Here is a 139630-nt window from a genome sequence, read left to right on the forward strand (position 1 = left end):
GAATATAGCAGCAAGCAAGACAGACGTGGTAATTACTCTAAGTGACTTGCTTTAAGCCCAGCATGCCACCAGGAATGGTCTTGACCTCTTTTATTGTTAAATTTGTTAAATGTTAGAGTAGAAGCCAGCTTAGAGATGACCAAGTTCAAGCTCCCAAACCGCTCTCCAATTTACAGTGGAGGAAACTGAGGCCTGGAGAGGTTAAGTGCTTTGTTAAAATCTGTTGTGTAGAAACCACTTACATTTTAAGGGACTTCCCTGGAGGTCCAGTGGTTAGGACTCCGCACTTCCACTGCAGGGGGCACGGGTTCGATCCCTGGTCGGGGAACTAAGATCCCACAAGCCGCACAGTGTGGCCAATAAAACAAAAAAACAACCCACCGCTTACATTTTAGATTTTTTCCAAAGATGCGTATGTCCTGTCCACATTGTTCGTATTGTTCATTTTTATTTATATTTTCTTATACTCTAAGAAAGAAAGTTGAAGTTGAGTGGAGAGTAAAAAAGATGGTGAAAGACTTTGCCTAAAAGACCTAAGAGGAATTCAATTGAATTCAATAAGGATTTATTAAATACCTACTGTGCTGGAGACTATGGGTGTAAGGATGATTAAGAAGCATCCAAAGACAGCCCACAGAATAGGGGAAAATATTTGCAAATTATATTTCTGAGAAGGGACTTGTATCTAGAATATGTAAAAACTCTTACGACTTAATAAGAAAAAGACAAATAACCCAATTAAAAAACTGGCAAAGGGAAAAAAATGGGCAAATCACAGCATCCAAGACCCCAGTAGTGGGGTCAGACTCCAGTGTAATCTTGTGACCTTCCTCAGCTTCCAGGGGGTTCCGTCCAAGGAGCAGGGCAGCAGCATCACTGGGGAGCTTGGGGCTTGGTGTTAAGTCATAAACGTCAGTGTGGCGGGAGCGTCAGGGAGCAGTCACAGGGCCCTTGGAGATTAGATGATGACATGAGGCCAGAACATGAGCTGACCAGGCCGCAAGGCTGGCCAACTCCCAGGAGTAGGGGAGGGAAGATGGTGGAGGAGAAGGACTCAGAGCGAGGAGGGCCGAGGAGGTAGATTGCCTCTTCCTTGGTGGCCACGGATGCTGGGAGATGGCACCTAAGACCACAGCATGCTAAGGCTTCTAGTTCACGCATGGTCTTCTGGTCCATACCAGCAGAGGGTGGTATCCTAGGCCCCCTGCTGGTTGACGATTCCAGGGCAGAGCAGGTTGAAGATTCTGGGGCCACTGCCGAGAAAGAAATGGACTGACATCTTGAGCAACCACAGTGGAGCCAGGGCCAGGCAGATTTCAAAGTATGATTCTCCTTCTGGGAAAAGAATATTCACAAAAGCTCTGCCTCAAACGCGGTGTGACCTTGAGAAGGTTACGTGGCTCGAATTCATGGCAGTTGTCTCCTTTGTCTGTATGCCCCATGGCATGCTCGCTTGTGTGAATTCCATGAATGAGGCCAATGGATTCTCTTGTCAGTGATTCTCAAACATTTCCATCCAAGAACCTCTAACAGTAGAGGAGAGAAAACTTGGATCCTGGAAACTCTGGCAGACGTGGCTCTAAATTGTACGTCCAAAGCATAAAATCTGCTTCATGTGTTCCATTTACCTTAGGAACCCGGGTGTACTTTGTATTCTAGTAATAGCAGGACAGGAGACCTTAAACTGTGGTCAACTTTTGGCTACATTTTAGTCAGTTCTGTAATAGTTTTCCACTGTTGCTGTAAAAATCACCACATACTTGGTGGCTTAAAATACATACTTATTGATAGAGGAGACAAGATGGCAGAGTAGAAGGACGTGAGCTCACCTCTTCTTACAGAAACACCAAAATCACAACTAACTGCTGAACAACCATTGATAAAATACATACTTATTATCTGACAGTTCTGCGTGTCAGAAGTTTGACATGGGTCCCACTGGGCTAAAGTCAAGGTGTCAGCAGGACTGTGTTTCTTTCTGGGGGCTCCAGGGGAGAACCCTTTTCCCCACCCTCCCCAGCTCTAGAAGCTGGCCCCCTTCCTTGGCTCGTGGCTCTCGTCCTCCATCTTCAAAGCCAGTGATATTGTGTCCGCGTGGCCCTTCTTCCATAGTCACGCCCCCCTCTCACTGGCGCTCTGCTTCGAAGGACTCCTGTGATTACATTGTGCTCACCCAGATAATCCAGCATAATCTCCCCCTCTCAAGGTTCATGACCTTAATCACTTCTGCAAAGCCCCTTTTGCCATGTAAAGTGACATGTTCACAGGTTCTAGGGACTAGGACGTGGACATCTTTGCAGGGGAGCCATTATTCTGCCTACCAGAGTTGGTAAGGCCAGGAGCCCTTCTGTCAATCCTAGGGAAGAAATAAAGTGATTTCCCATCTTCCCAAGAAGGTAGCTAGGCCTGGTATATATCTAGACACTTCTTGTCATCAAGGGTCTAGACTTTACTGAGTATTGCCAAGAGTTAGCAACTGCCTCCCCCCACCCCAGATGTGCTTCTGAGAACTTTTGCAAAAGAAAGTAGCTGGGTAAAACTGTATTTGGGTGGGTTGAAAAGACGAGGCAGCCACTCTGGATAGATGTCTGGTCTGGGAAGAAGCTCTGGTGGTTTCTGTGGGAAAGGGAGATGCAGTGCTCCTAGGATATATATCTATATATATCTACATATATCTATATATATATATATAGAAGGCTTTGAGAGGGTTGGTCAGAGTCAGTCCTGGGGACACAGGTGTGGAGTGACCACAGAGGTGCCCCCTGGGGATGGAAGGTCTGGGCCTGGACAGCTGATATTGGACCACCTGTTCCGGGAAGAGGTAAACACTGGCCCGTGGAGGATGCAGGGATGTGAGCATTGAAGAAGGTGGAGTTCTGCTCGGGCTGCCGCTCTTCTGTCCCACAAGATCTAAAGCCAAGCCGACCTCACGGTGCGAGAAGAGAGTCCTCTTTTCCCAGCCCCATCTGCCTGCATGTGCGATTCACGGTGCTTCTGTTCGTTCAACTTCGAGCTTCTTTCGTGTGAACTAATTCTCCTGCCTCATTGTGCAAGGAGAGTATTCTCCCATCTCCCCCTCGGGTTCCATCTCTGAGCTGGCATGCGCTGGCATATTACTTCTCCCTGAACTCAGAAAATCTGTCGAAGGGCGTGGTGCGTGCGTGAGCGTGCGTGCGTGCGTGCGTGTTGGGGGCCGGAGACGTGGGAGGGTGGGATCCCACTCCTCTCCCAGGTGCCCGTCCCCGTGCCTGCCACGCAGTAGCTTTCCAACATTAGTTCCTTCCCCATCCCTCCCTTACCCCCTCCCACAGCTTACCTTCCTCCCCAAGCCCCGATCTTGGTGGCAACTGAAAACACCCCCGTGGAGTTCCCAAAGGCCTCTCAGGGGACAAGATCAGCCGCATGGAGAACTTGTGCTCAGAGCCTATGAGCAGAAGGGAGTGCCTGTCCTCCGCAGGGGCTGGGGTGGCAGTTTCTGGCTTACTGAGGCCACTGTGTGGGAAGATATTTCCTGGAATAACCCCCGACTGGCAGCCAGTTCCCTAAATAGTGACTTGATTTTTTCACCAGTGAGAGCAATCACCCCTCAGACTCCTGCCGTTCACCCTTTGACCACGTTCTGCCCAAGGCAGGGGCTCACCTCGGAGGTTCTCAATCCTGTCTGCACGTCAGAATCACAGGGACCTTAAAATTACTGGCACCTGGCTTCTCACCCCAGAGACTCTCACTTAACTGGCTTGGCTAAGGCTTCCTGGGATCAGCCGGCAGGGCTAACCAGTTACCAGGAGACTTTCTTTGTGAGTAACCTTGAGGCTGGGGTGCGGGTGAGGGTAGCAGCGTTGAAATAAACGTTTCCCACTAGCTGTGAAGTTTCTTTGTTAGCTCCTCCCCTTTCATTTATTCTACTCTTTCTCCTTTTCTCCCTTCTACCCATTTGTATTATAATTACTTAGAATTCATTGTACAGTTGCCTTTTGTTCATCCAAGCTGTTGTTCCATTGCAACAAAGGGCGAGGATGAAAAAAGGCAGCACAGTCTACAGCTTCTTAAAGTTTTTATTTCCTCTTGGCTTGAAAGTCTTGCTGAAGGAGCAGAGGGGAGTTGGGGTGAGACGCTCAGACTCAGGGTAAATAGGAAATGAGTCAATGTCCAGTCTGGCCCAGCCTGGTCTGCTCCATGTAGCCAACCATCTACTTTCTAGAAAGCACAGGCCAAGGGCATGTCTCAAACTCTTGGGGTTTCCTTTATGGCGTAGTGCTCAGGTCTGAAGGAGACTAAGGCTCAAGGCTCCTACACATACCCGGTAGATTTCAGAATCTCTGAAAGAAGGCACTGTCTACTGTGAATGTTTTATTCTGCTGTCTGCCAGGAGGAAATTAGTGTGGGAAAACAGCCAGCTCAGCACTTCCACTACTAGCTTTTATAAAGGAAGAATCAAAGAATTATTCTTCATTTTTGTTGCAAAGCCTGGGTTTCAGAATATTATTCTTTCATAGTCTCATGACATTTACCGAAGAAGCTTTTCTTTAAAAATAAATTTATTTATTTATTTATTTTTGGCTGCGTTGGGTCTTTGTTGCTGAGCGTGGGATTTTTCTAGTTGCAGCGAGCGGGGGCCCCTCTTCGTTGCGGTGCGCGGGCTTCTCACTGCAGTGGCTTCTCTTGTTGTGGAGCACGGGCTCTAGGCACACGGGCTTCAGTAGTTGTGGCTCACGGGTTCTAGAGCATAGGCTCAGTAGTTGTGCATGGGCTTAGTTGCTCTGCGGCATGTGGGATCTTCCCGGACCAGGGATTGAACCCGTGTCCCCTGCATTGGCAGGTGGATTCTTAACCATTGCGCCACCAGGGAAGCCCCAAGAAGCTTAAACTTGGTGATGCTGGTTTAGAAGTCATACGGTGTATGTATTCTGTGTGGGTGGGCATTTATGCCGTCATGGAAATTGTAGTTGTGCATCTTAGATTATATGCTCCTAGAATTAGGATTAGAGATAAAATGAGAGGAAAGAAATGGTTTCCATGTCCAAAGGCTGGTTGATATGTTTTCTGATTTAAAAAATAAAAGTGTCATTTAATTGGCAATAGTTATGATATTAGCAATAGTTTATGGCTCATTCGAACCTGATCTTAACCCATTAAGATAACCCTGGCTCAACTGGCCAAGACTATGGCTCCAATTTAATCTGAGTGCAAACAGAGCTGCAGAGGTATACACATATATATTTATATTATACATAGACACATATATTTAACCTAAGGAATGTCCATACTATGTATAATGCTATGTACATGTTGCTCGGGTCATGGGCCCATTGGTTTCAGATCCATTCCTTACCTTCCCCTGCTCTGCTCTGTGTCTCAGGGGGACTGGCCACTGCGGTTTTTCCAGGCTGCCAGGTCACCTGTGTTCCAGCTGGGCTCAGCCAATGAGAAGCACTGGGCTGGGGGAAGGGAAAAGCCAGGGTGTTTGTCTCCCAGGAAGCCTCTGGCCCTTCTATGACATTTCTGACAGTAGCTGTAACAAGGCTTCAGCTCCTGCCAGGAGGGCTAGCTGTGCTTCCAGCCGACATCAGTGACCCCAGTCGCTGGTCTCTGGTAACAACACCTCCTCTGATTTTCCCTCTGGCCCAAGCATGGCAGTGACTTCCACGGTCACTAATCTAAACTTCTCAGATTGTCCATCAACTGTGTAACCAATTACCTGCATTAAATTCCCTCTGTTATAAATATGTGTGGTAATTTCTGTTGTTCTGGGTAGACCCTGACTGATAACATATGTCATGGTTAAAAGGTATTTTCAACACAACATTGTAAATCAACTATACTTCAATTTAAAAAAAGTACTTTTCTTTAACGTAAGTTAGCCACTAGCAAATTCTTTAATTAGGGTTGTGGTTACCAATGTATTATTATCTGTAATTATTTGTTTGAAGAGCAGTTCAGAATCTATTGAAGTTATTATTGCCAGTAATAAGCATTTGCCAGTAAGAAGCATTTAAAATGCTTAAGTAAATAAATGGTTGTGAATTCTACCATCTTGAGCTTCAAAGCAGTGGCCTAATTTTACTCAGTACATTCACAGGATAAATGTAATGGAAATAGTGCATCATGAGCCCACGAATGATTGTTTTTCAAAATAGAACTACCACTATTTTGTATTTTGCAAAAATAGCTCACATTCATTCTTGAGCTAATGTACATACTGACTTGCAGCAATAATATCACAGAGGAATGATCTGGTAGTAGTTTCAGTAAAAGAAATACTCATAATAACTACACTGAAACTGGGAAGTAATTTATATCTCCCTCTCTAAGTGATTTACGTTTATCATTACTTGCAATATCTTTCCTGAACCTTTGCCTAAAACCCTCTCTGCTGCTGACTGCAAATTCAGATCGACTGTATCATTCCAGGAGGGGAACGCATTAGTAGACTATCTTCTAAGAGCCCTCAACTATAGCAAGTCACTTTGGCTACCACTTCCTGTCTTCCCTCCCTTCTGCATCTTGCCCAAGTTTTTTTTGTTTGGTTGGTTTTTATAAATTTATTTATTTATTTATATTTTATTTTTGGCTGTGTTGGGTCTTCGTTGCTGTGCACAGGCTTTTTCTAGTTGCAGCGAGCAGGGGCTACTCTCCATTGCAGTGCGCGGGGCTTCTAGTTGCAGTGGCTTCTCTTGTTGCGGAGCACGGGCTCTAGGCGCGCGGGCTTCAGTAGTTGTGGCTCGCAGGCTCTAGAGTGCAGGCTCAGTAGTTGTGGCGCACGGGCTTACTTGCTCTGCGGCATGTGGGACCTTCCCGGACCAGGGCTTGAACCCTTGTCCCCTGCATTGGCAGACAGATTCTTAACCACTGTGCCACCAGGGAAGTCCCTTGCCCAAGTTTAAAGGACCCTACAAGTGAAAGAAACGCATATAAAAGAGCCAGGATTTCAAACACAGAAAGTGGCACTGTACCTATCAAGAGAGTATATGGATGTCTGCTTAAAGATGGCAGATGAAGCATGCTTGATTTTATCCTCACCAAAAACCCCACTAAAATGATAATAATGACATTTAAAAAGTGATAAATACTCAGTAATGGCAAAGGGACTCTCAGCAGATAAGAGATTTAAAAGAATTTCTGGGGGGTAGATAGTGGATAGAGGAGTGATGGCAGAAGAAAGAGAATAGAGGAAGCTAAACTTATATTATGTGAGTGGGAATTTGAAGGCAGATAGAACAGAGAAGGAAATCTTTTGCAAGACAGAACTTGGGATACTAGGCAATTCATAAACAGCAGCTGTAAGAGTGATGGGGCTGAAACTATGGTGACTGATAAAATGGCACAAAGGAGCAGTTGGCCTCTCACCCCACTTGGCAGCCAGATAGGCCACCCCTGACACATTCCCCCTTCCAATAAAAAAACAACAACCTTGTTCTTCTCTCTACAAAATGTAATGGCCCCAAAGATAAGACCCTGACATGCTGGGATTTAGGAGTTCCCTAGCTGGGTCTTTGCCAGGTAATTATAGTAAAAGTAATAGAAGCGGTAAATAGTCATATAACACTGTAATGAATACATTACATATTAATTCATTTAATGTTCACAACAACTCCAGGAGAAACTGAAGAACAGAGTGGTTAGATAACTTGCCTAAGGTCGCACAGCAAGTAACTGGCAGAGCTAGATCACCACAATGTAAACGCGCAACTAATAAGCCCCATCCATGTGCAAAAAAAAAAGTACCAATTAGCATCTTATTGCCTCATCCTCATGAGGATGTTGTGAAGAAAGGTCACAACATGAAAGCTAGATGGAAATAAACACAGGAGTGACCCAGAGGAAAGAGTAAAGACACGAAACACAAAGGAAGAAAGAAACCTCCAATTAGTGTCCTCAGAGAAATCTGGAAAGATATTTCATCGTAAAAGAACAGGATACAATGAATGAAAAAGAAATAATCAGAGAAGTGTAAATAGCCCCTTCAAATTAAAAACCACATTTATATTAAAAAATTCAACAGAAGCATTAGAATATAAATTCAAAGAAATCTCCCAGAGAAAGGACAAAGGGATGGAAATCATAAGAGAAAAAAGTCTTAGAGGCTAATCCAGGATGTCCTACATCTGACCAACAGAAGTTACAGAAAGAAAAATTAGATAATGTGAAATATAAGATGTTTCCCAGAGGTGAAGGACATGAGTCTTCTAGACATATAATCATAAATTTTACACATCGAGGATGTAGAAGAGGTCCTCTATGATGTTTATAATCTGTTCTGAGACCAAAACTAAGTCTTTCGTGCTCTCTCAATAGTCTAGAAGTTGAAAATGAGTAACAGGGTCTACATTACTGTGACTGTGAAAATATTGTGTGCCGTTGGGCTAGTAATCACTCTGATTACATGTCTTTTCCTGTATAGCTTTTTGGTTTTTCCCCCCCTGGAGTTTGTATTTGCCTTTGTGAGAATCTTTGCCATTACTTATTTCTCAATTCTACCTAATCTCCTTAGCTGGTCAGGCTTTCTTTCAAATCCCCTTCTTTGCTCCTGAGACACTCCTATTTGGACAGTTTGCTCTCCAGTCTCCTGCACCAGAATCACTTGGTATCTTCCCTGGATTCAATTGCTTCCTGGACCCCACATCTTGTTCTTTATGGTCTTACTCCCTTGGTTTACTGAAGCAGATCCTCAGGTAACTTCTTTAGAAAGGATGTGTAGGCAATCAGTTTTCTTCCACCTTGTATTCAGTTTTCACATTTAATTAATACCTTGGCTAGGAAGAGATTTTTACGTTGAAATCTTTTTTCTGGGAATGTTGAAAAATTGCTCCAATGTCTTTTAGCATCCAGTGTTGCTAATGACAGGTCAGATATAATTCAAATTTTTGTTCTGTTGGTAAGCTCACTTCTCTCCTCTACTCTCACCCTCTTAAAATGGGTACATCATGCAATAGCAACATAAGCATATTGTTAAAAGGTATGGAGATGTCTACCAGAAGAAATGTCTTGGAAGGTAAGAAGTGGTTGCCTCTGCAGAGTGGAACTGGGAAAGACAGAAAACCATGGCTTTTATTTTTTTCTTAACAATGTGCCTGATTATTTGGACAAAGCTTTAAAAATTATAAGACATGGGTTGCAAAACTATAAAGAAAAGCAGGTGAAAGATGATCACACAAGTCAGAATTGTGTTACCTTTGGGTCAGGGAGAGAGCTGTGCCCAGGACTCAGGAAGGGGACGCTGGGGGCTCCTGCAGAGCTGACCTCACTGCCATTTGACTTGGGGGGTGATTAACCAGTTGCTTGCCTTACACTTATCCTTTATAAGTATAAAGTCTTTGCTTTACATTTACACTTACATGTTTCATGAATTCTTCTGACAAATGAGTCACACTTTTTTTTAAAAAGGCATATGACATACTTTCATTCCAAAGGCCAATTTAAATACATAGTCCAAGTCCAATATATAAAACAAAACAATTAGAAAAAATTATAGATAACATCCATCTCCCCTTTTTGTTTCTCTCAGATGCAATATTATAAACTGAAAATATTAAGTGTAATCTTCATCTAACAATGTATTATTTTTATCTGAGTTAAGCTGATATTTTTTGAGGGTTTTAAAAATCTCCATGGAAAACAAAGAGAAGATGCAGTTTGAACCTCAGGTTGCTCAAGATTTCAACACAAAGTGAAAGCCTCGTTTTATGAGGTTATATTTCAAGAAGTAGACTTCCAATTCTTTAATTCAGTTCCACATTGACTGCGTACCTGAAACTACCAGGAATTCATATACTCATAAGTATTTATGCCAGCCTGATTCTAGGCCTGAGGTACAGACGGGGTCCTTGCCCTCATAGAGCTTACATTCTAGGGGAGCAGGGAAGACAGATAGTCAGCAATTTAATAAATCAGTGTATAATATATCAGGTGATAAAGCAAAATAAAGCAGGAAAATGAGCTGGGGAGTGGGCAGGAGGGCTGCTTTTCCCTGTAAGACCGGAATGCAGTGAGGGAGGAGCCATGTGGTTATCTTGGGGAAGGAGAATCCTCCCAGCACCTTGCCTGCTTCTGGGGACACACAAACGTCTATGTTTCTGTCCTCGAGGTGTGTATAGGCTATGAAAGAACCGGGTGATCTTCTGACCTCTCAGAATCCAAATTTCATGGAATCCTAGGATTCAAAGTATGTTGTAGAGTGAAGATATATAGATGAGGAGAAGGTCAGTGGAAGGGCTTCAAGTTGAAAGAAAGATGAGGAAGGAAACAGAAGTGGAAGAAACATTCATCAAGGGATGGCTGGCTAGACCGACCAGAGAGAAGGGATAAAAAAAAATGGCAGAAACAACAGTATCGGTGTGTGAGGGGCCTGGGGAAGAACTTCAAGCCATGCTGTCGTCATAAAGGTCATATCTGTAATCATTACAGGCCCACAGGCCAATGGGCTCAGACGTCAAACATGCACAGAGAAGGCTGAGGAAACTTGACCACATAATTGAAGCAGGAACACCCCCAAATAAGACTAAGCTGCCTTCAGTCTTAGTACTGATTTGCAGCCCAGAAAAAACCCCAAACAATGGAAAAACCTTCCTCCCCACCCAAGAGCCTTGAAAAGTAGCCCAGTGCAGGCCACGGTGGGAGCACAACACAGCATAACACAGCAAAGCTTCCTCCAAAGAGACAGCCATCCCTTCCCCCACCCATCTGCTCACTCACCAGGACTACTCAGACCCTCTCTCTCTTCCTCTCCCCACCAAGATCTCTGTCTCCATCACCCTCACTGTTTCTCTTCCTCCCTCCTTCCTCTCCCTCTTTTACCCAACCCTAATCCTCTCTTCTTTCAGGGAGATCTGACCCCATTCCCCCAAGGGTGATTCCCCCCTTCTCCAGCCTGTTCCATTTTGCATCCCTTACCTCAGCTCAGACAAACCAAAGACCCTTCCTCCAACCCACACCCCTTAGAAGGAACAGAGAAGGAAGGAATTCTAGAAACTTCTTGTTGAATGTCTTCACTTATGTTACTAGACAGAAAGCAAGAGTTGACATTGGAACTCATGGAAGAAAACTGGGAACCAATCACCTACCAATACAAGAGCGATTTCAGTTTTCCAGTGGGTGGGGATGGTGAGGAAGGCAGAGGGGGAAGAAGGAGAGAGAGAACAGTCGCTCTGAGCTACCATCATTCCTGTGCACGTCTGTCTCATTCTTGGAGTCTGCACCTTCCATAGCGCCTTAGTGCATATAAATACCTGAATGAAGGAGTGCATTTGAGTGAATGAGTGAATGAGCAAGGTCACATGGCAAAATCAGACACTGAGTGCAGTGAGGTTGCTCCCAGGTGCCACTTACTAACCTTTAGCTGGGATGGTTTCTCGGGAGCTGTGCTGGACTCCAGCAGTTGTCTCCAGGGACACTCTCTTTATTCCTCCTTCAAGTGTGGTCTTGCAGAACAACATGATCATCAGCCAACTTCCGCAGTTTCTCATGACCACCTTCTGAAGTTAACACTTGGGCACTTGGTCTTAGGCTAGTTCCCAGGTTTCTCCAACCCAGACCCTCCTGATTGGACTTGTTGATTTCCTAAATCAACAATCCCTTTACTCTCCTTTACTAATTAAAGTGCAGATTAAGTCACATCAAGGAATAAACCTCTTTAGAAGTTCTATGCACAACACACACAATGCTTGCGTCTCAAAGTCAACTTTTTTCTTTTTAATACCATAAGCATCATTACAAAAAAAATCATTACTAACCCAGAGAACCTCTAACACTTGGCATCTCTCATGGGAGCTGCCTGCTAATCCACCTTAAACTCTGCTTTCATCATGTAATTCTCATGCTGGAAACTTAACCACCTCATGTCTGAACTCTGCTGCCCAGAAAGCCATCCACGATCTGGTCTCACCCTCCAGATGGAACTCCCTGTGTTCCCCTGTTACTCCCAACATCACCATCTATCTCAACCAAGCAGTGAGCATTCTCACCTCTGTCCCTTTTTCAAGTCCCTGGAAACTTCTCCTTCCCTTCCACCTCTTTCTTCCAGCCAACTGAAATCAGGAAACTGGATGGGACAAGGGTTTCCTCCCAGGACGCCTCCTCCAGGGAGACTTCCCTGACTCATCCAGTCCTTGTGGCTCCCTGGGCTCCCTGTGTTTTACCTATCACCTCGGCCCCATTCTGCATTTCATGGCCCATAGTCTTATATCTCCAGCGGGCTGGTGCCTTCTTCCTGGAAGGACCATATCTTTTACTTCTCTGTATCTGCAGAGTGCGTACTACCTTGCCTTTTTGTGCAGTGAGTGTTAATTTAAAACTCTGACTCAAAGGAACTAAATCCCTTTGTGTAGGGACTTGCAGTTCATCCAGTTGTCCCCAGCTGTACCTCCTGGGCAGTGGCAGAGTTACTAGTGTCATCAAGATCTAGGTCTAGGCTGGTGTCCCCAATTCCAGACCCCATTTTCATGATTCTTCTCACTCTCTTTTTTTTTTTTTTTTTTTTTTGACCACGCTGCGCGGCATGCGGGATTTTAGTTCCCGACCAGGGATAGAATCCAGGCCCCCTGCATTGGGAGCGTGGAGTCTTACCCAATGGACCACCAGGGAAGTCCCCTGCATGTTGTTCAGACAAAAGAGAATTTCTAAGAGGTGAAGATTATGATCAGAGGAAGGAGTTAAGGAAGCTCTGGTCAAAATGCAGGAGCCCCTCTCATTCCAAGGGGAAATTCCATAGATTACATTATAGAGAGAAATGCGGGTGACAGGTAAGAATTGCTCCACCAGACCCAGGTGCAAAGGATGCTACATTTTTCTATTTCTCTAAAATCAAATTAAAATTGGCTTCAAATTTCTTACTCACCAAGGTTGGGGAAGAGTCCAATATCATGGTTATTGGGTCTCCCTGTCCCTGGCTCCCAGGAAAGAGGGGATATCCTGATTCGTAGGCCATGGTGGGCGCCATGGTTACCACTGCTCCTTCTGCTACCCCATGTGCTGGCCTTTTCTGGCTTGGAGGACCATGGAGAGGCTTCTTGTTGCTATGTTCCTCTTGCCACTGGCCACAGGTATCCATGGAAACCCCCATCCAGGCTCTCAAAGCAGGAGTGTGTGGTGTCCAGCCCCCACTGGCTTTCAGGTAGCCTCTCACCTGAGTTCCTGCAGGGATGGTGGGACACAGACCCTCCTGCCACCCTGGAAACCTGCACCCACTACCTCTACACATGCACACGCACACACACACATACACACGCACACACACACAGAATTCTCCATCTCAGGGACACCACCAATAAGCCTGGGCCAAATATCCCTCCTTTCAAAACAGCAACTGTTTCCGCCATCCTGAAAAATTCTTCTTCATATGACTGGTTTCCAACCGAAGATCTGAGTGAGGGACCTTAACCTGGGACCTAGAAATGTCTCTGTTTAAGACTCCGAAGCACAAAGGACTATTTCTTTTCCCCTGAGGAAGACAAGCCCAGAACTTAAAACTGAAGGCCGAGATGAAAATTACCTTATCATTCTTTTTTACTGATAAGGGCACAACGGTAAAAAGAATAAGGCACCGATTGACTTCTCCGTCACTCTCTGTTTCATGGGTGAACACTGAGCCTGTTGGGTGTGTGTTTGTGTGTGTGCTGGGTTGGGGGGGGGGGTGGTGAGGTGGCTAAAAGCATTAACGCAGGAGATTTGGGCCCCTGATGAAATCTCAAAAGGCAGCTTAGCAGGAGCAGTCAGGAAAGAAACCCAAGCCACGTGTCCGCAGCATTAACTGTAGCAGGTGCCACTGTGTCCTGTGACCATTCGAAATGAGGAAACGGCAATTTGCAAAGATTTCCTGTGCAGCCGTTGGTCTAGGGCTGGTGTGAGGAACAGGGCTGCTAGTATAGTGGCCCGGGGGTCAGGAGGGCCTGAAGACCCCCTGTGCTCCACTCACAGAGCCCTGCAGCCTGGCAGGGGGCTGTGCCTGAGGGGACACCCTTTTCTAACTCATCAAATGTGTTATAGGACTGATATGGCCCTATTTAGGAAGGACAGTGAGGTAAAGGAATATACCAGGCTCAGGAAAAGTCTGCGTATTTGGTGGACTGTAAAGATGATAAAACTCTATACTGAGACCCAACCTTATATTAAAGCAGGGAAACCAACAGCAGGGAAATGAAAAGCATCCATACAACTGACCCTTGATCAAGGGAAGCCAGGCAGAAGGAAATCGGGACACAGTAGCTACCCCATCCTCTCCTCCCTCTCTTCCCCAGTCCCTCCCCCACCCTTGCCCCTCCCCATAGAGTCAGTCAGTCAGTTGTGCACCATATTAAGAAGAAGCCAGGTAATATGGCTAATATCAGTTCAGGCAAACAAAGGAGAATTTTAAAATTAAATTCTCACTTAAAGAAATAGAGTAGGGCTTTTCAAGACGATTAATCCTGCCAGGGGTCCTTATTCAGTATTGTAAGCAACCTGAAAATTATCTTTAAAAGTGTACTCAGGGGCTTCCCTGGTGGCGCAGCGGTTAAGAATCCGCCTGCCAATGCAGGAGACATGGGTTCGAGCCCTGGTCCAGGAAGATCCCACATGCTGTGGAGCAACTAAGCCCCTGCGCCCCAACTACTGAGCCTGCGCTCTAGAGCCTTCGAGCCACAGCTACTGAAGCCCATGCTCCTAGAGCCCGTGCTCTGCAACAAGAGAAGCCACCGCAATGAGAAGCCTGTGCATCACAACGAAGAGTAGCCCCCACTTGCTGCAACTAGAGAAAGCCTGCACACAGCAACAAAGACCCAACGCAGAAAGAAAGAAAGAAAGAAAGAAAGAAAGAAAGAAAGGGAGAAAGAAAGAAAGGGAGAAAGAAAAAAGTGTACTCAGTATAAGCCTCTTAGAATGGGGAAATTGGGATAGGAAGGATTTGAGATTTCCTTCATTAACCATCAAGAATGGTTTTTTAAAAGTTGATTTGAGAATTATGAATGTAATACCTGTTCGTGGCAGAAAATAATTAGATCCTATGAAATTGCTCTTTAAAAATTATACATATTAAAGTATATATGCAACACCACTATATGTTTGATCTTTTCCCCATATGCTTGACAGTGATGGATAGTCTCAGTCTTTTCCATGGCGGTCCATCTGACAAGCAAACGACCTTCATTGCATTGTCCCCGTTTCCCTGATGCTAACGATGTTGAGCACCTTTCGCACAGTATTCGTCATTTCTGTTTTTCTATGAATCACTTGTTCATATTCTTTGCCCTTTTTAATGTGTTGTTTTTTAGTTAGTACTGATAGTCATCTTTTAATTATTATAACTCTTGAAAATATCATCTCAGAGTCTGTCATTTGTCCTTTAACTTTGCTTATGGTATCTTTTGCCATCCAGAAGGCTTAGGTTTTTATGGAGAGAAATCCATCACTGACTTTTTAAAAAATATTTATTTATTATTTATTTATTTTTGACTGCGTCGGGTCTTAGATGCGGCATGCGGGATCTTCGTGGAGGCATGCAGGATCTTTCGTTGCGGCATGTGGGCTTCTCTCTAGTTGTGGCCCGCAGGCTCCAGGGCACATGGGCTCTGAGGTTGTGGCGTGTGGGTTCCCGAGTGCGTGGGCTCTGTAGTTTGTGGCACGCGGGCTCTAGTTGAGACACGCGAGCTCAGTAGTTGTGGCGCACGGGCTTATTTGCCCTGCAGCATGTGGGATCTTACTTCCCTGACCAGGGATCGAGCCCTTGTCCCCCGCATTGTAAGGCGGATTCTTTACCACTGGACCACCAGGGAAGCCCCCATCACTGACTTTCTTCATGGCACCTGGGATTTTGTGATTTATTTAGGAAGGTCTCCTCCATCATAGGATTATAAAAAATATTCTCTTTTATTTTTTTAAAGGCTTTTATAGTCTTTAAAAATGTGTGTATAATCAACCTAGCTTTTACTTATGTGGCATATAACACAGGGGTTCATTAACCACCAGACCATTCATTAACACAGACCATTCATTAAAAGCACCTAAGCCCATTTTTCCATGCATCCTGGAGAAAAAGAGAAACCAAGCTCTTTCATCCACCTGAGAGACAGTGGTGAACACTCTGCAAGGGAGGAAAGGACGTGTAGCACTAGTCTATGTCCGACAGAGATGGTCCGCTCTCGTGGGAAGACTATCATGGCAACCACATAACTTAAACTCTCTGAAATGGTCTTGATTTGCAATATTCTTTCTTCCTGACCCATTGTTACCACCCAACTTTTGATTTGGAAACTGTGGAGCTAATACAGTCAATGAGGTTGTGTGTCCATAAGCCTGTAAAAGGGACAGATAAACACCACATGAAGTATGTCGAATTCTGTGAATGCAGAGGAGCAAGGGACAATTCTGCCTGGGAAGACGAGGGAGAACATTTGAACTGGACCTTGAAGGCAAGTTAAGTTTTGAGAGACCAAGGTGGTGAGAGAGGTCATTCTAGGCCAAGGGAACATAGGAGCAAAGGCAGAGAAGCAGAAAAGCATGGGTTGTATTTCTGGAACCACTCATGATCTGTTTGATTGTCTGCCTTATAGGGAAGTAGCGAAGGATTAAGTTAGATGGTAGTTTGAGGCTGGAGGGTGGAAAGCCTTGAATACCAAGGTAATGAGTTTGTGCTTTATTCTCTAGGTAATGGATGACGACTGAAGGTTTTATTTTTTTAAATAGCTTTACTGAGATATAATTTATATACCATACACTTTACCCACTTAAAGTATACAGTTCAATGTTTTTTAGTGTATTCACAAATATGTACAACCATCATCACAGTCAATTTTAGAACATTTTCATCACCTCAGAAAGAACTCTTATACCCTTTGTCTGTCGCCCCCTAACCCTCCATTCCCATCCCAGGCCTAAGAAACTGCTAATCTATTTTCTGTCCCTATAGATTTCCCTGTTCTGGACATTTCATATGAAAGGAATCGTATGATATGTGGTCTTCTGTGACTAGCTCTTTTGCTTGGTATAATATTACCAATGATGGCGTAAGCAACAGAATTCTCCAATCAAAGTGGGTCTAGAGAGAATGTTCTAGATGCAGGATGGTGGAAGGGGGTTGGAAGGCCAAGGAGAGCCATTATGAGGCCATAAAAGTAAGTAGCTGTTATGGGGTCATGTGAGTGCTCAATAAGGAAGCTTTGGGCTGCAAGTAAGAAGACACTGAACTATAAATGGCTTAAGTAACAGGGACATATTATCTTACTCACAGGAAATCTGGAGATGGGAGTTTCTAGATTTGATCCATGGCTTACCAGTGTTGCCAAGGACCCACATTCTTCCATCTTTCTGTCATCTTAGTGCAGTGGCTTTTGTGCTCTGACTTTTCTCCTCATTGTTGCAAGATGCCTTGTTGCTCTTTAAGGTATCACCTCTTCATATAGTTGCTTATAAAATATGCATCTTTGTTTTATAAGAGAGCAAACTTTTTCCCTGTAGCCCACCCAACAGACTTTCCCTCTCAGACCACTCGTCAGGACCACATCATATATCCGTGCCTTAGCTTAGGTAGGCCGAAAATGTGCCTATGTGACATTGTCATCTTCTGTGATGGGTGGTGGTCTCTGCCAGCAAGAAGGAAGGGAGATGGAGGTGCTCTTGGGTAGGCAAACAATGATGTTTGCTACAAGGGCCAAAGAAGAGTCAAGATAGACCAGCATCTTTAGTCCAACAAAGGACAGTCTTTCCTGAAAATGGGAGTGACCAGTAGGGTCAGATGACACAGTGAGGACAAGAAGGATCAAGACCAAGAAAAAGATGATGGAATTGGTTTGTAGCTGGTTACTGGTAACCTTTAATTACTATCTTCCAGTAACAGGAACGAAGAAGATAGTAAATTAGAGTTTTGAGAAGAGAGGAGATAGATGGCAAAAAAGAATGGGACCTTTTAAAGAGAAAGCAGGAGAGAAATGGGGCAACAGGATCAAATGAAAAGTGTTTTTCCAGATGGGAAGATTCCTGTGGATAACAAGATAACTTATTGAGATGCTAATTTGTGGTTTTTGTTCTCACTACCATAGGTCATGATCATGGAGATTTAAATAGTGGAGTAAAATAAATAATTAAAAATATATTTCCAAATTAGGAGTACATTTGTTTGACATTAAAAGCAAAAGGGATCTTAGGCAAGACATGAAACACAGAAGCCATAAAGGAAAGTGTTTGACTACATACCGATTTAAATGTGTTGTATATGTAAATATATACAACACACAAAGTCAAAAGACCAATGATAGAGAAAAGTGCGTATTTGCAACACACAGCTAATATGTGCCTAAAGATACCTATATTAGGTATCAAAGAGCACCTACAAATTGATAAGAAAATGACAAACAAATCAATCGAAAAATAGGCAAAGGATATGGAAAGGCAATTCACAAAAGAAACATACAAATGGTCAATAAACTTACTAAAAGTTATTCAAACTCACCCATAATACTAACCCCTATACAGTGCTCATTATAAACCAGGCACTTTTCATAGAGCTTTACATCTATTTACTCACGTAATCCTTATAGCAACCCTGTAAGGGGGTACTTTGATTATCTCCATTTGACAGATGTGAAAAGTATCTTAAGACTCTTGATTAAGGAAATACAGCTATTAAGTGTCAATATTTGGGCTTCAGACTCTGTGCTTTTAACCACTAAGAGTCAGGGACATGCAAATTAAAACAAAAGCAAGATGCCAATTTTTACCCATCAGATTGGTAAAACTTAAAAAGAGTGATAACACACGGTGATGGCAAAGACATGAGAGAATGTTCAGTCTCATATATTGCTGGTAGGAGTATGACTTGCTTCAGCTTTTTTGAGAACCATCTGGAAATATCTATACAATTAAAACTACACACAAAAAATTTGAGTCAACAATCTCACTTTGGACAATCTATTCCATAGGAATAAAATATGAAAGTATAAGTGCAAGAATATTTATTGCAGCATTACTCTAATGGCAAAACAAACAAATGAACAAAAATATCTGGGAAAAAAACCTCTTTGTCTTTCAGAATGATTGAGCAACATATGATTGGCCATACCAAGAGTTAGATCACTCTTTCCCAAACTTGAATCAACCTTATACCATTAAAACATTCTTATTTGAGTTGGCTTCAGAGTTCTCCAGAGGAACAGAACTAAAAGGAGTTATATTATCATATATATATATATATATATAGAGAGAGAGAGAGAGAGAGAGAGAGAGAGAGAGAGAGGCAGAGAGACAGAGAGAGAGAGAGAGAAAATTTATTATAAGGAACTGGTCACAGAATTATGGGGGCTGAGAGTCCCATGTTCCACCATCTGCAAGATGTAGCCCCAGGAAAGCCAGTGGTACAGTCCTGAGAACCAGGAGAGCCCATAGTATAGGTCTCAGTCCAAGGGCAGAATATCGATGACCCAGCTCAAGCACAAAGACAGAGAGAGGCCAAATTCTCCCTGCCTCTGCCTTTGTGTACTATTCAGGCCCTCAACAGATTGTCTGATACTCACCCACACTGGGGAAGGCCATCTGCTTTACTCAGTCTACCAATTCAAATGCTAATGCTAATTTCATCCAGAAACATTCTCACAGACACACCCAGAAATAATATTTAGCCAGATATCTGGGCACCCTGTGATCCAGTCAAGCTAACACATTAAATTGACCAGTACATGGGAATTTGTTATGAAATGAAGTTTTTATAGCACCATAGTCAATAGAAAACCGATATTACTTGCTGTAACTAGAAAGTATCTATAATAATTAATACGACAGCAACAGAAGGATGTTATTCATTTCTAGTTAGATAGCATGGCCTACAGAAGATCTTAATCCTGAGCCAAGCTCTCTGCAAAAAAGTGAACTCTCAAGTGTCAGAGAGATATTAAAGACACACCCCACGTGATGCAGTGTCATTTAATGCCTTGTTATAGGCCATCTAATCTCCTTGGAGCCCACAGTACGGAGCAGCCCCAACTTCTGGAAACATACAGGAGATCCTTATCTGAAGGATCTGAAGAGAGATTCACAATTTACTAAATTTAAAAAAAAAGCAAATTGTTGACAATTCCAGCTTTTGTACAACAAGCAAAGTTAAAAGAACCCTCCGTATATGGATTGAAGTTTGTCTTGGTGAGCACGTGGAGAAGTGGATGAATGTCTTTTTAAAAAAATATGATTATTTATTTATTTATTTATTTTGGCCTCTCGGCATGAGGGATCTTAGTTCCCTGACCAGGGATGGAACCTGTGCCCCCTGCAGTGGAGGCATGGAGTCTTAACCATTGGACCACCAGGGAAGTCCCATGAATATCTTAAGTATTACCACAGGGCATTGCCATTTTTGTAGGTCAAAAATGATCTAAAGTTGGCATTTTAATATAGTCCCACCTAATAAACCACTAAGGATGTTAACATTGATTATGTGAAGGAGTGATGGAAAATCTTTTACTACATTGCTTTTAATTATAAGCATGTATTGCTTTTGAATTTTTCTCAATTCTAATAAAAACACTTTAAAAGGAATGAATTAGAGCACTTAGCCTGAGCTGTCAAAAGCTGTGAATAAGCTGCAAGTCTTTGTTTATGTGTCAATTATATCTCAATAAAGCTGGGGTGGGGGGTGGGGGGGGGAGGAAAAAATGCAAGTTCTTGGGAGGGTCACACCATTTCTCTAATCCACCTCAGCACTATTGACATTTGGGGCTGGATAATTCTTTGCTGGGGGTATGGGGGAGCTGTCCTGTGTATTGTAGGGTGTTTAGCAGTATCCCTGGCTTCTACGTATCCCTGACAGTAACATCCCCCCAGCCCCAACCAAAAAACAGCCAAAAATGTCTGCAGACGTTGCCAAATGTCCCCTGGGGGCAGAATGACCCTGGATGAGAACCACTGCTCTAGTCCTCAATTTCTCATCAGTGACGGGAGACCTTGAACCAAGTGCTTTCCACGATCCCTTGAAGCACCAGCATTCCCTGATGGCGTCAACATGGATGGAATCTAGAAATGTGCTTTCCAGAAGCTGTTTTCCTCCATAGCCACTAGGGGGAGCACTCTGCAATACAAAGGCCAAAACAGAGGCCTGGGGGAAATTGTTTGCCCCTCCTCCTTGGACTTTGCTGTCGGTTCCCAACGCCCCAGCCTTTAATAAATAGCCTTTGATGTTGAGTGATGATAACCCTTAACCACGAGGCATGAAGAGCTATTTGTCTTGTGATTTGTGCCATAAAAGTCGTTGTTTTAGATATGGTGGAAGAGTGCAAAATGTTCTTTACTTTTTCAACATTCTTTGTAAGGCAGTTAGATGAATCATACCACAAAAAAGAAGCTGTGCATCTCCATGAGGAGAGTCTGTGCAACAACGAGGCTAAAAGGTGAAAGATCTAGTTCTCTTCCTGGTCCTGCCACTTCCAGGCTGTGTGATGTTGGCCAAGTCTCTTAACCTTTCTGGTTATATATAAGAGAGCTGAGGAGATAGGCTGAGAAGTTACTTACTTAAGGTTAAATACTGAGTTAAATGGTCAAGCATGGATTTGGACCTGACCTGTCAACTTCATGGGATAGTTGTGAGAATCAAATGAGATGGAGTAGGTGAAAGAGTTTTGAAAAATAGAAACCACCATGCAAGTTCAGGGTGTGCATTTGCAGATACTGTGGGAGTGAGAAGAGGTGATAGCTAAGAGATAGCCTGGCAAGGGTGGAGGATGGGGGCAGGGAACTGGGTGAGGGTAGGTCCAAACAGGTTACAGAAGATATTCCTCCATCAAAGTGTTATAAATTACAGGAAAAGGCCTCAATGTCCCCAAATCTTTTACTACTGACAGGACATAAGGTTACAATCCCCATCAAAATGAACAGGCCACTCGGAGGGGTGTTACTTTACGCTCTTGTGAGATATTTATACACCTTAATGAAAGTGAAAAATCTATTCCAGGGGACTTCCCTGGTGGCGCAGTGGTTAAGAATCCGCCTGCCAATGCAGGGGACACGGGTTCAAGCCCTGGTCCGGGAAGATCCCACATGCCATGGAGCAACTAAGCCCGCGTGCCACAGCTACTGAGCCCACGTGCCACAACTACTGAAGCCCGTGCGCCTAGAGCTCCGTGCTCCACAGCGAGAGAAGCCTCCTCAGTGAGAAGCCCCCGCACCACAATAAAGAGTGGCCCCTGCTCCCCGCAACTAGGGAAAGCCCGCACGCAGCAACAAAGACCCAATGCAGCCAAAAATTAATTAATTAATTAATTTAAAAAAAATCTACTCCAACACTGATTTTTAAACTTTTTAAAAACCCTGAACCACAGTAAGAAATAGGTTTCACAGAGAGACCCAGCTCACACACGTTATAAAACTGAAACAGAAGTCTTACGTGTAGTGCACTTGGAAATTTTCTACTCTGTTTTCTTTTATTCTGTCACTGGAAACCAATGCTCGTTTTGACACAATAGACAGTGGGTCTTGACTTTCAGTTTTAAAAGCATTGTACCAGAAGTTTTCATGGGAGAAGAGGAGGAAACATAGGGTCCTGGTGCTGGGTAAGGGAAGAAACAGAGATATGACCCCCAAACATGACTCAGGGAGCCTCAAAGATGAACTTTTTACATTTTTCTAGGGGCTGATTCTTTGAGGAGGAAGGAAAAAGAGCAAAAATCCCAAATTCACCTAAATGAGTGAGGATGGGCCACTGAGCAGTAGCCTCCAGGCTCGATTCTCAGAGGTCCTGATCTAAACCCCACACCATTAACGTAAAGTCTGGATGGGCGTAATCACCACCACAACAAAAAATAAAAACCCTACCTTTATTGAGCCCTTCTTATACATCAGACATTGCACTAAGCATTTTACATGAGTGATGGGACAAAAATTAAGCTTGAGTGCTCCCTGATTTTCCTTTCTTCCTGCTCACTAAGAAGAGTTCTGGCTTTGCCTGTCCAGTTTCTTTTCCTGCCCCATCAGAAGAAGAACTGGACAGAAGTAGAGGGACTGGAAGAACACTGGTTAGGGCTGGAGAAAGAGCTTTGTAGGGAGCTTGGGAGAAAGAAGGGGAGGCTAAAGCTGTGGGGTATAAAGGGCTTGGCTATGAGGGGAAAAGGCTGTTAAGAAGAATTGCAGGGGGCTCTGTATGATGTTTGAGAAATGCAAGTATTGAATAGAAGTTAATTTGAAGTTACTTTTTGATGACTGGGCTGGATTTCTCAGACTATAACATCATCCTGACACTGGCCCAGGTGGGTCATGGTCTTAATAGGGTTACATAAGCACTATCTTATTTAATCCGCATTACAAACCCATGAGGTGGTGGTGTTTTTTGGTTTTGGGTTTTTTTTTTTCAGACTAGAAAAGGAGGCTGGTATAGGCTAAGTAACATTAAACTCATACAGCTAATAAATTTGGAAAAATACTCCCCAAGTTGATCTATAGGTAGAACACGATCTCCGTCAAAATCCCAGCTGGATTTTTTGCAGAAATTGAAAAGATAATCCTGAAAATCATACGGAAATGCAAGGGATCCAGAATAGCCAAAACAACTGTGAAAAAGAATAAAGTTGGTAGACTCATACTTCTGAATTTCCAAACTTTTTATGAAGCTACAGTAATCAAAACAGTGTGGTGCTGGTGTAAGAACAGACATCTAGATCAATGGAATAGAATTAAGAGTCCAGAAATAAACTAATATTTGTGGTCAGTTGAGATTTGACAAAGGGGTCAAGACAATTCGTTGGGGGAAAGAATAGACTATATTTAAATAACTTTTAAAATTCTAGATCAGTTTTAGATGTACAGAATTCTTGTGAGAATAGTCTTTTCAACAAATGGTTCTGGAACAACTGGATATCCATGTGCAAAGAATGAATTTGGATCCTTACCTTACATAAAAATTAACTTCAAGTGAATCATAGACCTAAACATAAGAACTAAAGCTATAAAACTCTTAGAAAACTCAGGTGTAAATCTTTATGACCTTGGGTTAGACAACAGTTTCTCAGATGTGACACCAAAAGCACAAATGATAAAAGAGAAGATAGATAAGTTGGACTTTATCAAAGTTAAAATTTTTTTCTCCTTCAAAGACTACCCTAAAGAAAATGAAACACCTACAGACAGGGAGATGTATTTGTAAAACATATAACGGACAAAAGCTTTGTATCCAGAATATATAAAGAACCCCTACAAGTAAAAAATAAAAAGACAAATAATTTAATTAAAAAATGAATAAAGGATTTGAATTGTCTAATTCACCAAAGAAGGTATACAAAAGGCCAATAAGTTGATGAAAAGATACTCAACATCATTAGTCATTAGGGTAATGCAAATCAAAACCAAAATGAGATACTACATCACACCTAGTAGGATGGCTAGAATCTAAAACCCAGACAATAAGATTGTTGGTGAGGATGTGGAGAAATCAGAGTTCTCACACATCACTGATGGGAATGTGAAATGGTACAGCTCTTTGGAAAACAGTTTGACAGTTCTTCAAAATATTAAACATAGAGTTACCTTATGACCCAGCAATTCCACTCCTTGGTATCCACCCAATAGACACGAAAACATATGTCCACACAAAAACTTGTACTCAAGTGTTCATGGCAACACTATTTGTAACAGCCAAAAATGAAAACAATGTGTTCATCAGCTGATGCATGGATAAACAAAATGTGGTTATAGCTACACAATGGAATATTATTTAGGCATAAAAAGGAATGAAGTACTGATATACTCTACAACATGGGCAAACCTTAAGAACATTATGCTGAATGAAAGAAGCCAGGCACAAAAGGCCACATATTGCATGATTCCATTTATACAAAGTGTCCAGAAGAGGCACATCTACAGAGACAGAGAGAAGATTAATGTTTGCCCAGGACTGTGGGGAGGTGGAGGCAGATGAGGAATGACTGCTAGTGGGCACAAGGTTTCTTTTTGGGGTGATTAAAATGTTCTAACATGAGGTTATGGATCACACACTTCTATAAATAGACTAAAATCCATTGACTTGTACACTGTAAGTGGGTTAACTTTAGGGCATATAAATTATACCATAATAATAAATTGTTTTTTTAAAAGTGATTGAGATGAGAAAAATTGGAGGCAGCAAGTACAGACAAGTCTTCTAAGTCTTTGTTGTTGTTTTTTAAATTTCCAGTATATAACTGCATTTATTGTACCAAAGAGGAGGGTTCTCCAGATGGCGTAGAGGTTAGGGGTGTCGCTGTACTTACATCTCTGTGTCCTCAAATAGATGTTTTGCCCAGTTCTCTGATTTTATCCTCACTGTTAGAATCAACCCCAGAGCATACAATGCAAGGAGCTGCGTCTCACTTAAGCTTATTCGTCATTTCTCCTTCTTTGCTTTATCTTTCTCTTCACATTATCCTGGTCCCACAAGGTAGATTGAAAAAAAAAACAGCCTCTGTTCATCTAATTAGAGAAATAAATACCCATGTATATGAAGCAAGCAAGGCCATGGAGCCTTTGGGGAAACAACAGGGAGGTGCCCAGGGGCATTTTCTGCAGAGAGAAGAAAAGAATCAACAAGCCTTTGCCAGAAATGCCTGGAACTTAAAGCGCTCTCCTCAGCCCAAGGTCAGGCTCTGTGCAGACGTCGACAGTGACCCGGGTTGCTGCTGCCTTGATCCAAAGCATGTGGCTTTCTCTCTGCTGAAACTCACCTCTGCTAATTCCTCCTGCCTGGGGAGTCAGACCCCACAGCACAAGTGAAAGTCCTCAGAGTGGCAACTGGCAGCAGTTCCAGGAACAAAGCAACAACGTCCCCAACGATCAGAGGGATTGATTTCCTGAGCCCAGGAGAGGGATCCCGTGACCAGACACCCGGCCCCACGGTGGAAAGGAGAGCCGCAGAGTGGCATCACTGAGGAGGCCAGAACCTCTCTGCCCACTGCCACAAGGGGCTGGAAAGTCCTGGCTTTTATCTTCCTCTTGGAATCATGGAAAAGTACAAACCACAGAATCATGAACCATAGGGGGAGAAGGTACCTCGAAGGTCATTCTTATCCAGGGCCCAGATACCCCCATAAACGGATGTTCTCCCCTTGCCAGCCCTTCTCACCTTGGCTTGAGCACAGCCACTGATGGGACTCTCACTCCGTTCCAGAAAGGCAGCCGATTCCTGGTAGGGCAGCGCTCAGGGCAGCGACTGCCGTTGTCAGGTCCAGCTCCGTTTCCTGTCACTTCCAGCCCCTCCTGGTGCTTTGAAACCACATGGCAGTTCCAGCTCTTTCTCCAAGTCTCGGGGTCTTTGAGAACGCGCTCGTGTCATTCTTCCCCGTGGTCTTCATGTCTGCCACAGGCTTGTGCCTTTAGCTGCACTCACCCTGCCACCCACACCCCTGAGGCCAGGGGCCAATAAAGATAAGTCTGGGCCTCTGAGCTGCTCTGTCCACTGTGCCCTCAGACCCTGCATCCGCCACGTACCACCAGACCTCCCTAGCTTTGTCTTCTGGTTCTAGCTCCTCACCGCGCCTTGAACCCGACCAGACTTGCCCGCCCCCTGCCCCCACCCCCCCGGCCACTCTGAGTATCCAAGCTTCAGACATCGTGTTGACCCATCGAAAGAGCTTGAGGCCTACTACCCTAAACAGATCATCCCTAATTGCTCCACTATTTCCTCATAGGATGTGGTTTCAAGCCCCATCATCACCCTCATTTCCCCTCACCTGGACAGGCTACTCTTGGTCAATATTCATTCGTTCGCTCAGCCACTCAACAACATGGTTGAGAACACAGGGTTTGAGATCAGATGATGCAGACTCTGCCCCTAACTAGCTATGAGACTTTAGAGAAGTGTCTTCATGTCTCTGAGCACCTCATCTGTAGAACTAGGAATAATAATAGTACCTACCTCATAGCTTTGTCACGATAAAAATAAACGAAATAATCTCTAAAGCACTTAGCACAGAGGTTCCAACATTCACTGCAAGTATTCGATACATGTTCTTTACTATTTTATTTTAAAATGATCATTCACTTATACATCATGTGTTTACTGCGCCCCGTGGCAGGCACTGGGATATAAATACCCCTCTTAAAGAGAGGGGCCCCCTTCAATCCAGGATGTGCAAGCTCACACTGGTACCCAGAGAGCAGAGAGCGGAGGCCCAGGGTCATGGTACGAAGGCAGAGAATAGACACTGAGCACTGCTTGCTGCCCAGGGTGGGTGACAAGGGCACTTGCCACCTTTCCAGGTCTCTTGAGTACCACAGCAACTCCCTGGGTAAGGTGGCATCACAGGGAAGCGGGGGGATGCCGGAGGGTGAGGTGAGAAATCCCCAGAGAAATACCCTCCCCTGCTTCTTCTTCGGCAGAAAGCGGCCATGCCTCTGCCATGCAGGAGGGCGATGTCCCCTGGGGAGGCCTTGCTGAATCTGCCTGGGACGGTTCCGGAAGTAGGAAGGCCGGCCGGGGGTGGGGAGGCGGCAGGAATGTTCTGGCCTGCTGCTCGTCCAGGCGAGTGTCCCGAGAGGAGGGCCTCTGGACATCAAAGATTCCTTTTGTCCCCTTCCGAGTGGCAGGGCAGACCGGCCACTGGCGATGACTCAGGCCTGGCCCTGACGTCACCCACGCCCGGCCACTGGCCTCTCTCTGCAGCCAGGAAACTAGCTGGGGAGTGGCACTCGCAGACTGCAGCAAATCTCAAAATAAGGAGGCGACTGCCTCTCTCCTCCTCCTCCTCTCCATCGCCCCACAGCACACCTTTCTTTCCTTTTCTGCTGCTGCTTTTTTTCTTTGAAGCCTCACGGAAGGTTTTACTTATAGATCAACTTTCAAAATGTAGGAAGTCAGAATGGGTGACATCATCAGAAAGATATGTGGAGCTGATCTCGACAAGAAGTGAAGAACCCAGAGCAAGAAGGCGGTTATAACTCCTGAGTCCAGAGAGTTGGCAGCGTCTGGGTTTCAGAGGAGCCAGCGCCTCCGAGTAAGTGAAGGCCACCCCCAGACCCCCTCACTCAGCGCCCTTCACTGTGGGACGCCATCTTGTTCCCTGACACCTGTGCCTGGCAGGCCCCAGCCCGGAGGGAGGGAATGGGGGCTGCATCTGGGAGACCCTCCGAATACGGCACCAAAGGGATCTCTCTGATCTTTTTCTTCTCCACAGGACCAGACAAGAATGCGTTTCCTCTCGAAAAAAAAAAAAAAAATATATATATATATATATATATATACACACATATATATATATCTGTGTGTGTGTATATCTGTGTATACACACACACACACACACACACACACACACACACACTAAGGCTGAATTCTGGGGAAAATGGCCCATGTCGTGCCTTCCACCCCGTCACTCCTCTTGTTTTGTTTCCTCTTCCTCCTTCTGCCCTAGTGCTCTGTTTTGGACAGCCAGAATGTTTGTTCAGTTCTGAACTATTTGCTTCCTGGATCTTATACCAAGTAATCAGACACAAAAATAAACCCTGTTCTAGGCAAATACGTGCCCTGGGCCGTCAAATGGTATTTTCGCACCTAACCTGTTAAAAGATGGCAGCTCTGGTAAGAAAACGACCACAACCAGCTGCCTTTACCCAGCGTGTTTCTGGTTGCCTGTGGTTGTTCTGGTGTGTACACCTCCACTGCCTCACTGCCCTGTTTACAGAGAGCTTATTTTCATTCCTACGTGTGCCATCGCATCTGGGATGATATTAAACACAAAGACAGATTATAATGTATCTTTGGTGTCTGTTTTAATTTCACCTAAAGAAATCGTAAGTTTTTGCATAGCTTGTAATTTTACAAGCTCTGGAAGTTTCTACCCAAGAGAGTTAAATTCCCGAGAGAAAAGTTTTAACGTGCACATAAGAACTGCAGAGCACACAGACATAGAAATCATACCCTGTTCTCCTGGCTTCCAAAGACATCTCCTGAGTCATTATCTAGTCTTTGTACAGCTTACTTAGCAGAGAAGAATTGTTCTTTATAAATTCAGTTTTATAATGAGGGGGTGGGAGGGTATTTTAAAATGTATCTTATGTTATGAATGCAATAGGGAAGCTCGTTGCTTACTGAAAAAGAGTGGCAGATTTCTTTATGGACTGGAAACACCCTTTGGAAATTAACCATGACACACCAATATATCTGTTTTGTAGGTCTTACATTTTACTTTTTGTTTTACTTTCATATATCAGGTTGTCTTGAAGTGAGGCTCTGCTAAACCACTCTTCTTCTGGCTGTAAGAGCTGAATGCTGTGACCATTCATTTGGTGAGTGTCATTTGTCCCTAATGGCTGCTTAAATTTAGTTTACTAAATCTATCCTTTTGCTTTGCAGTAAGGTTTAAGGAAAGGGGAGAAGGCACAGGGACTTCTGCACACAATGATAACAGCTGTATCAGAGAGGGTAATAGGAATAGTTACGATAGGCTAATTGCTGTAATAGACCGAAAAATGTATAATGACTCAAACATAATAGGAGTTTATTTCTTGGTCTTGTAACAGTAGAGGTTAGTGGGGCAACTCTCTTTCATGCATTCATTCAGAGACATGGGTTGAGAGAGGCTCCACCTTCTGCAGTATGTGGTTTCCAAGGTCACCTGGGATTGTTTCCACTTCCCAGTGGAGGAGGAAAAAAAGAGTGTGAAAAGGTGCACATGGAGACTTTCACGGCCCCTGCCTAGAAGTGGTGCGCAACACTTCTACTAATACGCTATTGGCTAAAATGCCGGTCACATGACCACATCTGACTGCAAAGAGGTCTGGGAAATGTAGTCCCTGGGGTGGGGAGCAGCCACTTGCCAGTGACAGCTCAGGAGAATTTCTGGAGAAAAGAGGTAGTCTTCTCTGGTACAGCATAATAAGGAACTTAGAGATGCTCAAGGATAGGACAGCAGAATGAAGCAGTGGGAGAAATAAACAGTGATCAGATATTTAGAATTCTCTAACAGACACTCTTAGGTAAAGAGTGGGCAAGGAGCAGTGGGTGAGATTTTTCAAGATGCCTCTGTCCATTCTGACCCTAAGCATTTACATGAGCGCCATCAGGCCACCAGTGGCCAGTGAACCACGAAGGACATTCTTCCCTCTTTTTTTCCCCCCCACAAGGTCCTCTTAGTCTAGGACCATTCTGGCTCAGTTTCCTGGTCCTGGGTGTAGTCATGGTTGTTGGAATTGTCCAACAGAATGCTGTTCCACCAGTGGTCACTAGGAAAGCTCATGGTTTCTTTAACTCATGGTTCTGTCTGCTCTTGGGGGTGTTGGGAAGCTACCCTCCTCCAGATCTTGGCATACTTTTTAATAGTGGGAGGTAGTGGAGGGAATTCCTGACAAGATGGGATCTTCAAATCAAGTTATTAGAGAAACATGTAAAAGCAGACTAAAATGGCTCTGGCTGGGGAGATTAATGCTCCCCAAAGGATTTGATATACAATTCTAGCTTTTTCTTTTCAGCAAAAGTTGCAAAACATTTACTGAAATAATGAGTGGTAAGGTTATAAGCCCTGTCTGAAGAACCCTGAATTAATTTGATATTTTATGTAACCTTTTCACCATTGTTGGTCTTAGTGCAGTATCCCCCTCGCTGGTAAATATCAGAAACCATATGGTGGTACCTCTATGATGGTCCCAAGGCATCATAAAGACCTCCAATAAAAATGGACTATATGTGCTCACTTCAACAGCACACACACTATAAAAATGGACTCCAGTCCTTGCCTGAGCTGCCTGGTACCTACTTCTCTAGTTTTGTTGTCAATATCTGACTAGACAGTCCGTTTTCTGATTATATTTTACCCCTGGACTTGACATTTCTGGCACTCACACCCACACCCTGAAGAATATACATTGTCCATTGTGTGGGAAGGCCAGCTACTGGCTGGTTTAACACAGCTCTCAGGCTCTCTTGGAGCCTAACGTCTGGCCTCATCTCCTCTTACTGCTGCCTCGCCTCTGCCCAGCCCCCTCACATCTGGAGTGGGCTAAGGAGGAGTGGAATAGAAGAACAAGTTACTTATTGCAAAAGTGCTTCAACCTTTGAAAGTCCATTTTCTTGGTTTGGTGGGTCCCAGAAGTGTCTACTGGGCGGAGAGAGCTGGCTGGGCTAGTGGAGTAAACTAAAGATAAGACCAGCTTGAACGGGAGAGTACAGTGCCTGTAACAAGGAAGCAGCCAGGAGGAGTAAGTTGAGAACAAGTACCAGGTTTCAAAAGCTGGAGCCAAGTGGGGACGATCTGTTGCTGCATGTACAAGCCTAAAGGAGTCTGCCAGGAAGGGCAGGGCCAAAGGCCATGGTCAAGGAGGAAAAGGAGCCAGGGTCCATTCACTGGGGAGACTCTTAGTCATAGCTTGTTAATTTCAACTGCCATGTGATAATGACTCCTCAAAGCACTAAGTATGCAGGAGGAATTGGCAAATGAGTGTGTGTAGAAGGGGTTAGCTGGGGTCAACCTGCTGATTTTTAACGTCTAGCTGCCTAGCATGGCAGAGAGAGGAGTGCGGCCGCCAAATCAAAATTTCATTGCCGCCAGCACGAACCCTCCACAGGGAATTGGTACAGCACACTGGGTGACACCACGGACCCACCAGCAAGGCAGCGGTAACAAATACACACTTTGTAAATATTTTGATCTTTGACATTTTCAAAAAAGCCTCCAAGTAGACGTTACGGGGAAAGTTAGACTTTCTTGAGCTTCCTTAACTTATAATTTTATATTTTATTTTACTTCTAAATTTTTTTTGTTGAAGTATTATTAATTTACAGTGTTGGGTTTGTTTCTGGTGTATAGAAAAGTGATTCAGTTTTATATATATAAATTTTTTTTTCCGTTCTTAATTCCATATGAGGGATAGAATTCAAATCTGGGGACTCATAGTCTTTTCAGAGCTTAGGTCATCCCTGTTGATTTGTGATATGCAGATGCGGTCTGGGCACAACTGGCTGACGTAGGCAGTGCCTGGACCAGTTGGTTATTTTTAACCCCAGAGGTTTTATACTTTCCATGGCACAGAAGTACAAGCTCCCCTCTTGCTCTGGGTCAGCATTATGAATGTCCTGTTACTCCCTTTGGAGGATTTTGCAATCAGGCCACGTCACAGACACCAAAGCTAAGAATTCACGGTAATGGGGCTTCGTAATTTCTCATGCTGAAATCCCCTGACTTCTTGTCAAGAACGCAGTTGGAAAACACCACACTGAAGACTTCAGGGTTTTGTTTTTAACTCAAGCCTCTGGTTTTCATCAGAACTTTATAGCTTCCTCCTGCTTCCGAAATGGTATTTTTAAAAAATGTAAAACTGAGATTCTGTCAGAATAAGTAAGGTAGTATATGTGAAATGGTTTGGGCAACTTAGGAAAATGTGTGGCAACTCGAGTTGTTGATGAAAACAAGTACCATAGTTATGGTCAGCATTGGCGTTTGGCTTTTGATATTGCTATTAATACTGTAAGTATCATATTTATTTATTTTTTTATAAGTATCATATTTATTTATTTTTTGGTCTCTCTAAATTGACTTTCATCTGGAATCCTTAGAACCACTTCCTTTATATATATACATACACATATATATATATATAAATTATTTATTTATGTTTGGCTGCGTTGGGTCTTCGTTGCTGAGCGGGGGCTACTCTTCGTTGCGGTGCGTGGGCTTCTCCTTGCGTTGGCTTCTCTTGAGCACGGGCTCTAGGCGCGCGGGATTCAGTAGTTGTGGCACACGGGCTCAGCAACTGTGGCTCACAGGCTCTAGAGCTCAGGCTCAGTAACTGTGGCGCACGGGCTTAGTTGCTCCATGGCATGTGGGATCTTCCCGGACCAGGGACCAAACCCATGTCCCTGCACTGGCAGGCAGATTCGGATTCTTAACCACTGCGCCACCAGGGAAGTCCCCGCACCACTTCCTAACTAGCCAAAGCATGTGGTGTAAAAATTTCAAGGACATTTGAAAAGCTTTGACTCTAGGCCAGAGGCCTAACCACGAAGCTTCTAATCTTATTCAGAGACATTTGACCTGGGACTCACTAAGATCCATGAGGGAGGGTATTTGAGCCATCTCTCTGCCAAAAAAAGATGCTTCCTGGCATTCGATGGAGCTCCCAGTGCACTGGCCAGAGGAGAATTTGAAAGCACTCCACAGAAGCACTGGCCCTGGGTGGCGTCTCCCAAGCCGGAATAGAGCCCATCATCTGTCCAGAAGCCCCTAAGTAGAGTGCAGTCTCTCTGCTTGGTGTTCTGGGTAGGGGCCGGGGGGATTACACACAGAGGCAACAAGCATGAGATCAACCCAAGAGCAGTAAAGATGTTGTGGAAACTGTGAATTCCCTTCCACATTCCAGTTCCTATAGTCTGTTATCTTCAAATGCAGCAGGAAAGTAGTATCTAGTGAAAAGGACTTTCTCATTGACCCAAATTCCTTGGTATCGACTATATCAAGGTACTTTGCAAAAGAGAATGTAGCTTAAAATTCACCCCAGCACCGGACTGAGTCTATCTGTCTTCCAAGTCCTCTTGCAGCAGCGAGGCCATGGCTGGGCTGGGCTCCTAAGCGGCCACTCTTCCCTCTCTTTTCACTCTACATGAGGCAAATTCCTTTTCTTTACTTTTAAAAAATTTGTAAGAAGAGCCATAACTAGTCACTATACAAAATCTAAATCTGGAAAATACAGAAAAATATCAAGAAGAAACCAACAATCTCTAGTAATCCAACAACCAAGCAACAATTCAATATTAACATGTCAATGTATTTCTTTTCAATTTTTCATATATATTCTTTTCTTCTTTTAAACATTACTGAAATGGTATTTTATATGCTTTTTTTCACCCCACTTAACGTTATGGTGTAAACATTTTTTCAAGTCACTAAATGATTTTGAAAATTTGATTTTTAATTGCTGTGTTTCCATTGCATGGATATATCTTAATTTATCCATTCTTTTTTTATGTACATTTTTATTGCCTCTAGTGTTCCGCTATTATAAACACAAAAACATTCTTGTAGATAAATCTTGGTGGACACCTTAGGCAAAATTCCTAGAATTGAATCAGTAGGTCAAACGACCTATTTTTAAAGTTCCTAATGCATATTGATAAATTAGCCTCTAAAAAATTACCAATGTCTATTTCAAAACCTAAGTCCCCTTCAGTTTCTCATGTTAAAATGCATGCTCCTAGGCCCCAGTGGCATCAAAAGCTCTGAGGAGGGGGCCTAGGAATATGCATTTTAATATACCCTCCCAATCCTTATGCACATTAAGGCCTGAGAACTATTGTTAATGCTGCATTCAATTCAATAAACATTCATTTTCAGCAACACTTATTAGACAGAAAATAGTTAACCCTAAGCTAACATATCTAAACCAGAATTTAACTTAAAGGCTCTTTTTGGCTTCTGAAATTTAATTTTAATTTCTCCTTAATCGTGGTTTGGTATAGTTGAAAGATTATCGGCTAGGGAGTTAGGAAACCTTATCGTAAATATGAGGTAACTGAGTGTCAGAATGGTTAATTTACTCACTTATGGTTGTTACCCAAAGATTTAGTGGCAAAGGTAGAACTAGAACTTGAATAAACAAAGGGCCCGGATCCACCCAACCTCTGGGTAGTGTTACCAAGTCCAAGCTCAGTAGTAGTAGCAATAGCCCGCCACATGACAGGCCAGTAAATCGAGAGAGGAGGTGTTGGGGCAAAGGGATGGTGACTTTATTCAGAAAGCCAGCAGACTGAGAAGATGGTGGACTAGGGTCCCAAACAACCAGCCTACCAGAGTTAGAATTCAGGCATCTTTTATACTAAAAGGGGAGGAGGTGTGGCTAGTTGTTGCAAACTTCTTGGTGTTGGAATCCTTTGGTCCTGCAGCTGTCCAAGTAGGTCTGGTCACAATGTTCCTATAAACCTCCAACAAGACAAATGTTATTCTCTGTTCTGCAACTTTTTATCTCTATGTGAATGGAGAAGTGTTATACCTTTAAAGGTCAGAGCCTTGAGAATGGGCTATCACTTATATTTCAGGCTATGGGCAACATTGTTTTACAGAACGTGCAGAGCCAGCATGACTAAGCACAGGCCACAGAGCACAAAGGTTAGAGCTAAAGGAATAGATCCACTATGGAGTCAGGTTTGTTCTTCTCTGTTACAGCAGTAGAGACAAGGCGCCGAGAGAAGACTGACTCCTGAAGTGAGCGCTTGCTTCCACCAGGGAATTTTTATCTGCCTTCTGATAGGCAGGGCATACCTCAGGACATGTGTGGGCGGCCCAGACCCTGCAAGGGTCACCTCATGAGACCACTCTGGGCCCTGAACCCCGAGGTGGTAACACTTAGACCAAGGAGGACACAGGATAGCCACACGGATCCAGACCATGAGGGCTGAGTATGAGGTTGGGTCCAGAATCAGAAGCCAAGAGAACAGTGCAGGGGCAGGCAAGGGCAAGACTCATACTGTGGCAAAAGTTAGGTCGCAGCAGCGTGAGTTGAAAAGACCAAGCCAGAGCCGGGGGGAGCTGCCGTGCATTCAGCCTGGAGGATGGAGTCTCATTACCCAACCTCACGGTCAGGCAAGGTACTGCCCCAGTCTGCGCCTGCCTCATTATATCCGAAAGGTGCTGTGGGCTGGGCTGCCTTCTGACAGCAGATAAGTAGGAGCATCTGGCCGAACGAGGACAATGGGCCAGAGAAGAGGTACCCAAGAATGGAAACTTGGAAAATCCTCTGTTACACCGGAGAACGTAGTGAACAAACAACAACCAAATTTGAAAATTCTCACCACCTTCTAAGAGGAAGTGTAACTATCCATCTTATCTGTATAACTCTGCTCAAAGCCATCAGACCATACCCACTGGTCACCTGATAGTATCTGGCTGCCCTTCCACTCATTTTATCAATACTACCTCAACTTCTGGAGGGTCACTATCGTATCATTTGACTTTTGGGTTCAGCCTCCACAGACTGCTCAGCCCCCAACAGTCCCCAGTTCATGGTCAGGTTCTATATATCACCATTTAGGTTCCTCCATGCCCAAGTTCACGTCCATGTCCTGTGAATGCACCAGGTAAAGCACAAGAGCCAAAAGTCGAAGGAGCGCCTTCGTTCCCTGCACCCATCCTACACACAGAAGCATGAAGGAATTTGCCTAGGATCACAGAGCTTCCCTGCTTCTGTGCACGATCTCCATTATCTCTTGGCTGTCCTCATGCAGGATCACTGCCCTCCTGATTCTTGGCCTCCTGGTCCAAACCTGTGGAGCCAGGGTCATGATGGGTATGGATTCTGGGAAGGTCCACAGCCTCCCTTGAATCAGGGGTACAGCAGACGGAAGGTGACTTTCCAGACATGGCTGGGCCAACTCGAGTCATCGCTATGAGGCTGGCCCTTTACAAAGCCCATTTCCCTGGTGTCCTGAGCAACTTCCTTGGCTGAGACACCTTCTGCTATGCACATGGAATTCTAATTGCTGGCAGGACCTGGATCCCTAGGCTAGGAAGATCCATGGGATGGTGACAGCAGTGCCTCCAGATCTAACTCCCAGGAGGTGGAAGTCAGAGTTCCATGACATCCAGACAAAGTGTCCGCATGCTGCTGGAGAGTCTTGAGTGGTCAACAGAGTAGGAGGTCCAAGGGCAAGAACTGTTCAGTGTGGCCTGTGACATCTGACAAGTGCCACTGGTGGTCCCATCCTTACCTGTCTGTGCTGACTCCATGTCCGCCCCACCACCACCCTGCCGGAACAGACATACATCCTGCTAATAAGTTACCAACTTTAGGAATAAAAAGCACTTATACAGTCTCTGGCCAAAGCTGCAGGAGGACGCCAGCCCAGGCAAAGTCCGTCACTGCCCCTTGACTGTCATATCATGGCCTTCTTATTACCCCATGGGAGCAAGTATCGCTGGTATCAAGTCTGCCTGCTGGGCCAAGAGGTACTGCCTCAAAGAAGCCCAACATTCCCAGATGGCAATGTCCCACTACTGCCGTCAAGAGGAACCAGACGAACCTGAAACCTCACCCCGTATCAAGAGCCCCATTTTCCATCATCAAAATGCCAGACAGCCCACATTGCTGTATAGACAAGTATTAGGAAAGCTGGAACAGTGAGAGAGATCTGAAGCCATGCCATTCAAGCCCTGAAGGCCCCACACTTGACTGCCATCTTGACTGAGGACCATCAAAAGGAGCCCCTATGCATCTATCAGGATGGCTAAAATAAAAAATACTGATGTTACCAAATGCTGGCGAGAATGTAGAGAAACCAGATTGCTCATACACTGCTGGTGGGAGTATAAATGGTTCAGCCACTCTGGAAAACAGTTTGATAATTTTTCATAAAGTTCAACATACACTTACCGTACATTCCCACTCCTGGGTATTTACAGGCGAGAAATGAAAACTTAGGTTCACACAAAAACCTGTACATGAATATTCATAGCAGTTTTATTTGCTATAGCTTAAAACTGGACACCTACCACGTGTCCTTCAGTGGATAACAAACTGTGGTACCTCCATGCCATGGATTACTATTCAGCAGTAAGAAGGCACATCTTGGGCTTCCCTGGTGGCGCAGTGGTTGAGAATCCGCCTGCCAATGCAGGGGACGCGGGTTCGAGCCCTGGTCTGGGAAGATCCCACATGCCGCGGAGCAACTAGGTCCGTGAGCCACAATTACTGAGCCTGCACGTCTGGAGCCTGTGCTCCGCGACAAGAGAGGCCGTGATAGTGAGAGGCCCGTGCACCGCGATGAAGAGTGGCCCCCGCTTGCCGCAACTAGAGAAAGCCCTCGCACAGAAACGAAGACCCAACACAGCCAAAAATAATAAATAAATAAATAAAATTTAAAAAAAAAAAAAAAAAAAAAAGAAGGCACATCTTCCCATCCAACATGAACGGATCATAAGGGCATTCTGCTGGGTGAAAGAAAGCCAGTTCCAAAGGGTTGCAGACTGCATGATTGCACTTACGTAACATTCTTAAAGGGACAAAATTACAGTGTTGGAGAACAGATCAGTGCCAGGGGTTAGGGTTGGTGGAAGGTGGGACTATGGTGGGGTAGCACAGGAGTTTCTTTGTGGTGATGGAATAGTTTTGTATCTTGATTGTGTTGATGGCTTCTCCAATCTCCACATGTGATAAAATTTCATAGAGCTCTAGACACACAGACACACACACACACACACACACAGAATGCATGTAAAAACTGGTGAAATCTGAAGTAGTAGTCTGTACCTGAGTTAACTGTGTCGTACCAATATTACTTTCTTGGTTTAGAGAATGTACTACAGTAGTATCAGATAATACCATTCTGGGAAGACAGATGACATCATACAGTTACTGTACTATTTTTGCAACTTCTTGTGAATCTTAAACTCTTTCCCCCAAAATTATTAAAAGCAACTTTTTAAAAGTTTTATTTTAGGTTTAAAAAAAGGGGGAGGTTGTTCCTCACCCCAAGGAAGGGGGATTCAGCCACTCCACTGGCTTCTCTTTTATGAGCAACTCCTATTGTTTATTTTGCCGCTTTCTAATTTATGGTTAGGCGTCTACGGCGGCATCCTGGTGGCTTTGGCCTCACCCTCTGCTTCTCAGAGTCAATCAGAGTCAGCCCATCTCAGACCCAATCAAAGCTCGTCTTCCAGCACTGAGTGTGAATGTTCTCCCCTCCTCCACCCTGAGACTGTAACTTCAAAGACTCAGATCTAAGAAATGGTCTCACGGTGAAAAATCGAGGACAAATCATCCTTCTCACCCCTGCACGGTCATTTCTTTTCTGGAATGGCTCTATGTCTTCCCTGTTCTTCATACAGATTATTCTCTTCACCTTCACCAAATGGCCCCTCCTCTGATGGAAGGAGATTAACCCTTCTCTGCCCCCTCTCAATCTCATTCCGCTGAGGGCTTTCTCTCACCAGCTCTGCTCTCTCCGGGCCTCGTGCCCGCAGCTGAACGCTCCAGTGTGAGATGGCTGCCATCCCTTTGAAGCATTTACGCCTCTGTCAAACACCTTTTTGCCAGACTTGGCCCTGGGAAGACAGTTTTGAAATTAAACTTATCGTGAGCCCCCTGGGTTTGCAGTATGGAATCGCACAAGGCCCTGGGCATTTAGGTCGAGGGGTACCTGCTGTGCTCACTACCTTCAGGGCCTCCTCTTAGTGAAATTCTAGCATTATTTATTCCCTTGTTTTGTGGTGGGGTCCGCAGCACCACCTAAGATTGAGGCTGTGCACATGAGACTGATGTCTATGTGGCCTCCTGTCCGGATATGACAAGACACACACACACAAGCCACTGTCCCCCAGGACTGGCCTCAGTCCCTAATTTCCTGCCATGCCTTATTCATCAGGGGCAGCCATCTCAAGAGACCATGGTGAGAGGGACATAGGTGTACGTGTCTTAGGCCTGGTTGTGAGCTGTAATCAGGTTGCTGGGCCAGAAAGGGGACTATTCGAATTGTTGCTCTTCAGTGGGCGTTGGTGTATCTCCTAGTTTTGCACCTTCTGGTTTCAAAACCATACTGAACAACAGAAAATGAAACCTGCAACTTATTTTTAGCTGCTTATGCTAACTCATGAGATTTTTCTTTGCAAACCAAATAGGACAAAAGCCTACTTCAGCTGGCTGAACTTAATCTGAATGACTTAATATAGCAATCAAGCCTATCACCTCTGATACTTCTCAAATAACACTTGGTCCCAGGTGATGTTTTGCCTAATATTTACTATTTTGCTAAAAATTATATTTAGTTGAGCTTTAAAAAAATTAAGTATTCTATAACATTTCCTTCTGAGAGGAACTGGGAAAGAAGTTATAAACCCTCTATACTGGAATCTATTCATTAATTCACTTATTCTATAACCATTTGTCAGGCACCTATTTAGGTGAAAAGTGGATTTTTTTTTTAAAATTGAGCCAGTGTGTTGAATTACAAAGAGCAGAATACTAGTAATTAAGGAATACGGCTTTTATCCTGGTTGCTGAGGTCTTCAGATATCACAATCTCTTTGAATCTGATTTTCTCCTCCCTCAGAGAAAGGGTTCAGGGGCTTCCCTGATGGCGCAGTGGTTAAGAATCCACCTACCAATGCAGGGGACACGGGTTCGAGCCCTGGTCCGGGAAGAAGATCCCACATGCCGCGGAGCAACTAAGCCCGTGCGCCACAACTAATGAGCCTGTGCTCTAGAGCATGCAAGCCACAACTACAGAAGCCCACGCGCCTAGAGCCCGTGCTCTGCAACGAGAAGCCACCGCAATGAGAAGCCCGCGCACCGCGACAAAGAGTAGCCCCCACTCACCGCAACTAGAGGAAGCCTGCGCGCAGCAGTGAAGACCCAACGCAGCCAAAAATAAAGAAATAAATAAATGAAATTTATTTTAAAAAAGAAAAAGAAAGAAGGGGTTCAGATGACATCATCTGAAGTGCCTTGCCCATCCTATAATTCTGTGAAATGCACTATGCCATTGAGAGCCCGAGGAAACGTTGAGGCACATTTTTTGGAGGCAGTGGTGTGGTCGTCAAGCCACCCTTATTTCTGTGTCCCCTTTCCCTGTTATAGGAGGGACAGATGTAAACAAAGACTGTGGTCTGCTTGCCAGACAACTTGTCCCCCCACCCCCCCTGACTTGGTAAACAAGTGATTAAGAACTTGAAAGACTTCCATAGGTATTTTTAGTCCCCAGATCCGTTCCTTAACTCATGGAACAAGTTCTCTAATTTTAGGAAGTGGTTTCAAAGGACAAAGCTGAAGATGCCACTGGTAGTGGTGGGAGCTGAGAAAGGACCCCTAATTTGGTGTTGGTTAATCAAGATCCTACCCATATAAGCCCCTCCATTGCACCTGGCAATGCTCTAGGTGCTGTGGGAGATACAGAGATCTCACAGGATGCCAGCCAGAGACGTGAGTAAAGGCAGGTAATTCAACACAACAAAAACATATTGTGCTTTTATCTTTAGTCCAAAGGAAGTGAAGATTCACTGAGGTTTGTTAGGCTGCTCTGGTGAGAAGAGGTTCATGGTTGTGACCTTTCCGAACCACAAATTCATTCATCTGAGAGAAGAGAAAGCAAATGAATTTGTTCCCAGGTTGTCTTGGAATATTTGCTGCCCAGGATGAAGAAAGGTATGAGGAGAGGATTATGTTCTCACGTGGGGTAGATTTTACCCATCTGTAAGAATTCTTCCTTCTCCACTTTCATTTACATCACCACCTTCCCTCTTCAACCTAGTTGCCTGCTAATCTCTCTAGAAAGAAGAAACACAGCCTTCTTGCTGAATGTCTTTTGCCAATTCAGGATCTAGAAGACCCTGCTGTTTCATTTGCTCTCCATCTGGGGAGTGGCAAACAGTGACGGCTGCGAATGAACGTGTGACTAGAGATGCAGGAATGCTCTTGATCTCCATGGGCACGCACGGTCTTTATTAGTGCCACATTTCCAATGCACTGCAAAATGAAAGCAGGGACTATTCTGCTGCTAAAGCTGAGGTAGTGACATCGAAAATGGTGGTGAGCCATGCTGAGGATATTCCCACGGGAGAGTCTGAGCTGAATTAGCTTGGGGTGGGATGTTGTCCACCACAGTCTCCCTGGCAACCCTAAGTCACATACCACTTTTTCTCGGTTGAAAACCACATGGTTCACATTTCCCTTCTCCCTCCAACTCTTTCCTCGAGGGTAACCTCAGTTTGGTCCCCAAGGCTTGCTGCCCGGTCCTTGCCATCAAGTGTGTACTCCTTGCCCTCATCTTACACAAGTGCTGATGGATGGAAGTGAGAAACCTCATGTCTAAGAATTGGAGCAGGCTTCCTGGAGCTCAAACTCCTCACGCATGTCCATTCACCCAACCCTTTGTCCTACTGCCTCAGGACCACTGAGAGAGAGAATCCTCCTCTCATATTCCGAGCAGGGTGGAGCTGATGGAGTTGATTTGAAAGCCCCCTTTGCAAGCCATCTGGCTGGCATCTAACATTACTGCCAATGAGTGAGACAGTCATCTGGTCACCTAGCCAGGAGGCAGGAGACTTGGAGTCCAGCTCTTGGCCTAACCAACCTAGAAAGCAAGCAAGCGGGGCTGGATTTTTTAGAATCACAAACCTTCAGAGCTGGAAGGGATCTTAAATGGGGGCAGAATGTACAGATGTTCACATAGAGAGGCAATCATTAAAATGATTCATTTGAAACACTAAGCTTGGAAAATCTCTTACTCAAAAGTTAGGCTTTTCAAAAGTCCATTTTTAAAATATGTTGGGGAAGGAACTCATCATACGGACTTAAGTTGTCTGTTCAGGACAGAAATCTATCTGTGAGTAGAAACCAGGTCAGTCTTTTTTTTTTTTTTAATTTATTTTTTTAACATCTTTATTGGAGTATAATTGCTTTACAATGGTGTGTTAGTTTCTGCTGTATAACAAAGTGAATCAGCTATATGTATACATATATCCCCATATCCCCTCCCTCTTGCGTCTCCCTCCCACCCTCCCTATCCCACCCCTCTAGGTGGTCACAAAGCACTGAGCTGATCTCCCTGTGCTATGCGGCTGCTTCCCACTAGCTATCGATTTTACATTTGGTAGTGTATATATGTCCATGCCACTCTCTCACTTTGTCCCAGCTTACCCTTCCCCCTCCCCGTATCCTCAAGTCCATTCTGTAGTAGGTCTGTGTCTTTATCCCCGTCCTGCCCCCAGTTTCTTCATGACCATTTTTTATTTTTAGATTCCACATATATATGTTAGCATATGGTACTTGGAACCAGGTCAGTCTTGATTGTTATACTGAGTTTTCTTTGATTATTTATTTATTTATTTATTGGCCGCACGGCATGCAGGATCTTAGTTCCCTGACCAGGTATCAAACCCGTGCTCCCTGAAATAGTAGCTCAGAGTCTTAACCACTGGACTACCAGGGAAATCCCTCTTTGATAATTTAGATTAGAATAATCTAACAACTGGATAACAAGTTTATTCACAAATGCAGGCTTGTAGAAGAATTTTAATACAGCAAATGGGTAAACTCACTTACTAAGTGTGTGATCTTGGGCATAGTCTCAGTTTCCTCATCTGTACCATGAAAAGACTGGACTTCATTAGGTGAAGTAGTTTGCTCAAATGGATATGTAAGCTTTTCCACTTATCTCGCCTGATAAAACATTTCCAAATTATGACAAATCTCTGACCAAAACTGTTATCCTGCTTTCTATCCTTAACTTTCCAACATAGTCTAGTTAATTCCTCTTCTCTTATTCTTTTCCACCTGCTGGTCCAAACTGTCTCCAGTTGGTACCCACAATTCCCAGGGCTTGGAGAGTTGAGGCTGGTTCATCTAAACAGGGGTAGTCCTGGCTCCAGGGAGCAGGGGTCCCCTCTACAAGGAGTCTGCACAATCAGAAGATTCCTATCGATACATCAAGACAGAATGTGGATGGAGGAGGTTTTATCCTTTTAGGATTGGTGGAAAGACCCAGACTTTGGAATCAATTGGACTGGGTTTGAATCCTAGCTCTGCTATGTGTGACTGGTAATCTCAATTAGTTCCTCACTTAAAGTTGATGATAACTAATACCCACCTTGCAGGATTATTGGGTTAGAATTAAATAATATAATATAGCTAAAATATTGAGTACATAGTAGGTTTTCAATAAATGGTAGCTACTATAGACTTAGCTCTGATCAAAGTAGAAAGCAGAAGTCCCTGCCCAGATATCTAGGCAAAATGTAGATGTTCAAAGTAGCATTCGACTTTCCTAAAAATTTAGGCTAAAATATCATCCAAAGGCATTTTTAGTCATTGATAAATTAAGTCACCATGTTGTCTCCATGAATATCCCACAAACAAATGTAATAACCAACCTCATAAAAATGTTTAAACTTTTTAAATTCTAAGAACTTAAACAAAAATGTTACATCTGGTAAACATTTTATTTTTAAAAATTGAGATTAGGAAAAAAAAATCAAGATTAGAATAGCCGAACCTGATAACAAATTTTACCCACAAAGGTTGAATATCTATATTAGGTATAAACGGAAACCAGCTGTAGTTTTTAATGCAGTGAATGGAGCAAAGAAATGTGCAAACCAATCCAAATGTTTATAAACCAAGGATTCCTCGGGGACTCAGTGCCCTGACTTTATGTTTTTTTTAAACAGAGAGTCAAGCTTTGTTCATACTTGAATTATGTACTTTGCATAAGTCATGCAATTTAACTTTAACCCACAGGACTGAAAATAAAATGAGCTCAGATTGCAGAAGGAGACTGTAAGCAAGTAAGGGCATTAATCAAAGTGAAAGAGGCAGGCAGCCCTTACTGCTAGCTCTGTCCTTCTCCAACCTGCTCCTGCCGGATTATTTTGGGTTCCTTGTGCTTGACTCATCAAAGTGGCAAAAACAGGTTAAAATTTTCATCACGGAAAAGGGATTTGTCTGTTAAATGAACGTTTGTGCCTATGCCCTGAGGAGGTTGATGAGCACACAATTTTTAAAAATCATAAATGAGTGCATACCCTTGCCACTTGTAATCACGACAAAGCTTAAGTAATTCGGGCATGAGCATGGTTTTTTTTTTTTTTAAGTGCAAAACAGGATTTACTAGTCGAGAATGTCTGTCTAAACAAGCTCATGCATCTAAATGCTTTCAACTACAGCTCAAATTTGTTTAATACAAGCAGGTTCGGTAAACGAGCCACATTTGCTCGTTGAATGTTTTGGAACATCACAAAATAAAGCGATACGTGGCTTTTAGGCTCGATTTGACAGACGGTAGACAGAGAACCCCACTGGGAGGTTTGGAAACCACTTGCCCTGGCATCCGACTTACAAGCACCAGTAAGGAACCTGACCGCATTCGCCACCCTGCCCCTGTAAAGCGGACATAACACTATTCACTCATCTTGTGGGAGCCTGATCTGGATTACTGTCCTTGTCACTGTCATTTATTATCTCAGGCAGAGGAGGCAGCGACTTCATTCTATGTGGTCAGAGTAGATTCCATATCGTGTATCTTTAGCTGGCATGATAATAATTTGTATTTTAATGTGAATGTCTAGCTTTCAAGTGTTATTAATGAGGACTATCTGGACAGACACCAAGGGCATCAAATGTCTAAGTGTTCACTTCAACCTCCTCCAACCCCACTTTAAGGACCCTGCTTTATAGACGACCATATATTAAATTGGTACCTTGCAACTGAGCGTTATAAGCTCACTAATTCTCAACCTCCATGGTAAAGGAGGAATTAGCCTAGGGATACTCCATCCTAATTTTCTGTCGCTGTCAATGCTAACCAGAGCTCATAGAGCAATGATGGTGGGGGCGGGGAAGATGGGTCCACCATCGGGGTTAGACCAGGAGCTACTGTTTCCGTTAAAGCCACGTTTATTTCTGGAATAGTTGTGGGAGAGAGATGTGCTCCAAAGCGAAGAGGACTCGGAGTGGTTCAGGTATGACCGACCATCTGGACAACCCAGCTCAGAGACTCTAAAGTGTACGGGATAGAGGTGGGCTGGATACTTTCCATACATTGAGCTAAAAAATCACTTGGGTTCGGTGGAAGGAGACAGAATGAGAGCTAGAAACAAAAGATCCGGCTGTGAAACCTAGTACCTAAGTTCAGATATTCAAATACATTTTCTCCTTTAAAAAAATTCTGGGCAACTTAAATGTTTTGCTAACCTGATTATTTGCAGCCAGTTCTTATAGAAGAAAGAGGCAACCCCAGAAAAGATTAATTCATTTTTGCACGTGTTAAAATTAATTAACATTAGCATATTTAGTGATGCAATAGGCAATTAAAGACTTTTGGAGAAATAAGAAGAAGAAAAACGTACGTATTATATATTCAAAATCAGTCTCATAACATTTTCTAAAAATGTTGGCTTATGTCCAGGATCTAAGGCTGGGGGTGGGTATGGTTTCTTTGTAGCTGAAGAAAGAGTAGAAAAGAATCTGTTCCATTTCCTTAAAAATAAAAGACTTCATGTTTTATACAGCATGGTAAATGAAATGCTTTTCTGATTTTTACCTGCCGGCAGGATCTGGAGGAAATTTTCCTAGCAAGCTATGCTGTTTTCCTCTCTTTGGGAACATGGTGACACTGGTTTTGTAGCAAAACAGTCTTTGCTTATTAGGCATTTCTTCAAAATCCTGAATAAGCAGCTCTTTCCACATTTTTTGTTCCACATGTTAAACATTTCATTGCAATTTGAGCTTTGTCTGTGTGTGTGTGTGTGTGCGCGTGCGCGCGTGTGTGTGTGTGTGTGTGTGTGTGTGTTGATAGGAAAGATTGAAAGGGGATGTATAAGAATTCTTGAAGGTTTTTTGTTTAAAAAATTAATTCCTATGATTATGTATTGGAGTCTCTACAGAAGGTGATTCCAATTTATTACATACAGCCAAAGTAAAGCCCATCAATCTTGAGCAGCGGCAGCAGGGAGGGGATATTGAAGTAGACATGAAATTCGGTGTTTGAGTAGATGAGATTTAATTTTCGGAAAACATTTCACTCATGAAACAGATAGCACCCCAGTGTCAGCCCTGACCTCCATGATGTCAATGTCATCGTGGGAGCGTAGCTAAGCCTCAAAGTAAAACAAAGAAACATTGCATGTCAGCTCAACACCATTTCTTCCCTTACAGTATGTACAATATATATACACAAAGCCATTTGGTATTTCTGTTAATGGCTTGTTACTTTACGTTCTAGCTTTTGGAGGGGGAGGAAGGAGAAAAATCATTCTGCATTTCCTAGGTTCTGAGCAAGTACAGTATGCTGTTGCGAGACTTAACATTATTTAGGTCAGTGTCCTAAGGACAGCTTTTATTTTATCGTTCGTGATGGTCAGCTATACATCGAAAGGAACTCAGCATCAGTTTATTTTTCTGTAAGTGCTTTTATTCTGCTTTTAAGTTTAAGCAAATTCATTCACATTTTAATACCATTCCGACTGGGGAGGTGTCTGCCGTTCTGTACTGCAGATACATTTAGCAGAATACATTTACACGGCTTGTGGTTAGAGGTTATAGCACGGATACAGACAGCTGATCGTGCATTCTTCTACAAGCCTGCCGGCACCATTTAGGATTCTGAAAAATAATCTAGAAATGCTACACCCTTTATAATATTATTCTTTACTTTGCAGTAGCTTAAAAGGTTTGTGTTTGTCATTGTTGCTAGCCATTCTATGAAATTAACAGTCTATAAAATGCATCCCGAACCAGATACATACTGTATTGAAAGCTTTCTTCAAGAAGAAGATATGACAGTATTCGTTCCAGCTTATTTTCTTCCTTAGCAAAAGGATTGTTTGATTCTCAGAAGCAGAAGGGCACATTCATTGTGCAGCAGCTCTGCTGAACTGTATGAAATGCCTTCTACTGTCTGGTTGCAGAATTTGGAGTTTGCTAAACAGTGTTTAGTGATTGGGCTCATCTTGCATCACCAGTTGATGACATTTTTCTTTGTTCCCTCCTACCCAGTTGAACCAAGACTCTGAGGCTGATATGCAATGTCACTTACAACATTAATCAGACACTGCATTTAAGGTGAGCTGTCCCTTGCCTCCTCCTTCCCCAGTGCTAGTGTGCTGCCTGCAGTGCGTATCTTGCTTCTGCGAGCCTAAGATGGCAGGCAGGATTAGCCGTGCTTGTGCTGTGTGTGCATGCTGTGTATAGAATTCATTACACGTTGCCTAGTATTTCAGATGTGAGTATGTAAATGCTCGGGATGCCATATCATCTGGTAGCGAAGACTTGTTTTTGCCTCATTACAGCCTTAGCTATTTCAGCATCACCTTTCAGCTCCGATTCATTTGCTTCTGGATGTTTGCTTTTCATCACATTCAAAATAGAATTTTACCTTTTTTTTTCTAACAAAGCCAAAAAAAAAAAAAAAACCCTAAAAACAAAAACAACAACAAAACTCTGCTACCAGATGGTGTCTCCCCTTTCTTCTTGCATTTGCTGTCTTTTAAATAATGTATGTTGTATTGTTAATTAATGTGAATATCAAATTAAACACTTGAAACTTACATGTTTATTATGCGGGTAGGAGGCAAGGTGGAATCTATTTTTAACTCTTATGCACTCCATGGTGTACAAACAACTTGGTTCTCAAATTTGTATTTTCAGTGCTGGTATCAGTGGTTTGATTTTCAGCAGATGTGACAGTGGCCTTTGCAGTGGTCAGCTCCAGGCTTTGAACTCTCAGAGGAGGAAGGGAAAAAAATTCAACACGCTACTTCCTTGGTTGCAGCCTCAGAGAAACCTTGGATGAGAAACTTCTTTTTTCAAACCTGTTTTCCTGTTGATAAATTCAGTTCTCGTGATCACAGTACATTCAAGCTGTTCTGCGTATGGTTTTGTGTGTGTGTGACAATTGCATCTAAAACTTGAGAGCAAGAAGACGGAGAAATCAGTTGGTCTCCATCGCTTTACATAAAAATGGCTGAATGTCTTGTGATGCTAGCACTGCATTAAGTGATACATACAGGTAGGTTGAAAATTGCATGTTTTATAGATTTTTTTTGAGCCATGTAGCAAGAACATTAAATAGATTAAAATATGACTTTTAAAACAAATTAAATAAGACAGTTGTAATTGGGAGGGGAGGGTATTCAGTTGGATGGCCTTTACTATTCAGATACTATACAAATATATAGCTTTTATAAACTTATAAAATGATTCTGCTATAAAAGTGAGGTGATTCCTCCTAAAAAATCATATATGTGATAGGTGTGGCGCCATTAGACCACAAAAGAATTTTTTGAAAAGTCTGTGGATTCAGCTCCATTTTAGCTTGAAACTAAAAATAAATGGGTTTCTGGAGATAATTTTGAACAGCGCAAATAAGCTTAATAAGAAACATTTAAAATATTTAAATTTTAAGAAGCGGTCTTTAAACGTGTTATATGAAAGATGAAAATAAAAACTTAGAGGCTTCCAAAATCAATTTTAGATAATGTACAAGAATAAATGCATTATTTGTATATCTATTATTTGGGGAGATGAGGAATTCCAATTTTAAAGGGGGAAATATTAAATATAGGTGGCTCTGTGAGAAGAAAAATAGCCTCACTGAATGAAACAGAGCCCCTAGAATGGTTCATTGCAAACCATACAGCTGTGGTTCTGTAAGCACCAAATTCTGGCACTTTTCAAAATAAATTCATGGGTTCTTTCCTTTGAGCTTAACTTCTCAAATATATTTTAGTTTCAAATTAACACTGGGCCAGAACCTGTTTCTTTAGTAACCACATCTTATTTTAAAATGCAGTAACAGATATGCAAAAGATAGTCTTTAAAAAAAAATGTTTCATGAAAATTTTGCAGTTCTTTTTCCTCTCATGTAGAGTCTGAACTGGTTTTAGACATTTATACATGCGGTCTTCCAGCCTTAAAAATTAAGCCATATTTCTATACATAGAAACCTTGCACAGTAAGGGCTTTTTCTTTTCCCCTTTGTGTTCAGCACTTTCAAAATTAAGGTTTTCTTTGTCATGTGCTCCAGAATGCTGGTCAAGGCTTGTGTGCAAAGGTGTAGTTTCATTATCACGAGTTCACCAGCGCCACTGAAACAATAGGTATCTCAGAAATTCTGAGAATCAGAAAATGCTTATGCTTTTGTTTTGCCTGATCCCTCCATTGGTAACCGCCGAGCTCTCAGTAGAGAAGGACCCAAACCCAAGCCCACCCCAGCCCCAACTATAAGTGCACATGGAGTCTCTGTGCAACCATCTTTGTAGGTGTGTTAGGAGGGAGGTGCTGCCAAACCCAAAACCTCCCTGAGGTTTGCTCCAGTGTGTAGAACATTGAGCTGCAGAACCATCTGTGTAAATAGTTGCTTTATCTTAGCAGTTTGTCTAATATTCCAAAGCACTGTCTATAAAATCAAACCTCTAATGGACTAAAGATTTGTTGTGGTGGTGGTATTGTTGTTTTGAGGCCAACTTAAATATTTTGCTTGGAGTTTTTTCTCTGGTTCAATTATATTAGAACATGATTCATCTCACAGTGATTTTGTTCTCTGGGCTTGCCATGAAATATCCTTCCTGCAATACCTTTTTTTTTTTTTTTTTTTGCTGTTTGGGAGCCATTTTCCTTCTTGCCTGTAACTTAAAAAGACTAAGTACATTTTGCATATAGCATCAATCAGAGGATCGTAAACTGAAGGGAAATGTCGGAACCCTGATTCAGCATTGCCTGTTTATTTTAGTATCAGTAGCATTAACAGTTGCAGTAGGATCAAGCTAATTGTCATTCGTTCTTGAGCAAATAATGAGCCCAGCATTTGTAATTAAAACACTATTGCTGTTCGGAAAGATTACAACTCAATGTCTTCTATTTTGATAGGCCGGTACAAATTAATCATTTTGAACCCGTTTGAATCATAATCACAAGATTAGATGGATTCAATGGAATTGTTTTACCCTACAATTGAATGCCTGAGAGATTCAACAGTGTATTTCTTCTCTGTAAAATGTCGATCCTTTTGTTTTTAACTCAAACATGGTTGTGTTACCTTGTAGATTTTCATGCCTCATGATTTTTTGTGGCATTATTCATTTATGTTGCTCTTGGTCTCTCCTAAAAGAATTTTAAACACAAGTCAAGGAGCTTGAAAGCCAAATAAGACTGTTGGGAAGTATACTGTACCACTGTCATTGTAATTAATAGACCAGTGAGTGGAAGAATAATTATTATTTATTACTTTGTTGTATTTCGCCTTAATGCTTTGCCTTCATATTTCACCAGGCACAAAGCTTTTCTAAACTTACCCACTTACAATTATCATTGGATTTCCTGCCGATTGTAGAGGATGGCACTTATCCCTTCTCATTGTTGAAAAGGCAGTGCTTAACCCATTTATACTTTTTGGCTAAGGTGTTTACACTGGGCAGGCCAGAGCAGGTGCGACAGGAAGAATGTGCAAACAACTGCCTTGTTCTCACCAAAACAAAATGGGCAAATCTGTGGTTTTCTGCCTGAATGATTTGTAGTCTAAAATTCTCAACTCTTTTTTCGGAGAATAGGAATTGTTTTTCCAAACCTTAACTCAGTGAGATTACCAAGATGGCATCTCTTGCTACTAGAGGGATGTTGATCTACCTCAGCAATTTCCATGGATCCCCCATAGAGGAAATGGGTACCCAGACCACGTCTTAGGGCTGGTTGATATGGGGAGATGGATCTAGAAAGACGATCTTCTCTTTAATACGCTAAGCCTTTGAGTTCCCTGGTACCATATGGTTCATTCTAGCAGCTCCCTTCCAAGGGAAATGCTGTTCTTAATGGCTTTCTTGGTAATTAAACATTCAACACATATATTGAGTACGTACTACATACCAGGCATATTCCAGAGGCTAGAAATACAGTCATGAGCAAGAGAGGCCAGGGCCTGCCTCTCATAGACCCACGCCTAGTGTGGTGGAGTGGTAGGGGCCAGGGGCACAAAAATAAATATGTAAACAATTAATTGGAGAAGACAAGTGCAAAGGAGAAAGAGAAGACAAAATGAAAAAAAACAAGGGTGTGTCGTTGGGAGGCGGAGAGCCACTTTAGAATGGTTGGCCAGGGAAAGCCTTCCGGAGGAGTGGTATTTAGGTGGAGACCTGGGTGGTGACATGGATCCCGACAGGTGGAGGGCTGATGGAGAGCGTTACCAGGAAGAGGGGTGTTCATGCTCAGACCACAAACTCCTTTCTACGAGTAACTGCCATTATATGAGAGCCAGCTCTGAGGACTTGGTGCGTTGAGCCTGACTTAGGTAAGCTGCCCGCGAAGCAAGACGGTGGGCCAGGCCCGCATGGCTGGTTTTAGTCAAATTCCCAGGACTCAGTGCCAGCAGAGTCACTTCCTTTGACCCAGACCCACCGCAACACGGTCTCAGAAGGTGCAGTGAAGTTCTGGACTTTGCAGTCCTAGGTGGTATTGAAATTTGGGCACAGATTCAGTGCTAACCCAAGAAATCCACAGAAGAAAGGAATCACCGAGCAAGGAAATTTCTGGGAAGCCTGTTGCTTCATTTTTCTTAAGAACTCCAGAACTTCAATTCATGGCAAAACATTGAGAGAGCCACTTCCTTTAATTTTTTTTTTCAAAGGCAAGAGGTGGAAGGGTCTGTCCCATCTTGCCAGTAAATTGTCTTTGACCTCTGACACCTCAAACACTTCAGTTTCTGCAGAACTCTGTCTGTTGGTGGCTTTCTAAAGACCTCACTGCTTGGAGTGTTCTTTCTCTATTTGAACAAATAATACTAAGGAAATTCTTCAGAACCAGAACTCTTTCATGCCTTTTAGGTTCGTCTGCTAATGAAGCTCCAAGAACAAAGGGCTAGGTTTGCTCTACACCTTAGAAACTGTAAGACCCTTCAAAGTCTTCTCAATGTTTCAGAAGCACCTTCTAACACTGATTCACAATTTAGTGGGCTTTGCTTATCACAAGTTAGAAGTGGCCTGGCTGACTCCTTACACTTTGTTTGGTTTTGACTAGCCACGAAACATTCCACTGCATGAAGAATGTTCTAGTTCTTTGTAGTAGAATATTGCCCATCAGTGGGGAGGGGCTACAACTGTTCAGTTCACTTCTTCAGATATTTGTTGAGCATCTACTGTGTGACAGGCACCACTACAACCCAGGCAGAATGGAAATGTGACACGAAATTCCCTGTGAAGCTCACGTCCACTTTCACAAGGCTAGGGGGTTGTATGGACAGGTAAAATTGTATATCCTCTCTGTTCCAGAAAGAAATGAATGGCATGCTGTTCTCTTAGTGGCCTTTTATGCTGTTTCCTGAAGGCTAGCCTTCAGTTTGGGGTCATCTCAACCAATGGAGAAGATGGTTCTTCCCTGGGACTCTGTGTCTCATCCTCAATCACCTTCCCAAAATGTCTTGGTTCCTAATAAGCCACCGTGTGTCTGGCTGCCCTTCTCCAAGCTGGTCTGCCTGCCCTAGCAGGTGACCTCCATAACGGCTGCCACTCTTTCGCATTCATGAGCAGATGTTAAGTTGAGAAGGCCTTGAATGCAAAAATTTGAATTCGTGATGCAGGCAAGATGCTTCTGCCTTTTTACCTTCCCTGACAGACAGTGGGGGTCTCCCTGCTGGCCGTTCTGCTTCTGTGGGAAGCAGGGAAATCAAAGACCAATTGCCAAAGCCCTTGTCTTTGTTAGGTGATCCCAGCATGGCACTGCCGTGGCCCAAACATCTCATTGACCAGAAAATGGCTCTTTTGATCTTGTAATTCATTTTGCATCTTTTCCTTTAATGACTTTCTTGCTTCTGCAGCTATTCCTGTTCAGGGTTCGAGACTAGCATTTGTGTCTACAGTCACTATATTTGGCCTGTGGAGGAAGTTTGTTTTCTGGTTCGGTTTTGTTTTTAAAATGCCACTATAAATATTTTTTCTGCGTTCATAAAATGCTGTGAAGACTTTCATGATTCTTTTTATATGATTAAACAAACCTCTTCCTTACCCCGTGGTCATTGCTGCCAAATAGATATTTTGAAATTCCTTTTTTTTTTTTTTTTTTTGCCTGCTCAAATCTTCTACCCTGTCTGAGGCCTTACTCTAATTAAGGCTTCACAGTCCTGCCCATCTTCCCCAGCACCGAGCATGACGTAGAGTCCCTGCCCCGAGGGCCTTACAAGTCAGTGAGACGAGAAAACAAAAGCCACCAGCTGAGAATGTGGTTAAATCCCAGAAGGGCAGTGCCCTTGTAATTTTTTCCCCTTTTCTCTTGTTTCTTGAGCTGTGGAAGGGAAGCAGGCGACCTTTAGTAGGGAAAGAGAGGGGCATCACTGAAAGATCAGAAAACGCAGGATATTGGGGAAACACTGTGGAAGGGCCATCTAGGAGGCAAAGTGGGGAGAGGGCAGCAAGGAGGCGGGGAGGGTTGTGTGGAAAATCAGAAAGAGGGAACAAAGCAGGCAGTCAGAAAGCAGGCTGCTGTGCTGCACCCTGAAGCTGGGGGCGTGGGGTACAAGGGAAAAAGAGTGGGAGGGGTTGCAACGAGTAAAAGGAGGCTGGGAGAGCCCCTGAGATGCAGGCTGCGGGCCTGCTGTGTAAGGACTGGGTGCTCTCATGTTCTGTCTGGCTTCGGCCGCAATGTTGGCCTTAGGGCTTAACTGTCCCACGTTGACTGTTATGAAAAGCCCGCAGATTGGCATCCTTAAGGGTGATTTATCCCAGAAGCTTATGAAGTCTCTATCCCAAGGCTCCTATTCTACATGCTGAGGATGCCAGAGACCACCCCCCAGCCCTGCTGCCGTCACTTGACTAGATCTGGATTAAACTTTAAATGAGCAGATTTTTACATGGGTTGTGACTAAATGCTTTTGGTTTTCCACAAAGCTCAGCCTGGAGATAGACCCAAAATACCCGTTTTAAGCAGCAGACTTTAGAAACTCTTTTGCCCGAAGTCATGTTGCCCTCACAGGTGTGCTGCTCTGCTTTTGGAGCCCCCAAAGCCTGTCTTCCTTGCTCTTCACCCACCTTTCCAGGCCCTGGTCTGAGTGCCCGGTAAACCATCCCCAGTGGATATTCTGATTGTTTGAATTCCTTGGTCTCCAGGAGCACCGCCCCTGCTGGCACACCAGCACGTAAGGCTGCCATCATCCTGTACTTCTTGCTTAGCTCTTACGGGAACGTGAAGCACAGACTTCAGGTGCTGTGTGAAACTTAGACTCACTTTATTCTGTCATTGAGGGAACTGTGGCCCGGAGAAGTTGTGATTTCTCCAGGTCACTCAGAGAGTTAAGTGGCCACGCCTAACTCCCAGTCCAGTGCACTTTCTGCTAAACCAAGCTGCTTTTAGGTCACATGGGAAGCCCAGTTCTAAGCCAGAGGTTGGCAGACTTTTTCCGTAAAGGGCCAGATAGTAAATATTTTAGGCTCTGTGGATCAAGGCAAAACTGAGGATGATATGTAGGTATTTATATAACAACAAAGAAAACAAATTTCTATGAACTCTTTATTGATGAAATTAAAAACATACTAATATATAATATGAAGTATAATAATAATTATATATATTTTATATATATATACACACATAGTGCCATAGATACAGAAATGATTGGCCGTGCCTGTGTCCCAATAAAATTTCACTTATGGACAATGAAATTTGAATTTCATGTAATTTTCATGTCATGATATATTATTTTACTATTGAATTTTTTTTTCAGTCATTTAAAGATGTCAAAACCATCCTCAGCTTGAAGGTTGTACAAAAACAGGTGGCAGGCGAAATTGGCCTGTAGGACGGACGCAGTTTGTGGACCCATTTCCTTTTTTTTTTTTTTTTTTAATTTATTTATTTATTTATGGCTGTGTTGGGTCTTCGTTTCTGTGCAAGGGCTTTCTCTAGTTGTGGCAAGTGGGGGCCACTCTTCATCGCGGTGCGCAGGCCTCTCACCATCGTGGCCTCTCTTGTTGCGGAGCACAGGCTCCAGATGCGCAGGCTCAGTAATTGTGGCTCACGGGCCTAGTTGCTCCGCGGCATGTGGGATCCTCCCAGCCCAGGGCTCGAACCCGTGTCCCCTGCATTGGCAGGCAGATTCTCAACCACTGCGCCACCAGGGAAGCCCGTGGACCCATTTTCTAAGTCAAAAGCTGCAAACTGGGGGCCCATTGGTCAGTCCAACCCATATATGTACTTTGTTTGACTTCTAACAAGAATTTTAATTGAATCCATTGCCAACTTTGTTTTCTATTTTTTGAATTGTATTTTTTACTTCTAATTATAAAAGTAATATATATCTACTTTGAAATAATTTGGAATGTTAACATTTTGGCGTGCATTCCTTCAGTCCTTTATCTATGCCTGGCGATTTTTTTAATAGTTGAGATAATATAGACAATTTTGTATCTTCTTTTTATTTACTTAATATCATATCATAAGCATTTTATATCATTGTAAAGTCTTTCATTAACATAATCTTTTAAAACTTTATTATGAACATCTTAAACACGCATACAATATGAAAAAACTAGTTTAATGAACCCCTATACAGTCCTCGCCCAGCTTCAACCATTCTCAATGGCTGGCCAATCTTGTTTCACGTAAATCCTCTCCTGTATTATTTTAAAGCAAATCCCAGATCATATCGCTTTATAGCTAAATATTTTAGTATGATTCTCTAAAAGACAAGGATACTAAGAGAAGATGCTTTTTTTTTTTTTGAGGAAATAAATGCTAAAGTATTTAGGTGTGGAAGAGAATGTTTGCAACTTACAAATGATTCAAGAAAAAAAAATAGCTAAAAAGATATGATTGGAGTGTATATAATTTTTTGGTACTATTCTTGCAACTCTTCTATAACTCTGAAATAGTTCTAAATAAAAAGTTTTAAAAATATGGAATCCTAAAAAAAATACATTAAAAAAAATGTCGATTAGTAAGAAAGAAAAATAACCACATGATATCGCTTTACAAATGAACTTATTTACAAAACAGAAACAGACTCAGAACTTACGGTTACCAGGGAGGAAGGGTTGGGGTAGGGAGAGTTACGGAGTTTGGGATTGACATGTACACACTTGCTTATGTTAAAAAAAAAAAAAAGGAAGAAAAAGAAAAAGAACCACAGCATCATTATCACACCAACAAATAACAAGAATTCTTTAATAACTTCAAATATCATAGTCAGCATTCACATTTGTCCAGTTAGGTCATTTGAAAAAAAAAAAAAAAAAAAAAAAACTTGTTCAAAGCACAATTCCAAATAAGGTCCATACAATGCAATTAATATTCCCTTAAATTTCACTTCATCTATAGGTTTCCTTCCCCCTCTTTCTTTCATCCTTGCTATTGTCATAAAAATTTTGTTGAAGAAACAATTTGACTCATAGAGTTTCCTCAAATTGGAAATTTCAGATGACATTCCTTGGTGCTGTTTTTTTTGTTTTTAAATTTAATTTTATTTATTTATTTTTTATACAGCAGGTTCTTATTAGTTATCTATTTTATACATATTAGTGTATATATGTCAATCCCAATCTCCCAGTTCATCCCACCACCACCCCCCAACTGCTTTACATGTTCCTGTGTCTCAGACACTTTCTGTAAATTGGTCATTACAGCTAGAGACCTGATCAAGATACAGAATATATTTTATATAAAAATCCTGATTTGGGCTTCATTGGAAAATTCTGCAGATCTGGCATTCCACCTGGCAACAATTGGTCTGGGGCTGGGTAGTGACAACCCCATTCCCCATTTAGGTGGGACATGAATGATCCTGTAGACCCCAGTTCCTACTACTTCCTGCCTGGCTCCCAGGGGCGGGAAGCTGCCACCCGCATTCTACCCACTGCCTCTGCAAGGCCCTTGGTAGACTTCTCAGCACGACATCACAGGAGGCTTTTCAGGTATGTGGTGGAGATCAGAGAAGATGATTTGGACAGGGACTTTCTTAAAATGCTTAAAGGGAAAGAGAGAAGCAGCCATATAAGAGGAAGCCAAGCGACAGAACTTGGTGAGTGAGTACCCAGGATGAGGGGAAGAGAGAAGTAAAACAATAAATTAAATTAATAGTGTGTGAAGAATGCGAGGCGGAATGAGTTACAGATTCCTAACCCATGGTGGGAAACAAAGGAAGCAAGTGGGTTTCAAAGGGACACACCTTAGATTGTTTTCTATATAATGATAACATTGAAACCTTAAAAAAGAGAAAGAAGGGGGGCACTAAATAAATTGGCCAAGAGTCTTCAATCAGAAAGCTGAAACAGGCAGTTGTAACATAACAGAAATCATGTGGGGATTAAATGAAATGAGGTACAAATCAAGGACAGCTTCCTAGAAAAGGCCGCTAGAAAAGGATCAGGAGCCATGCTGGGGAGATGTTGAAGAACTAGTAGAAATTTAAGAGAGGAGAGAATCTTAAAAGTCTTAGGATATTTTTTTCTTATTTGCAAATGCATTGAAATGAAAAATATTATAAGGATATGAAAATATATCACATTTAGTTGTTTTGAAAGGAATAAATTTTTACAGAAAAGAATAAAATTATGACAAGTTGAGACGTTCTTGGAAATTTCCAGATAATTCCCCATACTAAGAAGAATGATTAAGAGAGAGAATCTGTGACCGGTTATGAGGAAGGGTGGAAAATTTTGAAGGACAGTCTGATTATGTAAGTTTTAGGCTGTGGTGTTTAAAACTGTTGCCGTGATATTTTAGTTATTAATAACAATTTAGGGGAAATCTACTCGCTTTTGGAGAAACATTTGGCCCTAGTGAGAAAGAAATGCCACTGTTTATGAATTCCCAAGTGGATGTAAGGAGCCATTCACTTGCTAAGCCTCTTAGGAAAGCCAGAGCCGATTTCACCCTTAACAAGCTGTTGACAGCATCTGACCAAGGTACCACCTGGAACATGTTAGCAGCACAGAAAGTGGACTGTGAAGTCAGACCTATATTTAAAATCCCTTTATGTCACTCACCATGTGACCCTGGCAGCCTACCCATGGAAAATTTCCATGGTATAAAAGTTGCTTTACATACGGGAACTACGATTCTTACTGCTTGGATGGTAGGAACTTAGAACTCTGAATACTTGACCTCAAGCACCGACAGCCGTATGCAGATGCTTCACGCGTGTTATCCCATTTAACTGTCAAAAAGCCCTACGAGATAAGCGTAATATGAAAATCAGCCCCATTTTACAGATGAGCAAGCCAAGGCTCAGGGAGGTTAAGTAACTTGCCTAAAGTCACACAGTGAGTAGCCTTGTAATGGACAAAGCTGGGCTTTAAACCCAGGCAGGCAGAATCCAAAGGCCAAATTGCCTCACTCTACCACCTCCCACCTTCCAATCGCTGGGCAGCACAGAGAACAGCACCTCACACTGGCACTTCCCAACTAGAAGTTCCTAATCCCCACGCCTTAGTTTTCCCAAAAGCCTCAGTGGAAACACATAAACTTGCAATCAGACCACAGATTTCCTTAGTTTGGAATCCATGATTAACGTGTTAGCTCAGGTTTTGTAGCTCTGCTTGGCAATTACGTATACAAAAACATTGCAGGATTGTTGGTTTTTTTTAAGTACGACGATGAATCATTAGTTAATAAATGCAGTTTAGTGGAATAGCTCTTTCTGAACGTGGCCCACGGAGAAAGAATAAAGGGCACTTGGCTTTGAGGAGATTGCGACCTGCTCGTGTACATGTGTGTGCAGGTTGCCCAATCTATCAACCTTCAAAACCCTGTCTTTATTTTTAAATTACATGATGCTTTAATTTGACTTTAAGTCAGTATATTTCTCTGTGATTATTAAAATGTTTTAACCGCTTTGTATACAATATTGGAATCTCCTTTATTCATCAGAATGATCACAATCTTAAAACGTGATCAGGAACTAGGATGAATTGTGTACACTGTATTCCAAGCTAAAAACAGGATGTAAGGCGTGCAAAGAACCTACTTCTTGTCCTTTATAAATTGTAACCTGGGAATGAATCTTTTCAAAAGAAAATTTTAAAATAAGACTCATACTACCAAAACGCAGGGAACATGGATGGTTTTGTAGAAAACAAGCAAACAAAACCTGCACATTCGAGCACTAGACTGTTAGCTCCTCCGCAAGGCGAGTTTGTGGCAGGCCTCAGTAAATACTTTCTCAATGAGCAGTCCCTGAATCTTGGACGAGAGATCCTAGCAGGCAGTCAGTGCGCTTTATTTAAGGAAGAGGCCCGGGTTTTTTGCGTGAACTAGCTTTTATAGCACGTTAGGAAAATCAATCTAGGCCTCTCCTGTCAGCCGTGGGAAAGCGCAGGTGACACTCGATTCCCGAGAATTTAAATTAAAACTGCAGTTGACTTCTCTGAAGCCTGCCTCTTTTAAATGTGCAAGGGTTGGATGTTCTCTGGGATCTGGGTGCAGAATCCAGGGCCCCCTCTGCGGACCCAGGCCTGGTTCTGATAGTGGCTAGGCTCTGTGGCCGTAGACGCCCTAACTCGGCTGCCCTCGCGGCAGGTTCTGAATTGTGTTCTCCCCCGATGAGAGGGAGGCGGAGGCCGCTGCTCCCTTCCTGGCGTCTGGGGCCGTCGTGGGTTCCCCCCACCCCGCCCCCAGTCGCACCCAGGTTGGGTCTGAGGCCTCGCGGGGCCGTGGTGCGTCCCTCCACCGCGGCCCCGCCGTGTCCTCTCGAGGCCGGGTCCTGGGCGCGTTGATGCTCCGACATCCGGCCCGCGGCTAAGGCCGGGGAGCCCTCTTCCCGGCCAGGCTGCGTCCCCAACCCCGCGCCGGGGGCGGGCCGGGCCGGCCGAGCCGAGCCGCCGGCGTCCATTTTCTGGGCGGTGCTGCGAGACGCCGCGGCCTGACTCGCGGGTCCGGAAGCGCCATGGACCCCCGGGGAACGCGCTCGCGGGGCAGCGGCCGAGCCCTGTAAGTGCCACCGCAGGGGCCGTACGCGGGACGGGTGGGCGAGACGCGGCCGGCCCGACCCCTCTTCTCCCAGGAGGGAGCCTCGAAACCCGGCCGGGAAACGCTGGCGCGGGGCTGGGAGCTCCGCGGACGTCGGAGAGCCGAGCTGCTACGGCGCCCCGGCGCCCGCAGGTGCCGGGACGCCCGGGCCCGCGCCCTGGGGGAGGGGGTCCAGCCGCAGGGTCGGGCACGTTACGCCGCAGCGAGTGGCCCATCTGCGCGGCTGTGCTGGAAGGCGGGGGGCCGGGGACAGATGCACATCCAAGGGCTGGGGACGTGACGGGCGCCGGTCCAGCAGGCTCGGGAACTGCGCTAACAGCCGCATCTCCCCTCTCCCGGACTGCGACTTGGACCCCGGTCCTGACCCATCGGGAACCTGAGCATTTACTTGGTCGAACACCAGAGCCCCTGGAATTGAAGGGGACGTGCAAAGGCAGGGCCCTGCCCCCAGGGGCTTGCAATCTCAGCCTCCTACTTCGGCAGTAGTTAGGTCTCTTCTATTGGTACAACATGACCGCCCGCTGTTAGCCACTTCTTTGCAGGGTATATTATAAATCACCTGAGATTTTAGTCTGTCCGCGGTGCCACTTTATAACTCCTCTGCTATAGGTAAGTGATTAATTCCATTCTGGACTTTGGCCCAAATTGAGTATCTCTTCTAAGGATCCATTATGGATGATACGTATTACGGTGCTTTATACATATTTTAAAGGTTAAAGAGTTTTCTCCTAATTATGAAGCTCAACTGCTCGGTCAGGTTCTCATGGTTAAAAAGCATAGGAGGATTAAGTCCGCCGTTTCAGAGAAACTTCTGGTGAGGTACTATCTCTGAGTGTAGTGTTTTTCCAACAAGAGTAGAGACCCATGAGGAGATTGTGAAATTAGTTTAGCGCGTTACTACCAGATTTTTTGAAGATATAGAATATATAATGCAATATAAAAAATAATAGACTAGAAAATATCGGAGTGCATTGCACATAATAAGAGTAAGCATTGTTTTTTAGGCTTTGGGGTTTCAGTTTATATAACATGATTTTTAAAAACGGTGGGTCACTGTCAAAAAGTTTCTAAACCCTGACTAACAGGTTAATAACCCAGGATTTGGAATCAGTTGAACCTGCATTTAAGTCCCAGGTCTAACATAAACTAGCTCTGTGACCTTGAACAGATTTTGTGACCTTTCAGAGCCTCTTTACGTAGCTATAAAAATGGGGGAATTTCTCCTGTGAGGACTATATGAAGTTGCATGTGTCAATCACTTTGCCCAGTGCTTTACTTACAGTAGGTGCACAGTACACAGACTAGACTAATTGCAATCACTTTTGTTGCTGATATATTCAGTCCTGGCACCCAGTTATGGGACACTGCTCTTTTTCTTCGTTTTAGATCTCGATGTGGTGGAGATGGAGGACTCAGAACCAAGGATTTCCAAGTGATTTCTTCCAAAGCACGAGAAACTAACTCTGTTAAGCCTGCTCTGTTCTAACTGAGGTAACTGAATTTGCATCTCTCTGTACTCTACATGAAATAGGAAATTTTTTTTCTGAGGGACTGAACCACTCCCAAGGAGCTTATGATATGTTGCCAGCGATCCACCAGGTTTGGGGATTACAAAGTGACAATGACATTTAGGTGAGCTGTTGTTAAGGAGACATGAAGCGGGAACTAAGGGCTTCTCATTCCAGTTCTGCCAGTGACTGTCGTGGGAGCTTCTGTAGGTCTCTTCTTCAGGCCGGAAGGACCCACCGACGTCACTGAGGCCCAGAGAGGTTAAATGACTTTTCAGAGAGACCCAGTGGGCTGGGTGGGGACAGGCCTGGAGCTCGCATCTCGATTGCTCAGTCATACAGTCAGCTTCTGGGCCTGCTGCAGGGTGACCACCGTGCTAGGCGCGTGAAGAGCCCGCCCCCGGGACACACACTGTTTGCACAGATGAGTATTGACAGCCCAGAACACTAAACTTCACCTTTGAGGCATAGAGAGGGCCCCAGATAGTGATAATAACAACTACCATTTATCAAGCACTTTTGTGTGTGAGTGCAAGGCAGTGTGTTAAGGGCTTTAAGTGCTGTGTTTTTACTCACTTCTCACAATACCCCTGTGAAATAAGGAAGAAGAGATGTGAAGGATTGAAATGTGAAAATGCAGGCAGGTCATAGAGTGCTTTGTATCTCAGACCACACTTAGGATGCACATTCGGTATGTAAAGCACAATGCTAGGACCATGAAGTTCAAGGGAAAGTGCTTGCCCTCTAGGAGCTTATAACCTTAACTCCAGAGAGGTGGAGTCAGGTGGGCAATGCCTGATATTAGCTCCTCTCCCCTTCACCTGCTTCCCCGGCAGTCAGTTGGAGCGGATCCGGAAGAGACCAGAGTAGTTGATACATCATAGTTCTGGCCCTTCAATGCAAGTTTTCATTTTATTCAAATTTGACATACATTTCCATCCACCTGTGAATACATACACTTTCAATTTATAAACAATAGTAAAGGGCTTCTCTGAATTCATTTGTTTATTTGTTCATTCAACAAATGTTTATTGAGCTCCTACAAGGCACTTACTTGGGTATTCAAGACCAAACATATGACTATGTTTTTACAGTCATGATAATGGTCATGCGCATTCTCTTAGCAAGGAATTATCGTTCAGCTATTAGAATTTTTCTGTTAACATGCTAGAATATTGGCTGCAAGGATGCTGGAGATTAACCCATAATTAGGATTCCAACTGGATAAGTAGGAAAATCTTTTTTAAAATCTTCAAAAAGGAATTTCTTTTAATTTTTTGATTCTGCTGTTACTGTCACCTTTACATAGAGGCCTTTTCTTTGTCCACTTAACCTATCGGCAGAGGAAAAAGCAGTTTGGCAAGGGGGCTTTCTTTGACTTGAAATGCTCTCCTCTTTTAGCTTGTAGGCCACACAAGACACTGAATGTTCAGAAGTAAAGCAATTTAAGAGATACTTTAATTTACAAGGTACAGAGTTAGAGGTAGCTCCAATGATTGCATTAAGTAACAGAAATCAGATTGTAAGCCTTGAATGCTACTTGTAATAAACTTAAGCTCCAAATGGAACAAAGGAGATGTTGAGTATGAATGTGCTTTGCAAACTTCTAGGAATTCTATAAATGTTACAGCAAATATTTATCGAGTACCTACTATGAGATCGGAAGGAAAGGCAGGGCAGAAACCAGAGGCAGGGAGACCAGTTAAGACAAGTACCACCGTCCACCAAGGAAAAGACAGGGTTGGGGGAAACTCAGGGAAGACCGGAAATGGGTGATAGCAGTGAAACAGGAAAGGAACAGACGCAAAGGGAAAAATTGACACAATCTGACATCTGATTTCCAATCTACTCAATTGGAAATCTGAGTAGAGAAGAAATAGCTAAAGTTGACATTGAGATTTCCAAAGCAGCGGTACCCATGAAGATACTTGGAAGGAGGTGAGGGGCTGAGTTTGAAGTGTTGAAGTATGATGTCCCCCAGACGATCAGGGACTTTGTACCCTGGAGGAAGGCCAGGGCTAGTTTGGGAGACACTGGGTTGTGAGAAAAAGTCGAGAGGTGAGAGAAGAGATTTTTCCGGTGGGAGACTATAGGGAGGCAAAGCTTGAGGGTGGAGCCTTATGAGAAAAGAAGGACCTAGGGAGGACCTAGAGAAAAGTCTGGCAAGAGAGTGAGGAAGAACAAGAGAAGAGGGCTCCAGAAGCCAGAAGAAGGGTGTTTCCCAGAGGAGGGAGCCTGGAGTGTTAGACGCAGGAGGAGGCGGGATGAGGCCCAGGAGGGCCATTGGTTTGACAAGTGGTAGATCACACATTTGTTGGTGTTTCCCTTTCCTTTGTTGGTGTTTTCCTTGCAGAATGAATATCAAGTGGTTTCATTTGCAAAAAATTTGTAGCTTGTGCAAATTAAGAGTCACTGTTAAATTTGATCCTTGCAAGCCCCAAAACACACTTCTGATTACTAAAATTCAGGCTGTTAAATGTGGTTTTAATGGTAGTCATCCACTTTATTCTGTTGTCAACAGATCGACCAAAGACGATCCGTTGATAGAAAGCTCTTTAAAAACTACATTTCTGTTGACGCAAAGGTTTCTAACAGTAATTAAATTTGTGTTTTGCCTTTTACCATATGGCTGTTGTATGACATGAGACAGAGAGAGAGAGAGAGAGAGAGTGTGTGTGTGTGTGTGTGTGTGTGTGTGTGTGTGTTTTCATGGGCATATGAGCTTAGTACAATGGAATGAGAAGGCTGGGGTTAGATAAATCTAGTTTCACAACCTAGCTGGGCCATTTTCCAGGGTTGTGACTTCAGAAAAGTTACTCTCTAAGCCTAACTTTTTCCATCCATAACTCAAATAGGATTATTTTGAAGATTGAGTAATATATAATTTGGTCAGGATCTATACCGTAGTAGGCAATTAATAAATGCTGATTGCCTTCCCCTTACAACTTTTTTTAGGTATATATATTTTTGCATAATATTCATTTATACCCAAAGCCTTATCTTTATGATTTATTTTAGTGTGTTAATTTTGTCATGGAAAGAACATACCTCCCACGATAGCTAACCTATCCTGTGAGAGTTCAAGTGACCAGCAATTTCATACGGATAAGAATCCCCTTGGGGAATTTATTAAAATGTAGGTTCCCAGGTCCCTAGCACAGAGATTCGAATTCAGTAAATTTCAGGTGGGACCCCTGAGAATCTTCATTTTAAACAAGCACTGCTGTGATGAAGGTTAACAAATGCCAGTTTCTAGGAAGCAGAGGAAGGGTGTAAACCTGAGACTTGATAGGCTGATTTCAATTTCGTAGAGATATGCCTGTGCTCAAAATTCTTATATTTGTGTTATTCATGTTTACGGATTATATTTGCAATGAGATAAAAACACATGGATCCCAGATGTCAAGGAACGGTGGTCTTATCGCACCCCACTATCGCCATCCGCGGTATATCCACGGCAGTACTGGGTGACATACAGCCCCCAAATCATCTTCTTTTCCCTGCAGAGTAAGTGGTGACACCCTGTCGCTATGCCCAGAGTTTGCAAAACCAGTGTAACTTTAAATGTTGTTACCAATAATATATTTAATGGCAGTAACAGTGCACAATCACGCCATTAAAATATTTTGATGCATTTGTCTATCTGACTCTGTGTCTTCTGGTTGATAAACATCTGTGTCATTATATATCCTTTGTTCTCCGCATCTTGGAATCATATAATTTTTAGTTCACGTTGTTCTCAACCTCATTTTATAGTTGAGAGAATAATTTGTCCTTTTTTCACCTCCTAGTCCCAGCTCTCTTCTTTGCTTATTCACAGGAAAGGATTGAGACATATATACATGCTTGGTGTTAAGCTATGTATGGAGAATATAAAACATATTTGACTTGTGTATAGTAAATTGCGCTTTACGTTCCTTGTACGTAATTTACAAATCAGATGACTCAATGGGGATATGTTTATTAAAAAACTCTACTGAGTCATTTTATAACTGTTGGCATTCCATTGATGGTTTGCTTCTTTTGGAGCAGGATGCCAATGTCCTGGAGCCTTGCCTAGAATCAGGGTTTCTCCGTCTATACCCATAGCCCTTGAGGAGAGAAGACAGAACTGAATTTCATGAAGTCCATTCTATACCTTATGTGCCTTATCTCAGCCATCTTATTACAATCTCCAAATAACCCGGTGTGGTAGAAATTGAGGCAAAGAGGTTCTGTAATGTGGCAGATGTTGTAGAGATGAGATTTTCACACCCTGGGCTCTTATCTGGCTCCAAAGTCCAGCCTCCTGTCTCCACACCCCGTGTAGTTTCCCCAGCCACATACTGAGAGTATGAAATAGATCATTGTTCCTGATTGTGGCTTAGAGACCCTTGTCCCTGGTATTACAGTAACCTCAGAATTTTTGACAAGAAGCAAATGGACAAAGGTAATGTGCAAACTTGAGTTAGTTCAACAAATATGAACTGTGTGCCAGGTATCAGATCAGGACTCCACCCTCGTGGGCCCTCCCTATCTTTGTCACCTATTCTTATCTACCATCCAAGTGCTGCTGCAGGCTTTTCTTTTAGAGTGAAGACACCAATGGATTTCTGCACTGATAAGATCAAGATTTGTGTCTTGCTATAGCTATCGCTGTCCCTGTGTGGGGCTGAGTGTTCCCAGAGTGCTCTGTCACTTTGAAAGTTTAAAACAGTTCCTTAGGGGATTGCCCGGAGGTGCACAATAAGTGTTTGTTGATTACCCTCTGAGACCCTGAGGAAGTCTACAGGGGGTGAGGGAAGGAGCCCAGAGCCCTGCAGAGGGGGTCTGGGGAGAGGTCAAAAGACCACCGTGTACGAGACCGGTCTGGAGGCTTGGCAGTTCTTCCCGTGACCCACTGTGCAACCTTGGGAAGGAAAGGCATGTAACTTTGCTGGCTTGATTTCCTCAGCTGTAACTGGAGAAGGTTTGGCTCAATGATGGCAAAGGCCCCTAAGCAGAGGTGCTGAAGCAAGCATATGGTAACTCCATGTCTGAGGCATGCCAGGGGTCCCGGATTGCAGAGCTTCTTCCGACTGTCCTCGAAGGGATACTAGTACTGGCCAGACCTCAGGTTCTGCCTTTACCCCATACGCTTTTGAGGAAAGTGCATGAATTTAAGAGTGAGAGAGATTGTCTGCTTTGGAGGAAATAAGGATTTTTACTGGCTGGGAATCAATCAAAAGGTGACAAAATGGGAGGTAGGGAATCACGGTTTGAAATTTTATGGCTAGGAAGAGCCTTAGAAATAAACTAGCCCAACCTCTTCGCATTCCACATAAGGGAACGGAAGTGCAGGGAAGTCATAGGATTTGCTCAGGGTCACACCGATAGTGGCAAACAGGGAACAGAAGCCAGTGTCCCCTGCCCGTCTGGTACGCTGTCTGCAGAAACAGGTAGGTCCTGTCCTAAGGCAGATTATCAGGAGAGGCAGTCAGTAAGCAAAGCCTAAGGAGGCACCGGCACTCTACGACTATTCTGTTGGGGAGAGCAGCCTATCATGCCTGCTGGGCTTCTCACAGACATTGCTAAAAGGACACTACAGTGCACACTTTCCGTCCCATCAAAGCCCTTGGATTCTTGTCAACTAAGGTAATGAAGAACATTTCTTTTTGATCTGGGAGAGGCAGAAGGCTGTCTCCTGTTTTTTAAAGCATTTTCCCTCTCTCATTTAAATGAAAATCGCTAAGGTCTACCATAATGTAGTTTCGAGAGGAATGAAACATTTTCTCAGGGAGTATGAAGAGGAAGACCCAGCTCGCACACCCCATGTTGCTGGCCATGCCTATGTGCGTGTTCATCGCAGGGTGCCCTGTTGTCATGAGAAATCCAGTGGCTGTACAAATGCTACAGGGACATCCTGGGGTTATTTCAGTAACCCCTGAAGGCCGGCTCTGTGCCAGGTGAGAGAGATAGGAGCTGCCACTTCCTGCTTTGTGAGTTGGATGTTGTTTCTAGGTCCCGTTTTGTTTGTGTTATTTTTCCTGTTCGTCTGTTAGAACAACTTCTGATTATTTGCAGGGTTGATTACCACTAGATAATAAGAGCAGCGATTCAGTAAAAACAAAGCTGAATTTATTATCTTACCAGGCAAGAGAGACTGGCGTTCAGAATCAGTCTCCCCAAACGTATAAGCATTTTTCATGCAAGCATGGAGATTTCTGATTAGTTCTGATAGAATGCTGATTCACTTCTAGACCAAAGTGAGGATTTTCTGTTTTCAAAACCTACTCGGCATTCTGGTCTGTCCCTGCGTAGACCTATTTATTCTGGTCTTGTGGTCCTTGACCCGAACTCGGAGAGCAGGGGTGCCAAGGTCTCGGGTGGCCCTTGGTGCTCATGGGAGTGGCAGTAGCCAGTCACAGCTGTGTCCCGGGTGCCTGCTGCAGATTCCTCCTGTCGTGTGTTCTGCCCTTTCCTTTGCACTAATGCACGTTCCACCTTTGCTTTAAAACGGGAAGGGGTGGGAGGACCACTTTGAGGAAGCAGAAGGCACTGGGATACATGGAAAAAGTGATGACGTGGCAGTGAAATGAAGCCCCGAATGGGGTTTTACTCAGATGTTAGAGAACTGGCCTACCCGGGTGCTGTGTTAAATCAGGTTAAAAAAAAAAAACAAAAAAACCTGACCTTTAAAGTTTTTCCTGTCAAGGTCTAGCAATTCTGGAGTTTCTTTAGCCCCTGTACCCTGCAAGTTGACTTTTTGCACAGAAAAAGAGTGAAATATTCTCTCAGAAATTACCTGGGAGAACGTTATTTTCTCTAAATGAATATGCACTACGAAGTGAGTTCTTACCTTGTTTTGTTGTTTATTTAATATTCTTAATATTCATCTTTGTTTTTTGACGTTTTTTCAGGAAATCACTCAGGATCTTTGTACCATGTTCGAATGATCTGTGTTAAGACTTTCTTTTCTATTTAATGATAGGCGTTTGCAATAAGATGATTTGCGCGTCTCTCTATTTTAGGAAATACTTTTCAAGGCCTTTAATTTTTTCTCTTTTATGAAGCTTAAACGGGAGTCTTACATCCAATCCTAGCAGCTACCTTCCATTAAAAATGACCTATTTTTCCCCCCATGAGGTTTCCTGACTCAGGGAGGAAAATAAAAGTCGGGTGATTAGTCATTGTGGCGTTCAGCAAACAAATACTTGGGAGGCCATGATTTATGTTGCTGGTCGGAAAAAGAGGTTATATCTGTCTCTAGACAATGACTCTTGTGAAAGGTAAGTGCCCTGTGTTCCCAGAAGGTCCCCAGAGTGCCCCTGTTTGTTGCGTTCAGGTTTCTAAAACCCGGTGGCCATTTTCTGTGAGTTTGAATCCCTGTGTTAACTCCTCCCCCTGTGGAGTCTATGAGCATTTGTTTTCTAAAATGAAAGCACAGGCAGAAACTCGAGCTGTTCTACAGAACAGCCTGTTCTTTAGATGTTTTTTTTTTTTTTTTTTTTAGATCAGTGTATCTAAAGCATAATTTTTCTAAACAGTCTATTGTGGGTTTTTATCTACAGTGGGTTTGGGTTTGTTTGGGGAATTTTACTTTTTTTTAAATGCAGACAACATATTTATTGATGTAATTGCTCCCTGTTCGCCTCAGCCCCAGATAATTTCACTCTGAAACAGGTGAGCAGGGAAACTATTTGGATATCTACTGCCAGAAACCTTCATTTAGTTTTAATCAAATTTCTTTGGGGGTAAAATTGGCAAAAGCCAACTGGAACTTAGTTCCTTTCATACTCTTCCCTCCCCCACCCCCCCATCCCCGCCCAACAGTTTTCCCCAGTCAGTTTCTTTTGTCTAAACCATCGTGCATCCATTTGTGTGTCTGGCCAGAGTTTTTGTAGCCTTTCCGCAGTACAGAAAAGCTTCTTTGCCTCTGGTTGTATGTCAGACTGGCCGGTGGGCTTGCTTGACAGCCCTGCCAGTCACCTGCATCTCCTGAATCCTAGTTTGAGGTGACTTTCACAATCCCGTGCTGCCTCAGAGATCTGTGCTGTCATGCCTGGCCTCTTTCCAGAGATTGCGGTATTGCCAGCAGTGGCTTCAAACTGGAAAAAGGGGAGGTGGAAGAGAAATGATGGAAAACATGGGAGGAGGGATTGTGGAAAACAGAGGAGAAGGAAATGTGTGTGCAAGGAAAGTATGTACGTGGACTCAAGTAAATATCTGAGAGCCCAGGTCTATAAAAATGATCTCTGTGCATTGGCATTTTGTGTCTGGATCCAGGTGGGGAACCACTGTGAATGTGGGGCTGTCTGTTGATGGTGGGGAAGAGGCGTGGTAGAGCTGGGCAAGTGCACCGGCAGCTCGGGACTCCCCTGGCAGTCCAGTGGTTAAGACTCCTTGCTTCCACTGCAGGGGGCGTGGGTTGGATCCCTGGTCTGGGAACTAAATCCTGCATGCCGCATGGCGTGGCCAAGAAGGAAATAAAATAAAAAAATAAAGTATAGCTTTAAAAAAATAAAGTATAGCTTTAAAAAAAAAAAAAAAGGAGTGTTAGCAGCTCTTCTCCAGGAGGGTCCCCCCCCAGCATGACAGATGCTTAGACCACTCTCCAGACCAACTGGGTCGGCTCTGCACCAGCCCCCTCAACGTCTCTAGAGCGGGGTTTGCTTCCTTGGCTTGACCGCCATTGTTCCATTGAATACTTCTCTGAGATTCCCCGAGGACACTTGTGATCTTGCTGGATATGATTTATTGTGTTGACCCCATTATTTGACCTCCAGGCTCCATTTCTGTGATCTAGTTTCTAGAATCGTTGTTGTCTCTGTGACGCTGTGATGGAGCATGGTATCAATTCAGAATACTCTGACCCACTGAGCAGCTGTGCATTCTCAGCAGTTACTGCTTCCCTTATTACATCACCTGCTTGTGCTGAATATGGAACCGAACGCTCTATTAAAATGGAGAGCTGGGTGCCTCTGAGAGTGTGAGTCTGATTGTGTGGCGGGCTGATGAGGAGTTATCATTCTCCTTCTCGAAGCTTGAGCAGACTGTATCATTAAAATGATTTTAGGGAATTCCCTGGCGGTCCAGTGGTTAGGACTCGGTGCTTCTACTGCCAGGGCCCAGGTTCAATCCCTGCTCAGGAACTAAGATCCTGCGAGCCGTGTGGCGCAGCCAAAAAAAATAAATAAAAATTTTTAAAAAATTTGACTTTGAAGCAAAGTGGACAGTTTGATACCTGCCCCTCTGTGCCCCAGGACTCAGTAGGAAATTTCCCACATGGGAATGAACAAACTGGAGGGATCCTGAAGAAATATTATGTGACCCAAATATATTCCGTGTTACGGCTTCCCACCACCCCTTCTTCGTGAAGATGGAGTACTTTGGTAGTTTTGAAAGCTTGAATACTGATATCTCACCATTTACATTTTAGGAGGGCTATGAATCACTGTATGGAGATTGATATGTTCCAGGCTTAAGTGATCTATCCTTATGTTATAGATTAGGGTCTAAAATTCAGATACATCCAGGGACAGGAAGATAATATGAATGTTCAGTGTGGGCTGGGTATAGGAAGATAGAATGGTTAGATCGTGGCAAACTGGAGGGCATTAAAACGTTTTAAAATACTGTGGGGCTGAATGAAACAGGTCTGCAGGCCGAATTCAGCTTCTGGACTGCTGCTCTGCACGGCAGTTACAGAGCTACACCATCTGACTCCATCCACCAGGCTGGGTTTCCTCAGTGGCAGCTTGCCCAGTCTTCCTGCAGAGCATTGGGCGTGGAGCTCTCCAAGACCCAGCCCAAGAAAAATTCATGGCTGTTGAACCTTCTCCATGTCACAGCAAATAAAGGAGCTACTCTGGATATGAAGCGTGTCCATCTCATGCAGGCAAAGTGATTTGCAGCAGCAGAACACACCTTGTATGTCGGAGGACACCTGGAGAGGCATCAGACAGAGCAGCCTTGACTAAGCTGCCCAGCGCTCAGTGTGCCCATTTCAGGATGGAACAGGAAGGACCCACCAATGGAAGCCCCGCCTTACCCGGCCATGTCACTCCCAGGACAGCTGAATGGAGCCAAGCCTGCAGAGGCTAACCTGGATGGTATTGGGCCATGGGGTGACAGCAGAGGACAGCGGGCATATCTTGATATACCTGGTCTCTGATATTGACCTGCTTGGCCCAAGGTTGCTTTCTGAAATATCAGGCAGTTAGCAACTTCCTAACTCGTCCTAGGCTGGGACAATGTGAGAATTGTCCTCTCTCTCCGTTGACACTCTGTTGACCTTCCGCACATCCTGGAATTTATAATGCCTTCCCTTTTTTCTAAACATCTTTTAATCACTCTCATTTTCGTCAGCTCTCTTGGTGCTAAGTGAGTCATAATGTCTGCAAAGCACTTACTTAGCACAGGGCCTGGCATGTAGAAAGTGCTCAGTAAATACCAGCTCTTATTGTCATTGGCATCGTCATCACCGCCATTATAACTCTTGTCATTTCCCCAGTGGATACGGGAACTTGGTTTCCTTAAACAACTTGGTTGTGTACCTCTGCCACCACCACCCTGACATAAAGGAAGACGGACCCCACACACATAACCCACTGTGTCGGAAAATGCGCTTCACGTGATCCCCAGCTCACTCCTGCGCGCTAATGTTTGGGGAGCACTGCTCTAGGCACCGTGGTGAAGTACAGAGACAGGCTTGCATAGAGATTGGTCCTTGTGGACTTGCTAACTAGGCGGGGTACTTTGGGACGGTCTCAGGGGTGGACGCTGGGGAGGGTTGTGCCTTTTACATTATACGGTAGGGATGTATGATGGGGTGGTTTTGACCACACTAAGAATCTGATTCTGAAGGCTTCAGTCCCCTGGCTGTGACTTTAACCTCAACAAAGTACCTGATTCCTACCCCCCACCCCATTGACCTTCTGGCCATGCAAACCCTGTTGCCAAGAAGGGAAATTCCTATATTAGAGGACAGACAACCTTTGTGCATCAGGGAGCCGAAACAAATAGTAAAAATGTAGAACTTTAAAGGTAGAACCTGTATCGGTGTAAAAATGAGGGGCAAGCCAGTCTCAGTGAAGATTTTGGGACCCTGGTAGGTGATGAGAAGGGAGGTGTAGCTGAACGTTTTTTTTAATGTTGGTGACCGAGAGTATTGCCTGCTCCTAAGAAACATTTTGAAAAGTAGAAATAACCGATCCCATGCTGCCATGGTGGCTTATTGTTTGGACTGGAAGCTACCAAGGTGGTGAGGAGAAAATGGCCACAGGACCTTAGAGATGAAATCCTAGCTTCATATCAAATTCATTTAGTTTAGAAAGTGAATTAACTAAAAGCCTTTTCAGCCCCTCAAAGCTCTCGCCTGTATTTTGAGGGTAATGTGGTCTAGCATTTTGTTAATTCATGATTGTGGTGATTCTTTTTCCTTTCTGTACTGTACTTTCAGATGGCCTGAGGCACTGGACACTTAGTGGCCTGGGGTCCTTAGGGCTACATGAGACTCGGAAGTGGAACTGTATACTTAGCAGTTCCTGAAATGGCTCTCTCTTTTTTTCTTCCACCTCTTCCTGCCACTGTTGGGGAACTTAGCTTGGAGATCTGGCCCCCAGTCCCCTCTCCCATCCACCCAGATGAGTTATTGCTGTGGTGTCTGGTAGCCTCCTGGAAGATATGTCTAAATCCCCAAAGCTATGTCTAAATCCCCAAAGCTGTGAATGTGACCTTTTTTGGAAAAAAAGATCTTTGCAGATGGAAATTTTTTAAGGCTCTTGAGATGAGTTCATCCTGGGTTATCAGGTGGGCCCTGAATCCAATGACAAGTGTCCTTATAAGAGATACACAGAAGAGGGACACATAAAGAGGAGAGGGCCATGTGAAGATGAAGGTAGAGATTGGAGTTATGCAGCCGCAAGCCAAGGAACCCTGGAACCATCATAAGCTGGAAGAGTCAAGGAAAGACTCTCCCCCCTGGAGCCTTCAGAGAGAGCTCAGCCCTGCCAACACCTTGATTTTGGACCTCTGGCCTCCAGAACTGTGAGAGAATAAATTTCTGTTGTGTTAAGTCCCCAAGTTTGTGGTAGTTTGTTACGGCAGTGTTTGGAAACGGATACAGTGTCAAGCCTAGCCTTGATTCGGAAGTGCCTGGGAACTTGTGAAAAATCAGTTCCTGGGGTCTTACCCTGTGGCTGTTCTGATGCGGTCAGTCTGGGGTGGCACCAAGAAACTGAATTTTTAGTAAGAGCCTCCAGGTGATTCTGATAGATCCATTTACCCTCTCAGTATTGGTAGTCCTCAAGTTCCTTCTTTTGCCCTATTTCCTCTTTATCCGCTTTCCTTGGGCATTAGCCACGCTTGTGTGTGCAGCGACCTCCAATGTGTCAGTGCACGGCACCAATGAATCTCCACCCCAGCTTCCTTTCAGCATCACGGTCCGTCGTGGAGGCCGGTTGGTGGAGAGCGCCAGCTGCATCTTCCACGGGCTCCTCAGAGGGAGCACAGACCTCGTTCTCCTCCTTCCAAACCAGCTCTTTGGTCCGGTTCCCTGCCTGTTAATGGCATATGCGGGCAACAGAACTGGTGTGTCAACCTTCATTCTTCCCTCTTTCTTTCTCCTCCAATGTCCAACTAGTTGATGCTTCCATCCAGATCGCTTTCACTTCTTTCTCTCCTTCTCATCCCCACCTGTCTCCTTACCTTCTTTCCAGATCCCCTCCAGACATCCTTCTCATCAGACTGTTCCCAGAATGACCTGCCTGCAAACGTGTCAAATGATTCTTGCTTCAAATCTCGTAAATGACTCACCATTGTCCACGTTAGAATCACCTGGAGAGTTTTTTTTCTTTTTGCTTTTTAATCCCAATACCTAGCATCCACCCAAGACCAAACAAATCAGAATCTCGAGTTGGAGCCCGACTGTTGGTATGTTTTCAGGTTCCCATAGGTGATTCCAATATGCAGGCAATGGTTGGGAACTACTGGGCTAGAGGATCGAGTCTAAAGTCGATGCTTTCTTCACGACTGGGTCCCTGCCAGTCTCTCGCTCTCCATCTCCCACCCGGCCCTGCCCACACCCCATGCCACAGACATCCCACCTCCTTGCCCTTCCCCAAATGCGTCATTCTATTTCCTGCTTCTTTGCCTTTGCTCGACCTTTCCCTAGAATAGAATGCCTTTTTCCCTCTTGGATTCCAAAAAAATGCTCCATATCTCTCAAGACTCGGTTCCACCTCACCCTGCCTGACTCGCCTTCCGCAAACCCAACTTAAGCCTGCCTGCCCCAGACCCCTGGTCATGCTCACTAGAGCACTGCCATCATCATGTAGGAGCTGTTTGTCTGCATGTCTTGTCTCCTCCATCGGACTGTGGGCTCCAGGAGGCTGCTGAAAAGGGAAAGAAAGAAAGGATTAAACAAGGCCAAGGGGACAAAATCATTCTTCTGTTTCTCTGAATCATTGTATCCACGCTGCCTTATGGTTCATCAGGCACTTTTTAGCAAACAAAACTACTTGGGTTTTTGTTTTTTTTTTAACTACTTGGTTTTAATGAATGTAATGCAGTTGTAGCAGTAGTGGTGGTGGTAGCAGTATGTAATTCCATTAAGTGAACACTTGCTAGCTGAGGTCTCTATAGTGATTGCCTCGTTTAACTATCATAATAATCATCTCAGGTATCATTCCCACTTTACCGAATGAATTAAACAAGATGCTGTGTGGTCAGGTCATGCAAAATGGCAGAGAATATGAAGTAGAACGTGTAGATGACCACTTGATCAGCAGTATGTCTGGTATATTGACTGATCAGGAAAAACTGGTTTTATTGGTAAAAATAGCTAATGTGTAGTTTTTTGAGTGGCAAGTACACATTCGATGCTGAATTTGGCATAAAAAATACACAACCACTAAACGTATCAATCATAAATGAGATGGTGGTTTATATTTACTAACATTTGGAATCACATAAATATAGTCTTCCTTTTAAGTGTGCTAGAAGGAATTTGTGACCCAGAGTCACAAGATCAGGGTTGAAAACCCAACCTTGCCAGTTACAAGCCATGCGGTGTTGGGATTTTGGCTTAACTTTTCTGAGCTTTAGCATCTTCATCTTTGAAATGGAAATATTATTTCACAGCCCACAGGGGTGTTATGAGAAAGGAGAGGAGATGGTGTGTATGGAAGTGATTTGTAAATGGTATTGGGCTAAACAGGACTAAGGCGAGGAGTTCTTGTCTTTGTGCTGCGTTTGGGTCCAGAAAGTTGGCGTTTGGGAACAGTCAGGACGGGGAAGGCGGTGTTTTTCTGGATGAGCGGATACGGGCACTGGAACAGTTGCAGGCTGGCTGAATTCCCCGGTGCGGCAGGGTCTGAGGATGCTGGGATGGGAAAAAACAAGTGGCCCAGGCTAGTTAGGGAGAATGTGGAAGGAGAAAGATGGTTGGAAATTAGAGACTTGCTGTGCTTATTGATACAATGGAGCTGAGAGAATGTAATGGTCAGGGTTTTGTGTTGGGTCACCTGTAACCAAGGACCAACCCAGGGACCACAGATCAGCTCCAGGGGTTTGATGTCTTGTTCTTTTACTCGTAGGTTGTTCCCAGCAATTTCACCCCCAGCAGCTCTGAGGTTTTCTGGGTCTCAGAGCAAAAGCTCACCTACCCTGAGGTCCTAGCGTCTCCATTCCAAACATATTAATGTATTAAGACGCCGGAGTTTCTCTTCACAGGGTCAAGGTGACTTCGTGACTGTGTGGCTTCAACCTCCTTCCTCTTTAAAGATGAAGCCGAGGCTTTATCTTTTTTATTCTAATAGATTGAAGAATATTTTCTAAGTCGTCATTAGTATAACACTTCTGATCTTGAATCACATTCTGCCACTCTCCAGAGGAGAGCATAGGAAACAGCTTTTTTGTCACAGACATCACCACCCTAAACTTATCTGAAAGTTTCTGGAGCAGGAGTCAGCATATCATTTTTAAGGAATCGGTAGGTATATTTTAAGATGGAATTGTTGTTCTAAAATATTCCCACAGATTAGAGATAATGGACCAAGTGAACACCATTAAATTTGACCAGAATGAGTGAGTTTTTGAGTATCAGTTAAAAAAATTCAGTCTTGGAAGTTGGGAAGCCAAAGAGGGAGAAGAACACGAGGACAGAAAGAAGAACTCCATGCCAAAAAAAAAAAATGCTGTATATTATAAATAAAATCAGTTATCGTGCACGTACTATTTGCTGTGCACTAGCACTGAATGGGTGTTCCTGTACCCATTGAATCCCTCCAGCACCTCAGGAGGTGTGTAGGATTTGCTCCATTTTATATGTGAAGAGACTGAGGCTTAGGGAGGTCAGGTACTTTCTGAAGTCCTGCTGTCAGTGAGCGGGTCCCAGCAGCTGCCAGTTGAGGAGTATGGTGCATTGTAAGGCGTGCGGAGCCAGAAGTGTAGAAGCCTGTTTTGGTCACACCATGAGACCTTAGGCAAGTCATTCTACTTCTCCATCCCTCCATTTTCTCATATCTAAAATGAGAGGGTTGGACTAAACAATCTAAAGTTCCTCATCTTATAAAACTCTCTTTGCTAGGGCATAGCAAAGGAATGGGAGATGCTTAGCCCAGGAAAGGGACATGCAAACCTTCCAAGGGCTGTCGCGTGGCAGAGTTTACAGTTGAGGGCCCCCCGTGAGGACTGCTCCCCTGAGGAGGAAATTCCCACACTGGGTGGAGTGGTCCTCACCCCTGGTCTGCAGGATCTCTAGAATCCATCTGTGGCAAATTAAGAAGGAGTTAGAAGGCGCGCTCCACGAAGAAGCTTGCTCCCTTTGCTTTTTGTTATCTAAAACACCCAAGGTCTGTTTATTTTGAAGGGAGGTTCCCTCATCTGCCATTTTGAGTAAGGTTTGGGGGACTAGATTCCCAGTTACTCAAGACCCAAGAGCATCTCTTTGTGTGGACTCAGCACCATCTTGTGGACATGGTACTGTGAACTGGGAATGGACTCTGGTCACCAAATGTAAAGGAACCTCAGTACACAATCCTGAAAGAGTTGCTGCCTGGGAAAGGCTCTGTCTAGGGATCATGTTTTGAAGACGGGCTGCCTGCTTTCAGAGGTAGGATCTGCCTTGGGGAGTTTACTTTTATGACTCTAACCCTATTATTATGCCCATGACACCTGGGAGAGCAGAGTGGACAGGCTCAGTGACACAGTGAGCCGGACCTTCCCAGAGTTGTGGTACTGTACGGCCGAGGTCCTGTTTCCGGGGCGGGGGACAGGGGGCATCAGTACAGAGGCCACCTCAAGAGGGAGCCCCGAGCTGCTTTCCCTCTGGCCTCCTTCCCCCTGTATCCTGCATCCGGCCGCACCTCTCCTGGTCTAGGACTCTGCCCTGCCCCCTCTCCTTCTTGCTGGTATTGATTGCCACTCAGAGCATAACTTACCTTATGGTGCTTCAAGGCCCCCTTCCCCAAGAGGTGAGGATGGAACAGATTGAAGGTGTGAAGGGAACAGAGCACTCGGGCTGAAAAATGCTTTGCCTTCCCCCACCCTGTCTCCTCATACTGGTGAGGCTAGCCACATCCATGTTCCTGCTATTTCTGTGTGGGAAGAAACTGAGTAATAATCTTATCCAGGGCTAAGATGACGGTCGAGGGCAGTCTTGCTCAGTGCCTTTACCATACTGGAAAGAGCAACCTGTGGCCCTAGAGAGGCCACTCGAGGGTAGAAGCTCTCTCTGGATGTTCAGAACCCCAGCCTCTTCTTCTCTGCTTATCCTTCACAGTGGGGTTGGTAGGGGGTTGGGGGAATATGTGTAAAGGCATGTAGGGCTCCCCAAGATAATAGAGTCAGTGATTTTGCATTTGTTCATACACAGTTGTTGGCTCTATTGATATTATATTACATCGTGATGCATGTACCTGTTCTTTAAAAGTGAGTTATTTGTTCTTTCAATTACATTACTGTGCCCATATTAACAATATGCTCCCAACACCTTAGTATAGGAATGCTTAGTGAATTACCCACAGTCCCTTATTTTGCTAAATATTTATTTTTGCACTTACCTTCCATAATTATGTTCTTCTAACTTCCCTTCTTTGGGCGTCAGCCTGGCCTGAGCCCCATAGCTCCTGACCGTCCAGCCTGCCCAGAGCTAAGTTGCCGGGGCTCCCTGGAAGCCCTCGAAGCCGGGGACACTCCAGCCCACTCATCTCTCCACTTCAGCCCCAGGGAAATCCCCACTTACAAAATGATCCCTGCTTCCAACACCCTTTCAACCAACAAGCGTTAAATTGGTTGCTATTATCATAATGAGGTGGGCCAGAGAAAAGGGTTGTAGGAATTGTTTTGTTTTCTGGAATTTTCATGGGAAATTATCAGGGCGAAAAAGAGCGATAGAATGAGATACTAGGTTTTATCTGGACTGTCTCTTCTAATCCTATTAAGAATTAAGTTGCACTATTATATCCATTTTATAGATTAAAAAAAAACAAGTCTTGAGATGCTAATTAACTTGTTCAAATTCATACAGCTACTAAGTGGCAGAGCTGGAGTTTGAACCCAGGGGTATGTAAGCAGGGGCCCTGCTCTACCCTCTGAGGATAAAGATATCTCTACAGGAGGAGAAAGGATTGCCCCCGGGAACAGGAAGGGGAAAGCTTGGAACAACTGACTACCTCTGACAGTTGTCAAAACTTTTAATCAGAGACTTCAGTGGAAGCTTGAACCAGAATCCAAAATCAGCACATAAATGTGCAAAACCCCAGACTGAACCCAAATTAAAAAATTTTTTTTTACTGAATAAGCCACAACCTAATGAATCCATTAAACTGAGGCATAAACTATAAAGACTTTTAAATCAAAAAACTGAAACATCAAAATGTTCTCTAAAATAAATCATTACCAAACTGACATATTATTAGGTCCCTAGTTTAAAATAAGAGAGAGGAGGTCTCAAGACTTTATCCCCGCAAAACCTCCTTGGTGTGAGGGCAAAGGAGCAAATGTGGTCTGCCAGGAGTCTAAAGAGACAGGAGAGGTGAGGAAGCAGAACACAGGGGAGGCTTTCTTTTTTTTTTTTTTTTTTTTTAATTTATTTATGTCTGCATTGGGGCTTTGTTGCTGAGCGCGGGCTTTCTCTAGTTGTGGCGAGTGGGGGCTACTCTTCATTGTGGTGCGTGAGCTTCCCACTGCTGTGGCTTCTCTTGTTGCAGAGCATGGGCTCTAGGCACATGGGCTTCAGGAGTTGTGGCTCCCGGGCTCTAGAGCGCAGGCTCCGTAGTTGTGGCTCACGGGCCTAGTTGCTCCGCGGCATGTGGGATCTTCCCGGACCAGGGCTCGAACCCGTGTCCCCTGCATTGGCAGGCAGATTCTCAACCACTGCGCCACCAGGGAAGCCCCAGGGGAGGCTTTCTTATGAAATAAAAGAATATCGCCATCTAAAATAGGAACGTGACCCCATAAACGGCCAGCACCTGGCCGTGTTTATATAGCCAAATTTGAGTGACCTTCTGACTTAAAAGGACAAGTGCACAGACTGGAAATGTATAGATGATTTAAGTATTTGTCTTAAACATTATTTTAGTTTCCTTTCTATCAAGCTTTTTACTGGAATTGCTAATAAATTGCAAATAGCCAACATGAATAATTTTTACTTAAAATTTTAATGCCTTCTTCCATAGGCTTAGAAGAAATGCTAACAAATGATGCAACTAAAAAAAGAAAATCATTTCAATGATACTTGTAACTAAATGCCCACATATGAGCTAAGGCTCAGATGTAATAACTGCTCTCTGCATTAAAGAAGAATGATTAGTTAATGAGCCCCTCTGGGGTATTAAACACTGGGGTGGGGACTGGGGAACCCTGGGCGCACAGTGAAATAGAATACTTGTCCCTGCCATTGAGGAATTTCACGTTCCCTAGATTTGGGGCCTGGGGGCCAAGACTTGGTAATACTTGCTCCTGCTGACATTTACCACTAATAATAATTAATTGGTAATAGTAATACTCATAATAGCGAATGTTTATTAAGCTTGATTTCGTGTCAGACATTAAGCCAAGCACTTTATAGGTATTATCATTTAATCCTCACGTTAACCTGGTAGATTCTATTATTAGCTCCATTTTGCAGATGAAGAAGCCGAGGTGCAGAGTTTAAGAAACTTGCCCAAGGTCACAGCCAGAATGTGACGAGAGCCACTTGACACCAGAGTTCAGGCTCTTAGCCATGGTGCCAGACTGGACATGGGCTGCCTTGTCCCAGATTATCCTTCAGGAGAGCCCTGTTTCAGGAGTGGACTAATACAGTGCTCTGGGGTCCCTCAGCTCTCTTAGTTCAGCAGCTTTAATCTCCCCCCTCCGCCCCTTCTGTGCCCACTTCTCGTGGTAGCCCCTGTGTTACACTCAATAACTGGTGGGTGGTAAGGCATTCGATAAATATTACCTTGAAATGGAAGTGGATCAAAATGATAATATTTATGAGTGCCAGCTATTACTTTGAAGTTTACTTTTCTTGAGAAAATAAAAGTAGAAATTTATGGAAAATTCTGAATTTCCCTGAAGTGTTCACCCCAGGGCCATCTGGTGGTCCATATGGAGTCTTTGTGCATATCGGGGAAATGGCTTCTCCTGGCAGGGGGATGCAGCCCTCACCAGGGTACATGCCTGGCCAAGGAGAGTGCGGACTGGCTCTCAGCCCCGCCCTTTACCCTCCCAGTGTACCCCAGGACATGACCTGTCCCCCTGCACATGGCAGCCCTGCTCAAGTCCAGGCTACCGATTGCCAAAGCGCTCACACACTGGTAGGTAGGCTGGGGTCGTGAGCATAGGAGCCTTTGATGCCAAGAAAGAGCTGGAAAAGCTAAGTGCTTTCTTTCTTGGTGCTCCTGAATCTTCAGTGAGGAGTGTGGTTTTGGGGTCACCCTGCCCGGATTTTAATCCCAGCTCTACCACTCACTGGCTAAATAACCTTGGTCGAGTTACACGGTCTCCCTGAGTCTCCGTTTTCTCATCTGCAGAATAAGGTTGCTGTGAGGTTTCATCGGGATGGTGTGTACGGAGTGTGTAGAACAGTAGCGGGCACAGGGATGCACTCGTCTGGTGTTGCGGGCATGGCACGTGGCTGGCATATTTAGGTGAACTTCCTCCTTCACAGAATGCGTCGAGTTGGGGATGTTGGCGCATTTGTGGCGGGATGTCGATGCCACTTTAAAGCAGCCCTCAGGAAGGCTGCCCAGAGGGGCTCCAACACGAGCAGGGGACACAGTGACCTGATTCTTCAAAGTGTAATTAGAAGTCGTGGACCAGCTCGTGTGCATAACATACCTGGGTAATTTTCAGCAGGATGCAACAAGCCTGCCTGCCCAGACCCTGTTCCCGAAACTGATTCAGCGTCAACAGTGTCACCTGGCGCATATTCTTCTTGAGGTTCCACAGGTGAGCCTGAGGTGCGGCTCCGCTGAGACCCACCATTATAAACTCACATTACAATGCCTTTTCCATCTTACTGTTGGTTGCCTGATGGGGGAAGAGGGCTTGTGTATGCCTTTGGAGTGGGTCACAGACCGGTGTACCAGGAAGCACAAGCATCCACAGTTTGGGGATCCAGAAGCAGGCCACAAGCCCAGCTGTGCTTCACTTAGCCCAGATCCTTCTCCAGATCAGCTTCTCATGAGAGGAGGCTGAGTGAGGGAAACATTGGAAGGAACTGAAAAGTGGTTACAGAGAGTGGACACCTCTGGGAGTGCTTGAAGGGAGGACAGATACAGAAGCAGGGTCCTTACAAACACCCAACCCCAGGGCCTTATGCTATACCCACATGTTGACAACTTTAAATTTTTAGTATTTAAAAAAACAGTTAACTTTTTTAAAGTTTGTTGCTAATTCAGTCCAAGCACTCAGTAGACAAAAGGCCAAATCCCTGGAGCTTAAAGGCGAAAGAACAAAATTCAACTGAGTACATTTTAAAGATCTTACTGGCTTTATTTAGTGATTCGTGAGTCAGGCAGCATGCAGTCTAGCAGATAGAATGGAGCTCCAAAGAGCTATACAAGGTGACAGATTTTATTGGAAGAAGGGAACAGAACAAGGAAATTATACTAGGCAAAAAGGTGGGTTGATTATTGCAAGGTTCCTTTCCTTATAGGGGATGACGGGGGTTGTCAGGCAGATTACCTAACTCGTGCCGATCAGTCTATTCCTGATTTAAGCTGATACCTAGTTTAGGATTGTTTTGCAGGAAGAGCCAAAACTTTAAGTTAAGTTTCCGTTTGGTGACATGGGGCTTAGCATAAGCAACTCCATTTTGGGCCTGTTGTTTTGTCTTTAACAGAACAAAGCATATCATTAGAGCTTAAAGGAGTGTTCTTTTCCTGTCTTTGAGCCAAAGCAATAATAGTAAGCAATTGCAGTGTTTCAAAGCTGTGTTTCATTGTTTTAACTTGTGTGAGCAGTAAATACTTTGTAGCAGTGGATGGCCCTGGCTTGTCTTATCCAGCTCAGCTTCAGGCCAGCAGAGTTGATGTGTGTGTGTGTGTGTGTGTGTGTGTGTGTGTGTGTGTGTGTGTGTGTGTGTGTGTGTGTGTGTGTGTGTGTGTGTGTGGTTTTTTTTTCTTTTTTCCTTTTACAATGTCAGAACAGCCTTTTTGATTTTTTTAATGTTCAACAAAGGTGTTTCTCCCTTTTAGCATAGGTGACAAATAGTAGGGCAGTTCGCGTTGACCTAATGCTGGATCCAGAAAGCTTGGTAATAGTGCCAGGTATGGTGGGCTCTAGAGAGCTTACTGTTTGGGTGGTTTTTGTTTTTGCATTTATTTCATAAAGGTTTATCAGCACTGTTATGTGCCACGTGTGGTGCTGGGAGCTAGGGGAGACTGTGGTAAACAGTCTCACAGCCCTCACAGAATTTATACTCTTGTGGTAAAGCACACATTTGTCAAATAATGCTTAATTACAATAGTAGTAAGTACTGTGAAAGAAGAGTATGCTGAAAGTATAGGACAGATGCACCTGATTGAGGGGGAAGGGATTGTTGGATAGAGATCAGGATAGGCTGCTGCAAAGGCATTCTTGGCTTCAGAAGCAGCATGTGCAAAGGCCCTGAGGTGGGAAGATCCTCACACATTCAAGGAACAGAAAGGAGGCTGGTGTGGGTTGGAGTGGCAGGAAATGAGGTCAAATCACAGAGGACCTTATATGCCTTAGTAAAGATACTGGAATTGGGGCTTAGGGTTTTAATGAGCCTCACTGGCCATGCCTCAGCTCCGTGTCGGCCAGGAGACTCTTTTCTCTGTCATGGAGAAGGCTCGCTCCCAAAGCTGGCCCCACCCTGGAGATGTTCTTCCTCTAGAGCTCCCCTGATGCTTCATCCCTACTGGTCTCATGCTTCCTCCTGCCTGACAAGTCCCCGGCATAAGCCTCGTGATCCCTGAGGCCGTATCATCCCCAGGCCCATAATGAAAGGGTAAATCTAAGTACTCGTGGTAGGTGAGTACCCAAATGAAATGAAAATGAAAACTCATCTTCCTGATGCATTCGCTTCAGATTAGTAAATCCTGGCAGCGCACGTCCTTGGCTTTTGTCTCTCGAGTGCTTGGACTGAATTGGCAACAAACTTTAAAAAATCAGCTTTTTTTTAATACTAAAGATTTTAAGTTGGCAACATGTGAGTATAGCGTAAAGGCCTTGGCGTTGGGTGTTTAGCAAATTCTGGGCTGTGGGGCAAACACCGTGACTGACTCCGTGTTCGGCTGGCACCCTGTAAATGCCTTTTTCCCCGTTACTGTACACCCGGCCAGCCGTGATGGGCCCCAAGCCCACGGCCCATCATCTGGCTATGCTCAGGTTGCCCCGGGAACTGCCGCCCGTGGTCAGGGGTCTGCTTGCCTGAACTCTGATCCTCAGCTGCCCTTTTTTGGGGACCCCTCTGGCAGATTCTGCTTCACGTCAGGCAACATTTCCCAGTGACTTCTCGGCATGGGACCCAGGCAGGCTGCCGCCGACGGCCTTAGCTCTTGAATCTCACCTGGGCTTGTTCCCGGCCGCGGGCTTCCGCAGTGGGGATCCTGTACAACCGGCCTGCAGCTTGAACTTGGTGCAGAGCCATTTTGTGCCGGAGACAGCGAGTCAGCTGTTCTGACTCCCCTCCTGCTCTGTGTGTGCGCACGCTCCTGACGCAGCAGAGTGCAGGGGGCTGGGCGCGGTGCCGCCCTCAGAAATTACAACTCGGCTGTAAGCGAGGCACTTCTCTGGGTTCAGTTTCCACATCTATACTGTGGGCATGAGAGTAACAGCTTCCATATGGTGAGCACCGACTCTGTTAACTCATTTAACCCTGTGAGTTCGTAGTAGTATCTCCATTTTGTGTGCCTTCCTCGCAGGATTATGAAGGGGATTAAGTTAACAGTGAAGTGCTTTACAACCTGAAATGTATCAGATGAAAGCAATTTTATTCAGAATTGATTGGGGGGAATTCACACAGATGAAAATTGTAATTCGCAGTACTCCAGTGCCTGTCCGTCTATAGTGCTGATTCACAAACGTGTTATCTGTTTATAGTACAGATCGTTCATTTACTACATGAATATTTACTGAGGGCCTGCAATGTATCAGGCACTGTTCTAGGTGCTTAAGATACATCAGTACAGAACATCAAAGATTGCTGCCCTCGTGATGCTTAAGTTCTAGCAGGCAGACGGATAATGAATAATGAGCGCATTGCGTAGTGTTTGGGGATGTTAGGAGTGCTGTGCACGAGAAACAAGCAGAACAGATAAGGGGGGCCAGGAGTTCAGGTCGCTTTTCTCATCAGGGTGAGTCTCTGTGCTTTCAAACATTTCCCGAGTGCCTGCCGTGCCCTGTGGCCCGGAGACACAGCAGTGAATGGGACGAATAAGGTCCTCTCCCTCCTGGAGTTTACTTTCTGGCAGGTACAGTGGACAGTTAACAGGCAGGCAAGTACCTTGTGATGATTGTGCGGCGTGAAGGAAATAAACCAGGCGATGCGAGGGCAGGTAAAGCCGGGAGCAAATAGAGATGGGGTGGGCCTCTGAGTTGACATTTGAGCTGGGCCTGAAGTATGAGTGAGCCAGCCCCGGGGCAGGACCGGAAGCAGGGCCAGGAGAGAGTCGGAAGGTGGAGTCAGCCCAGGGAGGCCTGAGTGTGAGCACAGAGCGCGGGGCAGAGGGACCGGTGAGTCTGGGGAGAGTGGCTGGGACCCGTGGGCAGTTCAGGGCCTCGCAGGCCACAGCGAGGGGTCTGGAGTCTACCCTAACATCTGGGGATGGCCACTGAAGGGCTCTAAGTAGGGCCTGACTTGGATCTCCTTTGTGCTGTCGAAAGGCCGCCCTGTGCACTGTGTGCCTAAGCAGTTCTCTCCGTAGTCACAGGTGAGGAGGACGCCGTCAGTTCTCAAGCTGATTCCCGCCCGCATTCATCGAACCCCTGCTGTGTGCCAAGCACTGTGTGTGGTGCTTTTCATGTGCATTTCTTGGTTCACTCCTCTCTGCCCGATTTCTGATTTGTCCAGAAAGAGTCCATGCAAACTGTGATTCATTGTCTTGCAGGACTCCCCCAAAAGCTGGGGTACAGGGGGAGCCGGGGGTGGAGAACAAGGGTGCAATGGCAGGTGGATTTAGGTGGTTTAACACCAAAGCAGCAGTTGGTCTCTGTCCTTTTTTAGGATAACCCATCTTGTGACTCGCAGGAGGTTCATTGTTGTTCAGAAGCCAGAATGTACAACAGTTCTTCCCTCCACCCTCCCTGACAGGTAGAGGTCAACTGAGAGGAGCAGGGCCATTCAATCAGCTGGCCCTTTAAGAAAATGGTATTTGGCTTTTGAAACCAACTCTAGATGATAAGCTCACCCCTAAAATGAGAAGTTCCAGGGGACAAGACCCCTTGTCCCGGTCATTCTGGTAACTCAGTTCCCACAGCATTCAAATTTAAAATGCCTTTTCACATTAGCATCTCTAAATGTCAGTGGAATTTGGTGGAGACAAGAAATGGACGCAGCGCTTCAGGGCTTCAGAGATAGACTCTCTAAGCCCGTTTGCCAGCTTTCGTAAGCAAGCAGGTGTCCAGGCAAGCTTGATGGTGAGGTGACCCCAAGGGCTACCCTAAACACTGCTGTGTTTCAAAAAGAAAAAAAGAAACAAAGCACCTTTTCCCCCTTTCATCTTTCCAAACTAGCAACCAGAAATATTTAACTGGGCACATTACATCACCCACGAATCTGATAATACTCGTTCTCACAGTCTATATGCATGCAACTGCAAGTCTGGAGACCAAACATTTACCTATTCAAAATAATGTATTCAGTAAAGGTGTTTCAAGCCAGTCCCCCTCTCTGTTGGATGGACTCTAGCAGCTTCCTGATGTTAGTCTTTCCAACCACCTGAATTTCAGATGAGAAACAAACCTCCTTTGTTATACTACACCTTCTTGAATCTGATAGCTTAAATGCGTGAAAGTCTGATAAATGCAGCTCTTCTCTGCTCCTTTTGGGCTGCATTTAGAAGGCACACCAGGAGGATTTTCCTTTTCTTAGACGTCGCTGAACTCTATAAAGGGCTTCTGTTTTGTAATCTGTTTTCGAGATCTGATGCGTGTGTTTCTAACACCCCGTCACGTGAGGAGGTCTGACGTAGCCACCCAACATGACTATGAGAAAATGCACTGCAAAGATGTGTGTGGGATGGTGGAGCCAGATGACTGAAGCAGTGTCCTTTGTCAGAACACTTTCTGCAGAGAATAGCAGATCCACGCAGTAGATTCCACTTCAGTATGGGCCCCGCGCTGGCCCAGAACGGACTGTGAGTTTGACTTTTGCAGGATTCCAGGTTGGTATCCTAATACAGTGTGTTCTTTTCCAGTTGGGTTTTATTTCTAAGTGTCTTTTTATAGAAGACTTGTAGCAGAAAGAGGAGAAAGTTGCTCTGTTGATTTAGTTTCGTCATTATGTACGTTAGGAATTGAGTGGCCAAGGTGCTGCAAGAGGGCTCTTGGCTTTTTCTCTGATCAGAAGATACAGAAAAGTGGGAATCAGTCTGGCCCTGGAGAGCGGCCTTGAGTAAGTGACTTCGAATTCTCACTAAGAATGCAGGCTGGACAGGGTTACTTCACTTTCCATCTGTCATGTCTTAAAGATTTGCTAATAAAAGTACACCAGATTTTATTAACAAGGTCTGTAAAGTTCTACATAATAGTTACACTGGTTAAACAACTTGAGGTTTTTCAATTTTTTTTTTCTTTTGGTTGACATTGTGAGAGTTAAAATTTTTATGGAAACTATCATTTTTAAGTTTTTTGACTTCTCTGTATTTCAGTAAAATTGCCTTGTCAAATTTGGGGAGGGAAGATTTAATTAAGGTGGAAATACTGGAATTTGTTGGTTGGATCATTGCCAAGAATTGTTTCCTTTGATTTCAAGTTCAAACCCAGGATGAGTATCCAGGATATAATGGGGAGAGGCTCATTTAGTAGATGAATGGATAGAATTGTAAGGGCAAACGGAACGCTGTGACCAAGCTAACCTTTGAGACTCGGAAGGCAAGGATTCAAGCAATGATAGATTGTGCAAACAGAATATAGGCGGCAGCCCTGCAAATCAAGGAACAATTTTCACCTGAGTGTGTAGTGTGGAAGGACCACTAGGCAAATTGGTCCACCTGTTTTTCAGCCCTGCTCAAACTCAAGTGATAGATAGCAATCGCTTCACGCTTGCAAAATTAAAGACAGCAGTAGAGGGTGTGTATATGTGTGACTGTAAGGTGTGTCTGTCTGTGTTTCTCTATCCCTTGGTTTTTCCTTCTGTCTCCTGGGTGTTTCTGCTTTGTATTTTAACACGCTTTCATTTATTTTGTCTTTAGTTCCTTTAGGCTTATATATGATTCATTTTATTGAGTAAAATAATTTCTAAATAGTTTCTTTAAAAATGATTTTGAGCATTGTCTTACAGGTTAGAGAAGTGGTTCTCAAACTTTTTATTCCCAGGACCCCCTTACACTCTTATAAATCTTTAAGGACCCAAAGAGCTTTTGTTTATCTGAATTATATCTATCAATATTTATCGTATTCAAAAATTTAAATGAGAATTTAAAAACTATTAACTTATGAAAATTAACTATGATAAACCCAGTTCCATGATAAAATGATGTATTTTAAAAATAACTATTTTCTAAAGCAAAAAATATAGTGAGAGACTTCCCTGGCGGTCCAGTGGTTAAGACTTCACTTTCCAATGCAGGGGGTGTGGGTCTGATCCCTGGTCAGGGAACTAAGATCCCACATGCCTCTTGGCCAAAAATCCAAAACATAAAAAACAGAAGCAATATTGTAACAAATTCAATAAAGACTTCAAAAATGGTCCACATGAAAAATATCTTTTATATATATATATATATATATATATATATATATATATATATATATATATATATATATATATATATATAGTGAGAAGAATGGTATTGTTTTATGTTTTTGCAAATACAGTTGACCCTTGAACAACACAGGGGTTAGGGGCACAGACCTTCCATGTGGTCGAAAATTTGCACAGTCTCCCCTCCTCCATATCCACAGTTCTGCATCTGTGGGTTCAGCCAATCGCGGATCGTGTAGTACTATAGTACGTACTTAGTGAAAAAAATTAGTGTGGATCTGAGTGGTTCAAACCTGTATTGTTCAAGGGTACACTGTATCTTTAATATCTGACTTCAGAGAAAGACAGTTGGACTTTCAAATCTGCTTCTGGATTCAGCTGCAATGTGTTGTTTTAGTTGAGTTATACGAAGAAAATCCAGCCTCACACAACTAGGTAATTGGAAAAGGGAGAAATTTTTTAATAATCTTTTCAGTTAATTGTGGATATTCTCTGATACTACACCAGAACTTACCAGTGGGAATTTCTTAAAGGTTAATTGCAACATGGAATCCATATCAATGAACTTTCTGTACTTTGTTACATTTAAATCCACTGCTCTCTCTTACACCTTTTAGCCCCTGCATGATTTTTTTTGGCAATATGCATTGGTCATTTGGAAAATGTTGGTTCACTGAGCCATGCATATCTTCCAGATTCATTACTCAGTATCCAGAAACCACTTTCATTACATCACCACCAACATCATCAGAAAAATCATTATGTACTGAGGAGTGTTGAGCTCATTGTGGTAGATGCAGGTTTTCCAAAATTCTGTTCTTGCTTCAAAGTCTTCTGTTACTGGCAACAAAGTGGCTACTTACTTGAAAGGACAGACTCACTTAGTTCATTTTCAGGGAAGTGTTTGCCCAAATACCCGTGTTTGAATAGCCATGGTTTGTCTTACCATTTTTTTCAAGTAAAAATGGTGTTACATGAAAAAAAAAATTGTCTAGTTCAACTCAGAACTCAAAGAAACACCCAAGTACTTTTTCTCAAGGCAGTATGCACCGGAAGTGTTTTATGTGTACCTCCCATTTTATCACACAACAGTAAGAAGACGTATAGTCAAGGGTCAAGATTTAATAAAATGAATAATTTTTACTCCTTAATCCAAGTGTTACTGGCTTGATGTTTGCTAAGTTGCTGGAAGTTTTCCCCATCTTTGCTTTTGCACCATTAATGCACATGTCAGCATGATAAAAAAGATGAATGACATCTTAGTGTTGTCATGAAAATCGTTTTTTTTTTTTTAACGTCTTTATTGGAGTATAATTGCTCTACGATGGTGTGTTAGTTTCTGCTTTATAACAAAGTGAATCAGCTATACATATACATATATCCCCATATCTCCTCCCTCTTGCGTCTCCCTCCCACCCTCCCTATCCCACCCCTCTAGGTGGACACAAAGCACCGAGCTGATCTCCCTGTGCTATGCGGCTGCTTCCCACTAGCTAGCTATTTTACATTTGGTAGTGTATACAAGTCCATGCCACTCTCTCACTTCGTCCCTGCTTACCCTTCCCCCTCCCCGTGTCCTCAAGTCCATTCTCTACGTCTGCGTCTTTATTCCTGTCCTGCCCCTATGAAAATAGTTTTGACCTCAAGAACTTGTCGATAGGGTCTTGGGAGACCCAGAGGTCCATGAAACATACTTTGAGAACCGCCAGGTTAGAAGGAAACTAGGGGGAAAAAAGAACAGGAATTTATTTTTATTTTCCTGGTAATTTTGCTTTCTCTAGAGTAGAATTTGGGTTCACCTAGGTCTAATTTTTAAAGCTTTAAACCAGAAAGCTTTCTAAGCACAATATGTTATTTAAGCCATTTGCTGCTCGGGGTCTGAGGAGCCAGTGCGTTTTTTGCTCACTGTCAACATCAGCAGTGCGTTGTACCCGCCCTACAGGCGCAGAGGGTACCAAGATGAGCTAGGTTGTCCCTGCGCTCAAGGAGCAAACAGGGAAAGATAGAAATGTGGACAGACGCACAACATTACATGCGACTATAAAGGTAGGAACCCCAAACTAGAAATTCATGAGGAAGGAGGCTGACCAGAGGAGGTGTCATCTGAGATGAGTGAATGATAGGAATTGCCCGGCAGAGGAGCTAGGGGCGAGGATAGAAGAACCTCAAGAGGAAATACAGTTTTTCTTCTAAAGCTTCATACAGACAGAGCGTAGAAATCCTCCCGAGTCGTGAGAAAAGGACCTGTATAGGGAGTCCCTGTGCTGTGGGTGTATTGAGGAGGCTGGCATGGGGAAGGGGGCTTCTGCCTTGTACCTTAATCCACTTTTGTACTGTTTGAATATTTTACCATCAGCATAGATTTATTTTGCTTTTCTAAAACTAGTTAATTCTAAAAGTAGGTGAAGAAAAGTCATTTTAATCATCAAAAGCATCTTATTTAAGTGCCCACCTTTGCATGAGATGAATGTGTATTGTGTAAGGCTGGAATATGGCAGGAGACAAAAGCAGCAGCAGATTCTAAATATGCTAATTAAGTAGAATTTCCCAGTGGCATTTATATGAAGTATAATTATAAAGTATGTTTATCATATATTTATAAAATTCTTAAAAGCATTTACATATTTATAAAGTATACTTTATGTAAAGTACATATATGTAATTATAACTTTAGAATTTTATGTTTAATTTATATAGAGATATATATTTTGTTTATATATTTATGTATATGAAAACAGGATGATCATTCATCCAGATTTCCCAGGGTACAGTCCCAATGTATACCTGTTGCCCTGGCATAGTTTTTAGTTGCACCCCCTTTCTCTCTCAAGTATCCTTATTTTTATTTTTTAAAATTTATTTTATTTTTGGCTGCATTGGGTCTTCGTTGCTGCACGTGGGCTTTCTCTAGTTGCGGCGAGCGGGGGCTACTCTTCGTTGCGGTGCACGGGCTTCTCATTGCGGTGGCTTCTCTTGTGGAGCACAGGCTCTAGGCGCGCGGGCTTCAGTAGTTGTGGCATGTGGGCTAAGTAGTTGTGGCTTGTGGGCTCAGTAGTTGTGGCGCACGGGCTTAGTTGCTCCTCAACATGCGGGATCTTCCCGGGCCAGGGCTCGAACCTGTGTCCCCTGTGTTGGCAGGCGGATTCTTAACCACTGCGCCACCAGGGAAGTCCAAGTATCCTGTTTTTTAGATGCTGAATTAAAAGTTCATCCTGTTTGATGTGCTTATAAAATATATTTACATACAGTGTATGTTCATATAGTTATATAGTCATAGATTTATTGGTATGTGCACATGGATATATATGTATGTGTACTTATGTGTTTAGAAGGTGTATGTTAAAAGCTATTACAGCTAAAATACCAACTCAAGAAAATAGTAACATCAGTCAGATGACCACAGTTATCTAATTACAAATTAGTTTACTTTTTTAAAATATTGGCTTACCAAAATTTTTGCATTTACATCATTTTTGTTAGCCTTTTTCATGCTTATTTATTCCATCTCAGCTGTACTACTGAAAATAATAAATATACTGCACGAAACTTGCTTTTTTGAACACGTTTTAGAAAATTACGTGTAAATTGAATCTCATCTGCTTTCCAACTTCTGTTTCTTTTTCTGAAGACTGTTGTGGGCTTTCCATTGGCAGGAACTCCTAAGACTTCTGTTTTCATTTACTCTCAGTGAAGAAATAAAACAGAGGAGAAGATCACTTTAATTTTTCTTAAGTCAAAGAATACTATTTTTGGTGAGAAAGACTGCCTCCCCCCACGAGCTCATTTATGTCTTAATTCTAATTTTAGGGATATCGTTAAGTATGTCTGTTCAGAACTGTGGGTGCAAAGTGATTCTGCCTAATGTTCGTATCAGTTGCACAAACCAAACTGCCTAAAGGGGCCGGGCTGGGCTTTTTACCGAGAGAAGCCGCTTGGCGGTAAGTACTTGGACAGGTAGCACGTGTGTGCAGGTGACAGTGACACAGGGACACAGCCACGCGGTTGCCAGGCAGCCAACAGCCCCTTCGCTGTCCAGTCTTCCTATTTCTCAAGAAAAGATATGTTGATTTTTATGTTAAATCTTACTGGTTTTCAACAGGAGCTCAGTTTTTCAAAAACATGGTTCCAAAAACCGTGTGGGTCAAACACAGCCTGTGGGGACCAGCTGTGCTTGTGGCCTACGGTGGGTCCCCTGTGGTCTACAGACTTCTAACTTATTTCTTTGTTGCACTTTGGACAGGCAGAATATGGCTTGAAATTGCATCTTCAACAACTTTCACCGCTTTTTCACTTCGCATTTGCGGATTTGGATTCTTTGTCCTAAACTGTTACACTGGGAATTCCCTGGCGGTCCAGTGGTTAGGACTCCGCGCTTTCACTGCTGAGGGCCCAGGTTCAATCCCTGGTCGGGGAACTAAGATCCCACAAGCTGCATGGTGTGGCAAAAAACAAAAAGCAAACAACAACAACAAAATAAAAATAAAGTGTTACACTGACTCCTAGATTACAAGCTTCTTGAGGGCGTAAAACTCTCGACTGTGCCTTTTTCTGACTGAAATTCCTGTTCCTCAGCTTTGTCCATATCTGCAGGGTTTTGCTGGGCTCACACCCGTTCCCAAGCCACTCTCCCCCGACTCCTGAAACCTTCTCCCAGCGCTCTTGATCCTTCACTTTCCCTGGGAATCTTTGTTTTACGGCTTTTCATGAACACATCTTATTTTCCCTGCTATACCCCAAACCTTTGGGGGCAGTATTTTTGTTCCGCTAGTGGCCCTGGCTTTTAGTGTCAGCCCCCAGGCCTGTTTCTGGCTGGTTGATAAAAAACCACCTGAAGAGCCTCTGAGACAATGTGGGAAGGAGGCTTGTCAGTGTTTACTCAGTGTGCCTTTCCAATTTGTTATCATATGAATGTATTACTTATTCACGAAATAAGGTACAAAAGTACATATGGATTCCAAGGTCTCTCCCCAGCTGAATCTGTTCCAAACCAGAATCTCTGCAGGGGCAAAGTAGGGGGAATCTGTAAACCTGTACTATTTTAAAGCTTCCCAGCTGATTTTTTTTTTTTTTTAGTATCTGTTTATTTATTTATTTATTTATGGCTGTGTTGGGTCTTCGTTTCTGTGCGAGGGCTTTCTCCAGTTGCGGCGAGCGGGGGCCACTCTTCATCGCGGTGCGCGGGCCTCTCACTGTCGCGGCCTCTCTTGTTGCGGAGCACAGGCTCCAGACGCACAGGCTCAGTAATTGTGGCTCACGGGCCCATTCCCAACTGATTTTGATGCATAGCCAGGTTTGGGAACTACTGTCCCAAAGCATAAAGTAGGTATTCAGTAAACATCTGTTCAACAGAGAAATGAACTCTTGTCTTCCTGTGGCACTTAGCCTGACGCCTTGTACTTAGCAGTTGTTCAATAAATATTGGTCGAGGGAATTAAAGTAAACTTTGAGTTCGGATACTAACTGCCCCGGTCTCACTTCCATAGGTGTGGGTGGAACCACCCACTCCTTCCCAGGTTCTCACTCTGTCTGGGGTGATGGATTAATTCTTACCTGGACCACTAGGACGGCCTCGCTAGCCGGTTTGCAGCCAGCTGGCCTCCCTCTGATCCTTTCCACACACTGCAGCCTAAGTGATCCTGAGTGATGTGTTTTAAACTCAAATCTGATGATAACTTTTAATGATAACTAGTACTTGCAATATAAAACTTGCTGTGGGGGGTCCTCTAGAGCCCGTTATGGTCCGGTCTGACCCTTCCAAACAGGAGAAGGTACGAGTCAGGAGAGAAAGTAGATGCTACAGGGGGCCCAGAACAGAGAGACCTCAAGGAAGGCCAAACAAGCACCAGCCAAGTATGTTATTGATCTATAAGCCAGTGAAGGATAGACTCCTGCGATCCATTCAGGGGTGAACCTTTCTCCCTTCAGGGCACAGAGGAAGCCACAAAGATCCCCTTTTTTTTAAAGTTTATGTTCTTTATTTTTTTGGCTGCATTGGGTCTTAGCTGTGGTTCGCGAGATCTTCATGGCGGCACTCGGGCTTCTCTCTAGTTGCGGAGCACGGGCTTCTCTCTAGTTGTGGCGTGCAGGCTTCTCTCAAGTTGTGGCGTGCGGGTTTCCTCTTCTCTAGTTATGGCACGCAGGCTCCAGGGTGGGTGGGCTCTGTAGTTGTGGCGCGTGGACTCCAGAGCGCGGGGGCTCTGTACTCTAATTGAGACGTGTGAGCTCAGTAGTTGTGGCACTTGGGCTTAGTTGCCCCGAGGCATGTGGGATCTTAGTTCCCCGGCCAGGGATCGAACCTAAGTCCCCTGCATTGGAAGTTGGATTCTTTGCCACTGGACCACCGGGGAAGTCCCAAAGATCCCTTTTCATTTAATTTTATTTAAAGATTTAATCCCCCACATCCCTAGAAAAGATTCATGGAAGGTTCCACTTAAAGGCAGGGGAAACAAGAGTAAAAGAGCTATCCCTAAATCAAGAAAGTGAGACAGTAGTCACACCAGAAACCCAGGCTCACAGTGGCTACAACAGTCGATGGTAAACATTAGTTCTAAGCATCCTCGTCTGGAGAATTAAGAGAGAATAAACGTGGTGAGTACATTGTTCTCATTATCTGAATAATGAAGAATTTGTTAGTAGAAATGCTCTTTTTCCAATGGCTGAATGAGATAAAAAGAAGTTATCGAATGGATTCTTGTATAAAGGACACTAAATAACATAATGGGCAGAGCTTATAATCCTTACAAAAAGGTAAAAAGAGATCCTTTATGTGGCCATCTGGTCTTTTCCAACTGAATAAATGCCGTGGGCTAAATGTTATACTCCAGTGCTAGGAAGACATTGCCACTGGGAGTGAAAGAAATAGCAGCATGATATATGGCTTTCTGGACATCATGTGATTAGAGATAGACTTGATGAACAGCTGGGTAGTATATCCTTTAGACCAAAGGGGGTATTTTGGGGGGGGGGGTACAGTTTAAGTGCAGGAGTGATCCATCAGTGTGTAGTGGAATTAGTTTCGTGAGTTGCTGTTAGCATTTTTTAAGTGAAAGAGAACAGGACAGAACACACTGCATCACACATAGTAAGGGTAAGTTTTAGTTTCATTTCTGTCTTAAGTCACTGTGTACCATGTATTTTTTACTGTGGGTAACTCTGAAAGCCACTGCTTTGGATTGTCCCTCACTAGAATATTAGTGGGTAGGCTCTGGCCATTCTAGGCTCACTATAGAACATAGAGGATAACGAGACCCGGACTCTGGGAACAACCGAGGTAGGGTCCTCAGACCAGAACAAGAGCCACAGTACCTTTAAATTGTGCTAATTTAGGAACCTGTGACTAGACGCGGTATTGTAAACTCAGAAATATACTTTCCTTGTTTTGTTTTGTTTCCTTTTTGATTGAACACCCCAGTCTACTTTGGCTGTAATAAAAGCGAAATCAGAAGGAACGGGATGGGTCCCCACAAGGAGGGGCCAGAGGGCAGGGTGCCCCTAGTGGTCAGACTTGGTCATGCAGACTGAGACTTAACACTGAGAAACCCTTCAGAGCCACAAATCAGGAATGGCTCCTCCAGTTCTTGCTTCTTTCCCGAGCAGCCAATGCCTTTACTCACAGGTACTGCTTACTTAGGGAAAACTTTTAAAAAATCATTTTCCTGCTTCATGAATTACGTTTGGATCAGATCATCAGGGCGATCTTCTGAAATAAGATAAGGAGGCTTGTGGTAGGACCATGGCAATTGCCCGACTCTAAGAGTTCAATGCAGCAGCCCTGCGTGATGATGAGACCTTTAACATTTGGCGGGGGAACCTTTCTCCAAGCTACAACTTTGGAGAAAGAAGGAGAAAAAGTTCTGGGAGGAATTCCAACTATAACAACTATTAGCAGTGGTATGAGGAACAGGCTGGGGCAAGATAAAGATTAAGCTTCTAAGGTTGACTCCAAGTCTTGGGAGCAGCAACAGAATGAGATTTAAAAAAAAAAAACATTCATTTTCATAGAAAAAACGTTTTTCAAAGAAACTGAAAACAGCCTACAAATAAAGGAGCTCCTTGTGGAAGGGTCTCTGACCATTTCTCTCCTCTTGTTTCAGATGACAGTCATGTCCCTTTCCAGGGACCTCAAGGACGACTTTCACAGCGACACAGTGCTCTCCATCTTGAATGAGCAGCGCATTCGGGGCATTTTATGTGATGTCACTATCATTGTGGAAGACACCAAATTTAAAGCCCACAGCAATGTCCTGGCTGCCTCAAGCCTTTATTTCAAAAATATCTTTTGGAGCCATACCATCTGTATTTCCAGCCACGTCCTGGAGCTGGATGATCTCAAAGCCGAAGTGTTTACAGAAATCCTTAATTATATCTACAGCTCCACGGTCGTCGTCAAGAGACAAGAAACAGTCACTGATCTTGCAGCTGCAGGAAAAAAGCTGGGAATATCCTTCTTGGAAGATCTTACCGATCGCAACTTTTCAAATTCCCCAGGTCCTTATGTATTCTGCATTACCGAGAAGGGAGTGGTTAAAGAAGAAAAAAATGAAAAAAGGCATGAAGAACCAGCCATCACTAATGGGCCAAGGATCACAAATGCATTTTCCATCATCGAAACAGAAAATAGTAATAACATGTTTTCTCCACTGGACTTGAGGGCAAGTTTCAAAAAGGTCTCCGACTCCATGAGAACCACCAGCCTTTGCCTGGAGAGGACTGACGTCTGCCACGAGGTGGAGCCTGTGCGCACCCTCGCCGAGCACTCCTACGCCGTGTCTTCCGTGGCCGAGGCTTACAGAAGTCTGCCTGTACGGGAACGGGACAGCAGTTCACCTGGGAAAACAGGTAAAGAAAACTGCGAAGCTGTTGCAGCAAAACCGAAAACATGCCGAAAGCCAAAGACACTCTCCGTACCCCAGGATTCGGATTCACCTCCAGAAAATATACCCCCCGCTCCAGCAACCAACTTGGAAATGAATCAAGAAGGAAGTCCACAGCCAGCTGCAATTCTTTCCCTTTCAAAATCTCCCAACAACAACGAAGGAGAGGTCCATTTTCCCAGGGCAGATGAAAATAAATCCTCTGATGTCCCCACGCTGCCAGCCACAGAGGTGCCGCCTCTCATTTACAATTGCAGCTGTTGTTCCAAATCTTTCGACAGTAGCACTTTGCTCAGCGCCCACATGCAGCTTCACAAGCCAACCCAGGAGCCCTTGGTGTGCAAGCATTGCAACAAACAGTTCAGCACCCTCAACAGACTGGATCGGCACGAGCAGATCTGTATGAGGTCAAGCCACATGCCCGTTCCTGGAGGGAATCAGCGCTTCTTAGAAAACTATCCCACCATTGGGCAGAATGGAGGTGCATTCACAGGTCCAGAACCTTTATTATCTGAGAATAGGATTGGTGAATTTTCCAGTCCCGGAAGTACCTTGCCAGAAACAGAACACATGGTTAAATTTGTTAACGGGCAAATGCTCTACAGCTGCGTAGTATGCAAACGTAGTTATGTGACTTTATCCAGCCTCCGAAGACATGCCAATGTTCACTCGTGGAGAAGAACGTATCCTTGCCATTACTGCAACAAAGTGTTTGCATTGGCTGAGTACAGGACAAGACATGAGATTTGGCACACAGGAGAAAGGCGGTATCAGTGCATTTTCTGCCTGGAAACGTTCATGACCTACTATATACTCAAAAACCACCAGAAGTCTTTCCATGCCATCGATCATAGACTTTCCATCAGTAAAAAAACAGCAAACGGGGGCTTGAAGCCTAGTGTCTATCCATATAAGCTTTATAGGCTCCTGCCCATGAAATGCAAGCGGGCTCCTTACAAGAGCTACCGACATTCTTCCTATGAAAATACTCGAGAAAACAGTCAGATGAACGAGTCTGCACCCGGCCCCTATGTTATTCAGAATCCGCACGACTCTGAGTTGCCTACTCTGAATTTCCAGAACAGTGTAAACACCTTGACCAGCAGTCCAGCCATCCCACTGGAAACACCAGCACGTCAGGATGTACCCACTTCCACCAGTGCGCAAAACGCAGAGGGTACCAAATGGGGAGAGAGGGGAGAGTTGAAAGTTGATCTGGACAACAACTTTTATTCAACGGAGGTGTCAGTTTCTTCCACTGAAAATGCCGTCGGTTCAGGCCTCCGGGCAGGGGACGCGCCCGTGTTGTCTGTGAGTAACGGCAGTGAGAACTCCACCTCTGTGATCAGCTACAGTGGCTCAGCCCCCTCGGTCATCGTGCACAGCAGCCAGTTTTCATCGGTGATAATGCACAGCAACGCCGTTGCTGCCACAAGCAGCCACAACCCCAGAGCCCCTTCAGACCTGGCTGGCAGTCAGACCCCGAAAGACGATGGCAAACCCGAGCCGGACAAAGTGGGGAGGGTTGTCAGCAGACCCAAGAGCATGAAGGAGAAAAAGAAAACCATCCTGTGTAACAGGGGAGAAGTACCAGAGGAGTCCAGATACATTGCTGATCCTGGAGGGTCATTGAGCAAAACCACAAACATCATTAAAGAAACTAGTAAAATTGAAACTTACATCGCAAAGCCTGCTCTCCCGGGAACCTCCACAAACAGCAACGTGGCGCCCCTTTGCCAGATAACGGTGAAAATCGGGAACGAAGCCATTGTGAAAAGGCACATCCTAGGATCTAAATTGTTCTATAAAAGAGGGAGGAGGCCCAAGTACCAAATGCAGGAGGAGACTCCGCCGCGAGAGAGTGAACAGGAAACCAACGGAGACAGCCCGATCGGGCTCTGCCAGTCCGAGTGCGTGGAGATGAGTGAGATGTTTGACGATGCCAGTGACCAGGATTCCACGGACAAACCATGGCGCCCTTACTACAACTACAAACCCAAAAAGAAATCCCGACAGTTGAGAAAAATGAGGAAAGCCAACTGGAGGAAGGAGCATGAAAACAGGAGCCCGAGCAGCAAATGTAAATACCCGGCCGAACTGGACTGCGCAGTGGGGAAGGCTCCCCAGGAGAAGGCCTTCGAGGAAGAAGAAAATAAAGAGATGCCCAAGTTGCAGTGTGAGCTCTGCGACGGAGACAAAGCCTCGGGGGCTGGGAATCAAGGGAGGCCCCACCGGCATCTCACGGCCAGGCCTTATGCGTGTGAGCTCTGCTCCAAGCAGTTCCAGAGCCCCTCCACCCTGAAGATGCACATGAGGTGTCACACGGGAGAGAAGCCGTACCAGTGCAAGACCTGCGGACGGTGCTTCTCGGTGCAAGGCAACCTACAGAAACACGAGCGCATCCACCTGGGCGTGAAGGAGTTCGTCTGTCAGTATTGCAACAAGGCCTTCACGTTGAATGAGACCCTCAAAATCCACGAAAGAATCCACACTGGCGAAAAGCGATACCACTGTCAGTTCTGCTTTCAGAGTTTTTTGTATCTCTCCACGAAAAGGAATCATGAGCAGAGGCATATCCGGGAGCATAATGGGAAGGGCTATGCCTGCTTCCAGTGCCCCAAAATTTGCAAAACAGCTGCTGCCCTTGGAATGCACCAGAAGAAACACTTATTCAAAAGCCCAAGTCAGCGGGAGAAAACAGAAGGTGACACAGGCCACGAAAACTCAAATCCCCTGGAGAATCCACATTTCATTGATTCAGAAGACAATGACCAAAAGGATAATGGACAAACCGTTGTTGATAATGTCCTTTGAATGGTGATACTTAGAAAAATCTTCGAAACTATAAGTTGGTGGGTTTGGGTTTTTTGTTTTGTTTTTTTTAAGTTAGCCGTTTTCTTTTGTTTCTGTTTAATTTTGTTCACATAACAGCCATGAAGGAGTGAAATGTAACAAAGAAAATCTCATTTGTGAAAATTCCAGAAAAAGGATCCTAATATCTACTTTGGGTTTTAGCATTAACTTCATGCAAAGTACACAAAAACAAAGTAGCTGAATCTTCTAATATCCCAGGTGTCCTGTGAAAGTTTATGAAGTTCTCAGCTATGATATTTCTGCCAGTCGGGGGAAAGAAAAGAGTTTAATTTTAGCATAATTTAAAACTTTCTGCTAAGTGCTAATAGGAACTGGCTGCTGAACTGTCTTTAGTCACTGGAGAAAATAAGGGTCAGATGTCATGAAAATGTCATCTTCATAAATAAGTTCAAAGGTAAATGAGCTATGACAGTCATTATTCCCAACCAGCTTCTATTAAAATTGTTTAAATTAATGGATACATATGAAATAATATAGTTGAAAATATGTGTGAAATGAGTAACCCGAGTAGGACATTCATACATTATCTAGAACTACTTTTCTGCAACACAAACCTTGTAAAATACATATATAAATCACTCTAACTTTTAACTGTCCATGTCCCCTGTAGTGAATTATAATGATGAGCAATAGATCTGCAAATAATGAGGACTGATGTAAAAATCAGTAGAAAGCATCTTGAATATTACTTAAGAGCATGTGTATGCTTTTAGATGGAATGCTGTTCTCTTGAAGTTATGGCTAAGTTGTTATTAGAACTGGTCTACTCAAGTCACAGAAAACATAGGTCATGCCTTATCCATGGGAGAGAGCCTTCCCAGAAGTTACCTGTGGTTACCTGTGCTGTGCTGTATATTACTTTTTAGTGGCCTCACTTCAGAAAATGAAGAAAGGTCAAATTCTTCTGAAACTCCCTGCAGTCTTCCATCCATCACAAGGCCATGGACATGGAGGTCTTTCCAGATAGATTTAACCAGTCTCAAGGGTTCAAGTAAAACCTGACGCCTTCCATTGCCACTGAAGGAGTGTCCAGGAAATTTAGCGCAAAGCATGTGTACGGTGGTGAATTCCCAGGCACTTGAAAGTGACAGAGAACCCAATCCCTACAATTGTTACCCTTCTTGGAGATTATGCAGCCCACAAATACATACTATTTAAAAAAAAAAAAAAAAGGACAAGAGAAACACAGCCCCCCGCCCCACCCATTAATGACTTGAGGGGGCAGAGGGAGTGATGACCTTCCTTGCCTTGAACAGAGCTTTGTCTTTGGGGGGTGGGGAGATAGAATGTGGAGTGACAAGGTTCCATCACTTACTTACATGACTCAGAAATACATCCACAAACCAGATGATGCCTTGTCTTAATGTTTGCAGGCATCTAGCCCGCTTGCTAAAAACCACTTCCGTTTTTAATGTTCTTTTATGCTGACCCACACCATCAACACTGCCCTCAAAATCTAACTGCCCTATAGGATATTCCGTCACGTGGACTAGGTTCCTGGGAGGCTGGAAGTCATGATTCTTACTTTTTAAACTGCCAGAATAGGAGAGAGAGAGAAAACATTCTTATCCTTTGATGACCAGTATGAGCAGAATCTGGAACCCGGATCAAGGATGACCTGCAGCCATTCATGTTCATGGGATGTGATAGCTGGAAACCCAAGATTACCCAAGGTTGCAAGGTTACCATTGTGAAGAAGTAGCTCAAAGGACTCCAGATTCTCTCTTCAAGCGTTGTGATATCTCCATGAAGAAGACTTAATAAGGATTGGGGTGGGCAAGAAAGCATTTAAACACCCAGAAAAGGACATGATCAAAGCTGACCTTTTTATACTATAGTACTTTGCTGTTAAATAACCCCAATATTGTATTTGCATTTATCTTTTGTTCATCTGCTGTCACTTACAAACAGTATTATGTAATAGAGGAAAATGGAAAAATGCAAACGAGTTCAACTTTATTTTATACATTGTATATATGTATACCTGCACTATTCATTTGGGTTTTGTTAAAAAGATAGTTGCAAAGGGCTTATGAATATTTGAATTGATAATTAGAAAACTGAATAAGCAATCCTGTGATCTACTAATTTGTTTTATCTCAATTAGGCATATGAATCAAGGAGAATTACTGTGTGTTTCAGTCATTTTGATTTGAGGTAACTCCAAATACAAAATTATTACTTGTACTGATGTCTCCCAGCCCTTCCATGTGGATATTTTTTAAGTGGACTTGTATGCTGATAATTCTAGACCAAAGTAAATATGGCAGAATATTTATACATGAAAAAATAATTTTGCAAATATTTTCTATAATTGTATTATTCGTTTAAAATGTTGATAGCTTGTGTTAGTTTCAGGGAGGGGTGTATATTTTGATAAAAAAAAATACTTGACTTTGTAATTCTGTATATTCTATACAATTTATAGCAGAGCCGTTTTAAGACAGCCTTGTCGCATTTTTTGTTAATTGTGAAAATTTTATTCTAAGTGATGTTTATGCATTGAGTACATAACGACCAACTAGAATTAAAGTAAGTGTGAACAGTGAACATACTGTATGCTGTACAAGATATATTGTAATTTGCTGTTTTAGCATCTGTATTTTGGTTAGAAGATATTATTAAATACAGATGTTAAGGGTTGGAAAAGTCTAATTTTATTTTTAGAACTAATGGATATAAATTTGTTTTTGCTTGATTAAAATAGCTTATTCCTATGTTGTCTCTTTTTAAACGTTTTAGTGTTAATTATTTTGTGCAGCCAAGCAGCTATTTCGTCTGTGTGAGTCACAGCATTGTTTCACATATGAGTCATACGATATATTTCTGTTTCCTTTCTTGTTTACATTCCATGGTACCTGCTTACATGCTTAGGACTCAAATGGAATATGACATTAAAAAAAAAAGCAGAATAAAAGAGACTGAACTCTTGTTATCATTTAGTGCTTTGGATAGGCCTGATCTTACGATAAATCAGAGTGTTGGAAGTATTCTGCTCTAGACATCCACAGAAAACACATTACACTTATTAACTACCAGGTATTCGACAACATTCTTTCCATGGGCTATTTCATTCAGTCCTTTCCCAACAACCTTAGGAAGTAGACCTCATTATCTGCATTTTATAGTGACATTGAGCAGATCCCACAGCCAGGCAGTGCCAGGATCGCAACCCAGGGCTGCCTGACTCCAGAGCCCATGTTTTTGTTCCTTCTCAGCGTCCTAGAGGGAAATGCTTAATGTAAACTCAACGGAGAGTGAGGAAAAGAGACAGCTTGTGATGCAGCTTGTGATGGTAGTTGTCACGATGACAGCTGTAAAGAGGCTCAGCCTCCCTGGACTCAGCTGTCATTTACTCACTGAGGCCTCAGTACTTTGGGCATTTGGTTTCTCTTATATTTGAGGATATTGCCCTATGAACTCAGTTTGTAAGAGTTTGTACAATTTTTTTTTTTGAATACAGGGTGAAATTATAATGCTATTATAAACTAGTCATTTTTCACATAAAACAATCTGTGCCGTCATCACTTGCAACCTTAGCTAATTATCTGCAAATACAGGCAGTCACGATGGGTGATGTGACAGGAGGGCCAGTGGCTCAGGCAGCACAACCCATCAGCAGCACAGGGAAAATAACTCAGATTTCCAGCCCTAATGGCTGGCCCATAGCATCAATTTTGTGTTTGAAGAGCAACCCAAACTGAATTCTCCAAAAATTCTCTTAACTACTCTCTGCTAAAAGGAACTTAATTATCTATCAAAACAACAGAATTAATACTGAAAGAATTTGTAACAGTTGGGAAACTAACTGGATTAAAAGCATAAAAACATCACTCAAAGCAGTCCTATTTGTACATATTCTTTTAATGATTTCAGATCTTTTCGTTCCTATCGCTCACCTTCCTCTTTCTTCATCCCCTATTGACTGATTTGGTTCCACTTCCTGTCTCTTATCAGTTCCTTTTTGCAGGGGCAGCGATTCTTCCATTTCAAGTTCCTCCTTACCTAAGAACTCACCTCCCACCCCCCATCCTGGACATCTATTAATCAAACTCCTTTGACCCCTCCCTCCCTCCCTCCCCAGTTTACATCTTTTGACCCTGATTCTTCAAGCAAGATGGTCAAGGGAGCAGGCAAGTTGACTCGGTGTGCAATTTTTAAAACTCAACACTCCAAATTTAGACAACTAATGAAAGAACCGGTTATAACAGAAATGTGATTACATTTTTATTATTTCATTCTTGACATCTGAGATACCAAGTAATTCTATTTAGAATATACTGAGAAGTCAGAAACATTTTTCAATAATCTTTATGTGATGTCTTCTGTGTAATTATGAGTATTTTATTCCTGTTCCAAGAAACTTTGGTACGTATATTTAAAAGATGTAACCTGCTAACTTACAAAGAATTTTAATTCATTTACTCAAAATGTGCTGAATTTTAAGTGTCAGGAATTTTGTCAAGCCTACAGAGATAGAAGAGGTAGCCTGTGACTTCAAGGAACTTGAGTCCGGGGAAGGAGGCAATAGATGATCACAAGATAAGCCCTGAGCTCCTAGGGGCTCAGAACCAAAGCTCCTAGCTGGGGCTGATGGAGCCTGGGCTTCCCAGTGGGGACAGGTCCAGGTAGCTGTGACTAAAACAAAGAAACCACAAGTGAGTGTAGACCCCGCAAGCCTGGGGTGTGGGGTGGTGAGTCAGGAGAGGCATGTTAAGGACACATCACCAGGGCCTCGTGGGCCTGCTCTCTAGCCTGAGGGTAGAAGGACCATGGCAGGGGTTGGGGAGAGAGCATGAGGGGCTGAGTGCTAGGAGATGAGGTCAGAGAGGTGTACCACAGGTCCAAGCAAGATGAGGAGCCATTGTAGGGCTTAAGTGGAGAGGAAACCATCTGATGTGTTTAAAGGATCATGCTCACTGAAGTGTAGAGACCACAGGACGAGGCAAGGGTGGGTGGGGCCGTACAGGTGAGAGATGACAGTGGTTTGGTTAAGAGTGGGCATAACGAAAGCGTTAAGACTAGGTCACGTTCTGGATAGATGATTTTTAAGTCTTTAAAGAATTTCAAACATGCAAAAGTAGAATAGTACGGTGGACCCCAGTGAACCCATCATCCAACTTCAACAATCAACCATTCACAGCCAATTTTGTTTTATGTGTACCCTCACCTGCTTCCCCTCTCTGTACTGTGTTATTTTGAAGTAGATCTCAGACATCATACTGTTTCATCTGTAAATACGTTCATATTTCAGAATGTACCTTTGTTAAAAAATAAGCGTTTTCAATATAACTGTACGATTATAACCCCTTATAAATCCTTAATATTATCAAATCCATCCGTTAAAATTTCTGATTGTGTCATAATTGTCATAATCTTTTTTGCAATTTGAATCAGAATCCAAATAAGGTCCCACACTACAGTTGGTTGATACAGCTGTGTGTCTTTTAATCTTCGGTTCCTCGCATCACTTTTTTTTCCCCCCCTTTGCAATTTATTTTTGAGGAAATTAGGTCCTGGAGAGTTTCTCACGGTCTGAGAAGTAGCAAGACAACTTGCTAGGTTGGGTTATGTTCATCCATCAGGAGGCACATACAGTTTAGCTGAGATAGGAGAGGTACTTTGAAGATAAATCTGATAAGACGTGCAGGTGGTTTAGGTCCCAGGGGGTGAGGAAAACAGAAGAGTCAAGGATGACTCCAAGCTTTGGGCCAGAGGAATTGGAAGGATGGAGTCACCAGCAGACAACTAGATACACGGATCAGAAGTTCAGAAGAGGGGACAGGCTTCAGGTATGGATCTGAAACTTATATTTCATTCATTCAAAACATATATGAGCTAGGTAATGGGACTCCAAGAGTGGGCAAAACAGATAGTCCCTGGAGCTTGTGATCTAGTGGGGAACATAAAAAGCTAAATAATTACAACTGCAATAGACGCTGTGAAGAAGAGTTACATGGTGCTATAAGAACATCTAATGGGGGGACCTAACCGAGTCTGGGAGTCCAAGGGACATCCTTGAGGAAGTAACTTCTGAGCTGAGATCTAAGGGATGAATGAGAGTTGAAAGGGGAGAGGGTTTCCAGGTGGAGGGAATAGCATGTACAAAAGTCTGCTTCTAGAGGGAATACAGTGCCCTGGAATCAGTGGTGCAAGAGAGTGCAATAGAGAGAGGTCTGAGATGAGACTGGAGGACAGGAGCCAGGTTATGCAGGCCTCCCAGGTCATGCTAAGGACTTGGATCTTATACTAAGAGCAACAGAAAGCCACTGAACTGTTTCAAGCAGTTTGGGACACAAAGAGGTATTTTCATCAGTTTTGTATTGTGAAAAATCACTGTTGCTGAAATGTAGAGAATGAATTAGAGGACGGTAGTAGCCGGGAGTAGAGCAGTTAGGAAGCTACTGCAGGCTGGAGATGATGGTGGTGTGGATTGCGTACAGGCAGTGAACATAGAGAGAAGGGGGAGGATTTGAGAGCTATTTAAAAAATCAGCAGGACTTGATGTTGGATTGATATGGGAAGGAGGACTAGGAAGGGTCCAGGGTGACCTTTTGGTTTCAGAATTGTTGAAACTATAGGAATGTAAGGTGTCCTCTATGAAGCTTGTATAGGAAAAGAAGACAGAATCCCGGAAAACACCAGTTTTTGAAAGATGAGTTAAATAAAAGCCTTTAAAGGCTGAGGCAGAGACGGGGCCGAGAAGTCAGAGGAAAATGGGGGGCATGGCAGCCTAGGAAGCCAGAGATGAAGAACCTCTAAGAGAGGAGAGAATGATCAGTTGTGTCGAGTGGAGATAAAGCCAAGTAGGGAAAGTCTGGGAAATGCCCTTTCGCCCTCAGCAACTGGTGACTGGTAGTGGGGTGCTGGTAAATGGTTACCCCCAGCCCTGTAGGGGGAGAAAGCCCGATTTATAGTGTGTGCCAGTGTCTGTGGTGTGAATACTCCTACCCTGGATGATTTTAAGCCACAACATGGTGTCAGTAAACATGAAGTTGGGAAGAGAGGCATCCAATGGGCTCATGAGAGCCGGTATGAGCCTGCCCTAGTGACTCAGCTGGTGATCTTGGCACGACTGGCTCCAGCGTGGTGGTGCGGGTGGGAACTGAGGGGTGGATGCGAGAGTGGAGGTGGAGAGAGTGAGGGAGACTCTTCTTTCAAGAAGCTTAGATCTGAAGGGGAGAAGAAAGACAGACAAAGGCAACCAGGGTTTGAAGGTTGGGATTCCCCCTGGTGAAACAGGGCGGAACAGAGGATGAGGAGGCAAGGGAGCTGAGAGCACTAGCGAGAGACTGAGTGTAGCCAAGAATTGTGGAGCCTGGGTTTAATGTAAGGAAGTGCAGACCTCGATATCTGACAGACACAAATGGAGGGTCAGACATGAGGTGTCTCAGGAAAGGCTAAAGGATCTATGTTCCGCATAGTGAAGGCTTAGAATTGCAGCAGTTTCCAGGTTCTAATATTTATCTAGGTGTTTTTTCACTGCCGTGTCTCCAGTGCTTAGAACATGGTCTCAGAGAGTAGATCTTAAAAGTTCTCATCACAAGAAAAAAGAAATTATAACTGTGTATGGTGATGGGTTGTAACTAGATTTCTCGTGGTGATCATTTTGCAATATACACTGTTGGGCTCAGGGCAGGCCATCCCAAAATATGCCACAATGGCACATTGATTATTTTGAATTAAAGTTACTTCAGAAATGACCAGTGCAACCTGTTCTTATATGGCCTCCCATGCAGTTGTAGTCAGATGCTGGTGGGGTGGAGTCAACTAAGGGCTTGACTGCACTGGGCATCAAAGCAGTCACAGCCAGCCCAGATCCAAGAGGGTGGAGGAACGGAGTCCTCTTCTCGATAGGGGAGAGGCGGACACGTACGGGGAGGGAAGGGATTGATGGCAGGCATCTTTTTTTTTTTATTTATTTTTGGCTGTGTTGGGTCTTCGTTTCTGCGCGAGGGCTTTCTCTAGTTGGGGCAAGCGGGGGCCACTCTTCATCGCGGTGCACGGGCCTCTCACTATCGCGGCCTCTCTTGTTGAGGAGCACAGGCTCCAGACGCGCAGGCTCAGTAGTTGTGGCTCATGGGCCTAGTTGCTCCACGGCATGTGGGATCTTCCCGGACCAGGGCTCGAACCCGTGTCCCCTGCATTGGCAGGCAGATTCTCAACCACTGCGCCACCAGGGAAGCCCCCAGGCATCTTTTTTTTTTTTAATATCTATTTATTTATTTGGCTGCACTGGGTTTTAGCTGTGGCACTCAGGATCTTCATTGCGGCATGAGGGATCTTTAGTTGCGGCATGCATGCGGGATCTAGTTCCCTGACCCGGGATCGAACCCGGGCCCCCTGCATTGGGAGCACAGAGTTTTAACCACTGGACCACCAGGGAAGTCCCATCGCAGACATCTTTAGAGACAAGCTACTACAAGGGATAATTCCCTTGAGAAAACCATGGCACAGAGAAGTTAGATAACTTACCCAAGGTCCTACAGCTTACCCACTGTGGAGTTAATCCCAGGCATCTGAGCTCCAGAGCCTGATAGGAGAGGCAAAAGGGTACTGGAGCCCAAGAGCACAGCACAACCTCTCATAGCAAAGCTGTGGTGGTGAAGAGCACAGCATTATCCATAGTAGAACCAGAGAGTTCCTGGGGTTATCTATCAGGAGTTTGGGAGAGAGGAAGAAATTCTAAAAATACTATGAATGGAAAGAAATGAGGAGAGTACAAATTGGGCCAAATTTCAAGGATGATCTAAACAAGGCTCTTTTTATGTTGGGGGTGAAATACGGTCTTGTGTGCCCCAAGGCAAATGGAAGACTTCATACTTTTGCTTGTCTCTCTCCAATCAGGAAATGGAATTGTGTGTGTGTGTGCGTGCGTGCGTGCACGTGTGTGTGTGTGTGTGTTGTTGTTCCTATAAGTAATTAAAATCTAAAACCTTTAGACATCTGCTCAAAAGGGTCAGACATGGGGGGAGCCTATAGCTGGACCAGAAGAGGTAGAACTGCGGTGTAGAGCAGCCTCAGAGAGGTTTTTCAAGCTCCTTCAGCGCCCCCTGCTGTACAATGTCATAGCCCTGAAAGTCTGGGTCGTCGCTTACTTTAGGCAGGTCCTGGCCTCTACGGAAGGACAAGGAAAGGACATCTCTACTTCAAAAAGCTTACTCACTTCACTGGAGCAATGGGGTGTTGCCAGAGAGAAGCTGATTCGTTCCCAAGTGGCCTGTTTCCCTCACCCTGACAACATGAGAGAGTATATAGTTTAGGTCCTGTTAATTTCTAGCTTCTCAGTTTTACTGGGTCAAAAGGCCAGGTCCCGCACATTGACTTGGATGTGCCCAGCTCCTGTGTACATGTGGTGAGTGGGAAGAGCGGCGGGCCATTTCCCAGGTATTTTCTGACGTTTGTCCTCCTAAAGAGCAAAGGTGAGAATTCGGGGCCACTCCTTCTGTCATGTCTCGTCACAGTGAGAACCAGCCTCCTGTTCTGCTATCGCTCATGCTGATGTGACAACGTTCCAGCCACTGGGAACTGCTCACCACTCAGCATCATTCTGACACCAAGTGAGAGGGCCCTGCCCTGGCCTCCTCCAGAGGTCCCCTCCCCTCGGGACAAAGAGTCTGCAGGGCCAGCAGAGATGGGCCCACCCAGAATCTGCACCATTCCCCAGACCGCACTCAGAGTACCCAGGACCTGAGAATTCCCTGTCCCCTTCCAGGGCCTGCTCAGGCCTCTTCTCTGCCAGTGTCACTCTGCCAGGTCCCAGGGATGGCAAGGGGCAGCTGTTTGAAGGGGATTTGGACAGAGTTTGGGATGTAGTTTTCAGGTCCACATGAGGCCCCCAGCAATGTGGGAAGGAGCAGAGTTGAGGTTAGGAAGGTATGGGAGGAAGACCAGGGCCCAGCCCTTCTTGTGCTGCCTCATTCCAGCCCAGAACACCAAAGAGATGGGAATTCCAGATTCAAACCTGGCCTTTCAGATTGTTATGAACGTATGTTTGTCAAGGGAAGAGAGTAGAGCGTATTTAATTAAGAACTTGTTAGCCTGATTTATAACTTTTAAATATTTTGATATATAATATATAGGCCTCCGTCTATGTGCTTGCCCTCAACCCTGCAAATGTTTGGGCACCGTTCCTCAAAATGCCTGGCTTTCCATCACACCGTCTGTGTACAAGCTCTGGGCCATATTGAAATGTCCATCCCCACCACCACCACCCCCCTTATCCACAGGCATAATCATTTCTCAATATCTAGGTCCAAAACCCCAGCCCCTCAGACCTCTGCTGGCCTTCGCCTCAGTCCCACACAGCAATCTGAGATCATTCGTTTTCAACTCCAGCCCTGCTATCAGACAACCAGCCCCTCCAGGCTGAGCCCAGAGCTGGCTCATTTAGCTCTACGTTTCCAACGTCAGAACGGCGCTCTCAAACATGAGGAGCGCCGAGTCCCCATTCTAGGGTGACCAGCCATCCCGGTGCATCCAGGAAGGAGGGTTTTCCCGAGATGCAGGACTCGAAGTGCTACAACGACACAGTCTTGGGAAAACCAGGCTGATTGGTGACCCTCACGGGGAAGAAGCTGTTCAGAAAGAAACAGGGCATCAGCGGCCAGGACACGAGTAGAACAAAATGGCAATTTCAGTTTGAAACAATTAATGGGACTGTTGACTTTCCACCATCCACCCCTCCGCCTTGAGGAAACTTCTAGACCACACAGAAATCTAGCCAGGCTGTGCAGGTCTGGGCTGGGAGAACGGAGGCGCAAGCATGGTTAAAGATGGTTTTATCTTTATTCCTTGGAAGAACCTTGAAAGAAGGTGTTGTTTCCACCGTTTAATACTTAAATTATTCATTTAAATGATTTAATTTAAAGAATTAAAAGATTTTAGTAGGGGCAACTCCTACTAAAATCCTTCAGTTATTTCACAAAGACTCCCCCTAGTCTCGTTTCTCTGAAGAAACTTGTGGGGAACCCAGCTCATCACGCAGCTTCCAGATGCCCACACAAGGCAATTCGTGGAGTACACTCTAAGGGTAAGTGATGGCCTGTCTCAGTCTTCCCAGCCCTCTCTCTCCCTCCCACCCCACCCCGAGTCCCCCATCTGTCCTTCCAAGTGGGGTGGATGGGTTTTCCTGCTGAGTCCCTTTCTATTTTTATCATTAAAGCACCTGAACTTCCTTTAGAAACCACCCCTCAATCCCTTATTCCTCAACCCTACCTTCAGACCATGTGGGGAGCAGCGGGGGCTGGGTGGGTGGGAAATACAAGACTTAGTTTCTAGTACATTGTATGTCTACATCTCAACACAAGAACAAAGAAACTGAGTCAGGATCTTCTCAATTGCCATAGACAGAATAGTTGGCTTTAAGCAAAACTGGATCCAAGGGCTCAGGCAAAGTTATATTCTCTCTCTCTCTCTCTCTTTTCTCTCTGCTCTACTTTCCTCTGGCTTCAGTCTCAGGCTGGTTCTCTGCAATTGATGGTAAAGATGTCCATGCTGAATGGAATAAAGTTTTCCTCCCCCCAAAAAAGTCTTCAAAAAGAGCAAAGACATTTCTAATAATAACCTCCCCCAACCATCAGAGTCTGGATTCAAACCCAGGACATCCAACATCATGGTTGACACTCATAATCTCTACTAGTAGGACACATTGATGTAAAGTCAGTCATAAGGACCGCAAAACACACAGCATTCAGAGCTAGGCACTGTGCCAGATGCTTTCATCTCTATTTCATCTCTATTCCTCAGAAGAACCTGAAAAGAAAGTATTGTTTTCACCATTTAATAGATGAAAAGGTCCAAGTCCAAGGCCTTCACCACTCTGAACAATGAGAATCGACATAGGAAATGAGAACCCAGTTTCCTGGCAGTTCCTCGACCTCGGATGAAAATTGGAATCAGGATACAGAAGCCTTCTCTCTCTCCCCGTCACCTCATCTCTGTGTCCCCTTCGTGTTCACATTTACTCAGTTCTCTCTGTGCTGGCTGGCCTTCTCTGCCTCTTCCTGCCCGCAGTGGAAGATGCTGGCCATCTCTGCAGGACAGGCAAAGTCTCTATCAGAGACTGATTGCCATGCCTGTGTCCTAATTGCCAATTTCTGGAAAAGGAAATATGATTCCCACCCTCCCCTACTCCCCACTGAAGGGATTGGTTCCCCTCAGTCAGTTTACTCCTGGTCCAATGAACTCTGGTTAAAGGGACAGAGCCCTGTTAGAAGATGGCTGCAGAGACCCGACCTTGAGGGCAAAGCATGATCCATAATCGGAGGTGGCAGGTGGGCTGGGAGAGGCCCTCGAGTGCCCATCACGTGGTCCCATGGGGACAGGAGCTGCTTAGTCAGTAACTGCATCAGTGTGACCCTCAAAACCTGTCATGGTGGCCTCGACTTTGCTGCCCAGCTTTCTACCCCAGTCTCCCACTGCAGTTGTACCCAGGCAGTTATAAAAAAGTCTCATGGGACTTCCCTGGTGGCGCAGTGGTTAAGAACCTGCCTGCCAATGAAGGGGACACGGGTTTGAGCCCTGGTCCGGGAAGATCCCACATGCAGCAGAGCAACTAAGCCCGTGTGCCACAACTACTGAGCCCGTGTGCTGCAACTACTGAAGCCTGCGTGCCTAGAGCTCGTGCTCTGCAGTAAGAGAAGCCACCGCAATGAGAAGCCCGTGCACCGCAACGAAGAGCAGCCCCCGCTCCCCGCAACTAGAGAAAGCCTGCGCAGCAATGAAGACCTAACACAGCCAAAAAAAAAAAAAAAGTCTCCTGGCATGGAGGTGGGCTCAGGCCTTACCAACAGCCGCGTTTCACAGGTCTCTGTGGGTGAGATGGCGCATGACAATGTGAAGTGTGGGATTTGGTAGAGGTATTTGTAAAGGACGCCTCATCCTTTACATAAAAAAGTGAACTTATTTTGACAGAGTGTCTTCACCTCACTTTGTCAAACTGCAAACATGTTATTCTTAAGAAATTTTATACACTTGTTTATGTGAAACCTGTGTTTTTAATGTGTTCTTTTTGAGAAAAGTATTCCTTAAAAAAGAAAGAAAACATGTTTATATCTGGAAAATGAGTCTTGTAAACAAGCCATTCACATTTGAGAGAAAGACGATGGAGGCAGGTTAGGATCTATGCTTAAATTCCTGACTGCTGTGACCTCCAACCCCCTGGTAAAAGTTTTAGCATGAAAACCCAGTCTGCCCTACCCTCTCTGAGATCAATCTTGTGACATCTCTCTGAACACTGAACCAGACACACAGACCTGAAGGAGACTCTATCCCTGTGTGGACCAGAGAGGAAGATCCTGCCAGCAGAGGTCACTGAAGCTCCAGCTGGGACTCAGCAGGAGAGCCCATTCCAGTACTGTGCCTGCCCCTCTTCCCTTTCTAGTAACTTGCTCCCTGATTCACTTATTGAAGGAAATAAATGTCGTTGTTGCACTGACCCAGTGCGTGTATGCTACCAGCAACTTTCTCAGTAGTACCTACCTTTTGATATCCCGAACCTAAGGGTTTTTAGATTAACACTGATACTCAGAACGGGACAGACAATAACAGGACATCAGGTTCTGCTTCAAACTTGGGTTGTACCTGACCACCATTCCAGAAACTAGTTACACTTGCTTCTTACCTGGATGACTGGGAGGTGACCCCACTGCTCGTACACACACACACACGCACACACACACGCACATGCACACTTGCACACCCACATGCACATGCACATGCACATACCACGCACACACGCACACACCCCCACATGCACACACACGCAACACACCCACCCACATGCACGCACACACGCGCACACACCCACATGCACGCACACACGTGCACACACACGCACACACACACGGCTGAGGGTATGTGCAAATACCCCTAGAGTAAGGCTGGGTGCCCTGGTATGGCATGGCGTGGTACACCCAGAAGGGTGAAGAGAGAAGGTGCTTGCAGAGAATGAGGAGCATCAATGAGCCCCTTGTGGGCCAAAGACTAGCCATGGACAATAGCTGCAGACCACGGACCAACTTGCCAGCACTCTCAAGTGGCCACCAATACAGCAAAGAGATGCCTCCACGGGCCATCTACCCATTAAGGGTGGAAAGGAAGAAACTACATTTGTAGGATTGGGGAGGGCATAATAAAGTACCTGAAAACCACTGAATTGCCAAATGGTAGCACCTGTCTCGTATATTGGTCAAGGCTAGGATGCTGCCAGTCTCAGAGGCCAGGTGAGAATACCACCTTTGTAAGCCATTAGGATACGTGGACTGTTCCCCACGCAGGCAGCCAGGTAATTGCACGTCACAGCCACTGGCCAATCGACGTGTGATGGTCCCAGGAAAGCAGAAGGAAATACAGAGGCATTGTGGCAGCAGGAAACCATCTGGGAAGGGGAGGTAGCTGTCCATTTGGGAAGAGTTCTGAGGAAGAAGCATGTGATCTAGGCCTAAGCTAATCAATGCATTACATTTCCATGGTCACAGTGATTGGCTCAGCAGTGTGCATGTGACCCACTCAGAGCCAATGAGACTTAGTGACTCCTGGAAATGCTGTAAGAGAGAAGGCATGATTCTCTCCTGACTGGACTTGGAGCTAGGGAGATACAGAGTCTGGAGGTTCTGCTTCCTCCTTGCCTGGAGCTGAGTGGGGCCACCTTGGAGGTCCTGAGATCATGACTATCTCAGTGGAAGAACCTCAAGACAGAGGGAAATTGAGTCCTGATGACACTGTTTGAGCCCTGAATCCAGACACACCTGAAGTCAATGCTACTCCTGGGTTTCCAGCAAGGCAATGGACTCTCCTTGTGCCCATTAGAACTGCACTCCTGTGTCTCCTGAGGTGGGAAAGACGAGGCAGGTGTCCTCTGAGCAGGTTCTGACATCTGATACCCTTAGGATTCCTGATAATGCCGGTAGATCTGAGATAAAGCCAGTCAGCCCGGGCAAGCTGCTCAGGCTCAAAAGGTCACCGGAGGTTGTTCTCTTACAAACATCCAGACCATTCTGAATCTTGGCGACCATTCCTGACCCCAGAGTGGGAGCCAACAACTCCAGGGTATGAATTCGAACTCTAAGAACAACACCAAGAGACCAGCATTTCCACTGCTCGTCACCTGTAGAAAACAGCACACACTGAGAAGCCTCTCCTTGAAATTAAAGTTGAAACTTCAGCTTAAGTTTTAGAAGGGCTTCCAGCTGGAGAAGGATGATAAATTAATTGGCTTATTCCCATGATTACTAATTTAAATATGTAAAGTATCACTGATTTTCCTTTATTCAAAGTTCTGCCTTTATTTCTTTGTGTGTGTGTGTGTGTGTGGTGGTAAAAAAAATATCTAGGGTCATTTTGTTCTTTTCTGCTTTTCTCTCTTTTCTTTTTGAAAATCTCACATGTGCAGCTTGATGGATTTAACATATGTAGTCCAAGTGACTCATCTTCTCTGGGTATGTGTCCTCATCTATCAAGTAAGTGAGGCAGCATTTCTAAACTCTCTCTTCAGAGACCTCTTCCAAGCCAGTGACACCCATTCTGCATGTTTTTTTTAATAACGTTTTTTTTTAATTTTAATTTTATTTTATGGCCGCTCGGCATGTGGGATCTTAGTTTCCCAACCACGGATCGAACCCGTGCCCCCTGCATGGAAGCGTGGAGTCTTAACCACTGGACCATCAGGGAAGTCCCCGTTATGCATGTTTTGATGTAATAGCACCTGTATCACGACTGCAGTATGACTTTTACCCCACACCTGACACAGGGGCCCTGCATGATTAAAATGGGATAAATCTTTGTTAGGCTGAGTTCCCCCAAGGGCCGCCTTGACACTGCCTCCAGAAGAGCCCAGCTTTGGGAGCAGGACACTGTTAGCCAAAAAGCCCATGGCCTACAGGACTGCCACACTTGTCACAGTGCACACAGCCCGTGGCTAAGGGAAACCAGGGGACCCCATCATTGCCACGCTGGCAAATGCTCACACAAAGGGAATTTAATAGATATTTACTGGATGGATGGATGGATGGATCAATGGATCGATGGATGCATGGATGGATGGATCTCTGTTCCAAATCCTTCAGGGAGAGAAAAAGGACTAAACAAAGAAGAAAGCCAGTTCTGAGGTAAGCAGGCTGTTGTCGTGACAGGAAAGGGGATTCCCTGGCCATCCAACCTGATGCTTATTGTTCAAATCAATTTCCAGTTCCTCTGCAGTGTAACTGCCCAATCAAACTCCCTGGAAATCCTCTGGAGTCCAGCATCTTGCTTTAAGCCATAATGAAACCAGAGTATTTATAAATTGTTTGCTAAAGGGTTGGCTTTATGCCTAATGATGTTAGATCCCCTGGGTGGGGGCGGGGAAAGGCATATATATCTGTTAAGAGGCTTCGGATTGCAATCCACAGAAAAACCAACTTAACAAGCAGTCTCAACGTAGGCAATTCTGAAGTTCAGTTGTGTCAACAAGAACTCAGGCCTTTATTTACATCTGTTAATGCTGTCCGTAATACCTACCCTCACAGACAGAAGATGGCCAAAGTCAGTCCAAGCATCGGACTCTTACACAAGTCCAAGAGCAAAAAGAAAGGGCAGCATGGCAGGGCTTTTCTCCCTTCCTCAAAGGCCCTCAGCGACCCACAATTTAGACTAATCCTCGGTAAAGAGGAAACAGGTGTTTGCAATAAGTGTTATCCCCCGAACTGGGCTCATGGTCACCAAATGGCTGCATAAAACCTGAGCTCTTTGAGCCCAGCAGGAGAAGAGATGAGTTATGAGTGAGCAACCAACATGGCTGTCATAGCACGGCCACATGCACAGTCACTGGCGATCATCCAGGCGAATCCAAATTGAACTAAATAAATTATTCTTTAAGTTTAAATAATCCACTTCCATAGTAAAATTGGATGACAGCCATGGACCAGGCAACCAAGGGCTCTGTGTAAAAAGCTCTGGTGGCTTCTGGAAGCTCTCGGTGACAATGAGGGCCTTCTTGCTCTGTTTATCACAGCTCCTCTGCGGCAAATGCAGAGACTTGATAAGTGTGCTTGGCCTCTTCCTGGGTAAAGGTCACGGCTCTCGGAGAAAGCGGCTCATTGTATGGCCTTGCAGAACAGTCATCATTTGTTCCTTCTCAGTGAAACTCAGCAGCCTGGGAACAGAACTGAGCACCCTTCAACTTCCCTGGCCAGCTCTGACTCAAGAGTACACCCACGGGAGCCTGGATAAATGGCCCCAGTGAGGGAGGCATTGGGGGGCGGGGTGGGCAATGACCCTGGGAGAGCCAGAGGTTGAGGGCAAGGGGTGATTTCCCAGGAAGTACCAAAAATGCCACCTAAGAGGCTCATGTACTAACAATCTGCCTTTTATTTCAACCCTTTCTCAGCAGTTATGGAGGCAGGACCAAGGCTACCCTTGGTGCAGGGTGTGTGTGTGTGTGTGTGTGTGTGTGTGTGTGTGTGTGTGTGTGTGTGTGTGTGTTAGAGACCAGGAGCTGGGTATGTGTGTGAGTGGGAGGGAAGTGGGCAGGGCCAGAGTGCCAGAGATCGAGTGGCACCTGCTGTAATTAACCTACCCCCGGGGGTCACCCTGGGTAGAGTGCCCCTCCTTTTTCCTCCCCCGCAGGGTTGGGAGGAGCCCATGAGACAAAGTGGGTAGAAGAATAGGTATATGTCGCGTCCTCTCTGGGCCTCTCTTCTACCTTCATCCATGCTCGGCTTCTACTCTCATCCTTTCCCGTTGTCTGCAGACATGACTGCAGGAGTCAAGAGGCCACTGCCCCAAGAACAGGCTATGTGTGCCACTAGAGGCACCCAAGTTTACTTCAGTATAGATGAATATTTTCGAGTTTAATAGATATGCATTTGTTTACTTTTCATTACCAAACAAAATTGTAAGTTGTATGGTGGTCGTGAGAACTCCATTGGTTCTTGAACTCTTCCTCCAGAAAAAGAATGTTGAACTCCCCCTTGTACTGGAGGAAAGCAAGACCCAGATGGAGGGAATTTGAACAAATGGCATCTTGGAGCGTAAAAGCAGTGATTTCAGTATTAAAAAATCAAGTCTTTGGGCTCCTCCACATCATACTTCTGTTAAATATGTGTCTCATCTGGAGCACTTTCTATTTTTACATTAACAAAAATCTTGTAAATTACTCAATGGAAATAGCTGCTTTCTAGGGGATCATATAGGGAGCTGGTAATTTCTGGATTGTACCCTGATATCTAATTCCACTTTCAGCTAAGTCTTTTAATAAATCTCTAAATGTCTTTCTTTTTATTTCCTCATCCAGGAAATTGCAGGACATTACTGACATTTCAACGAGTTCTTAGTTAAGAATTTTAAAGGTAATAACCATAGCCTTTCAAAGAAAGTTTCATTGAAATTAAATTTCAGTACCCCAGGGACTTCCCTGGTGGTCCAGTGGTTAAGACTCCACGTTTCCGCTGCAGTGGGCATGGGTTTGAGCCCTTGACGGAGAACTAAGATCCCGCATGCCACGTGGCCAAAAAAAAAAAAAAAAAAATTCAGTACCCCAAATAAAAAGCTACATCATATACAGGATTACATAGCTCACGTTTCTGTGCCAATCTTTTTAATAAATTCTTCTTTTCTCATTACAGACTCAAGGTAACTGAGATATCTAGTGTCCAATCCTAAGAAAAACAAATTTCTACTGATTTTGGGTTTAAAGAATTCACCAAATCCATTTTATGATAACTGTGAGTAAAACTATTATTCCGCCCCCTGCCCCCAATCTTGGAAAACCTCTTCATGGTGCTTCCTGGACTTAGTACTTTTCCAGGTAAAAAATATTTTCATATCACAGAAGCTCAAGAAATGTTTCCCACATTTAGTGTTCTTGTTATAACAAGTATTGCCATCCCCTCAGCCCCACCCCATCCTCTTCCAACTTTTAAAGCAATTGTCTCAGATAGAAAATGCCTCTCAGGAATTCCCTGCTGGTCCAGTAGTTAGGACTCGGCACTCTCACTGCTGTGGCCTGGGTTCAATCCCTGGTAGGGGAACTAAGATCCCAGAAGCCGCACGGTGTGGCCTAAAAAAAAAAAGAGAAAGAAAGAAAGTGCCTCTCTTCTTCAGTGGAATTTGAGTTTAGGGTCATATCTTGTTTTCTGGACCTCCAGTCACTAAGAGTGTACATATAAGCTTAAGGTATTTAAATTACTATACACACACACACACACACAAATAACATCTATTTTTACATCATGATAACTTCTTTTTTTTTTAAGAATTTCACTTTTATTTATTTATTTATTTATTTATTTTGGCTGTGTTGGGTCTTCGTTTCCGCGCGAGGGCTTTCTCTAGTTGAGGCAAGTGGGGGCCACTCTTCATCGCGGTGCCCGGGGCCTCTCACTATCGCGGCCTCTCCTATTGTGGAGCACAGGCTCCAGACGCGCAGGCTCAGTAATTGTGGCTCACGGGCCCAGTTGCTCCGCGGCATGTGGGATCCTCCCAGACCAGGGCCCGAACCCGCGTCCCCCGCACCGGCAGGCAGACTCTCAACCACTGCGCCACCAGGGAAGCCCATGATAACTTTTTAAAGTGAATTCTTTCTTAAATATGAGAACAAAAGCAACAAAAGAAAAAAATAGATAAATTGGACATCATCAAAATTAAAAACTTTTTGCTTTAAAGGACATCATTTGAAAATGAAAGAAAGACACCCCTCAAACTGGTAGAAAACATTTGAAAATCATATATCTGATAATGGACTTATATCTAGAATATATAAAGTACAGTTACAACTCAATAATAAAAAGACAAATAACCCAATTTAGAAATAGTCAAATGAGACTTCCCTGGTGGTGCAGTGGTTAAGAATCCGCCTGCCAGTGCAGGGGACACAGGTTCGAGCCCTGGTCCAGGAAGATCCCACATGCCGCAGAGCAACTAAGCCTGGGTGCCACAACTACTGAGCCTGTGCTCTAGAGCCCACGAGCTACAACTACTGAGCCTGTGTGCCACAACTACTGAAGCCTGCGCACCTACAGCCCGTGCTCCACAACAAGAGAAGCCACCGCAATGAGAAGCCCACGCACCGCAACGAAGAGTAGCCCCAGCTCGCCACAACTAGAGAAACCCCGCGCGCAGCAACAAAGACCCAACGGAGCCAAAAATAAATAAATAAAATAAATAAATTTATGAAAAAATGTAGGCAAATGATCTAAATAGACATTTTTTCAAAGAAGATACACAAATGGCTAGTAAGTACATGAAAACGTGCTCAACACCATTAATCATCAGGGAAATGCAAATCAAAACCCCAATGTGATACCACTTCACACCCAATAGAGGGGCTACAATAAAAAAGAAGGATAATAGCAAGTGTTAGGAAGCAGGTAGAGAAATTGGAACCCCCATGCACTGCTGGTGGCAGTGTGAAATGTTTCAGCCTCTTTGAAAACAGTCTGGCAGTTCCTCAAAAGATTAAACATAGAGTTACTATATAACCCAGTAATTCCACTCCAAGGTATATACCCAAGAGATATAAAACTATATGTCTACACAGACTTGTACATGAGTGTTCATAGCAGCATTTGGCTATTCATAATATCCACAAAGTATAAACAACCCAAATGCCCATCAACTGATGAAAGGATAAATAAAATGTGGTATATCCACACTGTGGAATAATATTTGGCCATAACGAGGAATGAAGTACTAATACATACTACAATATGGATGAACCTTAAAAACATAACAATAAGTAAAAGAAAAATCCAGACCCAGAAGATCCCATATTACATGACTCCATTTATATGAAATTTCCAGAATAGGCAAATCGATAGAGATATAAAGTATCCGTGATTGCCAAGGGCTAGCTGGAGGGAAATGGGGAGTGACTCCTGATAGGCATGGAGTTTCTTTTTGGGGTGAGGAAAATATTGTAAAACTGATTGTGATGATAGTTGTAGAATTCTGTGACTATACTAAAAACTGTTGAAGTGTACAACTTTCAATGAGTGAATTGTATGGTGTGTGAATTTCGCTGTTACTGAAAAGTGAATTATAAGTAGTAACACATTTTAAATAATCAGTGAAAAGATTTTCCCCTCTTTACAGCTGCCTTAATTGTCTTGTGTTCAAGTATTCTGAAACACCTTGATGAACAATATGAAAGGAGATACCCTTTAAAATATTTGAAGTGTCTTACAAATATAAGGAAGTACACACAAATGTTGATGCCATTATTATCTGGTCAATGTTTATTAACTCCTTCATATCAATTCTTAATAAATACTTGTTGAATAGGATGTAAAGGGGTGAATCAAAGTTCTAATAGTTGTATTTTGGGAAATAGTGAGATGATTCTAATAGTTCATTTGGAAGAAAAAACAAACAAGAATAGGTAATAAAAATTCCAAGGGGAATAGTAATAAGGAAGACTTAGATACTGAAAGTTATTAAATAATTATTGGAGTTAAATATGTGTGGTATGGGCACAATAATTGACAAGCTGCTGGAACAGAAATAAAAGTCATGAAATTGATTTTTATGTATAAGATTATGAAGTTTATAATAAAAGAAGGAACAGAAACCAATGAAAAGAAAGTGGTCTATTAAACGCATGGTGTTGAGATTACTTCCTATTTGGGGGAAATATGTGAAGCTTGGTTCAAACGGTACACTCAATTTCAAATGAATCAAAGAGCACAATGGAAAATATAAAAATCAGAAAAACAAAATAAAACTGAGTGCACATATATCTGGTCTCTGGAAAGAAAAGATATTCTGAGCAAAAAAGTGGTGATAAAAATTATCACAAAGGAAAAGATTGAATTTGGACCCATAAAAATTGACAATTTCTATGAAAATATTACAAACAAGGCTACACACACACACAGACTATGAGAAAATAGCAGCACATCACATATACATACAAATGGTTCTAATCTGATGTATGTAGATATTTCCTAGAAGTCAATAAGGAGAAAATATGCTTTTCCTCCTACCTCCCCAAATAAAAGGATCAGAAAGAGGTTCCAGATGTGGAACCTGGAGCCAGGAAAGCAAATAAAAGATAAAATATCAAATACCAAAACACAGGACTTTTAAAAAGAGTTTGGAATCTGTCCAGGCTAGCAAGCCAACATTTCCTCTTTGACATTGACACGAGAAAACCACTGACAAGAGACCCTGGGAACTCAGCATCCTTTAAGTCAATATGCATTTCTCCTAAAACGGACAAATAGGCCAAGGTGTGCATATGTGTTTGACATACAATGTTTGAAAATATATGTGTCCCTGTAAGGTATTAAGTAGTAACATCTTTGGCCAGGATTCCATTAACTGCTATGTTTGCGCTGTTCCAGTGTAATAACAGGTGTTTACGATAATGACTGAGGAACTGCATGTTCCTGAAGTTCCCTTTCAATAATCTTTTATTGTGCTGTCACACCATGGCTATAGAATGTATTTCTAGCACAGATATCTGTGTCTTCGAGTCACTCATGCATACATGGCTCATAAGGTAATTCTAGTCATTGCCCCACTCCCTGACTCCTTCTGTGTAACAGAAATTTTACTACAATTTAACATAGAAGATTCCTTTATCTGAAACATGGAGAATGGAATTCAAGCTACTGTTTAATAGAGAAAGAGTAAGAAAATGGTACATTTTGGTGAGGAAATGAAGTCAAATTTTTATTTTATTATTATTAATTTTTTATTAGATCTTTATTGGAGTATAATTGCTTCACAATACCGTGTCAGTTTCTGTGGCACAACAAAGCGAATCAGCCATATGCATACACATGTCCCCATATCCCCTCTCTCTATTTATTTTTATTTTTATTTTTTGGCCTTGCCGCAGGGCATGCAGGGTCTTAGTTCCCCTACCAGGGATCAAACCCGTGCTCCCTGCAGTGGAAGCGGGGAGCTTAACCACTGGACCGCCAGGGAAGTCCGGAAGCCAAAGTTTTAACATGTAAAAAGTTTCAAATGCCAGAGAAGATCCTCAGTCGGCAAAAACTAGATCGGACTACAACGTGTTTATTTGTAAACAGATATGCGATTGAGCAAAAAGCTGGATTTTCTGTTTTCTCCAACAGGTGGCGCTACACTAGCACCCTGCCTCATAAACACAGGCAGGGGAAAGGCCACGGGGAGCCACCAAGCCCACTTCCTGTAGCAGTGATCATGGGATCTATTATTTATGTTTGATTGTGGCCCTCGAGGACCTCCCTCCATCACAAGACGTAACCTAGCACAGGCCCACACACAGAGAGGCACTCGGTGACGTGTGTTTGAGGGGGATGACTCCAATCATTCTTCCTACATTCATTTATTCATTCACACATTTACACAGTCAGTAAATATTTATTGAGTGCCTATCAAATATCGGGTGGGCCCCATGCTTGGGGCTGGAGATACAATCGTGAAGAAAATACATGGACCCTGTCCCTCTGGTTTAGTGGAGGAAACAGACATTACTGAAATGCTCACATTAATGAAATAATCACAAAGTGCGGTAAGTGATCCAAAGGAAACGTACAAGTCATATAACAGTACAGACACCAGGATAGGATGAATCAAGGCAGAAAGGCGGCGTAAATATGGACAAACTTCTGTACAGAATGAAAGAGGAATTGTCTAAAATGTTAAAGTCTACCCTGTGACTATGGATTAAGTTATTAGGAATATATGTAGCACTCTTTAAAATCACCCACCACCCTTGCCATGGTCACCAATAGACACAATAACCGACAGACACAGAAAAGGTGCCCCATTCATCTCCCACTAAAGATTACACTTCAGCCGAAGTCTGGGATGATTCCATATTTTCTCTCCTAAATGGCTTTCCTTCCTCTAGCCTCCCTCCCTCAAAATGTAGTAATTCTATCAGAGGCTGCACATAACCTACAACTTAAATTTCCCCAACATGGTTTTCTTCGTGTCAGTTCCCTTCTCATGAAAGAGTCAGAAGGTCTGACTCTCTCAAAGCTGACATTCCAGTTTCTCACCCTGTTACTGAAGGATCTCCATGACATGCTCTAACTTCCTTTCAGTCTGCTTCCCATAGACCCCTATACAAATCCTGTAGGCATTTCTTAGTATATCTACCACCCTGGAATAGACATTGCCTATCTCCCTTCCCTGCCTCTGTTCCATGCCTGTGCTCCATGCCATTCCAGGCATCTGTGTAGCTTTCTTTCTTACCGATAGTGATGCCTACCTTAAAACAAAACCACCAGCTTTTCAGGTGTTAAAGTCCTTTTTAAAAAAAAAAAAAAAACATTGATGATAGGAATAGGGGTTTGTTTTAAACATACTTGCTTGGCAAAATAAAAAGTTGATAACTCACTTGTGGAATCTAAAATACGACACAAATGAACATATCTACGAAACAGACAGACACACAGACTTACAGAACAGACTTGTGGTTGCCAAGAGGGGGTGAGGGGAGGGATGGAGTGGGAGTTTGGGATTAGCAGGTGCAAACTATTATATACAGAATGGATAAACAACAAGGTCCTACTGTATAGCACAGGGAACTCTATTCAATATCCTGGGATAAACCATAATGGAAAAGAATATGAAAAAGAATGTGTATACATGTATAACTGAATCACTTTGCTGTACGGTAGAAATTAACACAACAGAGTAAATCAACTATACTGCAAGAAAATAATTTTTCTTTTAAATTGATAACCCTATGTTAGTCTTCCCATTAAAAACATTTTATTACATTGATCTTTTGAACTGTAGAATCAGGGAAGCACAGTGCTACAAAGAAGTCTCTCTTGGCAGGCTCTGGACTGACTTCATTTGGGAGAGAAAATTAGCCCACACCTGGGAGGGCTGTCCTAGTCCTGAGGCCCTGTGATTCCAGGTCAAGAGACCTCAAGGATGGTAAACAGTTCTCCCATCTGTTAAGATTTGCCCTCAGAGTTCTGGTTTCCTGTCTGAGGACCTACATCTCCTTCCGGCCATTCGCTGGACAGACGCAGTCTGCCCACAGGCTGTGGTCTTGGCCTTGCAGGCCTCTATGGAACTACCACGTTAGAACATGACATGTGATAGGAAAAATTATCAGTGTATATAATGGTGATAATTTCATTGTGAAATACCCAAATATGCTGCTTTCTTTTTTATTTCCTTACACTGCCCTTCCCCCTGCCTCGTATTTCCAGCGGTTTCCACTTGCCTCAGGGAGGTTTACTGTTGTTACAGAGGGACACAAAGAAAAAGAAAAAAAAAATTAAGTATCAGCTTCCAAATAGGATTTTAGTATTTTTCCGCCAGATGATCTTAAAAGCTAGGTTTCACAAGGGAGAGAAAAGATGTTCTAGATTCCTTTATTTCTCTTGTTGGCATATCAAAAGTCAGTTTGATCATAGAGTTTACACAGGGAAGTAGACAAGGAAAAGAAAGAATGCCCACCCCATCCCTGCCGCCCCACTAGCCCTAGGTTGTCAGAGGTGATGCTAATCTCCCTTCTCCTGATTCCACCCAAAGTGGGCAGGTTAAGTAGGTGGGGGAAAGGTTGAGGGCTTCTGAAGCCGTCATCTTTGGGACTCTGGGAGGGGCTTACCTTGCAGGTCAGCTGGCTCCCCCCCAGGAGTGGCTACATCCTGATTTAACTCAATAGCACAGCACGATTCTGCAGGGAGAGAGGCAGAATCTAATTTCCTGGGCTGCCCCTAGAACCAGCATGGAATAAATTGGATGAAGGAGTTTCCACCTGGTCCATAGAAGAGGCCTGGAAAGTAGCTGAGTTGAGAGCCAAGAGACGGCCACACCTCAGCCATCATGAGGGAAAGGTGAGTCGGCAGCAAGATCCAGGGTGAACATTCTAGGCAAGAGCCAGATGGAGGGTAAGGGGTCTGCAGCAACAGCCAGAGCAGCGACAGAATCATCCGTGAGCTTCCAGGAGGAACCAGACCATGGGTACTGTAAATACAGCCTCAACGGCAGGTCCTCACTGAACTCCCAGGGATGGGTTAGATACAACCCAGGAGTGCCCAGACCACTCCCACAGCAGAAAGCAGCAAGGAAGCAGGAGAGGCTGCATGCATCTGAGGGTTCCATCTTCTGCTGTCTGTCTCTCCAGGGTTTGTTAGCCCCAGCAGTTGCCCGAGAGACGTAGCATTTTTTACCTAAAGAGATGGACCCTTTACCTAAAATGTCTATTTAAATTGTGCCAGAATAGTTCTCCTTCTATTTAGTGGTTGGAAGCTGGTAAGAAAGATGAGAACAATTTTGGAGAAATGAAATGCTACATCTTCTTTGCACATTTGTGAGTAGGGTGAAAAAATCTGCAACTCTTCACACATGTGAGTGTTGCCAGTTTTCCCCATCCTCCTCCCCACTGCTAAATTTGGTGCTGCTCGAGCCACTCAGTTCCTCCCATCCACCCACACCCAACTGTGGAGAAGAGCTTGGAAGGTCCAGATCAGATCTTTGGAGAATCAGGGGAAAGGAAGAGAGATCGAGTTGGTGTAAGCCACACGGATAGATTCTAAGGGAAAAAATGGAGAGTAGGGGGCATGAATGTTGTTCAGAGGCATCAAGTGGGAGTGGGAGGAGGCCACAGAGAGATGTAGGGAGAGAATGGGTGGGTGAGAGCTGCCATTCTGGGGAGAGAGGGTGAGAAATGGATGGTTGGATATTAGAGAAAAGGAAAGGTATTTTGATAAGAGCTGCTCTAGATTACATACTGACCCTTATTTATATTCCTTGAGATGAAGAGTAGAAATCCTATCAGGACTTTGCTCCTTAGAACCCCACCCACTCAGGGACTGGACCATGTGGATCTCAGGTTTGACAGGTCTCTGACTTACACACACAATGATCCCGCTACTATATAAGAGATGTGTTAATGTAGAGCAGGGGGTGATTTTGCCTCCCAAAGGACATTTGGCAATGTCTGCAGAGATTTTTGATTGTCACCACGGGAAAGATGCTAGTAGCATCTAGTGGGTAGAGGCCAGAATGCTGCTAAACATCCTACAATGTGCAGAACAGACCCTATAGCAAAGAATTATCTCAGCCAAAATGTCAATAAGGCCACAGTTGAAAAACTCATACAGAAAAATGGAGGAAACGGGCTGTTGTTTCCTTACATCTTCTCTTCCCAAAGACCAAATGAAAGACAGCTTTTTTTTCCATTTTAAACATTTCAAGTTTGTGATATTAATTCTTAAATAGCACTACATACATACAGTAATATCAGCCAAATCATAGAATTCAGGTTCCTAAAAACATTTAAGGTAGAAGAATTTCTATTGAAGAATTCCACACCCTGTGAAAAAATAGAGTTGAATATGAAGGTTTCTAGAAAATTCATGAAAAGCCCTTATACATATTTTTATTCTTAATATAAAAATATAAACCTAGCACACCAAATTAAATAGCTATCACATTTAAGACATGATCATATACCCAGAAAACCATAATTCAAAAAAACACATGCACCCCAATGTTCATTGCAGCACTATTTACAATAGCCAGGACGTGGAAGCAACCTAAATGTCCATCAACAGAGGAATGGATAAAGAAGATGTGGTACATATATACAATGGAATATTACTCAGCCATAAAAAGGAACAAAACTGGGTCATTTGTAGAGACGTGGATGGACCTAGAGAGTGTCATACAGAATGAAGTAAGTCAGAAAGAGAAAAACAAATATCGTATAATAACGCATACACGTGGAATCTAGAAAAATGGTATAGATGATCTTATTTGCAAAGCAGAAATAGAGACATAGATGTAGAGAACAAATGTACGGATACCAAGGGGGAAAGGGGAGGGGAGAGAGGAATTAGGAGACTGGGATTGACACATATACATTATTGGTACGATGTATAAAATAGACAACTGATGGGAACATACCGTACAGCACAGGGGACTCTACCTAATGCACTGTGGTAACCTAAATGGGAGGGAAGTTCAGAAGGGAAGGGATATCTGTATGTGTATGGCTGATTCATTTTGTTGTGCAATGGAGGCTAACACAACGTTGTAAAGCAACTATACTCCAATAAAAATTATCTAAAAATCAAAAGACGTGATCAATACGAGCAGTCACGGTTACTCTCCATCTTTTGCTTACTCCTAGAGAATCCTCAGAATCTAGCTCTCCTCCCGTCCCACCGCTCAGCACACTTTCACTGAGATCCTAATGAGTTTCTTCTGTGTTGTTCCAGATAAGACATCTGCTGAAATGGATTACTGGGAGTAAGGCTGTGGCCACAAGCTGATAAAGCTCCCTGGAGATTTGACCATAGTTAACAAGTATGAAACAACTTGCAAGTTTGAAATCAATTTTCCAGCTTCTACAACAACCCACAAAAAAATGGAAGATGGTTAGATCTAGCCCACTACTAGACAACAGTTCATGACCCATGAGATTCTGCTCTCCTCAGCTACCTCTGCCAAAAAAATGAGCTGCTTGTGACATACACAGGCCCAGCCCAGGGGAAAGATTGCAAACCCCAGACCCTGCCTCCTTCCCTTCCACCTTCCTCATCTGACTTCTGAGACGTTGCCTTTTCTTTGCATCTAAGCTTTCTGCAAAGCTCAGGCTCAGCCCAGCATGGTTATGTGGTCTGCTCTGGTTTCCCTTGTGGGTTTTAAATTCAGAATTCTGAGCTCATTTATTAGCAGCTTCTCTGAACAGGCCATCTCATTCATTTGCTCATTCATTCATTCATTTATTCGTTCATCATTCAGCAATCATTTAATAAGTGCCTTCTGTGTTCTTCCATGTTTTCTATGCACAAGAGAGGCAAAGACAAATAAAATATTGTCCAGTTGTAATAGGGAAAAACAAATCTGACTCCATATTGGACCATTTCTTTTACTTTAAACTTTGTATTCTGTTGCTTCTGCTACAAGTTAAGAATGTTGCCTGTAGTCTGAAATATACAGGATAGCCCGTTCTCAAGGCTCTGACTTTAAAGGTATAATACTTTTCCATTCATATAGAGATGAAAAGTTGCAGAACAGAGAATAATATTTGTGTTGTTGGAAGTTTACAGGAACATCGTGACATAATCTACCTGGACAGTTGCAGGAACAAAGGATTCTGACACCAAGGAGTTTGCAACAACTAGCCACACCCCCTCCCCTTTTAGTATAAAATAAGCCTGAATTCAAATTTGGGTAAGATGTTTCTTTGGGACACTAGTCCACCATCTTCTTTGTCTGCTGGCTTTCTGAATAAAGTCACTATTCCTTGCCCCGATGACTTGGCTCTCGATTTATTGGCTTGTTGTGCAGTAAGCAGTATGAGCTTGGACTTGGTAACACAATCTTTGAGAATCTTACATAGAGGTGAACAAATGGAAAGGTAAATGTGCTTTGGGCATTACAGTGAATGTACACACAGGGTACTATGGTGACACCAAGAAAGAAGAGGTCAGTTCTACAGAGCAAACCAGATGAATCTCCGGTGTTAGGCGTTATTGAAATATTTTCAGTTGAACTTATTATTGAAAGATAAGTAGGTATGTTGGTGTGGTGTACAGAATTGGCTGTCTACTCTGAGGCTATTGCTCCCTTTTCTTTCTCACAACATTGGTTTAGTTCAGGTCTCAGGCAGAAAAGCACTTTGGGAAGGAGAGTCCATCTCCAGATTCAGGGGTATTGATGTTGATCAGGCTAAGACAATTATACATTCATCATGATTGCAAATGTGATGTTAAGGAGAAGACACCTGGTCAGGGTTGGAGGGAGTGTAATGGTGGGGGTGACTTCCAGAAAAACTGTCTGGGAAGGGTTTTCCCCTCTAATAAAAAAAAAGAGAAAGAGAGATACTTTAGGAGAAAATGCTCATTCCTGTCATTGGATGTTGAGATGTTTAGAGCTGCAGCAGTCATCTTGTGCTCATGAGGTCAAAGCCAGGAGAATGGCAAAGAAGCTAACTCAGAAGCTTGATATTGTTGAGTTGATGAATTAATCATCCTGGGGCTGTGTACCTAAGGACTACCCCCAGAAAAAAAAATTTATTGTGGTAAAATATACATAACATAAAATTTACCATCTTAGCCATTTTTACATGTACAATTCAGTGGTATTAAGTATAGTCATATTGTTGTGCAACCGTCACCTCTATCCTTCTCCAGAACACCATTCATCTTGCAAAACTGAAACACTGTACGCTTCAAACAATAACTCTCCCTTCCCCTCTCTCCTCAGCCCTTGGCAACCATCATTCTACTTTCTGTCTCTAGGATTTTGACTACTCTATGTACCACATAAAAGTGGAATTTTTCAGTATATGTCTTTTTTTATTTTTTTAAATGAACATTAGGTTCTTGTTTATTTTTATTTTATTTGGCTGTGTTGGGTCTTCGTTTCTGTGTGAGGGCTTTCTCTAGTTGCAGCAAGCGGGGGCCACTCTTCATTGCGGTGCACGGGCCTCTCACTATCGCGGCCTCTCTTGTTGCGGAGCACAGGCTCCAGACACGCAGGCTCAGTAGTTGTGGCTCACGGGCCTAGTTGCTCCGCGGCATGTGGGATCTTCCCAGACCAGGGCTCGAACCCGTGTCCCCTGCGTTGGCAGGCAGATTCTCAACCGCTGCGCCACCAGGGAAGCCCAAGATATGTCAGTATATGTCTTTTGATGACCAGCTTATTTCACTTAGCATAATAGCCTCAAGTTTCAGCCATGTTGTAACACATCAGAATTACCTTCTTTTTTAAGGCGGAATAATATTCCATTATATGTATATACCACATTTTGCTTATCCATTCATCTGTCAATGAACATTTAAGTTGCTTCCAACTTTTCTCTATTGTGAATAGTGCTGCCATGAACATAGGTGTACAAATCCCTTTGAGAATCTGCTTTCAGTTCTTTGGGGTATGTACCCAGAAGTGGAATTGCTGGATCATATAATAATTCTACTTTTAATTTTTTTGAGGACCCATAAGGACTTTTTTTATGGACAAAATAAACAGTAACCGTTTAAGCCATTTTCTGACAGTTTTTCTGTTACTTGCAGCCAAAAGCCTCCTACCTAGCATGGTGAGGGGGTGGGGTAGGGAGGATATCTTGGACAAAGGGTGCAGGTGGAGTGCAGCAAATCTGCACAGAACCACCTGGCACATTTAGGAAGCTGCAAAGAGCTCGACATATCAGCACATAAAGTGCAGGACTATATCATTTGTATTTGTTGTTGTAGCAACAGAACCCATCCTAGTTAGGTTAGGCAGGAAACAAACGCATTAAAAGTTCTGGGTAACTAAGAATCTCTCGGAGGGTCAAAGAGTCAAGTGGAAAGCTTTTCATCTAAGAACAATACCCAAGTCACACATCTGGTCAACATACGCAGGCACTGTGGTTTGCACAGGATACAGTAACACAGGCCTCTACCTTTACTGCCTGAGGTCTTTCTGCTATGCTTTACTGCCTTCACCAACAATGTCCTCTTCTTCCTCATATTTCTCTCCTTTGAATTAAAGTCTCTCATGGCTAAAGCTCCCTGGGGGAAACTGAGTCACATGCATGCGTCCCAGCTTCAAGAGAGACTTTGACCTTGAGAAGGTGAGACACAATGTTCTGAGGCTCATTCAAATTCAGTAGGAAAGAGTGCTGCGACTGATTAACAGTGTGTGCCATGGGTATGAGAAAGGGAGATGTGGGAGCGTGTTATGGACTGAACATCTTTGTTTCCCTGAAATTCATGTTGAAGCCCTAAAATATGTATTGTGGAGTGTAGCTCTGTTTAGAGATGGGGTCTTTAAGGAAGTAATTAAGGTCAAATGAGGTCATAAGAGAGGGGCCCTGATCCAATAGGATTAGTGTCTCCTTACAAGAAGACACGCCAGATAGCTCGTTCTCTTTCTCCATGTGCAGGCATCAAAGAAAGGCCATGTGAGGGCAGAGCAAGAAGGCACCATCTGAAAGCCAGGAAGAGAGCTCTTACCAGAAATAGAATTGACCACAACCTTGATCTTGGACTTCTGGCCTCCAGAACTGTGAGAAAAGAAATTTGTGTTGTTTAAGCCATGCAGTCTGTGGTATTTTGTTATGGTACAGAGTTGTAGTACATGTGTCATATGGTTCCCATCACTGCCTGAAAACCTCCAGTTTGCAACTACTTCATTAAAGATTTTTAGGTAGGAAAATGCAGATTGGCATTTTTGAAAGACAGCTCTGGTGGCAAAAGTGGGTAGGGTGGGGAGAGGGATAGACAGGAAGTAGAGAGCCTACTTAGGGGTGTCTCAGTAACTCAAGGGAAAGATGATGAGAAGCTGAGCTAAGCAGTGGTAGTAGAAATGGGGAAGAAGACCAGTTTGAAAGGCATTAAAGGGGCAGAATCTATAGGATTTGGTTATTGAACGCAAAAGACAAGGAAGAAGAAACAGTGATGACTGCCTGGTTTCTAGCTTAGGCAGTTGGCCAAGTGAAGATGTAATTCATCCAAGCAGAATACGGAAGGAGGAACATGTATGGGGAGACAAAGAAATTCGCTTTTATTAAATATCCAGTATCAGCCCACGAGATACTTATTCATGACATGGGAACACAGTGACCTCACAGGACAAATCTGGCAGACACCATCTTAACTAAGAGATCAAAGTTAACATCATCAGTAGTGGGATAGATGGTCACCAGGAGCTTCCTGAAAAGATGTACTGAGAAGAACTCAGCATTGCTTACGTAGTATTCCTACCAAAAATGCACGACACACACTGGGGGATAGTCTGCAAAATAACTGGCCTGTACTGATCAAAAATGTCAAGCTTGTGAAAGACCAGGAAAAACTGAAGAACTGTCCCAGATTAAAGACGTATAACAGCTGAATGCAACTCATGATCCGGGATTTTCCTTTTCTGTAAAGATCGTTATTGGGACAGTTGGTGAAATTTGGATAAAGCCTGTAGATTACCTACTATATGGTATCCCTGTTAATTTCCTGATTTTGATCATTGCGCTAGGTCACATTAGAGAGCTCTTTTTTCTTTAGGGTATATATATGGAAGTATTTATGGGTAGAGGCACCACATACTCTGGAATGGTTTCAGGAATGGGTGGAGGGTGGGAGAGAGAGACAGAGAATAAATGGCAAGACCGTAAAGTAAATATTTTAAAATGTTAACATTTAGAGAATTACGTAAAGGGTATATATAAGCCTAAAATGATATCTAAAGAAAAAGTGTTTTGAAAGAAAAGACTTTTTACTTGACAAGTTAGATATAGGTGCTTGTAGTTATCAAGGTTCAGCGCTTTTTTTGACTGAGTAAGCATTCCTCCTCCAGTCCTGGAGAGTGAGCCCTTGGCAAATTCATCTCCTGGGTTCAGGTCATCTAACCTTCACTCTCCCTTCATGCACCTTTGTAGGCCTCTCCAGTCTCCCTGGAAGATATACACTAGCAGCCCATCACTCTACTTTCCCCAGGAGCAGCCAGTCATTCAGATTCTGAGACTCTACGTGCCCTGGGGCTGAGAGTCCCCTGGACCTAGGCCCTCCTGAAGGGAGCATCCTTCCCCTGCTGTCTGCAGTTTGCAGGAGCAGGCTGGGGTATGATGCCTTCCTGGGTCAGCCTCAGGGTTCCAGTGCCATCAAGCTCATCATCCCTTGTACCTCACCCTTTTGGCCTATCCTCCTCTCAGGAAGTCAGAGAGGGTCTCTGGACCACTCCCTCCCAACAGCTGGGAGGCCTTCCCCAGCCAGTCTCCTTTAAGGTCCATCATTTTCTTCTGTGGTCTGGGTGTGATGAGTGGCATGATTAGCCTCTCCCGTCTCACTTTCCTGGTGTGACAGGACAGTACTCACATCCGAATATGAGAGGCCAGACCTCCTATGCAGGATCTGCAAGAGTCGGGCGGAGCCATTCCATGGGCCGGCTTTAGCCATCTTTCGCTCTGGCCTATAACAGGAAGAGAGGGTGGGAAAGTCTTCCGGAAAGAGTTGTTACTATGCTATGGCACTTCTCCATGCCCCTCTTGTGGGCAAAGGCAAAGAGGGTGTTTCTTACCAAGACAAGTGAAAGTGACCTCCAAGGGACTCCTCATTGCACCTGGGGGTGTCCCTGGAGTGTGACAGACCTGAGAAATCTAAAGGCAAGAAGCTGAGGCTACTGCCCTAAGGTAGCAGAACAGCAGAGCAAAAGTGAGAGAGAAGGAGGGAGCTTCCCGTCCACTGAGAGGGCGCACGATTCCCAGGAGGGATTGACTGGAGACATCACTTAAAGAGCTTCATCCAAAGTGGAAGGTGCCAGACGGACTGACCCAGCAGAGGGGTGGGCTGAGGAAATCTAGGGGCCAAATGTTTGCAGTTATCAGCTGCTGGCTGGAGGTGACATGGCTAGAGTTGAGATTCAGAACAGAGAATCTCCAGGAAACCCACCTAAGTGATCCATGAAAGAAAGGCAGCTGTGAGCATCGTCCGACTCAGAGCGCGGCAATGCCACATCATGCCGGGAAGGTCGTCTAAGACAGTATCATTCCCCATGCCCTCTTTCCCTGGACCCTGCCTATCCCCAAGGTGTCAGCAACCTCACTGAGTGCAGAAGGAGCGCAGAAAAAAAGGCAAGAAGCCAACGTCATCCTGCCCTCCTCCTGTAAACCCTCCAGCCTGGGACAGGTCTAAATCTGGGCAGAGAAGCCTTAACTTTGAAGTGAGAAGTTTTGATTATTAGTCTGAACTAGACAGTTAAATTACTGTCATGAGACATTTTTGATAACTAAAAGTGATGGGACAAGCAGCCTAACCTGTATGAGACTAGACCGAGGACTGGGACAGAAGTAGTCGCAGAGCAGGGAGAAAAGGACACGGAGCCAGAAATAAAACCATATGTTTTGTATCCACAGAATCCTGCTTATGTAACCAAACAGCGAGTGCAGGAATTGCTGGCTCTGACCCCCCAGTCAGGCCCCCTCTTTCTGGAGTCCTTTTTGTCTCCAGGAGCAACCTGTTCCCTTCTTTGTTCAAATAAGATTCTCCTATGGTTCTTTTCTGGAGCTGGTGTTGCTGCATGGGGGCTAAGCACCCAAACAGCTTTTGCACCTCCAAAATACCAGGCAAGCTGCTCAGAAGTTCCTCTCACCATCAGGAATGACTGACTGCCTTTCAGAACTGGGCTCTCCCAACCTTTTACAGCCGGGAAAACTGCCCAGTGGTAGACAGATCCTCCTAGGATGGCACTGGAGTGGCGTGATTGAGAGTGTGTACTGTAGTCAGAACCGCAGCCATTCCCCATCCCAGGTATCCTATTTCCTAGCTGTCTGACCTGGGGGACTTTTTAAACCTTTCTGTGCTCAGAGACATAGAATAACTACAACAACAAAAGCAACAATAAACAACCGTAATATCAACACGTATGGGTCCACGTGAAGAGACTGGCACAAATAAGTGCTCAATACAGGGCACTATTAGTTTCCGTGTTTTGCCAGAAGATAGAGATACTTTTCAGAGATGTTGCTCTTGGGCTTGTGTTATTGAATCTCTCTTCTTATGGATGTTTTCCCCACCACTGAGTTTTGCTGCTGAGGAGTTTTTGGGCCAGTTCTGTAGCCAGCTCCTTTCTAGTTCCATCCAAGTCTCCTTTTCTCCTCCCTCAGAGTCTGGAAGAACTCAAGGGCATCATCTATCCAAGCACCACTCCATTATTCTCCCTTGGCCCTGGGGAGGGAACGGGGTGGGGGATGACATTTATCTCCAACCTGCCATGAGTATAGCCAGGTGGGTCTCTAGCCCCATCCTCCTTTGATGACCGCTGAAGGTACAAACTCAAATGTGTACCAACCAGGCAAGTGATGGGGTTCTTGGCCTCAGAAGACCTTAGCTATGCCTTCAGAGCATGAAAATCAGCTGGGCCCTGGTCCGGTTCTTGCCAACTGGATGCAGCATGTCTCCAGGGTTCATGACGAATGGACGACTCTGACCAGACAAATACAGAAATCTCTTGAGTACAGAGTAGGAGATGAAACAAGTGCATGATTGTCCAACTTTCTAGTTTTCTTTTCAGACTGATTAGTGCATCAGTCTAAAATAACAAGAAAAGTGCAGTGGTGGCGTAGTGGATATACCATCACAGTGCAAAAGGAGGGAGGCTGAGAAACAACTGAAGTCAGGCAGGCCTAAGGGCATAGACTGTCCCATGCTCCAATATTCAGCCTTTCAATGTCCTGTTCCAGGAGTTGAGCAAATCTGAAAATATTTTTAATGGAGGAGCTGGAGGCTGTAAGATAAAAACGTATGAGTAGTTTTGAAGACATCCCTGTTATGGCTCTGTTTGATCTTGAGGTGAACAGTTAAAAGTACATTTTAAATATTCTGCAAAGTATTCTGAATATTTAAGGTCTTACCTCATCTTCCACCACCCTAACTTATCAAAAAGAAAAATACTGATTGGATGTAGAGGCTAATTGTACAATGTAACTGAGTGTGTAATGCTTGAGATACAAACGGTACTCTAATGAGATGAATGGGAAACCAAGTCATCAATGACCAAAGGAACTTGCCTCCCCATCAGTTCTGCTTCATGTGTGTAAAGCCCTATGGAAGTGATCTACATTTAAATATTGAAAAGCAAGCACATTTCTCTTCCCCTGACTCACCAGGAAGAAGGCGAATAAATAACTCAGGGCCAGGAGATAGCCCTTTATAGTGCCATGTTATAGGTTGGTGTGTGCTATTGTTGATTCAAAACAATGCTGTATAACTGACACATTCTGGGATTAGTTTCTAGCTGCGGGACATATTTTTATTAAGAGTTTCCCTACCTTGGACACCATGAAGCCAGCCAAGTTATGGTGAAAGACTGAACAGGTTAAAAACTGGTGAAGAAATAGGAAAAGACAAAGTAGTGAATGGAGGGGGTAGAGATAGGAGTGAGGGCCTTTAAACACATTCATTAATAATTTGAGGAAGGAAGTGAAGGGCAAGTTTGTGTATGATGCAATATTGTTCCAGTTACTAAACATCATGAAGAAATGAGAGGAACTCTAGTTGAATTTAAAACACAATGCAAGGGCGATTAAGGGAGGGGGATGCAACAACCTTCTTGTCATAGTGAGTAAATCTTTTGAGTCTTTACAAAACCTTATTTCCCAAATATTTTACATTAAGGAAACATTGACTCTGCTAAAAATCTCTGCAAAGCAGATCAGTACCAGCAAAAGAATATTAATGTCCTTAAACATTTATTCAGAATTAGAGTAATTAGGAATGATTTTGGATGAAGAAAAAAATGAAGTTTCTGAGTTTTAGTGAGAGTATGATAATTCTGAAATCTGCAACAGGAAGGCTGCCTCGGAGGAAAAACGTGTAATTTTACACTTCATGTAAAACTGTTTTCAAACAATTTAGTGATAGAGTTTATGGACCTGGGGTTAAGCTAGTGAAAAGAAAGGAAATTAGGAGAACCTGTACAGATGTTATTTTAAAGAAAGGAAGAAACCTTTAAAAACTAGCTTTTAATTTTAAATTATAGGTTGTTATTAAGGTTTCCCATTCCTATTTTAACCATTTGGACACGTATGAAAATGAATAATTGATACAAATCAGAATTTCCCAAACAGGAAAATTTCAAGTCTGCAGAGGAGAGGAAGTAAGTGAGCTAATATGATTCAAATCATTCATTCAACAGATATTTATTGGAAGAGTTAAAAAAAATGAATCTAGAAGAAGAGATAAACAAGTACACAGGTAACATAACACCAGGCAGAAAGTGATCAATGCCATAAACAGGTACAGATCAGAACCTCTGTCTGTGAGAGAAAAAGAGAGATGGATGGGGCAGCATTTGGTCCGGGAGGAGGAAGGGCCCTCCTAACAGAGTCCGGCTGGTGGGAAAAGTGGCTCAGTGTGGCCGGAGATAAGAGGAGCCAGGTAGGCTGGGTCCAGGACCAACCCTGAAAGCTCGCCCAAGGAATGTGAACTTTACTCTTCGTCGTTTCTAGTACTGTTCATGACCTGTACTGTGTAGCTTGCTGCCGGCTTAAGGGATGAATGAAGCCATTGATGCTTTTTTGAGCAGACAAGTGACAAACTCCAATTTTTGCTTTAGAAAGCTTAAGTGATGTGTAGGAGGAAGGAGAGGGACGGGAGACCTGTTCTAAGAGTTCCAGTCAAGAGCCGGGGGTGATGTTTACTGAGTTAATCCTGCGACCTGCCCCGCATTCCACTAGATGCTTCACACACACTCTCAAGAATGACTTAATCCTGAGAATCACCCTTTGAGGAGGGAAGAGTAAGTATAGAATTCCCATTTTATGGTTAAAAACCAGGTTCAGAAAGACTGCGTAACTTGCCCAAACATCACACATGTAAAAGTGATAGCATTAGGTTCCGACCCAAGTCAGTCTCATAAGCTCCTTCTTTCTGAAAACAAAACACACACAAAACACTATGACATGTTGACACTACTCAAATGAGGATGGTTTTAATAAGGGCAATGACAGGGAATGGAAAGGAAGGAAGAGAGAGGAGAGATTGCGGCAGAGTCAGAAGGATGTGGCAACTGAAAACTATGGGGACAAGGGATTCAAAAAAGAGTCAAAGTTTCTAGCCCAGGTAGGAGAATATGGCTGTGAACTCCGATTTGGAAATGAAGGTAGGGAAATTAAGCTTCGGACCTATTTTTGAAATGACAGCAAAACATTCATATAAGAGGAGGTAGGTTCACTTTCTCCAACATGTGTAAAAATCACATAGGGGTCACTGGCAACACACGCAGAATTGGAAGTGTCACTCCTCGGCCACAGACACATACCAAGGCCGTTCTCTCTGGCTGTCCAGCCTTGGCCCAAGCGG

At 43.9% G+C, this 139630-nt stretch overlaps 1 protein-coding gene across 5 annotated transcripts; it reads left to right on the forward strand.

Annotated features, from left to right (window-relative positions):
- The first annotated feature begins 27573 nt into the window (after positions 1 to 27573).
- On the forward strand, positions 27574 to 103828 carry ZBTB38 (zinc finger and BTB domain containing 38). 5 transcript variants are annotated; one of them, XM_007188053.3, is made up of 6 exons: positions 27574 to 27902; positions 29116 to 29190; positions 47371 to 47436; positions 48022 to 48382; positions 61702 to 61806; positions 97254 to 103828. In XM_007188053.3, the coding sequence occupies exon 6, from the start codon at positions 97254 to 97256 to the stop codon at positions 100845 to 100847; it is 3594 nt and encodes a 1197-aa protein (XP_007188115.2). In that variant the 5' UTR covers positions 27574 to 27902; positions 29116 to 29190; positions 47371 to 47436; positions 48022 to 48382; positions 61702 to 61806; the 3' UTR covers positions 100848 to 103828. The 5 variants fall into 5 exon arrangements, with proteins under 5 accessions (XP_007188115.2, XP_007188116.2, XP_007188118.2 ...); XM_007188054.3 differs by lacking the exon at positions 48022 to 48382; XM_007188056.3 differs by lacking the exons at positions 47371 to 47436; positions 48022 to 48382.
- The last annotated feature ends 35802 nt before the right edge of the window (positions 103829 to 139630 follow it).

Source organism: Balaenoptera acutorostrata, chromosome 4, assembly GCF_949987535.1.
Source record: "Balaenoptera acutorostrata chromosome 4, mBalAcu1.1, whole genome shotgun sequence".
Classification (NCBI taxonomy): domain Eukaryota; kingdom Metazoa; phylum Chordata; class Mammalia; order Artiodactyla; family Balaenopteridae; genus Balaenoptera; species Balaenoptera acutorostrata.

Bases quoted from the DNA above. Each gene is read 5' to 3' on its own strand.
- ZBTB38 (XM_007188053.3), top strand. From the start codon at position 97,254: ATGACAGTCATGTCCCTTTCCAGGGACCTCAAGGACGACTTTCACAGC.